Raw genomic sequence first — 144179 nt, forward strand, 5'->3', positions numbered from 1 at the left:
GTATGCCTTTTTGAACAAGTTGGTTTTTAATGATTTCTGGAAGTTTGTTAGGTCATGCATTGTTTTCATGACGTTTGGTAGTGCATTCCATAGTTGCGTGCTTATGTAGGAGAAGCTGGATGAATAGGTTGATTTATATTTTAGTCCTTTGCAGCTTGGGTAGTGGAGATTTAGGTATGTGCGTGTTGACCTTTTTGTATTTCTGGTTGGTAGGTCTATGAGGTCAGCCATTTATACCGGGGCCTCACCGTGAATAATTTTATGAACCGGGGTGCAGATTTTGAACGCAATTCGAGCTCTGATTGGGAGCCAATGCAGTTTTTCTCGTAAGGGTTTGGCGCTTTCGAATCTGGTTTTTCCAAATCTGAGTCTGGCTGCGGTGTTTTGGGCAGTTTGGAGTTTCTTAATGATTTGTTCTTTGCATCCGGCATAGATTGCATTGCAATAGCCTAGGTGACTTAATACCATTGATTGCACCAGGCTGTGGAATATTTCCCTCGGGAAGAAAGGTTTTACTTGTTTGAATTTCCACATTGAGTGGAACATTTTCTTTGTTGTAGTTTTCGCTTGGCTTTCATAGTAAATGTCAGCAGATAAAAGACCTGCACAGTCCATCCAGTCTGTCCAACAAGGTGGCCAGAGTTGAATCTGGCACTCTGCACAGGTTCCACTTCTTCATGGTTAAACATTAGTAAAATTAATCTCTATCTCTCTCTGCCAATTTGGGGGCACAGACTGTAGAATCTGTCCGGCAGCTGTCCTACTTCTCAACTACTGGAGCTGCCATCGAAGCCCACTCCAGCCTTGATCCTGATCTGTTTTTGCCATTGACAGGACCCAGACTATAGAAGTCTGCCCAACATTGCTCTTACTTCCCAACTTCTGAAGGTGCCATCAAAGCTCACTCCACTTATGAGGTCATTTAAATTTTGCTTTAATTGGATTCCATTCTTTCTCTATCTAGTGTTCCTCTATGTTTATCCCATGCATTCTTTAATTTTGTCACCGCAATTTATATCATTAACAAAAGCTGGTAACTATAACCATGACTATGACCATTGGCTCCCCATTTCTCATAGGATAACCTATAAAATTCTTCTTCTAGTTTTAAGACATTATCTTCTGGATAATCACTGAATCCCTCTGTCTCAGCACTTAATTCCCTATCCCCCCTCCCCCCCCAGTTTGCTCCGTTCCCTTGATCAAATCCAGCTTGTTATACCCAGCTATAAAGAAGTAATTCACAAACACACTAGGGCTTCCTTTTATAGTCCAAGGTCCACAGTTATGGAACTTGCTACCACCTCACCAAAGACATCAATCATCTCTCACATTCAAGACCTTTTGGAGCACCCTAGAGAGATTTTAATCCTCCTACTGTATGTTTTCCTCCCCCCCCCCCCCCCCCCGTCCTTCCATCACTGTCTCCTTTGTCCACCTCTTGATGTTTGATTACGTTAACTAGATTGTAAGCTGCCTAGATGGAATTCTTTAAGGCAGGATAGTAAATATAAATAAAACTTGGAAACTTGTCTTTTGACTTCACAACCTCCTGCAGAAGGGTATTCTAGGCATCCACCAGCCTTTCCATGAAAAAGTATTTCCTGACATTGCTCCTAAGTCTCCCACCCTGCAACCTCAACTCATGAGCTCTAATTCCACTACATCCCGGTCTCTGAAAAAGATTACTTTTCAAGTATTTAAACATCTGTATCATATCCCCCCCTCCCCATCCTTTCCTTTCCTCTTGTGTACAGATATTGAGGTCTTCAAGTTTCTTCTCATGCATTTTTGGGCACAATTCAATTTTGGTCTTACATACCGCTAATATCCCCTGTCCAGGGTTCAGTGTAATTTAGAATATTAGTGGAACAACAGTTATATTTTTTATAAGTAGGCTAACGGGTGAATACCATTCTTATTGGAAAGATATGATGTTATAGAATGTCGTTATAGACTGTGTTAAATTCGATATTTCTAAAGTTTATTTGGGGATCGGTATTATGTAGCAGTCTTTGGTGTGAGGGTCTTTAGGATGAAGGTTTTTAGCTTCTTTCGGAACCTGAGGTAGTTATTCTCTGTTCTGATAGCCAGAGTGAGTGCATCCTTCTGACCCACCTTAAGTCTTCTGATGTCCTTAGTGAAATATGGCCTCCAAAACTGAGCACAATGGAGCCTCATCAATTACTTGTACAGGGGCATTAACCAGTGGCATAGTCACAGGTGGGCCTGGGTGGGCCAGGGCACACCCACTTAGGACTCAGGCCCACCCAACAGTAGCACACATTTAGTGGTAGCTGGTGGAGATCCCAAGCTCTACCAGCTGAAGACTTCCCCCTGATGGTAACACGCTACCGGCACCTGCACATGCTCAGTTTTCAGCGCATGCCTGCTGCAGACTGCCAAGGTGGAAAGAAGCGTTTTCTCACCAGCCGAGATATTTTTTTCCAAAATCTATTTTCTGGCTACACCCCTGGCATTAACACCTCCATTCATCTACTGGATATGCCTCTCTCTATGCAGCCAAGCATCTTTCTGGCTACAGCCACCCACCTTGTCATATTGTCTTTCCCTGACTTAAGGTCCTCTGGTGCTATCACTCCAAAGAAGTCCCTCTCCAAGTCTGTGCTTATCGGCCTCTCAACCCCTAGTGGATACAGCTAATTTGGGGTTTCTGCTAGAGCATATTACATAGACATATACACACACAATTGTACGTTTATAACTGTATGATTGCCATAATATTCCTATGCACCTTATCTGTTATATATACTCGGATTATCTATTCCATCAATGTGATTGTAGTTGTATTATATTGTAAGCCACATTGAGCCTGCAAATAGGTGGGAAAATGTATGGCGTATGGTATTGGGGTTTTTTTTCAGGATGTGGTATGTACTTTGTATATGAATACCCTGGCGGTGTTGCGTATCAATGATCTGTGTTCAGTTCCCCTGAGGATTTGTTGTGAAGGTCACTTCACTGGTTTCCGATCAGATACCGCATACAGTTCAAGCTTCTCCTTCTTACCTACAAATGCACTCAGTCTGCAGCCCCTCATTACCTCTCTACCCTCATCTCCCCTTGCGTTCCCACCCGTAACCTCCGTTCACAGGACAAATCCCTCCTCTCAGTACCCTTCTCCACCATCGCCAACTCCAGGCTCCGCCCTTTCTGCCTCGCCTCACCCTATGCTTGGAATCAACTTCCTGAGCCCTTACGCCAAGCCCCCTCCCTACCCATCTTCAAATCCTTGCTCAAAGCCCACCTCTTCAATGTTGCTTTCGGCACCTAACCTTTATACCTATTCAGGAAATCTAGACTCCCCCAATTTGACTGCCCCTGTTTGATTGTCTGTACATTTGTCCTTTAGATTGTAAGCTCCTTGAGCAGGGACTGTCCTTCTATGTTAAATTGTACAGCGCTGCGTAACCCTAGTAGCGCTTTAGAAATGTTACGTAGTAGTAGTAATAGGGATATAAATGCAGCAAAATAAAATAAATAAGTACATAACAAAATAACATAATTGGGATCAATACTTTTAACATATTATTAAACATTCAATACAAATTATTAGAAACCCAAACATTCCCAAACTATTTTTTTTTTCAACGTACCCAGACATGCACTCAAGCAGCCTTTCGCAGGGCCTGACTGTGTCTGACGTAAACCACAATCACAAACTGTTGTCCTCCCCATCCATCCCACACAGACCTCCTCAACCAAGACGCCGCGCGCGCGCAAGCCGGGTACGCGAAAAAGCGTCTGCTCACTGTCAGTAGCCCCGCCTGAGCCAATCACGTTCTTCCAGGGGCGGAGCCTCCGTCTTGACGTCCCTTCCGTCCTCTTGCCCAATCAGCGCCCGGAAAGGTCGAGGCGGCCGAGGGCGGAGGGAGATGCCGGAAAGGGTGGTGTGACGTCGGTGCCGCACCGCAGCCGCAGCAGCTGCGCCTCGGGAAGGGAAGAAGATGGTGCTAATTAAAGAATTGTAAGTACTGGGTCTCGGCCGCCCGCTCGCCTTCCGTTCATACCGGTAAGGGAGGGCTGAAGGGGAGGTCCTTGGATTCCGCTTTCCTTGTTGGTCGCCCCCCCCCCCCCCCACACCTCAGCATGTGGGCTCTCTGCCTGGACTGGGCCTGCGCGGTCCTAGTCAATCACCGCCTGTGCCGGGCGGGCTTGTTGGGCTTTTTGTGTTGGTTTTTTTTTCCCCCTCCTCTGTCTCTTTCGGGTCCTAAGTGGTGACTCGCCGTTTCCTCGGTGCTGCTGGTCCTCGACGTTGTGGGCCGGCAGGGCACGGGGTGGGTGGTAAGCCCTGCGCCAGCCTTTTTCCTGCAGCTCGGCCGCTTTGTTTGGGGGGGAGCTTTGGCTGCCTCTGACGTTTCACCTGCTCTTCCCGGAATGCTGTCGGCAGCTAGGCCCTAGACGTTGCCTGGCAATGTGTCCCTGTTGCTAGGATATGAAGTGTAGACCTGGCGTAGCTGGATATAACTCACTTTGAGCTACTACAGAAGAACATGTATCCAGGAATAACATGTATAGAATGTTTGTACGTTTGGGAAGCTCGCCAGGTGCCCTTGGCCTGGATTGGCCGCTGTCGTGGACAGGATGCTGGGCTCAATGGACCCTTGGTCTTTTCCAGTGTGGCATTACTTATGTACTTTCCAAAAATACTAGGACTAGGGGGCATGCGATGAAACTACAGTGTAGTAAATTTAAAACAAATCGGAGAAAATAGTTCTTCACCTAATGCGTAATTAAACTCTGGAATTCGTTGCCGGAGAACGTGGTGAAGGCGGTTAGCTTAGCAGAGTTTTAAAAGGGGTTAGACGGTTTCCTAAAGGACAAGTCCATAAACCACTACTAAATGGACTTGGGAAAAATCCACAATTCCAGGAATAACATGTATAGAATGTTTGTACGTTTGGGAAGCTCGCCAGGTGCCCTTGGCCTGGATTGGCCGCTGTCGTGGACAGGATGCTGGGCTCGATGGACCCTTGGTCTTTTCCCAGTGTGGCATTACTTATGTACTTATGTCCTCTACTTGGCTCACTTTTATTACATAGAGCAGTGATTTAACCTATTGTGATGTCATAGTGGCTCATTCCACCAATAAGAGCCAACCTCATTAGTGATGTCACAATGGCTTGATTGTATAGAATGTTTGTACGTTTGGGAAGCTTGCCAGGTGCCCTTGGCCTGGATTGGCCGCTGTCGTGGACAGGATGCTGGGCTCAATGGACCCTTGGTCTTTTCCCAGTGTGGCATTACTTAAGTGCAAAATCCAGGTTTAATAATTGACTTGTTTGCCAGGCGCTGGCGACATGGAGGTGTCTGGTATTGAGTAGGGGTACCAAAGATGGATAAAAAAAAATCCCCATGAGCAAAGTCAGCGAGAGCAAAAAAAAAAAAACCCAAAACAAAACCCCAAGAGTGAAGAGATGGAGCCACTTGTAAACCAGAGACTTTATTACAAAAAGCATCTGCAGCCCTGGGGTTATTGGTGTGGGATTTATTAGCTGTTTGGGGGAGTATACAGAGAAGATGTCAATGCAATGGGCATTATGATGTCTCTCTTGAGATAACATGTAACCAAAAGTTTTCTCTATGTATGTTAGAACTCTGCTTACAGTACTTGGTCCACTGTTGTGTATCAAACTGTTTTTGTTTTTATTAAGCAGAAACCTAAAAGGGTACATCTGGCACACTTTTGGAGGTTTCTTCCCACAGCATAGTAACATAGTAGATGACGGCAGAAAAAAGACCTGCACGGGCCATCCAGTCAGCCCAACAAGATAAACTCATATGTGCTACTTTTTATGTGTACTTTACCTTGATTTGTATCTGCCATTTTCAGGGCACAGACTGTACAAGTCTGCCCATCACTATCCCCGCCTCCCAACCACCAGACCCGCTTCCCACCACCAGCTCAGCCACCCAATCTCGGCTAAGCTTCTGAGGATCCGTTCCTTCTGAACAGGATTCCTTTATGTTTATCCCATGCATGTTTGAATTCCGTTACCGTTTTCATCTCCACCAGCTCCCGCGGGAGGGCATTCCAAGTATCCACCACTCTCTCCGTGAAAAAATACTTCCTGACATTTTTCTTGAGTCTGCCCCCCTTGAATCTCATTTCATGTCCTCTAGTTCTACCACCTTCCCATCTCCGGAAAAGGTTCGTTTGCGGATTAATATCTTTCAAATATTTGAACGTCTGTATCATATCACCCCTGTTTCTCCTTTCCTCCAGGGTATACATGTTCAGGTCAACAAGTCTCTCCTCATACATCTTGCAACGCAAATCCCATACCATTCTCGTAGCTTTTCTTTGCACCGCTTCCATTTTTTTAACATCCTTCGCAAGATACAACCTCCAAAAGTGAACACAATACTCCAGGTGAGGCCTCACCAACGTCTTATACAGGGGTATGAAAACCTCTTTTCTTCTGCTGGTCACACCTCTCTCTATACAGCCTAGCAATCTTCTAGCTACGGCCACCGCCTTGTCACATTGTTTCGTCGCTTTCAGATCCTCAGATACTATCACACCAAGATCCCTCTCCCCATCCGTACATGCATCACTTTGCATTTCTTCGCATTGAATTTTAATTGCCAAACCTTAGACCATTCTTCTAGCTTCTGCAGATCCTTTTTCATGTTTTCCACTCCCTCCCGGGTGTCCACTCTGTTACAAATCTTAGTATCATCCGCAAAAAGGGAAGCTTTACCTTCTAACCCTTCGGCAATGTCACTCACAAATATATTGAACAGAATCGGCCCCAGCACCGATCCCTGAGGTACTCCACTATTATTATTAGCATTTGTATAGCGCTACCAGACGCACGCAGCACTGAACACCTGACACAGACAGTCCCTGCTCAATAGAGCTTACAATCTAAAAATACAGACAAGACAATTAAGGGCGAGGGAAGTACTGGGTGAGAAGGAACAAGGGGAGGGCAATTGAGTAGTGGCTAGGAGCCAAAAGCACTACTCACCTTTCCCTCATCCGAACGAATTCCATTAACCACCACCCTCTGGCATCTGTCCGTCAACCAGTTCCTAATCCAGTTCACCACTTTGGGTCCTATCTTCAGCCTGTCAAGTTTATTCAAGAGCCTCCTGTGGGGAACCGTGTCAAAAGCTTTGCTGAAATCTAAGTAGATTACGTCTATAGCACGTCCCTGATTCAATTCTTCGGTCACCCAATCAAAGAATTCATATCTTAATTTTCATCTTTTTTTGATTATTTAGCTGTGAACACTGTGTAGCATTGAGTAGTGATGACTGTAAAAGTAGAGGATTATCTCAAACTTATTTTGGGTTTTATTCATCATTCAAACAACTAAATAATAGTATAATCCTCTAGTTGAAGCCACTAATTCATACAAAAGTTTTATGTAGTTAGTAGCCCATATGGGCGTGGAGCAGTTGCCTAATGGTTAAAGTGTCATACTGAGAAGCAGTGAAGCTGTTGTTTAAATCCCACATCATCAGCTCAGGTACAAGCATAGGGGCTGATGTAAGTTGGGTTATACTTTACTTCTGACTTTCCTGTGCTAATGTTCCACTTTACTGAAGGGAAGGGCAGTGCGGTGAACATACAAAACATATGTAAAAGGCTGAGTTTTAAATTGCTCTGTTTTAAAAAGTGCTACATTTTGGCATGGGATTTTTACTTTTCTGGTTGCTTTGAATATTTACTGTAGCCCAGGGGTGAAGTAAAGATTCCAATGGGAGCACTTCAGATGACTCTGACAGGTCTCCCTGGTGCCCTACTAGGCTGTGACCCCCCCCCCCCCCCCCCCCCCCCCACACACCCTGTGAATACATCCTTGTTGATCCAGTTGGGAGGGGGGACAACTCTCTGACCCTGTGGACATATTCCTGGTGGCCCAGTGGAGCCATAGAACCCAAACCCTCCCCTGTGTACCCATATTAGAGATTTATTGTTTATCTATTTACTATGCCATCACATTGCATAGCAAGTCAGAACGGTTTACAAGTAAAAAAAAAAAAAAAGTACAGTAACATCTCATCTGCCCGCAACCTCGGTGTCCTCTTCGACTCCTCCCTCTCCTTCTCTGCGCATATCCAGCAGATAGCCAAGACCTGTCGCTTCTTCCTCTATAACATTAGCAAAATTCGCCCCTTCCTCTCCGAGCACACCACCCAAACTCTCATCCACTCTCTCATTATCTCTCGCCTTGACTACTGCAACCTACTCCTCACCGGCCTCCCACTTAGCCATCTATCCCCCCTCCAGTCCATTCAGAACTCTGCCGCACGTCTTATCTTCCGCCTTAACCGATATACTCATATCACCCCTCTCCTCAAGTCACTTCACTGGCTTCCGATCAGATACCGAATACAGTTCAAGCTTCTCCTACTCACCTACAAATGCACTCGATCTGCAGCCCCTCCTTACCTCTCTACCCTCATCTCCCCTCATCTCCCCTCATCTCCCCTTACGTCCCTACCCGTAACCTCTGCTCTCAAGACAAATCCCTCCTTTCAGTACCCTTCTCCACCACCGCCAACTCTAGGCTTCGCCCCTTCTGCCTCGCCTCTCCCCATGCTTGGAACAAACTCCCTGAGCCCATACGCTGGGCCCCCTCCCTACCCATCTTCAAATCATTGCTCAAAGTCCACCTCTTCAATGTCGCCTTCGGCACCTAATCACTACATCTCTTCTCAGGAAATCTCATCTACCCCAACTTGACATTTCGTCCTTTAGATTGTAAGCTCTTCTGAGCAGGGACCGTCCTTATTCGTTAATTTGTACAGCGCTGCGTAACCCTAGTAGCACTCTAGAAATGTTAAGTAGTAGTAGTAGTAACACACATTTAAATTAGGAATTCCATTGAATGATAGGAAAGAACAAATAAAACTTCAATACCAAAGATATTAACAGAAGCACTCATTCCCATAACAGTCATACATAATTACCTAATATTAACATCTCCTTTGGGGGTAGGGGTGATGCTTATCTCATGATCTGCTTAGATTGTAAGCTTTCAGGGTACAGGGGAATACCTGCTGTATCAGAATTTAAATTGCCTTGAGTTACCAATGATAGTGTGAGCTAAATCTAAAAATAAATATATATTGAGCTGTGTGGCTGATCATTTATAAATATTGATAAACCACCAAAAATATCCAGGCATATTAAATATTGCACCCTCCACCAATCTTTTATTGTATAGAGCTGAAGTTCCCAATCTCTTTGGTTTTGTGCACCCCTTATTAACCTCTAAACGTTCAGGGGTCCCCAGTTCATCCCCATCACTCTTCTTGGACCCAGTCCCCTTGGTGCCAAGTCTTTCGTACTAGCCCTCTTTATATCTGTCCCCTTTCTTTCTTTTCTAGTGTCTCTCCCCTCCTCTTACCCTCGCATGGTTTTCGCAAGTATCTCGCTCCTCCTTATCTGGCTAGTCCCTATGAGTGCTAACCCCCCCCCCCCCCCCAATACAGATCCCACAAACCAGTCTCCACCTTTAGTCATTTTTTTCTCTCCTCAACTGTTGCTGCTGTCTCCAGCCCTTGCAGGATGATGCTGGTCCTGGCACTCATTCAGTCTCCCTCCACGGTCACTGCTGGCCCTGGTACTCCTTCAGCCTCTCTACTGTCATTACTGGCCCAGCTCCTACTTCAGTCTGTGTAACTGCTTCTGATTCCATACTTGTAGTCTCTACTTCTTCTGGACTTTCCAGACACCTCTAGTCTCATCTGCATAGCTGCTGTTTCTTCTGTTACCTGTGACTAATGATGTCATTGCCATCTCTACAGCCACAGCTGATCCTGCTTCCACAGCAGCTATAGAAGCATGAAAAAGCTTTATTTTTCTCTTCTGTGTCCTTTGAACTTGCTGTAGTAGTCTAATGGACCCTTGGGGGGTCCACAGACCTCAGGTTGGGAAGCACTGGGATAGAGCAGTGTTTCTCAACTGGGCCTGGTGTACTGTGTACCTAATCAGTTTTTATATTCCACAGTGATTATACATGAGGTGAATTTGCATGTGCTGTTTCTGTAAAATGTAGATCTATATTATGTATGTGTATTGCGAATATCATGAAACCAGTCTGGCTATGGGGTACTCCAGGACTAGGTTGAACACTGTAAAGGGATCTGTGAGAATTGTTGCAGAAGTTGCTTTCTGTCAGGAAACAAAGAGGAGGAAACTTGAGGATTTATTGTATAAACAGTCACTTAACCCTCTATTGCCTCAGGCATAAAACATGCTTATGTTGGTATTTGCATTACCGCCTTTCGAGACAATCCTGTCAGTGGTTTACATAATAACTAGAAAAGAAGACCAATTAAAATAAGAAAGAGACAGAACACTAGGTTAAAACATAGAAACCAAAGTACCCCCCCCCCCCCCCCAAAAAAAAAAAAAACCCCCCAAAGATTTTGCCATCTCATCTTGAGTTTAGATTTGGAAAAGTGTGTATTAGATCTGTCCTACAGTTAAAATTTTCTATTGTGCTTAAGCTCCAGTGGATGTGCACATAGAAGATGGATGTTTGCCTGCTTATCACATGAATAGTGATGGAAGCAGGTACCATATTTTGGGTCCTGATGTAGCCTAGACAAATGAAAGTTGTCTGTTGTGCTCATTTGCTTTTTATTATGCAGATAATGTGATGGGCTGTTTTATTACATCACTGTATGTTGCATATTTATAGTATACTTTCAGATGTTTCGCTCCTGTCTGCAAAACAGCTTATAAAGAATATGTCCAAGCATATTGCAAAGAAGGAGAGATAAGATCAGTCTGGTTTACTTGTTAATCGCTTGAATGTTTAGAAATAAGGATCAATACGTAAATTGCAGGTTATATCTTTTTACTGGATTAATTTAATGTTTTTTTGAATAAAGCAGTATGGTTGCTTTCTTGGTTCACATGACTATCTACTATAATAAAACTCACCCTCAACGTTCTGAGGACACTGACGTCAGTGAAGCCAAGCCCTGACTTCCTTCAAAAAGGTTCGAAGGTTCGTGGTGGTGAAGCCACCAAAATCGCTCCGGGCCCCACCCTCGAGGGCGGAGCAATGGCAGAACAACGAAGGGGTTGGCAGGGAGGGAGGTGGGGTGGGTGGGAAATCGCTCCGGGCCTCGCCCTCGCGTCAAACGTCATGACGGGGGCGGAGCAATGGCAGAACAACAAAGGGGTTGGCCAGGGAGGGGGGGTGTTGGCGACAAAAACCTTGCTAGCGCCCCTTTCATTTGCTCTGAAACGGGCCTCTTTTACTAGTTTAAAAATAATAGCTGGTAAATTGTAGCTTATTGTGTGATCCAATGAAGGGAGCGTAACTCTTAGAAAATAACAATTTTTGTTGGCCTTTGACTTCTGTATAACATTGAAATTTATTAAGTAGCTCCCTGTTCAATTCCTTCCTTCCTGGTACTAGCCAGGTTAGCAAGAATTATAAATCACGTTGCATTCATGGTTGTGATTTTTGAAATCCATATTTGGTATGTTCTACTGATACTGCAACCACCTTATGAGCTAATCAGACCCTATTTCATAACAGTTGGAGACACTGAATCAAAACTTGTCGCTCCCAGGGTTTAGCTCAGACTGAAATAAAACATTTTGGCAGTAAAATATTTGGTTTGGTTCAAAAGCACATAGTAATGAAAATTCATTTTTTGAATCCCTGAACCTCCCATCCAAACAGGCTCAAGGTGTTTTACAAAAAAAACTTACAGCATGTAAAATAAATGTGAGACTCCCGGATCAGCCTCTGTACAAACTGATACAGAACTGTTTGAAATCTGAATTATCAAGAGGCACATTTTCAAAGCATTTAGACTTTGAGGTCTATAGTAACCTATGGAACTTTGTAAATCTAAGTTCTTTGAAAATGGACACCTAAATCAACTCAATTTGAACAAAAGCTTTTATTCTTTTATAATACAAAAAACTCTTAAGCAAGAGGCAATCATATCCCTTCCTCACAACTTTGCACTCAACAATATCCTGAACTTCAGTCTAGGACCTAATCTACTACAGAACTTGATCCACTTTTCAGTTCATTCAGATAAGGATCCCTTCCTTTCTGCTAACAGCTTGATGTTAATAATCCATTCATTAGAGTAACACTGGAGCACCAACAGCCCGATGTTCAGAAGTAAATGGGGGCACTGGACTAGCACCCGCAATTAGTTGCGCACAGAGGCCCTTACCACCGGAAACAATGAGCTCACCCACCATCAGCGCAAGTTTAGAGACTGAGGTTCAAAGCTTTCAAAGAAGCTTCAGCCTCACTCATTCCCCAAGTGCTATTTCTGGCCACCTCCAGTGAGAAAGTGGGTACTGGTATGTCTTAGGACATCCAGCTTTCGAAACATTTTTTATACGGTACATCATGTTCTGGGAAGGAGACCATGCCATGAAATACGCGTTAAAAGTAAGAAGCCATGCCCGCTGCCGCACTGGTGCCTCCTCCCCCTGGCCATGCCAGGTTCCCTACTCCTTAGTTTGACACGTATATGTTGGCCACATTCCCCCCTCCTTACTTCCCAATGCTCTGCGCTAACAGTGCACATAAAATTTGCATGTCATTTGTGTTGAGCATTTTGAAGTTCTTTTGCGACGCTGTTTGGGCAGTATTTTCCACCTCTGTACAGCACTGGAGGTATGAGCATCTGACACTGTTGTAAATTAAACGTCAACACAATACCCATTAAAAACAACCTAATAGTACAGAATGTCACTTGCCAGTTGATTTAAGATAACTTGGCCACATGTAGAGCTCATCCAATACACCATGGTTTCAAAACAAGACTGCTCAGAGTTGAGCTGAGGCAGGCCAAGGGTGGCTTTTATTTAATCTTTTTCTCAACCTCTCTTACACTGGCACCTTTTTGAATCTGGAAGGCTACCATATTGATAAAATGTGATTATGGTAAAACAAAGGTGGGTGATGAGTAACAATATGAATAAAGGAGTGGGATTAAAAGAGAGGTAGTGGGATTAAAAGAGAGGTAGAGCTTTTGAAAACCTGGCTAAAATTTAGAATGTCCTGAGGGGTTGCATCAGTAAAGGTATAAATTAGGAAATGCAGGAGTTGGGTTTCATGGCCATCTGTTATTAATATTATGGCTTATGGGGTCAACCTTAAAGATCTCATTGGGCTCTTGATTAATGTACCTAGAGGCCTGATCACAACACATCTGAAGGCATAAAAAGTTATTTATGCACCTGAAACACAAGGTGGACAGTGTTGTTGCAATCCATGATAACAGTTTATTACTGAAAAAAATGTGGTTTGCAACTTAGGCTATCTGCATAGTACCTGTGCAATCTTAAAAACTTTGTGCATTTGAAAGAAAAGCGTGCTCTAATCATTTTTATGGTGCCACTGGACCTACGGAGCTGCTCACACTCACTGTACAATAAATACTCAGCATGATAAGGCATGACCCACAGAGCTTATAGTAGGTACTTGTGATAACAAGAGAGAGTAATTTCTCCAAGGTCACAAAGAATGCCAGTGAAGAAGCAGGGTTTCTTGCTGTAGTGGCTGAATTAAGTGAGTGGAGAAGAAAATATTCAAATCAAGGAAAGAAACCCAAGGTAATTGTATTTTAGTGCCTTAAACCCAGGAGCCTGAGTACAAAAGAGCAGGTAGAAAGGAAAAAAGGAAGCGTTGTTGGTATGATTTGCTTAAACAAAGATAGATCTCTGTAGAGTGGCACCAGTTGTTTGGTTTTGATGACTGCAAAAAACCAAGCTTGGCATTCATCCTTTCCATCTCTTATACTTCTGGACAACAGCCACCTCTTGAGACGGCTCAAATGATGCCAGTAAGTCTAATCTGCATGCTGTGAATAATTCTAAAAGACTCGAATCCCTTTTGTTATGGCCAAATACCGTACATCAATCCTTTTGATTCTCTAATATACTGAAGTATTTCAGAACTAAAGCTTGGCATTTCCAGGTTTAAACTGAAGATATAATTTTGTGAGCTGGCTTTTGAATTTGGCCTCATTAAACAAATGTACTGTATTGAATGTGGTCTTATTTTTTTTTTGCTCCTCTGTACCAATTTCAGCTGTGACAGGTAAATTGTCACTGTACTTTGCGCTCCTTGAGCTAGTGTTTTTTCCACTTGTAATTAAAATGTTTCCCAGCTTTGCACTTTTCCTAAGGAACTGCTTAGTAATGCTATGTGGCATGGTAGTATACTGTCTGTGAAATTTGCCCAAAGTACACTTCTTTACTTCGGTTTTGTTTTTTTAAATTTGTCTTCGTTTCCTGCTTTTCCTTTGGACTTCTCTTCATGTTCAAGTGTACAGCGCTGCGTACGTCTAGTAGCGCTATAGAAATGATAAGTAGTAGTAGTAGTTTAATTGTATTGCATTGCAGTACTAGAGAATGACATGGGGACAGGGACAGAGCCCGTGGGGATGGGGTGGAGACAGATCCCATGGGGACGAGGTGGGGATGGGGACAGAGCCCATGAGGACGGGGACAAATTTTGTCCCTGTGTCACTTTCTACTTTGAAGCCTGTTAATGAACTGGACTGTTATTTGTTTGATGCAGACAACAATATGTTTATTTTTTGCTTGCTGCGAGTGCGAAGGTGAAAGGAGGCGTTTAAGGTTAGTTCCGGGAGGGCGGGTGGAGGGGGGCCGGCGACCTCGGGGGGGGGGGGGGGGGCTACCTGCATTTCCTAAACTGCTTGCGTACTTTGAGGCTACTTAATGGTGGCATTGCAAAACAAAAACATATCAGTGTTGTAGAGCACAATTTTGTCTTTCAGATGATACTGTTCACAAGCTGATTCAGGCAGACTCTTTTAATAATTGGCTTTGAAGTTTGGTACATTTTACCATTTGCCCTGACAGTGCCAACTTTGAAGAGATCCTGCAGGGCAATTATAGATGCTGGTTAGCTGCAAATCTGGCAGTATTATGTCCAGCACAAGCATAATGCTTGTTCAAAATTTCAAGTCCGTATCTTTGTTTGCATGGAAGTTGTTGCGGTCTGAATATTGGTCCAAATATGTTCCGATCAGTTGCGACCAATTTTGGTGCACACTTTGAGCCAACTTGTTTGACTGGATTTTTGCATCCATAATGTTAAAATGTATTTCATCAGAATTAGCATAAAAAACTGTACAGGATTTGAATTTTTTAGCCATTCTTATAAATGTTTGGATTTTATTAGACCCCAAAAATGGCATTTTGGTAAATGCCGCGCGCTCATGGACTGACATCCTTTCAGAAAAGGGGGTATAGATCTGCAACTATTGCAGTTAGAGACCTCAAATTTTGGGAAACTTCGTTTAACACCTGACTTGCCCAATAGATAAAATTTGAACAAAATTAGAGACATGATGGTGGGAAGGTTTAGACCACTTGGCATGGAATGACCCTTATAAAATTAACCCTAACTGTCATGAGCTTCAGCAGACAATCCATACTTTGCTGTAAATGCTATCTTCACAGCATCCCCATCCCCAGCCAGTTCATAGAACAGAAACCTGGTCTGGGAGTCAAACACAGATCTTCCACATGGCAGCATTTAGCACTCATCACGTGAAGCGCTGGGTGAGCTTGCTGGCTTGATTTTCTGCCTATTTTTTAAGAGCCAGAGGAAGATGTTAAGTAGTAGTAGTAGTAGTGTATTCCATAGAAAGGAGAATTTAAGATTTCCATTGTGTCCCTCTAGACCGGCACGGATGGAGACTGAGAACACACTAAGTTTCGAGTAATCCTATAAGTGGGCTGTGCAGTCCCCTGAAAGTTAGTTTGATCTCAATCTTAGCAGATGGTAGCAGCCTGTGCAATCCCGATATATAGGCCCTGGAGAGATTTGGTGCTTTGGGGTATTCTGAGATTTAAAACAAAAAGAGAGCCTTTACTTGGCATAGATAAAAGAGATTATTGTCTTGTATTCCTTCCTGCTTGCCCGAACTGGGGTTAAGGCCTGTGGGGTTCTCTTCTGTCCCGGGAGTGTAACTTTCAGGTGGCCAGGTCCCCTTCCCCTCCTCCCTTTGGTCCCTGGTGGGCTGCCTTGGAGCTTGTGCTTCGGCTTGCCTTCTCTGCTGTGAGGCAGACAGGCAGCCTTGAGTGCCTGAGGGGTCTGTCATTAGCGTTTAGCTCCATTAATTGAGCTTACTAAAAAAAAAAAAAGTTTTTGTTAGGTTTCAGTTTGGTACTTGCAGCTGACTTTTTTGCGTTCCTGTGGCTTTTAATTGGTCCTGGTTGGCTGATTTACCTTGGTCCCGCTGCAGAGGGAGCTGTCGTTCAGAGTTTGAAACACTAATCAGTCTGTCAGAGGCATGGTTTGGATCCAGTGGGGCACTGCTCCTTTTGTTCTGGCCAGGAGAAGGAACAGACGTTAATTCCAACAGTGAGGGTGGTTCCTGTGCTGGGCCCTTCTCGCTGGGACCCGGTAGCGGTGCAGAGCACCGAGGGGCAGTTAATGGCAGCGTCTCTGATTTAGGCAGGAACTGCCACCATCTTGGATCCTTATCTGGTGTTTGAGCTCCCGCAGCATCTTGAGCTGATCTCTTCCGTGACGTCTTCCGCTAATGTCCTTGTGCTGCCAGGTTCTTCCGAAGTGGATTTTCCTCTGGATTTTGTTCTAGCCATGAATAGGGCTTTTTGTCTTCACAAAGAAGGAGCTAGTGAGGGGCAGCAGTCACCCGGCAGGGGACAGGGGAGAGGTGATTCAGGGATCGCCTTCTGCCTTAGCCTCCAAACATCAGGTAGACTGGAAGGTGGAGTACTTGGCAGACATGGACTCTTCTCGTTCAGAGGAGGATCAGGACTAGGGAGCTCCCCCTCTCTGAATTTAGAGTAGAGTTCCATTTCTGGAGGTTGAATTCATTCCATCTCTGAATGTATGGCACAGCTCCAGTTTTGCATGTAGGTCTCTGCTCAGTCCCTAGATGTGGAGCACAGCACTGTCTCTGCACATACTCTACAGTTCCATCGCTGGCTGTGGAATGCAGCCTAGGTCACAGTGCTACTTACAACTACGATGACAGATTTTCTTTCAGCAGTTGTCTAGAAGGTGGTAGTTATTCTTGTATCCCTTGTTCTGTGGGGTGGTTGTCGGGTTGGTTGCCTTTTGGGTAGGGCTATATTTTTATTTTTCAAGGCCTTATTCCGTTTGTATACTACTAGTATACCGACTCATATCTTGATCTGTTGATTCCTGTTAAGTCTTCATGTCCAGAGTGTCTTCCATAGCACTCCTAAGACATCGGGAGCTGCTGGGTTCTGCTCCGTCTTTTCTTCAGTTTGAACCTTTAAGACTGCCATCGTGCCTTGTAGGTTTCGGTGGTCATTCTCTCAGACATGACTTTGGTCTTTGTGTTGTTTCAGCATTCTGCCTTTTCTGGTATTTGTTTTCTCCAGCCCTAGTGGGAAACTGCTTTGTTATGTCCCATTAGTCTGAACTGGTCTGGTATAGATGACTAGGAAAAATTATGTTCTTATCTGATAATATTCTTTCCTTTAGTCATACCAGCCTAGCACAGAACCCTTCCCTCTTATGTTTTCTTTCATTTAATATTTATTCACAGATATCACCTCTTTCCTTGTCATCTATACCAGACCAGTCCAGGCTAATGGGTTGTGTCCATCTACCAGAGGAAGGAGACAGAGAAAATTGTTCCAAATGAACCACCCCTTAAGGGTATTGTGCAGCCTGGAATGTTCAGTATTTTCTCTGTCTCCTATCGGATGGTGGACGGATCGTGCAGCTGCTCTGGATTGCTGGCTGGTAGCTCCTGTCTCAGATTCTTCTGCTGACAGTGGAGCCAGGAGTGTGCTGGTAGCCATGTTGGGGCTAGTTTTAGATGATACTCAGTGGTCCTGAGTTCCTCATCTGCCAACTAGGGTGATATCCAGTGACCCTGGTTCCCTCCCCTCCCCTGCCTCCCCTGGCTGTCTTTCTAGCAGGGTGATGGTTGATTGTGGCATAGAGTAACTTGTCTCCCCTGTGGGGGTTGTTCTCTTCTGTGGTGGTAGGTATATCTGAATTTTTGCCTCTGAGGCAAGCCTTTATTTATTCCTGTCACTAGTGAAGAAGATTGTTTATAAAAAAAGAAGAAACTTTGTTTTTCCTTCTTTCTCTTGCCTGTTACCTGATTTATTTTCCCACCTTTGGCAGTGTATCTAGGAGGCCACTTGCGAAGTGTCTTTGAATTTTGCTGGCTGGCGTCTGATTCTGATCTTGGACCCTTCCGAGCTGGTACCAGTTGCTTTGATTCTTGTTTTGGCAGCAGTTTTTCCTTCCTTAGGGAGGTTCTGGTTCTCTCGTCCCTGTGATCCCTCCTGTCTGCTCTGGTTTGTCTGCAGTGGCGGGGGTCCGAGTTGTCCTTCGTATGCAACTGCTAGCTCATATCCCTCTTCTGAGTACCCTCGGGAGCGCCATTTTTGCTAGTCTTTTGCTTGGTCTCAGTTCAGTGTCTCTCTAAGGGAATGTGCCCTTTTAAGACTAGTTTGCCACAGCTGTTTCTTGCTTTCGGGCGGGAATTTTAGCCTGGCACAGGCGGATTTTGCCTTTTCTATTTTCAGGCACCTTTCTCCTGGCACATTTGACAGTCTTTCCTTTTTGTGTAAGGGGCACAGTTCTTTCCTGCTGAGCAGATCCATTGCTGTGCATCTAGATTATCGCCTCTTAGCTCTGCACTTTTCTCTACTTTTCTGCAGGGAAGTGACTGTGTTCAGGGTCTGGAGTTTGACTCTCCCTTAGCTGGTTTTTCCTCGGTTTGGTATTAGTGGCCAGCTTCCTCTTTGTTCCTGGCGAGAGTTGTTTCTTGCTCACTGCCTTACGGCTGCATTTTGCTCCCTATGGTCTGAGGATTCCAGAGCTATGGTGCTTACCTCCCTCTTGGCGGGAGTTCTTTCTCTACGTTAACTGCTGCTCCGTCTCAGTTACCCAGCAGGGTGGTCATTGTGGCTCAGAGACCACTTGGGGGCTGTGTGTGTCTCTTGGGGCATGGGGCCTTCTCTTCTTGTAGTTTTAGTCCCTCTGGGCCAGGAGAATGCAGCGCCAGGTCTGCATTTCCACAAGTTGTGCTCCTTTCTTGTTGGCCTCCTGGCAGCACTTTCTTCTCTGGCTGTTCCCTGGGGCTCCATCTGTGCATTTTGCTTGTTGAGCGCAGCTCCATCGCTGCATGTTGAGCGCTGCTTCACAGTTCCAGGTTGGCTTTAGCTCCATCGCTGCATGTTGAGCGCTGCTCCACAGTTCCAGGTTGGCTTTAGCTCCATCGCTGTTTGTTGAGGACAGCTCTATCATGGCATGTTGAGTGATGTTCCTTCGCTACATATTCTGCAACCTTTCATCTCTTCATGTTGAGCGCAGCTCCATTGTCGCATGTTGAGTGTAGTTCTTTCTCTGCAGGTCTCAGTGTGGGGCGCAGTCCTGTGCGTGTAGAACATGGCTCTGTGTCTGCCTGTGGCATGCAGCTCTCTCTGCGTATGGAACGCAGCTCCCTGTCTGCGTGCAGTGTGCAGCTCCATCTCTGTGTGTTTAGCACAAATCTTCTGCAGATTGGGCGCAGTTCCAGGGCGGTATGTTGAGCACAGCTACGTAACTGCAGGTGCTGCACAGCTTCATGTCTGCGTAGGGAGCGCAGCTCCTTGCCGGTGTCTGGAGCGCAGCTCCTTGTCTGCGTTTTATACACGGTTCCATCGCTACCCCAGCTTCAGTTCTGCAGGTACCTCTAACATCCAGGTCTTTCAGTGGGGCACTGCTCATTCTCTGTTACTCTCAACTTCTTCTCTGCTTGTTCAGTGCATTTCTTTCTTTGCCAGAGGTGTGCAGCTCCTTCTCTGCCCGCAGTGCGTGGCTCAGTTTGTGTGCTTTGAGTGCAAATCCGTTTATTCTTGTTGAGCATGGATCCTACTTTGCCCGATGAGCTCAGCTTCGTTTCTGTCCCTTGAGTACAGTTCAGTCTCTGACTGTTGAGCGTATTTTCCTTTGCCTGTTGGGCATTGTTTCACCTTGTCGGTCAACTCCAGCTCTTTTCTGTGGGTTGGATATAGTAACTTCTCGGCAGCTGTGACTTACCGCAGTTAGATTGCTAGACATGGCTGCCTTGTCTCCTGTTAGCTGCCATTCCTGTGGCATCTTTTCTTGCCGTAGCCTCTTGGTGGCTGGCGAGAAGCTTCTCCATTGCTGGAGTTTGAATTCATCTCTGTTCCTTTTGTGTCTTCTTGGCACCTTGGGGATCTTTTCTCCACAGTGTGACTCTCGACTCTTTCTTTTTGTCTCCTTTTGTTCTCTTGGCTCTGTTCTTTCATCCCTAAGTCCAGAGCGAGCTGGTTTAGGAGTACTCTCTCTCTACGGTTGTACCTTGGTATGCTGCTGCCCTTCTCTTCATGGTTCTCCTGGAGAGGCTAGTTCTCCACTTAGTTGGTTCTCCTGGAGAGGCTAGTTCTCCACTTAGTTGGTTCTCTGGAGTCTCTTCTTCTGTGGAGTTTGATTCTCTCACTAGGTGCGGGTCTGGGTGGTTCCAGGGCCTTGCTTTCTTTCTTCTGTGATGTGTGGCGCACTGTTTGGGGTTGCGTACTCCTAGTACTTGTTAGGGTCGCTTCCTCAGACCATCTTGTACTCAAGGCAGACCGGCAGGTTTGGCAGTTAGCCTTTGTCCTGCCAGGGTTCAGAGAAGTGGATACTGGTCTAGGAGAGACAGTTCTTCTCCTTGTTGCTCCTTGTTGCTGGTATGAGTATCTTTGCTGCTTCTTTTGCTACTCTCAGGGTATATCGTTTTTTTTTTTTGCTCAGGACGTTTGTTTTATGTCCTTACAGCTTCAGTTCCTTTTCTAGTGTCTAACTCTTCCATTTTGGTAGCCTGGTGGTTCGGATATTCGAATCCTTTTCTGATTAGTTTTTGCTATGTGTATAGCTTTGTTGATTTTTCAACCTTATGCATTCTTTTTTTCTCCCCCCCCCCCCCTTGGGAAACTGCTTTGCTACATCCCATTAATCTGGACTGGTCTGGTATAGATGACAAGGAAGGAAAAATTATGTTCTTACCTGATAATTTTCTTTCCTTTAATCATACCAGACCAGTCCAGATGCCCTTCCTGGCTAACGTCTGTCAGTGTTAGGTATCCCTGGCTGTTCCACGACACTTCAATATGGTGGGATGCCCTGCATCACTGCCTACTTCATCTTCTCTATTCAGTCTCCTGCCACTTATTGTGCCAGCTCTGTATGACTCCTGTTACTTGGGATCACGGAGTTCTTTCCCCGGATTCAGGGGTAGATCTCTGTGTGCTTGGGCAAGCTCAGTATGGACCATTCCCTCCCGCTTACTTTACTGTGAGGGGAGGTTGCAGTTGCCTTCGGCCAAGCAGGAACAGTGAGGTTCTGCATATTGGCTCCAAGAGTTTACCTGTTCGTATTAACTGTGTTTTCTTCTAGACTTCAGAACACAATTGCTTGGCTATTCGAAATACTGAACATTCCAGGCTGCATGGTACCCTTAAGGGGCGGTTCACTTGGAACTATTTCTCTGTCTCCTTCCGCTGGTAGATGGATACAACCCATTAGTCTGGACTGGTCTGATATGATTAAAGGAAAGAAAATGATCAGGTAAGAACATAATTTTTCCTTAGTTGTCCATTTCATCATTATGGATGTCTCACATCTCCTGTGTCTATGGAGCATCAGCCTCTCTAAATGGTATAGCTTGGGCTGAGAGGCCTCATGAGTTTATTCAATGTTTGTAACCATAAATCTTGGAGCACCGAGTCTTGGCTATTCGAAATACTGAACATTCCGGGGGCAAATTACTTGGAACTACTTTTCTCTGTCTCCATCTGCTGGTAGATGGACATAACCTATTAGTCTGGACTGGCCTAGTATGACTAAAGGAAAGAAAATTATCAGGTAAGACCATCATTTTTCCATCTGTCCACAGAGTGGTCCTTTGTTATTTCACCAGTTATATACTAGTGCAGATTTCCAAACCTGGTCCTGGAGGCACCTCAGCCAGTCAGGTTTTTAGGATGTCCATAATGAATGCATACAAACTCTTTCATGAATGTTTGTTTATTTTGAATATATTGAAAACCTGGCTGGCTGTGGTGCCTCCAGGACCGGGTTTGGGAACCACGGTACTAGTGGAAATGATCTAAGCAGCATGTGGAATCGTACTTTTTGATATGTGGCCTGAAAAACTGGTATTTCAAAATACAAAATTTTGTTTGTGCTCAGACTATGGGTAGGAAAATAATGGGCTATACAGATTTTAATAATTGTGACAAGAACTGAGTTTTGGAAAAATGAAATTTAAATTTGGATCTGTATGCAAGAAGCTTTTAGCATGAGTTTATAACAATATAATTTATGGAGTGTTATATTCATTCTTGTTTTTCTTTTTTCAGCCGTGTGGTTTTGCCTTGCTCTGTGGAAGAGGTATGTTTCCATCACTTTTTTTTTGTTTGGGCTGTTAGTTTTCTTCTTCCTCTTCCAGTTCAAGACAGTTCTGAGATTCTGGATCCAGGTGCCATCGTTCACAGCCACTCGCACCCCATGTTAATAGACTCACTCTCCCGCTAGTCACTGCACATTTGAGGGTGGGGCAGCTCCTGGAAATCTCTGTCTTGGAGCTCCATGTAGCTACCAAGTGTTGTCCTTATTGATGATCATGATGGCCCTCCCTAGTAAGGGCTGTGAATTCTGGCTCTGCAGCATCCTCAGACACTTCACTCGGAGTGTGCAGCAATGCCACGAGGTCAGACCCATCCGTCTTTTCTACTGTTACAGCTCTCTTCCTCTTTAAGGGGCTTTTTTACTAAGGCGCGCTCACATTTTTGGCACGTGCTAAATGTTAGAGATGCCCATAGGAATGCATTGGCGCCTCTAGCGCGCCAAAAACACGAGCATGCCTTAGTAAATGACCCCCTAAGAAAACTGAACACACAAGTGTTGCAATAGGCTCGTGTGCTATCCTGGTAATGGAAGCTTCCACCACTGTGCTTGAAAGCATCACAGTTGCAGTGATGGTTTTACCAGTTTAGCTTACCGTTTCCATGGCCCACTGTTGAATTTTACCATCCTCCATTCCCTAACCTCCCAAATAGAGGCCTAAGGACAATTAAGATAAGCATAGGGAGGGCAAGGAAAAGATGACTGGAAGAGGTTCATGCTGTTTCCAACATTGTACTCATTAGGTACTTTGGCTTTTCAAGTGTTTTCCATTATGGGTAGCAGTAATTTAGAATATGAGACTGGAGAGAGCTACTTTTAGAGAATGTTAAATAACTATCAGAAAGCAGACAACCACTCAACATTTCAGAATATGGTAAGAACATCTTGACTCAAGGGAATGCTTCAGGGTTGATGACTTTGACTTCTGTTTCAAGAGATTGCTTATTAAGATGAATATATTTAATACATTTTAAATAATTATTTGAGTGACTTCATACATTTCTACAATCTGTTTCACAAAATTGACAGTTTACTTACTTTTTTCCAGGAACCTAAGTTAGTGTTTCAGTAACAGGTAATATCATAGCCTGAAATCGCTTACGTACTTGTATAATTATCATTCCGAAAAGGTCTTACGTTTTTAACAGGACCCACTGTACAAATGTTCTCCGGTTGGCTATGTACACTGTTGAACTTGTAAGCACATCCAAAATTTGGTTTATACTAATTGCTGTCCTTCTAAGTGATTTTAGCTTGTATTATGATTGGCTCATTACATTGAAACTTGCATGTATACGGTGTACGTGGATTTCTAGCTTTCGTTTTGATGTTTTGGTATTTTGTGCTGCTGGAGTTTCTGGGGCAGGAGGTTGGTTTTGTGACTATCAGATTGACTGGATGTTATTCATGATAAAATTTACTGGTTAACTTTGATTCACTGCTTGGTGTCCATAGATTGAAAATGAGCACATCATACTTCTTGACAGCTGTTATGATTTTATGATAGGATTTGGATAGGTGCCCACAATATTTTAACAAACTTAAATTCTTGGTGTTTACATTGTATGGGTGTTCTCTAAGTTTAGGGCCAGGTGCAGTGTCTGAAAAATATGAGAGAATCTTTTATTTCCTGTTTGACATGTTTTTTTTCACTACTTTTAAGAAATTTTAGCTTATTGCTCTTTCCATGTGATGCCCCCAATTACTTGCTTTTTTTTTTTTTTTTTTTGGCATGCATACTGCATTCTGTGCCTCCTTGATGTAGTGTGAAAAGTAGATAGTTATAAGTGTTCTTGATGCAGATTAGTAGCTGTGAACTTGGTACTCCTACCCTGTTTCCCCGAAAGTAAGACATCCCCCCAAAATAAGACCTAGTAGAGGTTTTCCTGAATTGGTAGATATAAGGCCTCCCCCGAAAGTAAGACCTAGCAAATTTTTGTTTGAAAGCAGGGCTGCCGAGAGCCGGACAAGGCCGCCCCCCCCCCCCCACCCTCCGTCGCTCCCGGAACTAACCTTAAACGCCTCCTTTCACCTTCGCAGCAAGCATCAGCAGGGCAGACCTCTCCTTCCTTCCGTGTCCCGCCCTCGCGGACATTACGTCAGGCGAGGGCGGGACACGGAAGGAAGGAGTGGCCTGCTCTACTGCTGCTTGCTGCAAAGGTGAAAGGAGACGTTTAAGGTTAGTTCCGGGAGCGACGGAGGGAGGGCGGGCGGGCCAACCCCAATGTTTCCCCGAAAAATAAGACAGCCCCTGAAAATAAGACCTAGTGCATTTTGGGGGGCAAAAATTAATATAAGACAGTGTCTTATTTTCGGGGAAACACGGTAGGTAAAACAAGTCAGGGGAATTTTATTTTTAATGATGATTCAGTCCTTTGGTTTACATCCGCTGGGACAGGTAAGTGCAGTTGGAATTCGGAGTAGCCTAGAATAGTTGTGCTGCCTTCTCGTGTGACATCATGGAGTTGTAGTGTCCCATTCCTTATCTGCATTGCGGAGAAGTGAAACCTTTTGTGTTCCCTGTTCTGCTTTCTCCTGGTCTTTGTTTGCCTAACATCACTGATGCAAATGATTTTATTTTTTTTGGCATACTCATACTGTACATGAAAAGGGGATTATTTATTGGGATTTATTAACTATTCATGAAGAGATTCGCCCAAGGTGGTGTACAGCAGTACAGTTTAATTTAAAACTTATTTTTGTTAAAGCTTAACAGTAAATGAGGAAAACTTGAAAACAGCAAAATGAAACAGGATCAAAAATATACACACATTTAACAGCACTGAAATTCAAATAAGAGATAATAGTGTCAGCATACTACTAATGAAATAATCTAATAAGCACACATTAGAACATTCAAATAGCATTGCTGTGATACTAATACTTAGCAGCAGCCAAGGATGTGAGAAGTCATTTTTTAATGTTGACTAATCATTTGATACCATATTCTGAGTCTTGTTCATTTTAGTTTACACTAGTAAGAGGCCCGTTTCCAACAGAAAGGAAACGGGCGCTAGCAAAGTTCCATGCCCACCCCACCTGCCTCCTTCTCCGAGTTCCAGGAACCCCTCCCCTTCGAGTTCCAGGACCTGCCCCTCTCGTCCCGTGCCCTCCGAGTTCCATGCACCCACTGTCGTTTGAGTTGCACAACCCTGTGCCTCCCTCCCTCTCTGTGGCCTCTGAGTGCAAGCAGGATGTGTGCGGCTGCCCCTCCCATTCGTAAGTGCCGGCCGTTCTTTAAAACTTTTTACCTCGTAGCTATTGTGCACCAGGAGGATTTAAGTGGGTGATTTTTTTTTTTCAGTCTTTTTCATCTCACAGCGCACTTAACAAGGTTCAAAAATTGTCAAGACACCAGTTTTTTAAGAATGAATGAGAAAGAAAGATCCTATCTCCCTTACCTCAGGAAGTCTCTTACTCTAGACTGTTACCTGGTTGGGGGGAGGGGGACAGAAAATTCTTGTCAAAATTCAAACAATCTTCCAATCTGGGGCCTATATTTTGATTTCTATCCTCTTTGGTTGTTCTCTATCTTCTCTTACTTTCACGTCTGGTTCCTCTGTCATTCTGGTTTCATTCATTCTATTTCTGTTTGAGTACGCTGTTATGTCTTGTGTCCTCAGAGTGGATATTTTTTATATTTTCTCTCTTTCTGCATGCTTTCTTTCACCTGTTACTTTTCCCTTTCTCCTATACTCTCTCCTCCATTCCTCTTCCTTTATTTTCCTGGATTCCTATCTTCCCCACCCACCAAATCAAGAATTCTCTCTTTCTTACCTCCCCCCCCCCCCATTCCTTGTACACTCTTCCCCCCCTCCCCCCAAATCACAGGCCTTGTCATCCTATCCTCCTCAGCTCATTCTGTTTCTTTCCCTGTGCTCCACTACATTGACGTACTTGAAAAGGTATTATTGTACAAGAAAGGGAAAAAAAAATCCCTCTAGTGGTCTGCTTTTGAGCCCTTCTGATTGCCTCACCTTTTTTTTTTTTTTTCCAGGCAGCGATTCAGACTGCCTGTGTGTGCCAACCCGAGCCCTCTCTCTGATGCTTCCCTCCTATGCAGAAGTGGGAAGTCCTAGGAGAGGCGACTCGGGGGTTGCAGTGACCAGACTGTCTGAATCGCTGCTGCCACTGAAGACAACTTCAAATGCTGGCTCACTGACTGAGGACGGGACCAAGACACGCCTGTTGTAAATCGCTGATTTAAGTATTCTTTGGTTATAGTTGATGTGTGACTAGTGTACCAAAACACTGCTAGAAAATGCCACATCCAGTCATTTTGTGAAACACAGCCTTGAAAGTTTCAAAAAAGCAACACTATAATCCTTAATTGAGACTTTCTCCTATTTTGATTGGGGGTGAAGCTTAGTGAATAAGCCCCTGTACTCTGTACCACTACATATAATTTAATGTCATTTGCATTTGAAAAGCAAAACAAAAAAAACTGAATTTTAAGAACTTTCTTTTTAAAATAACTAAAACTTTATAGTGAACTTCATACATCTGAAAAGTTACCTTAACTAACATGGTGTTATGTCATGGGGCACAGCACCATTTTAGTTGGCTGCTGGGCACCTAGGCCATTGCCTTTTGAAAAAGGTTTTTCTCGGGTCTTGGCAATATTTCTTTGGCTTGGTACAGGCTTCTCTGGAATTTTGTAATATTCGGGATCCTGATGTTGTTTTTGAATGCTGTGAAGCTGTAATAGAGCAGATCTCTGTCCCGTCCCCCCCCCCCCCCCCCCCCCCCCCCCCACACACACACCCCTTTTGAGGGAACAAACAGTGCACATTTATCTAAGAAAACTTTAGGATTCAGGTGATTGGCAGTCAAGGTGCAAAGCAAAAAGAGAAAAAAATAATGCATTTTGGGAGCGGAAATCCACTGTTCCAATATATACAATTTGGGAGAAGGGTGAGTCTACTGTGTACTGAAATATATATGAAATTTGGAGTCATTTTGCCTGATCACCTAAACCGTGTGTTGGCCTGTGTAAGAGGGATGCTAGATTGCATAGGGAGAAGTATAACAAGTAGGAAAAAATAGATGGTCATGACTCTCTACAGGGACTTGCTCAGATCTCATCTAGAATATTGTGTTCCGTTCCGGAGATAACTGCAGAATGATATAGAAAAATTGGAGGCAGTCCAGAGAAGAGCCACTAAAGTATTGCATGGTCTACACCTTGTAGAACTATATGAGATGAGACTGAAGGATGTAAATATGTAAGTAATACTAGAGGAGAGATGGAATTGGTCATTTCTATAGATACCTCAAAGGTATAAATGTGCAAAGATGAAACGCCTTTCAGAACAGTAGCTGTAGGTCCTCAGACACTTCTATCCAGTCAGGTTTTCAGGCTGTCCACAATGAATATGCATGTCATAGATTTGCATACAGTAGAGGCAGTGCATGCAGATTTATCTCATGCATATTGATTGTGGATATCCATAAAGACTGATTGGCTTGGTGAGCCCCAAGGATTAAGATGAGAACCCCGGAGTAGAGAGTACTCTATCCAGATCAAGAAGACATGATATATGAAGCTTCAAGAAGGGAGACTTAGGAGAATCATCAGAAAATGTCCCCTCTTGGACAGGATTGTTGGCATATGGAATGAAAGTATAAAACCAAATTCAAACAGGCATATTTTGATTATCATTGAATGTTAAAGACTTACTAGGATTACTTTTTAAGTTTTGGAAAAATGTAAATCCATTTTAGTTTTACAGCATCCAATAAACAGAAGAGATTCTTGGTGATGGGGTGGCAGGTTAGAACACAAGGAGATGAGAATTAGAGAGGCTGCTAAAAAGTGTAGGTTATTGCTATCTCAGCCATTCTATTGATTTGTAGAAATATATTATCAGAAATGTCATACTGCAACAGGTAAAACGTCTGTAAGGACTTGGATGTTTAAAAGAAAGGAATGAAAGCCGGAAACGTCACAAAAGTGGAGACGGGGAAGAAGTGGGAAACTGTAGGCCAGTAAGCCTCACGTCGGTGGTAGGAAAAATAATGGAATCGCTGCTAAAGGAAAGGATAGTGGACTTCCTAGAATCCAGCAGGTTACGTGATTCAAGGCAACATGGCTTTACCAAAGGAAAATCCAGCCAAACTAATCTGATTGATTGACTTCTTTGACTGGGTGACCATAGAACTGGATGAAGGACGTGCGATAGATGTAATCTATTTGGATTTCAGCAAAGCCTTTGATACGGTCCCTAACAGAAGACCCGTGAATAAGCTGAGAAGGCTGAACTTAGGATCCAAAGTGGTGAACTGGATTGGAAACTTGGTTGACTGACAGGCAGCAGAAGGTGGTGGTAAATGGAATCCGCTCGGAGGAAAGGAAGGTGAGTAGTGGAGTGCCTCAGGGGTCTGTGCTGGGTCGATTCTGTTTAATATTTGTGAGAGACATTGCTGAAGGGTTAGAAAGGGAAATGGGACTTGATATACCGTTTTCTGTGGTATTGTGCAACTATATTCAAAGCGGTTTACATAAATATAGGTACTTATTTTGTACCTGGGACAATGGAGGGTTAAGTGACTTGGGGTGGGGTGCGCGAGCGCCAACTGATAGTCTGCAGGGGGGCGCCAGAGACCCTAGGCACGGCCCTGATTGTGATGGTTAGACTAGGCTGGCTCTGGACTTGGGAAAACCCCTCTTCCCATGTAGTTCAACTGAACACTGGTAGTGTGATAGCCTAATAGAAGACATCTCTGATCGAGCTAGAAGTCCAGAGAAACAGGAGCAAACTCCCAGGCCAAAATGAATAGTTTATCCACATTTTTAATACACTTTTTTGGCAGACTGTGCCACAGAATCTCCAACCTCTGTCAAGCTGGCTAGAATTGGAGACAGTGTAAGATAGAAGCTTAGAAAATAAACATATAAATAAAACAGAGTTGCCTGATGCTGTCCTTAATCTTTCCTGAAATCACTGGCAGGACAGTAAGATTTTGGATGCTTAAGAATCTAGACAAGAAGTTACCCAGGGAAGGAGGCTTAAGCTGTGGGGGTCTATCCGCTTCTGCATACGGTTCAAACTTCTCCTTTTGACCTACAAGTGCATCCACTCCGCAGCTCCTCAGTACCTTTCCGCTCTCATCTCTCCCTACACTCCTCCCCGTGAACTCCGTTTGCTGGGTAAATGTCTCCTGTCGTCCCCCTTCTCCCCCACTGCTAACTCCCGGCTCCGTTCCTTCTATCTCGCTGCTCCCTATGCCTGGAATAGACTCCCTGAGCCAGTACGTCAGGCTCAGTCTCTGGCTGTCTTCAAGTCTAGGCTTAAAGCCCACCTCTTTGCTACTGCTTTCGACTCCTAACCATGACTCTCTTACTCAACACCCTCACTTACCACCCCCCCCCCCCCCCCACCACCACTGCAATTTCCCCACCCCTAGCTGTCTGTTCGTCTGTCCAATTTAGATTGTAAGCTCTGTTGAGCAGGGACTGTATTTTCATGTTAATTTGTACAGCGCTGCGTAAGTCTAGTAGCGCTATAGAAATGTTTAATAGTAGTAGTAGTTGCTCACAGTCACAAGGAGCTGCAGTGGGAATCGAACCCAGTTCCCCAGGATCAAAGTCCGCTGCACTAACCACTAGGCTACTCCTCAGGTAAAGTTTGCCTTTTTTGGATGACATGAAGATAACCAACAGAGTGGATATCCTGGAGGGAGTAGAAGCCCTGAAAAGGGATCTTCAAATGTTAGAAGAATGGTCTAGGGTCTGGCAGTTAAAATTTAGTTCTATATCATTAGGGGGAATTTTAATTAAATTAGAGTACAACTCCTATACATAACATATACAGGTACTCCTTTTTACTATAGCAATGATTTTTTAATTACACATGTATCATTAACATTGATAACATCTCAAACGTTCCAAGTATCAAAGGAACTCGCTCATTCATGCCTTTCACTTCACCAAAAGATGTCGGGTTTCCAAAAGGTTCAAATGGAAGCGCTCTTCAAGCTGCGCGGAGCTATTGAATTGGTCTATTTTGGGATTTAACAAACAACGGATTTTTCTTCAACATAAGACTATTATTGTCAAAATTGATTACAAGTCGAGATGACATTGGAAGAGGACTAACCTTTTGGTTGACAAATGGGATTGTGAGAAGTATTTGGCACACAGCGATTGTGGCCACTAAATATCGAGTATAAGTGCATATATAGACCATTGGATGAATGGCGAAGTGAAAGGCATGAATGAGTGAGTTCCTTTGATACTAGGAAAGTTTGAGATGTATCAATGTTAATGATACATGTGTAATTAAAAAATCGTTGCTATCGTAAAAAGGAGTACCTGTATATGTTAAAATTTAGTGCCATGAAATGCAGAATGATGCATAGAGAGAGGTATAACCAGCAGAAGAAAGGAAGTGTTAATGCCCCTGTACAAGTAGTTGATGAGGCCCCATTTGGAGTATTTTGTTTAGTTTTGGAGGCCTTATCTTGCTAAGGATGAAAGCGGTTCAGAGAAAACCAACGAAAATGGTAGGGGGTTTAGGCAGTAAGACGTAAATGGAGAGACTTGCTGACCTGAACATGTATACACTGGAGGAAAGGGGAAATGGGGGTGATTTGATAGACGTTCAAATATTTGAAAGATTAATTTGCAAACAAACCTTTTCCAGAAACGAAAAGTCTACTGTGGTAGAACTAGAGGACATGAATTGAAGTTGAAAGGGCGCAGACTTGTTGAAAGGGCGCAGACTTGGGAATAATATTGGGAAGTATTTTTTTAATGGAGAAGGGTGGTAAATATCTGGAATGCCCTCCTGTGGGAGGTGGTGGAGATGAAAATGGTAACAATTAAAAAATGCGTGTGACAAACACAAAGGAATCCTGTTTAGTAGGATCAGTTCCAAAGAAGCTTATGGGAGATTAGGTAGGAAAACCTGTGCTGGGTTGATTTCTACAGTCTGTTCCCTGATGGAAGCTGAGTAGATTTGGGTGGGCCGGAGCTTTTGACGACAACTTCAGAAAATTTTGAACAAGACCAGTGCCTGACAGACTTCTACAATCTATGTCCTAAACATGGCGAGGATAAATCAAGAACAGGTGTACATATGATATAACATTTCATACAATATGTATTGAGTTTATATTATTGGGCAGGCTAGATGGACTGTACAGGTCTTTATCTGCTGCCATCTACTATGTTTTAGGCTGCTTAAGTGCACCAGTGGTATGAATTCTAGGTTTGATTGTACTGTCGCCTTTCTACCCATCTCTTCACATCCCTAGTACAGAGCCTGTAACCTTTTCTTAACACGTCGGAGAGGTTTGCTGTTGTCTTGTGCAGCTTACAGCATCCAGTCTTCCTTGATAGTCCTCTGCCTATGTAACCTATCATGTCCAGAATCCATGATGATTACGTTTGGGCTGTCCCAGGCCAGTGCTGCTGATCTTAATTTCAAGGTTACATAAGATAAGTTGAAGCGATAATGCATATAGAGACTCGGATTTTATTCTTCCCTTCTTTGACATCGTTAAATAGTCATTGGTATTAGAGAATGTGTTGTCAATATTTTGGTGAAGCGTTTGCTTGAGTATAATGTAGTAAATGGTGGCAGAAAATGACCACATTGGCCCATTCAGTTTCCCTTTGGACAGGGAAGTGTGTAAATTTCCAGTCGGAATAGTTTTTTCCACCTGCTTTATAGGTACCCTCTGCCTCTTTCCTATCACTGCCCTCCATATTAGTTCCAGTCATGTCCAGGTTCTGATGGTGGCAGCCTCTTTCATTTCATCAAGAGGAAACCATCAAATGTCTTACAAAAGTGACTTAATTCTCATTATACCGGTGGTCACTATGTTCAGACATTTGAAATCTTTGTCAGTTCTTTAACCCGGTTTGTTTTAGAAGATGCACTATGCGATTGGATTTATGATTATGATTCAAGATATTATTATTATTATTTATTGCATTTGTATCCCACATTATCCCACCTCTTTGCAGGCTCAATGTGGCTTACAATGTGTTATTGTTAGTAGATGGTAAAGTAGGAAATAACTGTTAGTGTTAGTTGGAAAGTAGTATCATCGAAGCTTAAGCAAATGAGAATAAGTATGTTATTGCTTTGAATTATTTTTCATTCCTGCAGTAATGATGAATTTTAATTTACAACTGATGTGTGTACAGATCTAAATGTGGTTTACATGTTGGACATTTTTCTTTGTTGTAGATTCTCAGAACCAAAAAAAGTATAAATACTATCTCTTCAAATCTTCTTAGTACCAGGTTGGCCAGTTGTATTCTGTAGCAGAAGCCAGCAAGAACGAGACTGGTGGAGGAGAGGGAATTGAAGTCTTAAAGAATGAGCCCTATGAAAAGGATGGTGAAAAGGGGCAGTATACACACAAAATCTATCATTTGAAGAGGTGAGTCATGCAGCAAACCCTTTTCCTGTTGACAGATATGTAGCTGTGCAATGATGGTCAGGTTATCTAATCTTACTGGAGGAATACTAGTTTATCAGATCACTAGTTTCATACAGTGTTACATATCTTATTCTGGAGCTGTTGTCCTCTGGGTCAAATGGTTTATCCCTCTCTTTTTCACAACGTGCACTGAATTCTTATTTCAAAAGAACCCCCCTCCCCCCCCCCAAAAAAAAAACCCCTTATATACTGGATTACCCTTAATAGGGGGTTTTCTTAAGTGCTATGTTTACTACTCTGTTACTGCTCATCAGAGTGTTAGTGAACTTCAGTAACTAACAGTAGGATGAGAATGTAACTTCATGAAAAACCACGGTCCTCTATCTTGCAGTCCAAACGCGCATGGTAAAACCCCATCAGCAGTGTGTACCAGCAGTCTTTGGTAGTTAAGAACATTTATTCTTATTTTAATATCAAATTAGAATGATGGTCAAATATCTCTCTCTATTTTTATTTTTTGTTACATTTGTACCCAGCGCTTTCCCACTCATGGCAGGCTCAATGCGGCTTACATGGGGCAACGGAGGGTTAAGTGACTTGCCCAGAGTCACAAGGAGCTGCCTGTGCCTGAAGTGGGAATTGAACTCAGTTCCCCAGGATCAAAGTCCACTGCACTAACCACTCCTCCACTGTTGCTACTGTTTGAGATTCTACATGGAATGTTGCTATTCCACCACGCAGGCTTCTGCTTCTGTGAGTCTGACGTCCTGCACGTACGTGCAGGACGTCAGACTCACAGAAACAGAAGCCTGCGCAGCCTTCTACATGGAATGTTGCTAGTGGAATAGCAACATTCCATGTAGAATCTCCAATAGTAGCAACATTCCATGTAGAATCTCCAATAGTATCTATTTATTTTTGTTACATTTGTACCCCGTGCTTTCCCACTCATGGCAGGCTCAATGCGGCTTACATGGGGCAATGGAGGGTTAAGTGACTTGCCCAGAGTCACAAGGAGCTGCCTGTGCCTGAAGTGGGAATCGAACTCAGTTCCTCAGTTCCCCAGGACCAAAGTCCACCACCCTAACCACTAGGCCACTCCTCCAGGATGCCAGTGTGTGTGTGTGTTTTTTTTTTTTAATGTATTGATTTATGTGTGCCAAATGACCTCATAAGAACCAGATAAAAAGAATATAAAAAAGCTTTCTTCAGGTTTTTACAGAATTCTTTTTGAGATTTTGTTAATGAATATTGATACTTTGCTCATTCAACCCCCCCCCCCCCCCCAAAAAAAAAAAAAAAAAAAAAAAAAAAAAAACCCTGGATTGATTACAAAAATATATTTGTAAAATTGTTACCTGAAAGCCAAAGTATGGTACATATAATGTTTGCATGAAATGAGGGACGCGTGTATTTCAGTGTGCTGCTGTGTGATCATCTTGATGCCAAATTGTTATAAATTCTCAAAGGCTGTATCTCAAATAAGTCAGTGAAGCAACTGTTTGGTGATATATAGTATATAGTAAACATGTTAAACTTCAATTCTCATTTTTTTCTGTTTCACATCAAGTGCATATACAATACTTTTTGCTTTCAGACAACAAAATACTTACAACTAAAAACCCCAAAGATTACCCCTTCGTACCATAGACCTTAACCATCTGAGCAGTTCTAGCTAAACACACACCTTTGCTTGTTCCCTGAGGACTTGGGGTGCAGAAATCCAAAAAAGTACTAGATAGGAGGAGACAGATTGGTAAGCTCGGCTCAGGAGGGGGACCTTAGGGTGATGGTGTCTAAGGATCTCAAGGTGACGAAAATGTGACAAGGCCATGGCCAGAATGATGCTAGGCTGCACAGAGAGGGGTATAACCAGCAGAAGAAAGGAAGTGTTGATGCTCCTGTACAAGTTGTTGGTGAGATCCCACTTGGCATATTGTGTTCAGTTTTGGAGGCCTAATCTTGCTAAGGATGTAAAAAACTTGAAGTGGTTCAAAGAAAAGCTACAAATGGTATGGGGTTTGCGTAGCAAGACATACAAGGAGAGGCTTGCTGACCTGAACATGTATACCCTGGAGGAAAGGAGAAACGGGGGTGATATGATTCAGGTTGTAAGGGGGCCGACTCAGGAATAATGTTGGGAAGTATTTTTTTCTCTGAGAGGGTAATAGATACCTGTAATGCCCTCCTGCGGGAGGTGGTGGGTGCAAACGGTGTCTTAATTCAAAGCATGTGTGGGATAAACACAATGGAATCCTGTTTAGAAGGAATGGATCCAAAGAAGCTTAGCAGAGATTAGGTTGCAACATCGATAATTGGGAAACAAAGTCAGTGCTTGGCAGACTTCTACTGTCTGTGCTCTGATTGTGGCTGGACAGATTCATCTTCAGAAGTTGGAGAACAAGGCCATTGCTGGGCATGATCTGTGGCCTGATCGTGGCTGAATAGACTTGAATGAGCTGGAGTGGTGCATTTCAGGGGCTATGGCGACAGCTTCAGATATTTTAGAACAAGGACAGTGCCAGGCAGACTTCTACGGTCTATGCCTTGAAAAGGGCAAGGACAAATCAAGATCAGGTATACATATGAAGTATCACATACAATATGTAATGAGTTTATCTTGTTGGGCAGACTGGATGGACTGTACAGATCTTTATCTGCCATCATCTATTATGTTACTGAGCAAATGAAACGGGCGCTAGCAAGGTTTTCGTCGGCAACACCCCCCCCCCCCCCCCACCTGCCAACCCCTTCGTTGTTGTGGCATTGCTCCGCCCTCAACGTCATGACGTTTGACGTGAGGGCGGGGCCCGTAGCGATTTTCCACCCCCGCCTCCCTCCCTCCCTACCCCTTCGTTCAGCCATTGCTCCGCCCTCGAGGGCGGGGCCCGTAGCAATTCCCCCCCCCCCCCCCCCCCCCCCCCCCCCCCGCCGCCTCCCTGCCTCCCTCCCTGCCTCCCTCCCTGCCAACCCCTTTGTTCTGCCATTGGTCCGCCCTCGAGGGTGAGGCCTGGAGCGATTTTGGTGGCTTCACCACCACGAACCTTCGAACCTTTTTGAAGGAAGTCAGGGCTTGGCTTCACTGACGTCACTGTCTTCAGAACTTTGAGGGTGAGTTTTATATATATAGATGTTAGATTCGTGATAAACTATCTTTTTGTGGTACAACAAAAGCGGTTTATATATTGCACATTATATACAGGTACCATAAGTATTTTCTCTGTCCCTAGTGGGCTCACAATTTGTGGGGTTGTTTTGTGGTATCTGGGGCAATGGCGGGTTAAGTAACTCAAAGCATACAGTGAATTGTTGTACTGGCACTCCTACTTTTTTAATAAAATAAAGGAGGAAAAAGACCCCATACAATTGTATATGGAACCGGACTGCTGTGTCAGCTAATCCATGTGCACACAGTTAAATTAATCATTGGTCAAAAAAAACCTCCAGTATTACTCAGTGGTGCAAACAAAATCAAACAAAGAGCTGTCACATCAAAAACAGTCTTCAGCACATTAGTGTCATGCAGAAACAGTCACAGAATGTGAGCACCTAACTTAATGGTGCTGTATCCCAGTCCATGGTTGCTCAGTCTTAGCAGGGTAACAAACAGTGTGGTCCCGACAGACCCGATTTGCTCCATCTTCTTCTGGAGACCTCACTGTGCCCCAAATTCTGTTGTGACCTCCATTGGTTCCTCGAGGTATAGCTTTCATTCTTCCATGCTTTCCTCCGACTGCTCAGAACTGGTGTTCTGAGCACGGACTTTCTCTCTTTTCTGCTCAGTTCATTCACATCCTAGCATTTCTCCAAGTTGGTCTTCAGGAAGGATTGGCATTGGGTTCTCCTAAAAGTTCAGGTTGCAGCTTTGACCTATTTCAGGGGTTGACTGCAGAAGCTATGTTGCCACTCTCCTGGATATCGTTCGTTTCCTGCAAGGAACAAGCCGCTTGTGGCCTCCCTTGTCCTATGCCATGTCCACATTGGAACATTAATTTACTTCTTTGGGCTCTCCAGAAGCCTCCTTTTGAGACACGCCGGGATGCCTCCTTGAAAAATTGTAAGCTAAAGACAGAGTTCATGGTGACTTGTGTTGGGGCACGTAGGGTTTCAGAGCTTTATTCTCTGTCTTGTCGGAATCCCTTTCTTCTGAAAGTGGCATCAGCATTTCATCTCGATCAATCTGTGGAGCTTCTGTCCTTTCGCAGAGAGAACAAAGAGGCTCAGTGTTCTTCCTTGAAGCTTCTCAATGTGCATAGTCCTCATTAAATAATCTAGAAGTCATGAATTAGTTTCACAAATCAAACAGACTGTGCTTTTTGGTAAATAGAGGCTTATCCTCATGGCTTCCAAGCTTGCAATTGCTAGATGGTTGAAGGATACTGTTTTGTTAGCTTATTTGCTTATGGGGAAGCAGGTTCCTCTGGCCTTTTGGGCTCATTGTATGAGGCGTACAGCAACATCCTATACGGAGATTACCTTACTGTCTCCAGCGGATATTTGCAAGGCGGAGATGTGGTCGATGCTGCAATCCTTTGCCAAGTACTACAGGGTGGATGTTGCGGCATTCTTGGAAGCCAGTTTTTGAGCCTCAGTTCTCAGTGCAGCGGCACCAGATCGCACCCACTCTAGGGATTGCTTTTGATCATCCCACAGATTCAGGAAGCTATGTAATGAACGAAGAAATTAGATCTTCCCTGACTAATTTTCTTTCAGTTAGTCTTTCCCACTATTCCAGAGGCCCACCTGGTGCAAAGTAATGGGTCAGATAACGACTGTCACCTTGCATGGTGCTTCCTGCATATCTCTTGTTTTCTGCAAAGTTGTCCAGAGATGAGAAGTCCACATGTTTGCTCGTCTGGTTATTGTTAGGTTAGCGAGTTAAGGTGGTTGTGTTTGTTCCGAGTTTCTCCTTCCTGCTTGTCTATGTGAATACTAAGGAACTGGACTGGATGGCCAAGAAAGAGAGATGTCTGAGCTCAGTTTTCAGATCTCTATTTTCACCTGTTGGTTGAAGGACACAACTATCCCACAGGTTGTGGAATAGTGGGAAGGACTAATGGAAAGGAAAATTATCAGGTAAGACCTAATTTCTCCTTATTTGCTATCAATAGAAATCAAAGAGTGATTTCTATTGAAGAAATAAGAGTGGACTAACACGGCTACCACACTCCTTATTTGCTGTCATTTGTTATGAAACTATAGTATTTTTTGTTGTTGAATAGAGAATACCATTCAGGACTTAGAGAAGATGCAGGCAAAAGCAGACATTCTCAAAATGGAAATACAGTTCCAGTGATGTTGCCTTGTAGAGGTGCAATTCCTGAAAGAAAATAGAGCTTCAGAGATCAGCAGCTGATGATGATAGGACACAGTTAGAAAATGATTGTGTATTATTTGATTGTATGCATTTTTATTGTATATCAGAAGAATGTAAAACATTTCATTTTCTTGCTCTTTACAGTAAAGTTCCTGGGTTTGTGAAGATGTTTGCTCCAGAAGGCTCCTTGGTTTTCCATGAGAAAGCTTGGAATGCATATCCTTTTTGTAGAACAAGTAAGCTTTATTTGAATTAACTTTTTCTTGAATTCTTACATTTTGCCTTTAAAATAATGTTTTTTTTTTGCTCGTGTCTAACATTCTTGGAGAAGGCCAAAGGGAAGGTGACGTGGAATGTTCTCAACTGACCTTCAAATGTAAATAATGAGGGGCATTTTTGATAAACACCTAAGTTTGATTTTGGACATTTTGCTAAAATCGTCCAAAAATTGAGTGGTGAGCATAGCCATTTTCGAACTTGAAAAACATTTATCTTTTTGGTTTGAAACGCCCAAAAACCATCCATTGGGTTGTCTGGGGGTCCATCATTCTTAGTAGACTGGCTACACAGTTGTCCCAGCAGAGCGGTGGGGCAGCCTATAGGGCGCTGCAGTGGACATCGCATAAAAGGTTCCAGGTACATGTCTCATCATAACCCCTTATATTGTTTGATGAGCCCTCCAAGAGCACTACTACAATACCTCATTGTACACCACCACAATATCTCTCAAGATTGCGGGTGTCACTTATATGTAGGCACAGTAGGTATTTAGTGTTGTTTTGGAGGACTCACTCATTCCACTACAAGTGTACCAGTTGTGGGATATGGGCCTGGGTTCTCTTGTCTACAGTCCATTTCACTGACCACTAAGCTACTCCCAGGGGACCTGCTTGCTGCTCTTATAGGAATAGCCATCATATCTGAAGCTGCCACAGAGTCTAGCATGTACTGTCACATCTTAGGGGGCTGGGAGGGGGTCATTGACCACTGGGGGAGTAAGGGGGGGGGTATGCCTTAATCCTTCCAGTGGTAATTTAGGGCACCTTTTGGTCACTTAGTCATGGTAGAAACAGGTCTAGCCAAAAACATTTTAATTTTTGCCCTAGATGTTTTCATTTTGTTTCATTATTGCAGAAAAATGTCTTGTGTTCTTGGTGGCACCCCCCCCCCCCCCCCCCCCCCCGCAAAAAAAAAAAAAAAAAAAAAAACATACCTGATTGAAATTTGGACGAAATGTGAAGTAAAACTTCTAAAATAGAGATGTCCGAAAATCACAGCTTGGACGTTTTTGAGAGAAAAACGTCCTTCGGCTACCTTATGATGCCTTCTGGACTTTTTTTTTTTTTTTGTGAAAATGAGCTTCTCAGGATTTTATTCCTATGTTTCTTTGACTTTGTTCCCCATTTTGATTTTTCGCTTCTTACTGGTCTATTGTCCTACATGCCTCATGGTAAACATGGACTGTCAATTGACTAGTTAGCTTCAAGTATATTGTATTCAAAGATCCGACAGGATAGTCTGTTTGATGGACCTTTAGCGTGACCCAGTAATGCAATACCTTTGTACTTTTTGTAAGTAAATATTCTGTATCGGAGGGCTCTAATACCATGTTTTCTGTTGCATGGGTGCCCTGCGCAGATTGCTCTGGCCTTTAAGAAAGGCATTAGTGGACCTGTTTGTGGTAGAAACCACTGAGAAGGGGGATATTAGTTTAGTTTTATAAGACTTGATATACCCCCCCCCCCCCCCCCACACACACACACACAAAGATATCAGAATGGTTTACAATCACAAATTAAAAACAGTTGTAAAGGAACTATGATAGGAAAGAAACAGTGGAGAACACACAAAAGAGATTAAAATTTTACACTTTTAAATTAAATTCTAAGTAGGCTGTGGCCCTGGGCCTGGGCTCCTTAAGTTGGCAACAAAAGTAGCATTAAATAAATGGGTTTTCAACAAGGATTTAAAAACGACAAAGGGATTGTTCAGAGAGAAGGGACAGGGGAAAAGCATTCTAAAGGGTAGAGATGAAACGGAAGAAAGCAGAGTGATGAGTGGATTCCAAATGAGAGAGGTGGACTAAGGGGATGGAAAGGCAGGAGGCAGAAGCTGAACGAAGGGAACAGGAGGGTGTGGAAGGAGAAATAAGAGTAGTGAGGTAGGCAGGGGTACCAAAATGAAGTGCTTTTAAAGCTAGCATTAAGCTGAACACAGAAAAAGACTGGGAGCCAGTGATGGTGAGTCAACAGGGAAGAAACATGATGTGATCTATAAGCATGACTAAGCAATTGAATATTGCTTTTAGGAACTTTGTATGCTTTTTTTTTTTTTTTTAAATGGGTGATCTGAGAAGCATGATGCACAGGGTACAACTGTTATAATTTTCCCCAGGATTTCATTCTTGATAAACTGATAGAAATTTTATGACAAAGTGAGTCAATGTTTTCTGTTAATCTAATTTTAACTTAATTTTCTTTTCTCCTTTTAATTTTATGTCTGCTTTGTTGTCTATCCATCTGCAGTTGTAACGGTAAGTAATTTGTTTCTATTTGTCTTGCAGTATGTTGAAACTCGTTGAATATAACTATTAGTGATTTTGATATTGAGGGTCATGGAGGTAATAGGATTAACAAAGTTAAAAAAGCACTGGGAGATGGACCTTGAACTTAAGAGGCCAGGACAATAATCTTGGGTCATAAATAATTTTATTAACTGTGTTTTGGCCACATGCCTGCTTCAGGAGTCTAAAAACAAATATGTATAAAAGATAACCAGTAGTCTATACAAATGTAAGAGCGTATAAAGTTATAATCGCAAATATATGAATGTAAAGATGAATAAAATTATTATACATCAAAATGTAATGAAATATATTTTTTAAAACCTGAAGTCAATGCTTAACACAAAATTATAAAAACATGCATACTCAAAACCATATATAACATAATACGTATATTATAATTCTAACGCATATAAAATAATCCAATAATTAAAACATAACCAGAGCATAAATACTTATTAGTGTTGAATACTCCTTGGTAATGATCTAATAGGTTGGTCTACAAAACATACATCAAAATGGAGCTGAAAATGGTGCAGCAAACATGTAGGTTGTCTGCATGGAGAAGTAGATCCAAGAGATGTATAATGTGAACGCATGAATCTCCTCAAAACAAATGTGAAAATATCGTTAAAAAGGGGGGGTGTGAGTACTAAGCAAGAATTAAGAGAAATACGCTAATCCCAACGGTAAGACCAAAAAAACATCTGACTGTAAACCTATGAACATGGTAAATACCACAAATAACCTATGAATGTGTTAAATATTGCTACCTAATTTGCAATTGGAGGTAGAAAACAATGAATGGTGAAGTGGTGAACAAAATCAAAACGGTGAAAAATTTTTTTTCAGAGAAACAGTACAACAGTAAAGAACAAGTAAGTCTAACGGTGACTGTATATGCAAACCGTGGAGGTGCTGGAAAAAGTATGGAGGACAGCGACCACATGGGAAAGTGAAAGCGGAAGAGATGCTGACTAGGGAAGGGATCTGGAGTTCAGATTCTGGACCCGTGGGGAGGGGAGGGGAAGGGAGATGCTGGACCCTGGATGAGTAGGTAGGGAAGGGAAATGCTGGACTTGTGGATTGGCTCACATATAAGTCACCTCCCTGACTCTTTTTTTTTTTAAATTTTAAATTTAATTATAAATTTTGTGAGCTATATACAAGTATCTACAGCAGGATTGTCCAACGTTGGTCCTTGAGGACCGCAAGCCAGTCAGGTTGTTAGGATAGATTTCCCCAATGAATGTTCATGAAATCTATTTGCATGCACTGCCTCCATTGTATGCAAATAGATCTCATGCATATTCATTAGGTCAATCCTGAAAACCCGACCTGGCGAGGGTCTGAGGTTGAACACCCCTGATCTCTACAGTAGGTAGATTTTAGGTTTGGATTTCATTACTTGCCTTTCCAAACCTGTACAGTAGGTAGGCTCATTCCCTAGAGAGATTAGAATCTGAGTTGGTGCCTAGGGCACTAGAGGGCAGATTAACTTACCCATGGTCACAAGAAGACTCAGTGGGGGAGATGTAGGATGTGACTCTTAGCTTCCTTGGTTATCAACGTTCTAGAACCACTCCTTTATGGTAAAGAATTGGCATTTGCATTGATCCTAGAGAAAATTGGAGTTTTCATAGTTTGTAATACCTTTTTAAAGGACCTGCTAGGATGAATTTTTTTCTGGGTAATCAACGTTTTCTGATAAATACTGAATAGTGGAAGAAATTTTTTTTTTTTTTTAATGGATCATATGAAGCTAACCATTCTTTAGGAAAAGGGTTCTAGATCCTGGTCAAAGTGGTGGTTTCTAATATAAGATGCTTTATTGAGCACAATAGATTTTTTTTTCCCACACACACAAAAAATGCTTGAAGTTTGAGGGAAGCCTTCATTGCTGAAAGCTGATCAGAATTGATATTTGATATTTAAGTATTTCATACTTTAAATAATTCTAATTGCAAGATAGTTTGAAATAAGCTACACTAATTTGTCCCATGTGTAAATGTGACCAAAATGTTTCCAGAATAACAGCACTTGCCCTTTTCTTTTTTTGTTAGAAATGTCTAGGTTCTAAAAGAAGTAAGAATTATTATTTTGTCTTTTGTAATTAGCTGCAAACTGAGTTTAGAGAGAAGTAGAATTGTACTTTTGTGTACTCAAGCTTTGAATCTTGATAGTCTAAAATTATTAGGTCAGAACATTAAGGATTAGCTTTCTAAATTTATGCTTGCCTTTAGAATCGTTCAGCAGATGTGTGATACGTGTGCCTGTTTTGGGATAGGTATTTAGGACAAAAACCACTTTTCTTACCCTTAACATGTTCTCTCTATGGGAGAAGTGAAGGGGACATTTCTGAATTCTTAATTCTGAAAACTTAAGGATTGGCAGTCAATCATATTTATTATTTTTTTTTATTTTTGTTACATTTGTACCCCGCTCTTTTCCCACTCATGGCAGGCTCAATGCAGCAGGCAATGGAGGGTTAAGTGACTTGCCCAGAGTCACAAGGAGCTGCCTGTGCCGGGAATCGAACTCAGTTCCCCAGGACCAAAGTCCACCACCCTAACCATTAGGCCACTCCCACTGTTGCTACTATTTGAGATTCTACATGGAATGTTGCTATTCCACTAGCAACATTCCATGTAGAAGTCGGCCCTTGCAGATCACCAATGTGGCCGCGCAGCCTTCTACACGGTGCGTGCAGGACGTCTGACTCACAGAAACAGAAGCCTGCGCAGCCTTCTACATGGAATGTTGCTAGTGGAATAGCAACATTCCATGTAGAATCTCCAATAGTATCTATTTTATTTTTGTTACATTTGTACCCTGTGCTTTCCCACCCGTGGCAGGCTCAATGCGGTTTACATGGGGCAATGGAGGGTTAAGTGACTTGCCCAGAGTCACAAGGAGCTGCCTGTGCCGGGAATCGAACTCAGTTCCCCAGGACCAAAGTCCACCACCCTAACCACTAGGCCACTCCTCTACCTACCTGTTGAAGGAGAACAAGAACACCTCTATGTAGTTTTGGCATAAAAGTGCTTCTTGCACATGGAAAAGGCCTCAACAAAGTGTTTAATGTAGCTTCCAAGACTGGGACTGAATGATACATACAGTGGTGGAAATAAGTATTTGATCCCTTGCTGATTTTGTAAGTTTGCCCACTGACAAAGACATGAGCAGCCCATAATTGAAGGGTAGGTTATTGGTAACAGTGAGAGATAGCACATCACAAATTAAGTCCGGAAAATCACATTGTGGAAAGTATATGAATTTATTTGCATTCTGCAGAGGGAAATAAGTATTTAATCCCTCTGGCAAACAAGACCTAATACTTGGTGGCAAAACCCTTGTTGGCAAGCACAGCGGTCAGACGTCTTCTGTAGTTGATGATGAGGTTTGCACACATGTCAGGAGGAATTTTTTTCCACTCCTCTTTGCAGATCATCTCTAAATCATTAAGAGTTCTGGGCTGTCGCTTGGCAACTCGCAGCTTCAGCTCCCTCCATAAGTTTTCAATGGGATTAAGGTCTGGTGACTGGCTAGGCCACTCCATGACCCTAATGTGCTTCTTCCTGAGCCACTCCTTTGTTGCCTTGGCTGTATGTTTTGGGTCATTGTCGTGCTGGAAGACCCAGCCACGACCCATTTTTAAGGCCCTGGCGGAGGGAAGGAGGTTGTCACTCAGAATTGTACGGTACATGGCCCCATCCATTCTCCCATTGATGCGGTGAAGTAGTCCTGTGCCCTTAGCAGAGAAACACCCCCAAAACATAACATTTCCACCTCCATGCTTGACAGTGGGGACGGTGTTCTTTGGGTCATAGGCAGCATTTCTCTTCCTCCAAACACGGCGAGTTGAGTTCATGCCAAAGAGCTCAATTTTGTCTCATCTGACCACAGCACCTTCTCCCAATCACTCTCGGCATCATCCAGGTGTTCACTGGCAAACTTCAGACGGGCCGTCACATGTGCCTTCCGGAGCAGGGGGACCTTGCGGGCACTGCAGGATTGCAATCCGTTATGTCGTAATGTGTTACCAATGGTTTTCGTGGTGACAGTGGTCCCAGCTGCCTTGAGATCATTGACAAGTTCCTCCCTTGTAGTTGTAGGCTGATTTCTAACCTTCCTCATGATCAAGGATACCCCACGAGGTGAGATTTTGCGTGGAGCCCCAGATCTTTGTCGATTGACAGTCATTTTGTACTTCTTCCATTTTCTTACTATGGCACCAACAGTTGTCTCCTTCTCGCCCAGCGTCTTACTGATGGTTTTGTAGCCCATTCCAGCCTTGTGCAGGTGTATGATCTTGTCCCTGACATTCTTAGACAGCTCCTTGCTCTTGGCCATTTTGTAGAGGTTAGAGTCTGACTGATTCACTGAGTCTGTGGACAGGTGTCTTTCATACAGGTGACCATTGCCGACAGCTGTCTGTCATGCAGGTAACGAGTTGATTTGGAGCATCTACCTGGTCTGTAGGGGCCAGATCTCTTACTGGTTGGTGGGGGATCAAATACTTATTTCCCTCTGCAGAATGCAAATAAATTCATATACTTTCCACAATGTGATTTTCCGGATTTAATTTGTGATTTGCTATCTCTCACTGTTACCAATAACCTATCCTTCAATTATGGGCTGCTCATGTCTTTGTCAGTGGGCAAACTTACAAAATCAGCAAGGGATCAAATACTTATTTCCACCACTGTAAGTAGTTTGCATATGATACATGAACTCTTCAGTTTTCTGAAAGGGCTGAATCATATAACAATTAACATTACAAAAGCTGACTTTTTACTAGAGAATGACTTGAGTGGAAAATATTTGTTCAGCAAGAATTGTCCTATGAACAGTACAGAACGATTAAGTGATTAAGAGGTTATGGGCAAGAACAATTCATAAACTATGACACACATCACCTGTATTGACTTGCTTTAGAGAACTGAATTTGGCAAAAAGTACTAAGATGGCAACCAACAAGGAGTATATTTCCTATTTTCCCCAACAGGTTTAGGTGCATGATAAAGGTAGCTACAAATTTTAGAATACACCCAAGAATTTGCCAGTGTACTTCAGCATGCATATATAGAAACATAGAAAACAGAAGAAAATGTAGGCAGATAATGGTCTGCCCATCCATGCCATCTGCTGTCCATATCGCTCCCATAGAAAAATGTGGGCCCAAAAGTATGCCTTTAAGTGTGATTTGGCTTAATATAATTGAGCTGCTAATAAATAACAGAAAGATGAATGTTAATTTTTTTTTTTAACAGAATGAATATATGAAAGATGATTTCTTCATAAAAATTGAGACCTGGCATAAACCAGATATGGGCACTTTAGAAAATGTAAGTCTTCTATTTTTTTCTTTTTTAATGACATAATTTAAAGTAAAAGATTGTGTTGGTTTTTGTAGTGAGCTCTGGACCTGGATGTTTCTTTCTCTGCCTTTTTAAGCTTTCACTTCAGTTGGAATGCGATCTGGTGCTATACAACCCAGCTTGTTTTTAGTTCGGTCATTGATGGTACCATTCCTTGGTCCTCAGGCATGCAGGAGGGCTCCTACCAGAACCTGTAATCATGGGCCTTATATTTGGTCACCGTATGTTTGTCATTGTGTGATAACTGTTTTCCCCCCACCAGATGCTACAGATGTTGCCTCTTCAATATCCTGAGCCCTATTCTAAACGAATTTATGACTACCTAGATAGCCCATGCGTTTTTATTCCCATTAATCATTGTCTTTGCAAAGGAAAGTCTTGCCTTAACGATCTGTAAGATTTTTTTTTTTCACTTTTTGATGTGCCATTTTCATGGTCCATGTGGCAGTACAAATCCCTCAGTAGAAGATTCTTCAGGAAACAAAAAAGAGATCATGGGATAGAAGTGTCTTATCAAAGGTACAAAACAGAGCAGAGTACGTACTGGAAACTGTGCTGCAGACAAATTTGTAAATGACCTGGAAGAATGAGCAGTGAGTGAGGTGATCAGAGATTTGCAGATGACCCAAAATTATTCAAAGTGGATTGTGAGTATGAGGAGTCTGAGCATTTTAAGTGGCAGATGAAATTTAATGTGGGCAAATTGCGAAGTGACACACAGTGAAAAATAATCCCAACTACTTATCAATTTTATGGCACTACTGAATGTATTAAGTGCTTGTACGATGAATGTCAGTCTTCAGCTCGAGTATGTCCCTTCTTTAAAGTGCTTACGTTCTGGTACCTCAGGCAATGAGAAAGAAAGTGACTTGTCCAAGGTGCCCAGGATTTGTCTCATTTAAATCCTGGCTTCCTTATTTCCCCATCTAACCTCTAGGTTGCTTTCTGCTTTGTGCCAGCTTCCATTTTAGAGAGACGCTCAAGAAAAGATCTTAGTCATTTAGGATAATACATTTGAAATTTTCAGCCAAGTGTGCTGTGTCGACCAAAAAATTAAACAGAATGTTGGCACTTATTTAAAACAATTAAAAAATAAAACTGAGTATGTCATTGTGCCTCTGTATAGGTCTGTGGTGCCACCGCACCTTGTGTGTTGTGTGTAGGTCACATCACCCCATCTCAAAACTGATAGCAAAACTAGAAAAGGGTCAAAGAAGGGTGACTCCATTGTACTTTTTACTGAATTTGATTATACACTTAAGTCTGAAGCATGGTACAAAGTTTAAAGCATTAGTTAATAGCCCCTAAATATGAAATAATTACCCAGAAATCTTCAGCTTCTAAAAGGGAAAGGGATTTGATATACTGCTGTCTTTCTGTGGTGCAATCAAAGTGGTCTACATATATTATATGTAGGTTCTTTCCCTGTTCCTAGGGGGATCACAGTCTGTTTTTGTACCTGGGATAGTGGAGGGTTAAGTGACTTTCCCAAGGTTACAAGGAGCTGCAGTGGGAATCGAATCCAGTTCTTAGGCCACTGCACTAACCATTAGATTTAAGTATTGATCAACGGGTTCTCTTTAAAACTCTGATTCTTATTTTGAAGGCACTCCGTATGGGCCTGCCATCTGAAGAGTTATGTTAGCCCTTGCTCTCAGTAAAATACAAGCCAATGGCTCAAAATAAGAGCTAGGCTTCTTAAAATCAAAATCATCTCTGATACAAAAGAGAGGTAGCTTGTAAAAATCAGAGATCACCTTTGACACAGTTACATTTCACTGTGGCAAGTGCTGAACTGGCAAGGGTGGGGGCAATCTACTCTATAAACAATCCTAAGACTGGCACCTGCAAGAGGTCATGAGCAAGAGTTGCTATGGTTATGTAGAGATAGTGCTGGGTCAGCTGCACCCCAGGTGAGAACATCCAAAGGGGGGGGGGGGGGGCTAGAGGAAGGTTTGGGAACATATGAAGTCATTCTGATCAACTGATAAGAACCAAGAGCCCTGGTGAGAAAGACTGGGGTCCATTGAAATGAATAGGGCCAAAATTGTATATAAGCAGCAGTTTGAGGAGTATTAGTTCAGACGAGAGGAGAAGAAGACCAGAGAAGGAAGACTCCAGAAGGCTAGAGAGAGAGGACGTGCCATGATATGTGGTTCCATTATGTGAATGCATAACTTACAGTGGGGGAAATAAGTATTTGATCCCTTGCTGATTTTGTAAGTTTGCCCACTGACAAAGACATGAGCAGCCCATAATTGAAGGGTAGGTTATTGGTAACAGTGAGAGATAGCACATCACAAATTAAATCCGGAAAATCACATTGTGGAAAGTATATGAATTTATTTGCATTCTGCAGAGGGAAATAAGTATTTAATCCCTCTGGCAAACAAGACCTAATACTTGGTGGCAAAACCCTTGTTGGCAAGCACAGCGGTCAGACGTCTTCTGTAGTTGATGATGAGGTTTGCACACATGTCAGGAGGAATTTTGGTCCACTCCTCTTTGCAGATCATCTCTAAATCATTAAGAGTTCTGGGCTGTCGCTTGACAACTCGCAGCTTCAGCTCCCTCCATAAGTTTTCAATGGGATTAAGGTCTGGTGACTGGCTAGGCCACTCCATGACCCTAATGTGCTTCTTCCTGAGCCACTCCTTTGTTGCCTTGGCTGTATGTTTTGGGTCATTGTCGTGCTGGAAGACCCAGCCACGACCCATTTTTAAGGCCCTGGCGGAGGGAAGGAGGTTGTCACTCAGAATTGTACGGTACATGGCCCCATCCATTCTCCCATTGATGCGGTGAAGTAGTCCTGTGCCCTTAGCAGAGAAACACCCCCAAAACATAACATTTCCACCTCCATGCTTGACAGTGGGGACGGTGTTCTTTGGGTCATAGGCAGCATTTCTCTTCCTCCAAACACGGCGAGTTGAGTTCATGCCAAAGAGCTCAATTTTTGTCTCATCTGACCACAGTACCTTCTCCCAATCACTCTCGGCATCATCCAGGTGTTCACTGGCAAACTTCAGACGGGCCGTCACATGTGCCTTCCGGAGCAGGGGGACCTTGCGGGCACTGCAGGATTGCAATCCGTTATGTCGTAATGTGTTACCAATGGTTTTCGTGGTGACAGCGGTCCCAGCTGCCTTGAGATCATTGACAAGTTCCCCCCTTGTAGTTGTAGGCTGATTTCTAACCTTCCTCATGATCAAGGATACCCCACGAGGTGAGATTTTGCGTGGAGCCCCAGATCTTTGTCGATTGACAGTCATTTTGTACTTCTTCCATTTTCTTACTATGGCACCAACAGTTGTCTCCTTCTCGCCCAGCGTCTTACTGATGGTTTTGTAGCCCATTCCAGCCTTGTGCAGGTGTATGATCTTGTCCCTGACATCCTTAGACAGCTCCTTGCTCTTGGCCATTTTGTAGAGATTAGAGTCTGACTGATTCACTGAGTCTGTGGACAGGTGTCTTTCATACAGGTGACCATTGCCGACAGCTGTCTGTCATGCAGGTAACGAGTTGATTTGGAGCATCTACCTGGTCTGTAGGGGCCAGATCTCTTACTGGTTGGTGGGGGATCAAATACTTATTTCCCTCTGCAGAATGCAAATAAATTCATATACTTTCCACAATGTGATTTTCCGGATTTAATTTGTGATGTGCTATCTCTCACTGTTACCAATAACCTACCCTTCAATTATGGGCTGCTCATGTCTTTGTCAGTGGGCAAACTTACAAAATCAGCAAGGGATCAAATACTTATTTCCCCCACTGTACCTGTATTACCATTGGTAAGATTGTAATAAACTATCTTATTATATCTACTACATACTGGGTTCCTTTCTAATTACAAGGGTCTATACTGCCTTGACGGTGTAAGCCTGTCATGAGTAGATCTAGGGTTGGGGTAATTAAGTATCTAGAGGGGATTTGCAGTTCTCTCTAGGATAGTACAGAGAGCCCATGGCTTCCGCTGCGCAAATGGGTGAGGCAGATCCTAAGTATATACACATCCTACCTATTTTCACTACTAATCCCTTACTCACTGGCACGTGTCCCTCCATTCAATTACTTATCAGTGCTTTCAGGTCCCAGGTTCCAAACAAGCCCAGTTAGAAACCACACAACACAGTGCCTTTTATATATTTTTATATTGTAAATTGCTTTGATCTGCGTGTTAGCAAAAGCGGTATAGTAAGCCCTAATAAATAGGCTACTCTGCTACTCTATCCAAGCACAAATCTAATGGCAAATCATTCCACAATTTAGGACCTATCTCCGAAAATGCACACTGGCAAGTAGATTGTAACCTAATCTTACCTGTAATGTGAAGCAAGGACTGCTGTGAAGAACTAACAACACATACCGGTTCATATACCTGAATTACTGACCTCAAATACAACTGGTCATCGCAGGCAGCCTGAAAAATCAAACACAAAATGATAAGCTTTAATCCAGTCTCCATTGAGTGTTGCTGGAACAGGAGTAATATGATCAGATGGTTTTTCCATATAGTGTAAGATGCTTTAATTGATATGTTAATTCCAATTAGTAGACCAAAAAAAAATAATAAATGTGGGGACTCAAATATAGCTATTGTATAATAATTGTCCCAAACGTTAGTAGTAAAGCAGGAAAATCAATTAGATTGTAAGCTCCTTGAGCAGGGACCGGCCTTCTATGTTAAATTGTACAGCGCTGCGTAACCCTAGTAGTGCTTTAGAAATGTCAAGTAGTAGTAGTAGTAATTACAGAATCTGCAACAGTAGTGACTTGCATATGCTAATGTATAAGCGTTTTGGGGGGGGATCATCAGATCTTAATGCAACTCACCATTAGAACATATCGTTCTTTCTTCATATAGAGGCATTATAATAGTTGATTTGGGATGTAATGAAGGCTTGAAGTAACGTAATCAAATGCTGTTGTTCCAAAACGTAATGGGTACCTTAGTAAATATAAACGTACCATAAGAATCCTTCACTACTGCAGAAATTTGCGTAGAGTGATAAAACCACAATTATTAAAAAAAAAAAAAAAAACACTCCCAAATTTCTACTCGTTTACAATACTTGCTTTTATTGTAAACCGCTGCGATCTTCTGTAGTAGCAGCAGTATATCAAAGGCCTTGATAAACATAAACACTGCAGTAATCATTGAACTGCTACTGTTCTACAGAAGCAGTAATAGAATTCAGAATAGTCCTTAACGAATTAAAAAAACGAAGAATGCACCAAAAAAACAAGCCGCACATGTTCGGTGCGGTATTGTAAAGTACAATGCATCAAACTGGTGTAATCCCCGTCGTTAATCGGACCTTAAAGCATGCGCAGAGCAGCCAAGCGTTATGCTGGCTGCTCTGCGCATGCCACAAATGTCAAAACAAACAAAAAAAAAACAAAACACAAACACGTTGGAAAATAAAAGGGGAAAGGCGCTGGTCAGGAGCGTACTGTATGGATGGCCTTGTGTGTCCCCCCCCCCCCCGACCGAGGTCGCCGCTGCTCCCCGCTTCCCCCCGCTTCCCCCTGTATTAAATAAAAAATCAAAACAAAAATCAAAAGTTTAGCAGCCCCAGTCCCCCCTCCCTTCCTCTCTCTCTCTTTCTCCTTCAGCCCCGCCCCCCTGAGGTTGTCGCCGCCCCCCCCCCCCCCCTTACTGGGCCCGCGCAGCGCCTCTCACCTCTGTGTGAAGGTGCTGCACGGGCAAGAAGAACATCTGATCGCTGCGAGTCTTCAGGACGTCTCTCCTGAAGACTCGCGGCGATCAGATGTTCTTGCCCATACAGCGCCTTCACACAGAGGTGAGAGGCGCTGCGCGGGCCCGGTAAGGTGGAGGGGGGGAGCGGCAGCGACGACCTCAAGGGGTGGGGCATGGGGGCGGAGAATGGCGGGAGGCAGAGCTGTGGGAGAAGGAGGAAGGGAGGGGGGCCGGGGCTGCTAAACTTTTGATTTTTGTTTTGATTTTTTATTTAATACAGGGGGAAGCGGGGAGCAGCGGCGACCTCGGTCGGGGGGGGGGGGGGGGGGGAAGGCCGTCCATACAGGATGCTCCTGACAAGCGCCTTTGCCCCCTCCCAATCCTTTTTTGGTTTGATTTTCTTTTTTATGCAGGGGGAAGCGGGGAGCCATGTGTTTGTGTGGGTTAGTTATATTTTTTAACGTGCCAGCTTGGATTTTTATGCTGCAGGGAGAAGCGGGGAGCAGTGTCTGTATGACAGCTCAGGCCTTAACGACAGCTCTGACCTCACGTTAAATATTTCACGGTAAATGATTCGGTGCAGTCGTCGGTATGGTTAGTGCATCCCAAATTGTCCACATTGCAATTGTAAGTGACTCGTTTGCATTCCGTTTTCGTTTGCTAGCGTCATCGGAAAATGGCTTTTAATGCATGCTACGGTTGAAAATTTCTTCGTTAAAGGGTCGTTAAAGTTTAGTGCATCTGGGCCCGAGTGCAGTGGCTGGATCCATGTAAGGTGAGGCTGAGTTAGGAAAGCCCTGGTAGCTTTTTTTTTTTTTTTTTTTTTAATATCTTTATTGATGCCAGGGCAGAAGCAACGTCTTACAGTTACACAGGAATTACAAGGCATGTAAAGAGTAAATTAAACAGACTTCATTAATAAAGGCTCATAACCCAATGAAGAGCAAAGATGCACTATGTTAACAAAACTGTACTTCCCCTCGGCTTTTCTTAAATCGGTCCCTTACATTGCTCCCACCCCCCTTCCCCTCTCCCTCTCCCTTCCCAGTTCTCCACTACACACTCGCTTTCAAGAAGTCACCCCACTAAGAGTCCCAAGGATCCCCAGCTCCTACATCAAAAACCACTGTAGAGTAATTCTTCCATATTAATACCCCAAATCATATTCTTCCCGTCTCAGACACTTTGAAACTCTTGGGAGTCACAATTGATCAAAATCTTACTGTAGAAAGTCACGTGAAAAATGTTACAAAGAAAATGTTCCATGCGATGTGGAAACTTAAGAGTCAGACCTTTCTTCCCAAGGGAGGTATTCCGCAATCTGGTGCAATCGTTGGTGTTAAGCCATTTGGACTATTGTAATTCCATCTATACCGGTTGCAAAGCACAAATTATTAAGAAACTCCAAACAGCCCAAAACACTGCAGCCAGACTCATATTTGGAAAAGCGAAATACGAAAGCACTAAACCCCTTAGAAAAAAATTACATCAGCTTCCATTAAGGGATCAAATCACATTTAAGACCTGTACCCTGGTTCACAAAATTATTCATGGCGAAGCCCCGTTATATATGTCAGCAAGGAACATAAAAAGTTCATCACGCACATTCTTGAACCTCCATTACCCCAATTGTAAAGGACTTAAATATAAATCGGTATATGCATCTAGTTTCTCCTATATCAATCGGTATATGCATCTAGTTTCTCCTATATCTGTACACAATTTTGGAAATCACTAACGAATGCCATAAAAACAGCGCACGAACTGACACCCTTCCGGAAACTACTAAAGACTAAATTGTTCAAAAAGATTTATCAAAAGGATCCGTCATAAATGACTTGAGATCAAAACTGAACCAGAACAAGTTAACAGTGAACTCCTCTCTTCTATTCGATTAATTGCTATTTCATTTTCATTACTGAATGTTATTCATTACCCTTGATTTCTAAATCCTGAAATGTGCTGTATATCCATTTACTTCTAATGTACTTTATTTTTCTATACTTTAATTGTAATAATTAATAATATGCACTTCTCATTTCGGAAATGGTTACCGCCAGTTCGGCATAATGTAAACCACATTGAGTCTGAAAATGTGGGATACAAATGCAGCAAATAAATAAATAAATAAATATGTCTCGGTATAGCCTTTGCCTCCTTGAAGCAGCAGAAGAATATTGAAGAGACACCCACTCCACCATCTCCTTCATCAAGTTATGCCATTTAGCTGTCGATGGAGGTGCCGGATCCACCCAAGACTGCCAAATGCATTTTTTTTAACTAACAACGTGGCTAACAAAACAAATTGACATTGGTCATCGGTTAAACCCTCCCCCCGAGCTGTCCCATATCGCACAGTAGTAACGTAGTATATGACCATTCAAAGGGCCGCTGCAGGGATTGTTCAATAACCGAGCCCCGGTGGCTTTTAATAAAGTCCCGTGACACCTTAGTTTGACTCCAGTAAAAGCAGGAGGGCATCTTCCGCATGGGTGGAAGCTTACATGTTCAAAATGGCAAGTTGGACCCCCTGACAAAGAAAGGGAAAAATACAAAGTACAACAGTAAAACATAATAGTGGGGATTTTGAATTTTATGGTTCTGCTAGAAATTCGCAATACAGATGTAGCATGAATGTAATACGATTTATCAGAAGATAGTGAGCAGGCTAGAGAGAAAGAGAGGGAAGACCAGCAAGCAAGCAAAAAAAAAAAAAAGTTATAGCAAAGCTGCAGTGGACAAGTAGTCTATTAATTAAAATGGGGTTCTAATTCCGCTTCTCCCAATGAAGGTCATTGTGATCTTAGGCAAGTTTTTACTTTCCATTGCCTAAGATATGAAACTTTAATTGTAAGCTCTTGAAGGCAGAGAAATAACCTACAGGCCATGATTGTAATTCATCCTGAGCTTGGATTTGGAAAGTCTGAAATTTGAAATCCCTAATGAATAGGTGTGTAATTTACGTACTTATCAATGCTATTTGGAAAACCTGATGGGTTGGTAAACCTCCAGGACCAGTGTGCCCATCCCTGCTGTTGAGAGATGATGCTTGAAGCCTATAATTGAAGGAAAAAAACAGGAGACTGGTTAGAATGACAAAAAATTGGGTACTATCAGAATAAATGCAATGGACATAACAGTTTGATATGACAAGATAGCACAACTGATCCACCTTTTTGATAACGTAGCTCAGTGATGAGTGACATGCAATATACTTGAACTGGATGACAAATGTGTGGCGTTCCTTTGTTTCTGGGGTTTTTTTTTTTCAAAGACTCCATGCTAAAATTCAAGGCATCACTGTAGCCTTTCCATAGTCTTTATTCTCGGTGCTAGATGCATGTTCTTTTATCAAGATTCCCTTTAAAATTACTTATCTGAATCTGTGTAATATTTTTAGCGGCATTTTAAGAAAAATGTCTTCGCTTCCTCATTCAGTAGATGAAAAATTGTCATTTTTATTGCATTAGATTGAGTAACAGTGTGTATCAAGTTACCTTCCGTACCTGAATGTATTCTGCTTTGATTAGCTTTCAGGCTTGCAGGTGGTATGTAAGAAATTAAATAAAAGCAAAAGGTGTTTTCTCCTTTTTCTTTTCAGGTTCATTGTTTAGATCCTAACATATGGAAAACCGTTGAAGTGGTTCATATTGATATTGCAGACAGAAGTCAAGTAGAACCCTCAGTGAGTATACTGTAATATTTTCTAGCACCCATTGATAGTTCGTACATCTCTTTGTGCTACTTGTCACATCCTGTGCCTGTTTGATCTAAAAACTGATCATTCTCCGAGATCTAAGAAAGACTTAAAAGAATAGAAATTACATGTGAAAATTCTTTGTTTGAAGAAGCGATGCATGTGTCTGTCCTTAACTCTACCATAGTTCATTATGGAAAAGAATATCCCATTGAAGCATCAAGTTCCCATTCTAACACATGAACGTCTTTATCAGTTAGTGGTCAGTGGTCTTTGTGATAAAGCATTATTTGGGCAGACTTAAAGCTCTCACCATGTATCCTTTAGAAGAAAGGCAAGAGAAAGGAGATGAATACTTTTGTGGCATAAATGCACACGAGGCAGGAAGGAAAAGAAGCCCTGGAATGAGGGACCATAGGATGAAAGTGAAAAAGGATAAGACTTGGAAATTCTTATGGAAGTGGAAAGGGTGGCAGATGCTGGAGGGCCACCCATCAGACGTGATGGAGACTAGGACTCTGTCCAAATTAAAGAGGGGACAGGCACAGAGGATCTCTGAGGGAGAGGAAGGAATTGTAGAGCTTAGATGATATGGGCAGATTGGATAGGCCACACAGTCTTTTATCTGTCACTAGTAAAACATGCCCGTTTCTTGCGGCAATGAAACGGGCGCTAGCACGGTTTCCTTCCGAACCTCCCCCCCTCCCTACTCACCCCTTCGGTGTTCTGAAGGCACTGACCGCCATTGTTGCGGACCTTGGCAAGCCACCTTCAATCTGCTGATTCGTTGGTTTTGAAGCCACTGACGCCATTGCTCCGCCCTGGACGTCATCACGTTTGACGCGAGGGCGGGGCCCCAACACAGTGTTTTCGGTGGCTTCACCACCACGAAGGCTTCGAACCGGAAGGAAGTGCCCGGAGGACCTGACAGTGACGTCAGTGTCCTCAGAACCTTGAGGGTGAGTTTTATTATAGAGAGATTACTTCCTATATTTCTACTGTTCAGCTGACTGCTACACTGTCACAACTAGGGCAAAGAAACTGGGTGTTGCCCTGGGCACTGTAATTTTTAGGGTAATATCGGCACTGCTCTCTTTGTAGGGGAGGGGTCTTGTACCTCTGCATTTCCTGCTGCTGTTGCCCACACAATACATTCAAGTGTAGGTTCTAACTTGTAACATCAGCTGAATTTGATGATATCAAAATGAGGCCATCGGATGGCTGTGTTCTCTGTCGGTCACAGCCACACTCGTCCTGGCTGCTGTTTCCCGCCACTGCTGTCCTGTTGGTATGGGAGGAAAACAGAAAGCAGATGTGCAGTACACAGAGGTACATGTGGTGTGATGTGGTTGGCAACCAATGGCATGTTTAGTTGTCGTGTGCAAAGATTTTGAAAGCATCCATTCTCACTGCTTTTCTTGTTGTCTCAGCAACTGACTTTTTACTGTATCCCGCTTTCGAAAAGCTTTGCAGCTACTGCATTAGTTGAAGTGCATGTTCTTGTGCGAGCCTAGTTGATTGTGTCTGTGTACATTTTAAACATTTGCAAATAGTCTTTGTACCATTTATGTTCTTGCACAGCTAAAAGTCTCCATTATAATTTTCAAAATATGTCTGAAGCAGCAGAGCAAGCAAACAGCGCAGTGGCCCTTAGATGAATCACGAGGGTGGAACTCCGAATCGGAGGAAGCAACCTTTATTCAGGGACCCGACACTGCCCGTGTTTTGGCGTATCGCCTTTGTCAAGGATAATATGCCGGTCTCAGAAGTATGAAGCTGTGTACAGCGAGTTCCCAGGGAGTTGAAAACAGAGGGCAGAGATCTATCTCCAGTGATGATAATTTATTGTGAACTCGCACTGTAGGATGCTTCATACTTTTGAGACCAACATCTGACCCCTGATGTAGGTGATATGCTGATACACAGGCCATGTCGGTCCCTGAATAAAGGTTGCTTCCTTGCATCCTGAGTTCCACCTTTTTGTTTCATCTGAGGGCCACTACACTGTTTTGCTTGTGTTTCTTTGTGTTTTGAGCTTCCCTCTGATCTGTTTGCTGAAGCAGCAGAGCAGCTTGACTTTTCACTGGATAGGATTTTAAGTGTATTAATTCTAAAGAAAGCCACATCCACTATGAATCACGTATAGTAGCCTGTGTTTGTCTCTCTTGCTTCCAGCTTCTAACCGTCTGGCTCTTGACATTTATTTGATTGTATTTCTTTATGAATTAGGCCAGTAGTTCCCAAACCTGTCATTTTCAGGATATCCACAATGAATATTCATGAGAGATTTGCATTTAAATCTCTTCCATGAATTTTCATTGTGTATATTCTGAAAACCTGACTGGCTGGGGAGCTCCCAAGACAGGTTTGGGAACCACTGAATTAGGCAGGTTGACTTCTTAAAACTTGGTCTCTGCATTGTCTTGTGTGACAGAGGTTTTCTTATCTTTCCATACTATCTGGACAAGACTCTTTTGTAGATTTATTTTATTTATTTTTGTTACATTTGTACCCCGCGCTTTCCCACTCATGGCAGGCTCAATGCGGCTTACATATTGTATACAGGTACTTATTTGTACCTGGGGCAATGGAGGATTAAGTGACTTGCCCAGAGTCACAAGGAGCTGCCTGTGCCTGACGTGGGAATCGAACTCAGTTCCCCAGGACCAAGGTCCACCACCCTGACCACTAGGTCACTCCTCCACTGTTGCTACTATTTGAGATTCTACATGGAATGTTGCTAGTGGAATAGCAACATTCCATGTAGAATCTCCAATAGTAGCAACATTCCATGTAGAATCTCCAATAGTAGCAACATTCCGTGTAGAATCTCCAATAGTATCTATTTTATTTTTGTTACATTTGTACCCCGCTCTTTCCCACTCATGGCAGGCTCAATGCGGCTTACATGGGGCAATGGAGGGTTAAGTGACTTGCCCAGAGTCACAAGGAGCTGCCTGTGCCTGCAGTGGGAATCAAACTCAGTTCCTCAGTTCCCCAGGACCAACGTCCACCACCCTAACCACTAGGCCACGCCACGCCACTCCACTCCACTCCACTCCTCCACTATTGTTTATTCATGGACCGACAGGGCCTGTGTATCAGCATATCACCTACTTCAGGGGTCAGATGTTGGTCTCAAAAGTAAAACTTGGTCTCTGCATTGTTCTGTGTGACAAGAGATCTCTTGGTTTTCTTATCTTTCCATACTATCTGGACAAGACTCTGTTTTGGCCTCATGACTTATTTGTGAATTGAAGCTATTGTACACAGCTGCATCCAAATTCCTTATCAGTACCTGCTTGTTAGCAACCATCTTGAAGTTCATCTAAAGCAGTCAACTTAATTCCTTGAATTCTGTTACACCCGTGGCCTGCTGCAGAAAATCCTCTTCTTGGACTCATGTCAGACAAGCAGAGCCAGCTGGCTGGCTACCCACCCAGTTTATAAGGCTTTGCTTTTTGAATTCCTTCCTGAGAACGTTAATGATGATCAGAACTCTGTGCATCTTTTATTTCCAAATTAAGGTTTTCACCAAGGAGAACTATAGGCAGGCTGTACCTGCACAATTCATTTAAGACTGAAATTGTTTGGATTAGTGAACTATGTGTAGAAAAACAGTGAAGTTCATGCAACAAGCCTCTTGATAGAGTTTACATGTAAATTTCTTTCTTATGTTAACTAGCAGCAGTGTTTTGAGCTTTTTTTGCTTAAGTCCTGGGTATGAGTGGTGTCAGGTAGCCTTTCTGGATGCTTGTGTTTTACATGTATAAGTAATCAAACATGTATCACAAATGAAATGCGGAATGAAACACTCCTTAACACCTGGGCTGTACTATTCTGAACAAGTGGGTGTTATCCCTTCCTGCCAGTAGAGGGAGATAGAGAAACTGATCTTTCCCAGTGAACTTGCTGGTACAAAGAGGAAAAACTCCAGTGTTTTCTCTGCCTCCAGCTAGAGGGTAAGGTGGTTAAGTTGTTGCTCCTGGTCCTTGGTCTAGCTCCTAGCAGTGTAGGTCTTTGCTTCACAACTTGATTGAGCTTAATGCCTGGCTCTAAGATTCACAGACTGGACCTGTTCAATCCCAGAGTGCTGCTCTGCTACCCCCAGTCATTGCTTGATAGCACTGGGTGAAGCTTAAGGCTTGGCCCTGCTGGGACCTGCCATCTGTGATATGAATCCCTGTCCTCCCCCTCTTGTTACCCTTGCACGTGCTTAGTACTACCCTGTGGCTCCAGACAAGCGGATGTGGACTGAGTGTGCCTGGTTCAGCTTTTCCCTGTGTAGGGGGTTAAGCTGTTTAACAAAAAAAAACAAGTAAAAGGTGCCTTTGCAGCCTTTAGAGACACAGCAATATTTTTAGTGGGGGCTGGTGATAGAAGTAGGAACCATTTATGGAAATTTCAAGTGCTTGACTTCCTGATTCTTAGCTCTCCCCAACCTGCCGCACATGTGATTCTTAAGAAAAGCACAAGTGTGCTGTCTTGTCAGATTTTGGGTGAGAGACCTCCCATCTGTTGACGACACATCAGTGTGTCCAGACACACTGGTTGAGAACCACTGGCCTACATCAATGTCCCTGTTTGGATCAGTGGGTTGCCTTTCTTTTAACATAGTAACATAGTAGATGACGGCAGAAAAAGACCTGCATGGTCCATCCAGTCTGCCCAACAAGATAAACTCATATGTGCTACTTTTTGTGTATACCTGACCTTGATTTGTATCTGTCATTTTCAGGGCACAGACCGTATAAGTCTGCCCAGCGATATCCTCGCCTCCCAACCACCAGCCCCGCCTCCCACCACCGGCTCTGCCACCTAATCTCAGCTAAGCTTCTGAGGATCCATTCCCTCGGAACAGGATTCCTTTATGTTTATCCCACGCATGTTTGAATTCCGTTACCGTTTTCCTCTCCACCACCTCCCGCGGGTGAATTTCTGCTCTCTTTTGCAGTGACCTCTGTTGGAAACCAACATTTTAGATCATCTACCAGTAAATTAATTCCCTGCTCTTACTTTTCTTCTTTCTCTCTCCGTTTTCCCATTCTGAAGTTCTTCTGATAGCCAGCAGGGTAGTAACTTTTCACTAAGTGCTTCTCCTGACCTGCTTAAGCCAGCTCCTAACACGCCACTTTTAGCCTGTGCAAAGCCACCTTTTCATAGCAAAGCGTAGCTTCCTTCCAGCCACGTAAGCCCTGGGTCATCTTTTTCTGGCCACTCCTTGAGTAGAAATCAGTGTCTTCCTTCCTGCTTACTCATGCTCGCCGCTCACTAACCCTCTCCTTTATGTCGGAGAGCCATCACCTTTGCTTGCGGATGAAGTGTGGCTGCTTTAGTCAAAGAAAGTTGCATTGGTGGCCACGTTTGAGAAACATAAACCTATTTCTGCAAGAACACACACGCTGAATGTAATCGATGAGGAAAAATCTGTGAACACCACCTTGTGGTGCTATTGTGGCATTGCAGATAAACTGTTGAAAGTAAACTTACTTTAATGTGGCAGGACTATTTCTCTGCATTATCCGTAGTAGACAGAGTCAACCTCGTGAAGTTAAAATACCTGGTATAATAGTGGTAGTTTTCACTATAGAATCACAAACAAGTGCCATTTTGAGGACCTTTTTTTTTTCACTTATGCAATATTAGCAATTTATTTTTAGAGAGAAATGTCCTTCTGTAATCCATGCCTTTTGTTACCATTCAGTTGGATTATTGGTTTACCCAACAAAATTAGGAAAATAACTTATGCAGAATACAGTAACTTGCCTTCTATTTGGCCTGAAAGACTTAGATTACATTAAAAGCTAAAATGTATTATCAGTTTAGCTTGAAGGTTTTATTTTAATTAGGCCTTACTGTTTGCCCTGAATATTTGTTGGCTTCAGTGTTCCTCACAGCGATTCAGAAAAAATTATTTTAGATGATACATATAAAAAGATCTCATGTATTGGCTGTACCTTATGGAATTTTTCCCCCAATAATTCAGGCAATTGAATTGATTTCATTCAGGAAAGCTTGTAAAGCTTGCAGTTGCTTTGTCCAGCTGTGTTTGCCTTGCATCCTGTGATTACAGTATAAGTAACGATGGTATTTTACCTACGTTAAGCTATATGGTTTACCACTAGTCCTTGTTCTATGCTGTTTTTTTTTTTTTTTTAACCTACTGTGTAACATTGAATATTTAAATAGCCTATACACTGCCTTGTGCCTGCTTATGGATGTGTAGCGTATAAGAATGAATATTAATAAACGTGGCTTGCCACAAATATTTTAGCAAACTCTTAACCAAGTCTTTCACTCACTTGGCCTTTATATCATTGGTGCTTGGCTAGCGTAATTCAGTTTCTCCGAGGACAAGCAGGCTGGGTCGACGTGAGAACAATCAGCTTGCTGTCCTCTGAGAATACCTGCTACACTATCTTTGCTTTATACCGGTTTAGTAGATTTGATAGTACATGTGTTGTAAATCCGTAAGTTTTGTGTAGTAAAGCTATTTGGCTGTTGCCGTTCATGGTTACAGGTTTTCAGAATCCCACCTCCTCCTCCTCCTCCTCCTCCATCACTACCACGGCTGCTTAACATAGCTCTAGTGTCATGCAGACAGACCAGACAAATGCCAAGTAATCACTTAACGCGGCTTAGTGAAAGGGTTCTTAAGAAATGCTCATAGCGTGTCCTTACTCGGGTCTTTCCTGCACACTTAAGCCTGTTTCTAATGTGGCTGTCAACGAGGGCTTAGTGAACGGGCCACTTAATGATTAAAATAAGCTTGTTTAAAATGAGAAGACATAAGGCCGCCTGCGTTTTGCCCGTCTCGTATAAAGAAAACACACATTGTTCTGGATAAATATAAGGATAAATATTTAGCAGGCAGTTCGATCACTTTGGGCTTTCTTAGTTTTACTAGTGTCCACTGAACTCCTTGATAGTACTACACTCCATTGATATGCTACAGGTGATATCTCTCTATGAAATTACTAGCTTTAGCCCAGGTTTGTTAGCAGACATGAATCGAGATCTTCAGGACTAAGTAAGAACATTAGAATAGCCATACTTGGTCAGACCAGTGGTCCATCTAGCCTAGTATCCTGCTTCCAGCAGTGGCCAATTCAGGTCACAAGTACCTAACAGAATCCCAAATAGCAGCAAGATTCATTCTACTGATTCCAGGGACAAGCAGTGGCTTCTGCATTTCTGTCTCAATAGCAAGAGTATGGACTTTTCCTCCAGTAATTTGTCTAAATCTTTTAAAAACTCAAACTGTTGGTACCACATAAGTACATAAGTATTGCTATACTGGGACAGTCCGAAGGCCCATCAAGCCCACATCCTGTTTCCAACAGTGGCCAATCCAGGTCACAACTACCTGGCAAGATCCCGAAAAAATACAGTACATTTTATGCTGCTTATCCTAGAAATAAGCAGTGGATTTTCTCCAAGTCCATTTTAATAATGGTCTGTGGACTTTTCCTTTAGGAAGCCATCCAAACCGTTTTTTAAACCCCACTAATACAACCGATTTTTACTACATTCTCTAGCAACGAATTCCAGAGTTTAATTACACGTTGAGTGAAGAAGGATTTTCTCCGATTCGTTTTAAATTTACTACTTTCTAGCTTCATCTTCTGCCAACGAGTTCCAAAGCTTAACTTTTCATTGAGTGAAAAAATTCCCTCCTGAATATTTCCAAGAGAACTCATAGTTTCACTTGTTTACTGCAGGCTGTTTATGTCCTGTGTGATTTGCCCAGTCCAGTACTTCTGCAAGTTGTGTGCAGTATCATGCAGGCGGTCTCTGGTTTAGTCCCTCTGTCAAGTCTTCCAGGTGGACTGGGGATGCTCAGGGATAGTGTTCATAGCACTTGGAGAGAGAGGAAGTCCTGGTCCTTGCTTAAGGGTGAAGTTTAGTGGCCAGGTTCAGGGCCTACGATTGCAGTGTCCTGAAGAGCCCTTGTATGTGGCGCCCAGCGCCCGTCACCCCTATTTCATGGGGCGAGGGGAGATACAAAAGAGGGGAAAAATCTGTGAGCAGGTAAGATTCTTCAAAATATCTTCTATAATATATATTTTCACACGTGTGTACACTGTTCCCTCTTAAACATTTCCTTCCCATTTATCTGTTCTCTAGTTGTTCATGTTAAATTCATGTTCTTTATGTATCACTAGCCGTTGAGCCCGTGAAAACGGGCTACTTTTGGAATGAGGGGGTTTCAGAGCCCCCCCCCACCCCCCCAGAGTCGCCGCCGCTGCCCCTCCACCCAGCCCGAGCAGCACTGTGAACTTACATCAGCACGCAGCAGCAGGCACATCAGCAAAGCTGCCGTCGGGGCGGGCTTCCTTCTCTGCCTCTGTCCCGCCCTCGTAACGTCGGCGAGGGCGGGACAAAGGCAGAGAAGGAAGCCCGACGGCAGTTTGCTGATGTGCCTGCTGATGCGTGCTGATGTAAGTTCACAGTGCTCGGGCCAGATGGAGGGGCGGCGGCGACTCTGGGGGAGGGGGAGCGGTTCCGACGTCTGCAGCATGCCAGTACAGATTTCCCTCTCTGTCCCGCCCCCATCATCACGTATTGAAGCGGGGGCGGGGCAGAGAGGGAAGTCTTTACTGCGCATTTGCGAGTGAGTACGGTCACTCGCCGTTTATATGTTTGATGATGCCAGTATAGGATTTTAAGAACAATACACACAACAGCCTCCAATTTTCCTTCATCCATAGTAGTTGAAATGATTAAACTGGAGGCACTTAAAAACAAACACTGAAGCCGAAATCTCAAGAATAAAATAAATATGAATGCCAGAGGGAATCTTAGTTTACTGGGTCATTAAAACAAATATCTGAAAGAGATGTTTTAGCGCTGTGGTCATTAACTCTGAAATTCTAGAACCTGCTTCTCTAATTCTTCCAAACATTTGGGAAAACCTCAATTCAGAGCAGTTACTCGACATAGACATGCAGACAACTGGTTTGTGCAGGGCAGGGGCGTAGCCAGACAGATTTTGGGTGGGCCTAGCCAAGAATTGGGTGGGCACCAAGTGTTCTCCCCCCTCCCCCCCCCCCAAAAAAAAAAATTGGTGGGAAAACGCTTCTTTCCACCTTGGCAGCAGGCATGCACTGAAAACTGAGCATGCGCAGGTGCCGGTGTCATGGACAGTAGCGTTTTCGTTACCATCAGGGGAAAATCTTCAGCTGGCGGAGTTTGGGATTCCCACCAGTTACCACTAAACATGTGCTACTGTTGGGTGGGCCTGGGCCATAAATGAGTGGGCCCTGGCCCACCCAAGCCCACCTGTGGCTACGCTACTGGTGCAGGGTGTATGACCTAGCAAAGTGAACCAGTCAGATTTAGAGAATGCAAGGTAGATTGCTTCCCTCCCCTCTTCTTGCAAGGGCACAAGTGTCTAGGACATTGGTTCCCCAAACCTGATCCTGGAGGCACCCCAGCCAGTCAGGTTTTCAGGATACCCACTATGAATATTCATGAGAGAGTTTTGCACGCATTGGAGGCAGTGCAAGCAAATCTATCTCATGAATATTCATTGTGGATATTCTGAAAACCTGACTGGCTGGGGTGCCTCCAGGACCAGGTTTGGGAAACACTGGTCTAGGAGCATTGTAGTAGAGAGAGTTTTATAATGATCCCATGGAGTTTTACTCGTCCTCCAAGTTTTGTGCTGCCGGTGAATTCTGCAGCGAGCAGAAAGCACAGCTGTCTCTGTAGATCTTTGAAACCGCCTCGAGTGTTCTGATTAGGAGCATGTGTGTGGGCTCGCAGTCCTTCACAATATATACAAATGTTGCAACTAACATCCCCTGATTTTTGAAGGAACAAATTCAAACCTGGCCTTTCTTTCTTTTGATTGTATCAAGCACTTGGTTGAAGTAGTTTGTTTTGGAATTTGTATACAAAAGCCTTTCTCTGCCCTCCCCCCCCCCCCCCCCCCCCCTCCCCACACACACACTTTCCAGGAGATGCAGTCTTTTGCAGGCACACGCAGAAGTGTGCACAAATTAAATTCGGAAAACTCTGCTTGGAAGTAATTTGAACGAGAATGAATCCAGTACAAACAAAATTTTATTGAGATCAGGCCTGTAGCCATTTGTCTGATGAAGGAAGTTTTTTGTCATTGTTGTTGATTGAATTTTCAAACATAACATCTCCAAATAGAGACAAGCAAAATAAGAAAAAAAAACTTGTAACCCTCTCTCCCCCCCCCCCCCCCCCCCGGGGAATTAAATAAGATATCCAAACCTACAGAGCTCAAACCACCAAGTCAAAGAAAGGCATGATGAGGGAAGTTTTAAGGGGCATTTTCTTAATTGTCTATTGCTTCCTTTTTATATTTGTCTGAATCTGTATTTGTTAAAGGCAGATTGTATGTAAATTGCATGTTCAAGATGGGTTATATAAAGCAAAGGGGACCCCCCTTGTGTTTTTCCCCCATTCCTCAGTAATATAAACAGATAAGTGTCTTGTAACCACGATGTTATACTTATGCGACAGTATGAATTAATGAAAAATTTGAAAGTAATATTAGGCATAGGTAGGTTGGGGGAACAGTCAATGATTAAAAACATATACACGTGCGTAGATTCAACGTGGGAGTGAAGTGAAATTAGCTGTGTTTGCCATATGACACTCTACCTCATATAATGAATTAAGATTACAAAGTTACTCCGCAAGTATTCTCTACCATTTTTTTGTTTTGCTTGATAAACGAGTAGAGTACGGCCAAGCGGTTTTGGCAGCACTGGAGAGAATAGCAGACAAAGGAGCCGAGGGACAGAAGAGAAGACTCAACCTTAGAAACGTTTTGACTAATGGGGTTTGAAGACAACTGCTATGACTCTTGCCAACCAAAGATGCAGAGCTGTTGGTCTCAGAAGAGACTTCTAATTCTCCTGATGTGCCACAGAGGGATAGACCAGAGGTCCAATAGACCCGGCATTTATCTCCAAAAGCCGACTACTACGTCACAAATACCTGGCAGGATCCCATACAGAAGCAATCCTCATTGGTCACCCCCCAGGAATTAGTGGTGGCTTCTAAGTCTACAAGGCTAATAACGGTTTAGACAGTTTTCCTCCAGGAGCTTATCCAAACCTTTTCTAACACCAGCTATTCATTTATTCATTTTATATTTATTTTTGTTACATTTGTACCCCGCGCTTTCCCACTCATGGCAGGCTCAATACGGCTTACATGGGGCAATGGAGGGTTAAGTGACTTGCCCAGAGTCACAAGGAGCTGCCTGTGCCTGAAGTGGGAATTGAACTCCGTTCCTCAGTTCCCCAGGACCAAAGTCCACCACCCTAACCACTAGGCCACTCCTCCACTGCTGCTCCACTGTTGCTACTATTTGAGATTCTACATGGAATGTTGCTATTCCACTTAGCAACATTCCATGTAGAAGTCGGCCCTTGCGGATCACCAATGTGGCCGCGCAGGCTTCTGCTTCTGTGAGTCTGACGTCCTGCACGTACGTGCAGGACGTCAGACTCACAGAAACAGAAGCCTGCGCAGCCTTCTACATGGAATGTTGCTAGTGGAATAGCAACATTCCATGTAGAATCTCTAATAGTAGCAACATTCCATGTAGAATCTCCAATAGTAGCAACATTCCATGTAGAATCTCCAATAGTATCTATTTTATTTTTGTTACATTTGTACCCCACGCTTTCCCACTCATGGCAGGCTCAATGCGACTTACATGGGGGCAATGGAGGGTTAAGTGACTTGCCCAGAGTCACATGGAGCTGTCTGTGCCTGAAGTGGGAATCAAACTCAGTTCCCCAGGACCAGAGTCTACCACCCTAACCACTAGGCCACTCCTCCATTATACCGTTTCTTATTGCGACTGCAAAACAGAATGGTTTACATTTAAAAAAAATACAACTCATACATACATACAAACAAATAAGAATTCCAGTCATTGATAGAAAAGCACAGCAACCCAAAATGACTAAAGAGGGACATAACTAGTAAGATCTACAGATTAAGTACAGTTAAGCCTAACTGCAGCAAAACTTCCACAGCATAATTGAGCATGGAGTAGGAAAAAAACACTAGCATTTAAAACAGTCTGAAAAAGTATTTTACTGATTAGTCTCATATGTTTAGTTTTCTGAGGCTCCTCTGATGAGGAGCTTAGTCGCAGACCTTAAGAAGGTCCCGATGCACTGTATCAACTGGCTGCAGATATACCTTCAAAGTTCAATTTATTTGGGTATACTATCATACCAGCAGCTAAGCGGTTAACAATAGTGAAGCTTATATAGAAAAGCAAGAAAGAAATTACATCCTTCCAGTTAAGGAAAAAAAAGGGAGGCGGGGGGGGGGAATGGAGTAGTGCGTTGTACAGTACAGCGTGAGAGAAGCTCTAAGTCTCATCTTCCCTCAAGAGCCGTAAGTTGTTTTTTATTTTTTTTTTATTTCATTGAAGTCTTTAAACTTCCCTTAAATTTCACCAGAAATGGTTCAATTGTTTGTTTATTCATTACATTTGTACCCCGCGCTTTCCCACACATGGCAGGCTCAATGCGGCTTACATAGAAACAATGTAAATAATTACAGAGTTGTAAGAAGAGTATACAGTTTGTGGTAAACGCAAAATATAATGGGGTTAACGGAAAGTAAGTTAAACATAGGAGGAATAGGGTTCAGAAGGAAAAAGAGCGTTGGGAGGTAGGCGCAGAAAGATGGAAAGGAATGGGTATGGGGTAGCAATAAGGATAATGGGGGACAAGGTCAAAATATAACTGTTGTCAATAAGAATCATATGGGCAAGATTTGGTTAGGTTGGATCGTTAGGATAGGCAATCTTGAAGAGATGGGTCTTCAGTGCTTTTCTGAAGGGCAGAAGACCGTTAATGGTACGGATAGATCTTGGTAGAGTATTCCAAAGCAGGCTACCTAAAAAGGAAAAATTGGATGCGTAGAAGGATTTGTACTTGGTACCTTTGCAGTTGGGGAGGTTATTCCAAAGAAATTGACCCATGACAGTGAATAGAGAGTTCCAAATACGTTCATAGCGTATTTGACGAAAAGATGGGACACTTAGCAGGTTCTGATTTGCCAAACGTAAACTTCTACCAGGTACACAAGGAGGCCAGAAAAACAGATCTGGTGTATCAATATAAAGAATTTTAGATGAGATTGTACAGGCTATTGGTAACCAGTGTTCTGCTGAAGTAGGGGAATTACATGATCTGTCTTTTAGCAGCACAGATGACTTTCACCACTGTGTTCTGTATCAGTTGAAGACATTTCAGATCTGTGTGCTGTTCTTGCAAAAGAGAGTTGCAATAATCTAATTGACATCACCACAGAGTGAGTTAATATATGTAGTGAATTATGATCCAAAAATGAATGTACAGAGCAAATTTGTCAATTTAAGGAAACCGTTTTTAATGAGTAATGAGAGATGAAGTCTGGCAGTGGTTTTGTAATTGGCCCTTTCTATGGAGAATCAAGTTTCCTTGATGTTTAAGAAAACATTCCTGTTGCTTCTGCTTCAACCACTGTGTTCTTTATAACGATTGATATGAGTGAGGTCGTGCAGGCTTTCATATCCCATTTGGACTGTTGCGTAAGAGTACTGCCTGAATCACCCCAGAGCCCCCCCCCCCCCCCCCCCCGTCCCTTTTTTTCAAAGGTGTTACATCAGCCGCCCTCCAGTTTTAAGGCAGTTTTAGTTGAGGTTACTGATGGGTTACTAGAAACAATTAGTTCAAATTTGAGTCAAGCCACTAGGATTGCTGTTGTGAAGGGGTTTAGGGCTTCCTGCAAGGTTCACAAATGCTTCCTGAGCAGCAGAATCCAGCCTCTGAACTAGTACCTGCTGCATATTTATAGGTTAGCTACATATCAACTACAATTAGTATACCTTAGAAACTGCTAATCAGAAGACTTGTCAATCTCCTATACCTTATTACTAGGTACTTATTAACACACTAGTAAAAGAAGCCCGTTCAGAGCAAATGAAACGGGCACTAGCAAGGTTTTTGTCGCCAACACCCCCCTCCCTCCCTCCCTGGCCAACCCCTTCGTTGTTCGGGCATTGCTCCACCCCCAACGTCATGACTTTTGACGCGAGGGCGGGGCCCGGAGTGATTTCCCACCCCTGCCTCCCTCCCTGCCAACCCCTTTGCTGTTCTGCCATTGCTCCGCCCTCGAGGGCGGGGCACGGAGCTATTTTGGTGGCTTCACCACCACGAACCTTCGAACCTTTTTGAAGGAAGTCAGGGCTTGGCTTCACTGACGTCAGTGTCCTCAGAACGTTGAGGGTGAGTTTTATTATAGTAGATTGCTTAGCACACAGATAGGGGTTAAGCTCAAACTGAAGACCCATGCTGTAATTCTGACATTATTTATAATAGTCTGTCCATAAACAGCCTGGGAATACAAATGGCTTTAATAGGGACAGGGGAGGATGAGATTAGATATACTGCCTTTCTGTGGTTACAATCAAAGCAGTTTTACGTGTTATATACAGATACCTATTTTGTATCTGGAGCAGTGGGAGGGTAAGTGACTTGCCCAGAGCCACAAGGAGCTGCAGATATATGAGATGATAGGGCTGTCCCTTGTTCAAAGTGCTACAGTGCCAGCGTGGACGGAGTTCATGGAGAGAAGCTTGGGAAGGAACAAACGGAGGGGTCAAAATGCTGAAGAAAAATAGAGTAACCAATGGCTAAGCAGAGTATGTGTGGAACGGGAGATAAGCTGGAGGGTACAAGGGGTGTAGGGTACCTATGTTTACGTGTGTTGGGGGGAAACGAAGGAGCTGAAGACAAGTTTAAGGGGGTGGGGACAACAGGGTAAAGAGAAGGTGTGTGGAAGAGGAGATGAGATGGTGTGGAGGATGCATGGAAGAGTGGGAATAACAGAGGATGAGGGAATAAATAGGGGAGAGTTGACCTGGGGTTTGGTTAAGAGGGCGTGTGATGTGGCGTGAGGTGAAAAAGTAAGGGGCGTAGCACAGTGAATTTGTCTGTGTATGTGAAGAGGGGGTGTGAGCTGTGAGAGAGAAAGTTGAAAGGGGGGGGGGGTGTTATATGAAAGGAGACAGTATTAAAAGAGGGGTTCAGTTTGTGTATATAGAGAAGTGATCCTAGCCCTATGGTTAGCGCTTCTAGATTTTGTGCATTTTCATTTGGCAGTCTGCGGAGCCCAAGAGGAATTTTAGGTAGCACTGATTTTTTTTTTCATCCAGTTGCTGACATTTTGAGAACTATGAACATAACTGTATTGCTGTGAGAAATTAGCAGTTCCCCCTGGACTCAATAGATTGCCGAAATGAAAATCACTGAAAGACAGAAGCCCAAACTATAGTGCACTGTTACTGGAGTCCTGTGGAAAATCTGCACCAAAAACATAAGTTTGCATCTTTAAAGAACTTTTCAGTTAAGTTTAATGACTGCTCAGACTGCATCATTTTGATTTTACATTTTTTCCACAGAATTCTCCCAGATAACCCATATTTTGATCCCCTTTTACATTTATTTTTAGTGGACTCTAGTATTCTTTTTTTTTTTTTTTTTTTCTGTATTTTTTTAAGTGACTGGCACGGATTCAATTTGGCTATGCAAAGGAGAAATACAGTGGCCTAGTGGTTAGGGTGGTGGACTTTGGTCCTGAGGAACTGAGTTGGATTCCCACTTCAGGCACAGGCAGCTCCTTGTGACTCTGGGCAAGTCACTTAACCCTCCATTGCCCCATGTAAGCCGCATTGAGCCTGCCATGAGTGGGAAAGCACGGGGTACAAATGTAACAAAAATAAAATAGATACTATTGGAGATTCTACATGGAATGTTGCTACGATTCTACATGGAATGTTGCTACTAGTGGAGATTCTACATGGAATGTTGCTACTATTGGAGATTCTACATGGAATGTTGCTACTATTGGAGATTCTACATGGAATGTTGCTATTCCACTAGCAACATTCCATGCAGAAGCCTGCGCGGCCACATTGGTGATCTGCAAGGGCCGACTTCTAGTGGAATAGCAACATTCCATGTAGAATCTCAAATAGTAGCAACAGTAGGAGTGGCCTAGTGGTTAGTGTGGTGGACTCTGGTCCTGGGGAACTGAGGAACTGAGTTCGATTCCCACTTCAGGCACAGGCAGCTCCTTGTGACTCTGGGCAAGTCACTTAACCCTCCATTGCCCCATGTAAGCCGCACTGAGCCTGCCATGAGTGGGAAAAAGCGGGGTACAAATGTAACAAAAATAAATAGATACTATTGGAGACTCTACATGGAATGTTGCTACTGTTGGAGATTCTACATGGAATGTTGCTACTATTGGAGATTCTACATGGAATGTTGCTATTCCACTAGCAACATTCCATGTAGAAGGCTGCGCAGGCTTCTGTTTCTGTGAGTCTGCAGACTCACAGAAGCAGAACCCTGCGCGGCCACATTGGTGATCTGCAAGGGCCGACTTCTAGTGGAATAGCAACATTCCATGTAGAATCTCAAACAGTAGCAACAGTGGAGGAGTCGCCTAGTGGTTAGGGTGGTGGACTCTGGTCCTGAGGAACTGAGTTCGATTCCCACTTCAGGCACAGGCAGCTCCTTGTGACTCATGGCAAGTCACTTAACCCTCCATTGCCCCATGTAAGCCGCATTGAGCCTGCCATGAGTGGGAAAGCGCGGGGTACAAATGTAACAAAAATAAAATAGATACTATTGGAGATTCTACATGGAATGTTGCTACTGTTGGAGATTCTACATGGAATGTTGCTACTATTGGAGATTCTACGTGGAATGTTGCTATTCCACTAGCAACATTCCATGTAGAAGGCTGCGCAGGCTTCTGTTTCTGTGAGTCTGCAGACTCACAGAAGCAGAACCCTGCGCGGCCACATTGGTGATCTGCAAGGGCCGACTTCTAGTGGAATAGCAACATTCCATGTAGAATCTCAAATAGTAGCAACAGTGGAGGAGTGGCCTAGTGGTTAGTGTGGTGGACTCTGGTCCTGAGGAACTGAGTTCGATTCCCACTTCAGGCACAGGCAGCTCCTTGTGACTCATGGCAAGTCACTTAACCCTCCATTGCCCCATGTAAGCCGCATTGAGCCTGCCATGAGTGGGAAAGCACGGGGTACAAATGTAACAAAAATAAAATAGATACTATTGGAGATTCTACATGGAATGTTGCTACGATTCTACATGGAATGTTGCTACTAGTGGAGATTCTACATGGAATGTTGCTACTATTGGAGATTCTACATGGAATGTTGCTACTATTGGAGATTCTACATGGAATGTTGCTATTCCACTAGCAACATTCCATGCAGAAGCCTGCGCGGCCACATTGGTGATCTGCAAGGGCCGACTTCTAGTGGAATAGCAACATTCCATGTAGAATCTCAAATAGTAGCAACAGTAGGAGTGGCCTAGTGGTTAGTGTGGTGGACTCTGGTCCTGGGGAACTGAGGAACTGAGTTCGATTCCCACTTCAGGCACAGGCAGCTCCTTGTGACTCTGGGCAAGTCACTTAACCCTCCATTGCCCCATGTAAGCCGCACTGAGCCTGCCATGAGTGGGAAAAAGCGGGGTACAAATGTAACAAAAATAAATAGATACTATTGGAGACTCTACATGGAATGTTGCTACTGTTGGAGATTCTACATGGAATGTTGCTACTATTGGAGATTCTACATGGAATGTTGCTATTCCACTAGCAACATTCCATGTAGAAGGCTGCGCAGGCTTCTGTTTCTGTGAGTCTGCAGACTCACAGAAGCAGAACCCTGCGCGGCCACATTGGTGATCTGCAAGGGCCGACTTCTAGTGGAATAGCAACATTCCATGTAGAATCTCAAACAGTAGCAACAGTGGAGGAGTCGCCTAGTGGTTAGGGTGGTGGACTCTGGTCCTGAGGAACTGAGTTCGATTCCCACTTCAGGCACAGGCAGCTCCTTGTGACTCATGGCAAGTCACTTAACCCTCCATTGCCCCATGTAAGCCGCATTGAGCCTGCCATGAGTGGGAAAGCGCGGGGTACAAATGTAACAAAAATAAAATAGATACTATTGGAGATTCTACATGGAATGTTGCTACTGTTGGAGATTCTACATGGAATGTTGCTACTATTGGAGATTCTACGTGGAATGTTGCTATTCCACTAGCAACATTCCATGTAGAAGGCTGCGCAGGCTTCTGTTTCTGTGAGTCTGCAGACTCACAGAAGCAGAACCCTGCGCGGCCACATTGGTGATCTGCAAGGGCCGACTTCTAGTGGAATAGCAACATTCCATGTAGAATCTCAAATAGTAGCAACAGTGGAGGAGTGGCCTAGTGGTTAGTGTGGTGGACTCTGGTCCTGAGGAACTGAGTTCGATTCCCACTTCAGGCACAGGCAGCTCCTTGTGACTCATGGCAAGTCACTTAACCCTCCATTGCCCCATGTAAGCCGCATTGAGCCTGCCATGAGTGGGAAAGCGCGGGATACAAATGTAATAAAAAAATAAAATCTGTGATTTTTTTTTCATTGTTTTCTACATACTCCCAAAGTTTCTATCAGCTATTGCCCTTGCTCCTGTTTATAGTGAAACATAGACTTTCTGTAGGTCCTTCGAAAATATTGGGGGGGGGGGGGGGGGGGGGGGGGGGGGGGGGGGGGGGGGGGGGAGGGAGCTTATCCGAACAGCATGCTTACTTCCCCTATGTATGTCACTGTATCATCAGGAGTAAGCTCCATTTTGGCAGGTTAACAATTGAGCACTTAAACCATGTTTAAAAATGTACACTTTTAATATACACTTTGTCTAAGGGATGCAGAAAAGGCATAGTAAAGTCTGCAGATTCAAGTAGGCTACAGCTGTCGTCTTCCACAGTATTCTGACAGAAGTAATGAGATGAGAAGCCTACAGCTGGCGGCACACATGATAAACCATGAGCAAAGGGCTTCTCTTCTTCACATCCTCCCCCTTCCCCATGGGAACCCGGAGGAGACAAAATACGAACAAAGCTAGCAGGCTCTCATTCCGTGCTATCGCTCATTTGCAGCTATAATTGGGAGATGAGGGTAGCACTTTCTAGGTGGGAACTGTCATATGAAGGCATACAGTATTTCATTGTGCTGTAGGTATATAGGAAAATATACCACTCCATGGTGCAAATTGACTGTTTTAGTGATACTCTGGTATTGGATAGGTGTTCTGTTAATTTCTGAGAGCCATGACCAATGGGCATCACTGCTCAGGCAGTATAAATAAAACCAGAAGCTTGAGACTGGAAACTTTCAGAGCACGTAGGGGCTCATTTTCAAAGCACATAGATTTACAAAGTTACATATGTTGCTGTGGGACTTCGTAACTCCAAGTGCTTTGAAATAGACCTCTTTGTGTCCCACCTCCTCTTCCTCCCTGCTCTAGCAATCACCCTTTCAGTTTTCTATTGGTCTTGAGGAGGGATGTAACATTAACTCAACTTCCTCTCCCTAAAAGGGTGCTGCTGCTGCTTCCCATTAAACATAAAACTTAAAAAGATACTGAGACGGAAGGGAGCTTTGCTTGTGGACTTCTGCATTGCCATCTCATTCAGTGGACCACATAACAGGAAACCACAGATGCCACATTTGTATCCAGGTTTTTGCAAACAAAGGTGTGGCTAATAAATATTCCAGTAGATATGTTTGAGGAATGGAAATTTGTTTCTTTACCTTTGTGATTTTTGAATTTATTTTGACTTTGCCTCTTGTGGACTGGGTCCTTCAAGTTTGGAAAAATGTTATTTTTTTTGTTACATTTGTACCCCACGCTTTCCCACTCATGGCAGGCTCAATGCGGCTTACATGGGGCAATGGAGGGTTAAGTGACTTGCCCAAAGTCACAAGGAGCTGCCTGTGCCTGAAGTGGGAATCGAACTCAGTTCCTCAGGACCAAAGTCCACCACCCTAACCACTAGGCCACTCCTCCACTGTTGCTACTATTTGAGATTCTACATGGAATGTTGCTATTCCACTAGCAACTACCAACATTCCATGTAGAAGTCGGCCCTTGCAGATCACCAATGTGGCCGCGCAGGCTTCTGCTTCTGTGAGTCTGACGTCCTGCACGTACGTGCAGGACGTCAGACTCACAGAAACAGAAGCCTGCGCAGCCTTTTACATGGAATGTTGCTGGTGGAATAGCAACATTCCATGTAGAATCTCCAATAGTATCTATTTTATTTTTGTTACATTTGTACCCTGCGCTTTCCCATTCATGGCAGGCTCAATGCGGCTTACATGGGGCAATGGAGGGTTAAGTGATTTGCCCAAAGTCACAAGGAGCTGCCTGTGCCTGAAGTGGGAATTGAACTCAGTTCCTCAGTTCCCCAGGACCAAAGTCCGCCACCCTAACCACTAGGCCACTCCTCCACTCCACTTATAGGAAGCAAAAAAAAATTTTCTTTGCTTAAAAAAAATTGGGTTAAAATTATTTTAATGAGTGTTTGTATTTCACTGGATTATCAGTGAGGTATGCATCATGAACCTGGTATTCCCATCTCATTTCATAATTAAGGCAAAAACCTCCGCTTTGTTATCTCTGAACCCTTGGTTATCAAATAGAAGGGCTCGTAATATAGCTTCCCTTGATGTTTCCAAGACACTTGCATTTGATTTAGCTCTCCCTTTCTCAGTAGCTCAAGGCCAGTGTCCTTCAGATACACAATCTTAAGTTTGTACCGGAGGCAATGGAGGATTTTGACTTGCCCAGGATCACAAGGAGCAGCGTTGGGATTTGAACCCCTGCTGGCCTACTGCTGTATTATACTAGGCAGGGGAGGGAGCACACCTTTAAAGGGTCAGACCGTCGGGGGTTCCTTTTATATTGGTAAAAGCTTGAATGTGGTTGATTAGAGCCAGCTTCCTTAAGGAGAAAAGCAGTGTGGTGTTTGTGGGACTTGGATTTAATCTTCAGTGTTGGAGGTGTCTAGAAAGGGAGAACTTCCAGGCTTCAGAAAAGTAGGAACAGAGCCTGAGATCCTGTGACACCCTGACTGCTTTCACTGACACCCCTGATTGAGGATTGCTTATTCTGATATATTAGAAGGATCTTGATATTTATAGGAAGCTGTCTTCTGGTAACCTAGCTAAGGGTCTTAAGAGAAGAATAAATTCTGTTGAGTCCTCCCCTTATTCTAGCATCAGGGGCACTGAAGAGTCTGTCATCCCCCCCTCCTTTCAAGGATTTGGATGATGAACTGATTGATTAAGGCAATCACAGAGCCTGACTCCTTAATGAGGTTTGCATGAAGTCTTCTATAATGAAAGCCGCCATGGCTGTCGGTGACACTTCATGTCCTTTGCACTTACCCTTTCCTTGTCCTCTTGCAGATAAAGCCTCTTTTCAAGCTGGGGTGCTGGGAGCAAAGTAAAAGTGATCTGGAGAACAGACTGTAAAATGAGAGAAGGCAAATGTTCTATAGTATGATTTTATAATAGCTGGAAATCAACTTTGACCTCCTATCCCCTTCCTCTCCCCCACCTTTTTTTTTTCCTCCTTCCTTGTCCTTTTGGGTCCCCCCCCCCCCCCCCCCCCCCCCGGTCCCCTCTTTTCCCTCCCATCGTTATTCACGTACAGCACACATCAAACATATAAATGGCAAGTGACCGACTCACCTGCAAATGCGCAGTAGAGACTTCCCTCTCTGTCCCGCCCTCGCGTCAAGACATGATGACGTCAGAGGGCGGAACAGAAAGGGAAACGGAGTTGGACGTTGCCACTGCTGCTGGAGCCTGGAAACGAACATCGCGCGCACCAACCTCCACCCTCCCCCCCCCCATCCCCGCTGCCGCTCCCGCCCACCTCCGTATCGGGCCCCCTGCACTGACCTGACAGCACCTCTCAGCTCCGTGTGGAAGCGCTGCAGGCAGCAGCAGAGTGAGAGGCGCTGTCGGGTCAGTGCAGGGGGCCCGGCACGGAGGGGGGAGGGAGCGGTGGCGAGGAGGGTAGCTGGAAATCTCGCCCATTTTAACGGGCTTAACGACTAGTAAAATATATATTTCAAACGTAATTTACATAGGTAGCACTGAATTGTTATACCTGCTCCATATGGAGATTTTACATTACGTCACAAATTGCACCAACGTATGTAGTGTTTTCAGTATTTTCCTATGAATTTAGTGTTTCTGATATTTATTACAAGAACTTTTTTTCACTGATGTGCAAAGTTTTCACATTCTTTAATTAGATGTCAATATATTTGTCTTTATTATTGTGTGGGACATATACTCAGTTTTGTAATTACTTTTTTTTATTATATTTGTCATCCGCACCAATCATGGTTAATTTTATCGGCATCATTTATCCAGAAGTTTAGCTTTACAGGGTTTTGTATTTGTTTGTTTCCCACTCGGCAGTTTTCTGGAGGCTAACGACTGCTTTGCCTCTACTTTGGCTTGTGTCAACAGCAGTTTCTTAATATTCATGAAGGTGATTAGACGCTCGGTAATTCTTTTTGCCTACGTCTTTAAAAGTTGGCACTGAGCATGTGTAGCTTTTGTTACGCTGATGGTGCAGTGTTTATATAGCGCTTTGTTACGTGGTAATCTAAAGCCTGCCCACATGATTCTTATCGACAATTGTTATACATTGACCATGTTTCCCATTATCCTTATTGCTATCCCATATCCACGCCTCTCCATCTTACTACACCTACCTTCTAACGCTCATTTCCTTCTGCACCCAATTCCTCCTATGTTCAATTTACTTATCTGTTAACCCCTTTAATATTGCGTCTACTACCAATTGTATATTTTTTTTACGCTTTGTAATTCTTCATATTGTTACTATGTAAGCCGCATTGAGCCTGCCATGTGTGGGAAAGCACGGGGTACAAATGTAATAAATAAAGAAATAAGAAGCTTTACAATTCAGACTTGTTCTGTTTGGGTTTTTTTTTTAGATAATGTCTAGCGCAGTGTTTCCAGGTCAGTGCAGTGGCATAGGAAGGGCAGGGCGGTCCGCCCCGGGTGCATGCTGCTGGGGGAGGGTGCAGAGAGCAGCTGAGCGCCTATCGGCTCCGCTGGTTCCTTGCTCCCTCTTCCCCGGAACGGCTGCTCTCTGCACCCTCCAGCAACCAAGAATGCACGGGGGGGGGGGGGGGGGGTCATGCTGCACCTTGGGGGGACAGGCGCCGCTGCACCCCGGGGGGGGGGGGGGGGGGTGCCCAGCGGCGATCTGCCCTGGGTGGCAGCCAACCTAGGATCGCCACTGGGTCAGTGTGCTAGTCAGGATATCCACAATGAATATGCATGAACTTGGTTTACATACACTGCCTCGATTTTATGCAGATCTCTCTCATGCATATTCAGTGTGGATATCTTGAAAACCTGACTGGCAAGGGGTACTCTAGGACTGACTTGGGGAAACACTGGTCCAGCATGCCAGGCAAGTCAAATTTGAACCCCATTGTTTTTTTTTTTCCAGTGGCCTGCTGGTTGTTTCTTGAGATTTACCGTGTATATATTTAAATCCTGCTCTTCGCTGTTTTGTCTTGACACGTGAGGGATTGTCTAATTTTGGTGTGTCGGCACTGATTTACTTCACCATTTTTGTACGTTTAGTGCATTTATTTTCTCACATATGTTATTTTGTTCGTTTTCCCATCTCTACTTTCATATTGCTACATCTTTGAAGTGATACTTCTCCGTTAAGTTAATTAGCACTTTGTATTTTGGTTTATGCTTTACTATCTGAGTTTAGCTTTATTCACATTTTTTTTTTTACCCCCTCTTTACCTTCCTGTTTTTAAGGTTGTATGTATTTGATCTGCTCTTGCGGTCCACTTAACATCATATATTGAATAGATAATGACTAATAATTCCTCTTTTATATGTACAGATAATTTTCATTTCCGTTGTGAGGAGTATTTGTTTTCTACAGAACATATTTGTGATAAATGCCAGGTATATCTCAAAATGTTAGTACTAGAAAATATTTAGTTTTTATTAGCATATTTTATTAGCCATGTGGAGAATATAAATATTTTCTAATATGTGTCGTGATTGGTGATCTAGGAATATATGTGTCATTTTTATGTCTATAATTGTATTTATTTAAATGTTTGGTTTGTATAGTATAAGTTCACTTAAGTATGTTTTTCACTTTCGTTTCTCTGTTTAGTTTGTTTTTATGATTTTTATATTTCATTATTTTCTAACATACTTTTTAATACATATGGTATATATTTTTTAACATAATACTGCATTTTAATTATCCTTTGTGGGAGTGTTTGGTAGCAGTTATGAAGATTGTGTTACTTTATTACTTGAATTATACAATAATGTGTGTTTGTCATTTATTTTTACAATATTGTTTTGGCATTGTATATCTTTGGTGTCTTTAGAATCCTGATGCAAGCACTTAAGCCAAAACAAGGCCCGTGTCAAGTCAAGTGAAGATTCGTAATAAAGGCCTTATTGTCTTTTTACTGTCTCCACTGTTTTGTTCCTTTTGAATTTGTGTTTTGTTTTTACAACTGATTGTCCAGGAGACATGTACATGCTATGGGAGCTGCTTGCCCATAATATGTGATTAGGTGGAGGTTTTGTGCTTTGGAATAGTTCTCAGAACAGAGGTTGTGTTGACATCTGTAAATTTTGGTAATGTGAGCCGAGTTTGAACAAGAAATATTCTTGCTACTGAGAACACCAATGTGTTTCACTTTTTTTTTTTTTTTAACTCATCTGCTTTCTTACTCATTAAAGTGGGCTTCGAATAGTACGTGATTTACATCTCCTGTTACGTTGGAAAATCTAATGTGTCCTCAATTTAATAATTTTATTCAAAGAGTGCAATTTTGATATTTTTGAAATCATGAATAAACTAAGACCAAAGAATGAAAAAGCAGTTATGGTACCTTAGTAACACATATTCCTCAGGACAAAACTATTCAGGGGAAGTGTAGCAGATTGAATGTGAATCTTTAGTCTGCTTCATTTACCTAAAGATAGGTCTACAGATAATTTTTGGATTTACAGTCGTCTTTTCCAAATAATAATCAAGGTGGCTTAAAAGATTAATAGAATTTAGGTATGTGTCTTCCCTACCCTAAGGAGTTTACAGGTTGTTTGGTTCTCAATTCATTGCTCTAACCCAGGGATGGGTAATCTCTGTCCTTGAGGGCTGCACCCCCAGTTTGGGTTTTCAGGATTTCCCCAATGAATATGTATGTTCTGCCTCCATTATATACAGATAGAACTCATGCATATTCATTGGGGAAATCCTGAAAACAGGCCAGCAAGCTTATAAAGTAGTGTAGTGTCTTGTGTATTTTTCACTAGTGCATTAAGTGAGAAGCACACAAGTTGTGTGGTCTGTAGCTTAAAGCAGTGCTACTCAACCCAGCCAGTGGGGTTTTCTAAATACCATAATGAATATGCATGAGAGATGCATATGAAGGAAGTAGTTCATGCAAATTTCTCTCATACATATTTATTGTGGGTATTCTGAAAACCTGACCATCTTGATGTGCCTCAAGGACTGGGTTGAGAAGTCCCGGCTTATAGGATACCCGTGACCCTTACTGAATACTTGTGACAGGATGGATTATAGAAATAGACACATCGGCAGACGATATTACCATATTTGTATTATCAGTTCTCACCTTACAAAAACTTGTGTTAACTGTAATGTTCTGTTTGTGGTTATATATTAGTTATGGTGTGTTTATGTTGTAATATGAGTGAAGCTAGTGTGGGACTTTAGAGGAAGGGGGGATAACTGAGTATTGCATTCCTTGTATTGTAGTTTTTGTATTGAATCTTGCTCCAAACCTTTTGGTGAGAATAATAATTATTGAATCATAATCCCCTGTCTTGCTTTCTTATTACTTTATAGGACTATAAAGCAGAGGAGGACCCAGCACTATTTAAGTCGGCCAAAACCAACAGAGGACCTTTGGGTCCTAACTGGAAGGTATTGCAAATGATTCTTTTTGTTTGTGATTAAAACATAAATAAATCGTATGTTCTTATGAGAGTTGTGGAGGTTGGAACTTGTATCTGTCCTAATATTTTCTGATAAGGTAATGGAGTTAATTTAGCACAGTGTGACATCCTGCCCTCGGGAGCCAGCAGGCCTTGAGCATGTGCAGACGCTTAAGGCCGCTGTACCGGCTCAGATCGCAGTTACCTCAGTGTCGTCGTCCAGACGGTTACCGTTAAGGAGAAGTGCCGGTCACCATGGGGGGGGGGGGGGGGGGGGGGGGGGGAGAAGTGGGAAGGACAGAAATTTGTGCCAACTTGATTATAAGCCAATTTTTGGGTGCTCTCTTTTCGAGGGGGGAGGGGGAATCTTGGCTTATAGTTGAGTATATATGGTATCTAGAGTACCTAGATAAAACCTACTAGAAAATAGCTTTCCTTTCTTTTGTATATTACCAGAAGCTTCATGGAAGTAGAAATAAGCTGGAGCTTGCAAAGGAGTATTTGTTTTGTACTGCCTGCTCTAATCAGTCTTGCCAATTCGTAGTGCCCAGTGGTGCAGTTGTTTCTGTTAGAGCTGGACTTTGCTTTATAGACCAGCCAGGGCCATGTGTTCTCCATTTTCTGTATTTTGTTGTAATTTACTTTTCATTTAACCTGATGTCCCAGGAAATAAATTTAGTTCCATACAGTCACTATAAGGACAGTTCTGTAAACTGGGTACTAATATTCACATGCTCATTGCGAGCATAAATGTTTAGAATACTAGCATATTCGCACACAGGTGAAAACTGACACCATCTGTGGCATCTAAGCACCAATTTGTAAATATGCAGCTATCTTGCACAGCGCATATTTGGAAGGGAGGGGCGTACACGTGGGCAGGGCTACCACTTACCTGCGTAACTTAGAGTATTGTAAGTCGGTGTGTCACACTCATGACTCAAAAAAGATATAGTGGAATTAGAAAATGTGCAGAGAAGGGCGACGAAAATGATGACGGGGATGGGACAACTTTCCTATGAGGAAAGGCTAAAGCGTCTGTGGCTCTTCAGCTTGGAGAAAAGACGGCTGAGGGGAAATATGATAGAGGTCTATAAAATAATGAGTGGCGTGGAACGGGTAGATGTGAAGCGTCTGTTTATGCTTTCCAAAAATACTGAGACTAGGGGGCGTGCGATGAAGCTACAAAGTAGTAAATTTAAAACGAATCAGAGAAAAGTTTTCTTCACTCAACGTTTAATTCAACTCTGGAATTTGTTGCCAGAAAATGTGGTAAAGGTGGTTAGCTTAGCAGAGTTTAAAAAAGGTTTGGATGGCTTCCTAAAGGAAAAGTCCGCAGACCATTATTAAATTGGACTTGGGGAAAATCCACTATTTCTGGGATAAGCAGAATAAAATGTCGTGTACTTTTTTGGGGATTCTGCCAGCTATTTGTGACCTGGATTGGCCACTGTTGGAAACAGGATGCTGTGCTTGATGGACCTTTGGTGTGTCCCAGTATGGTTGTACTTATGATGGGCGGCTACGGCAGCTGCACATTTATCAGTGGACTGCTTTAAAATATTCATACTCCCTGTTCTCCCCATTGGGTTTACTTTGGAGCCATATTTATATTCTGTAATAACCAGATGTCCGATTTAGAATGTGCATTAGATACTAAGATGTGGGCCGCATCTCAAAAAAATATAGTGGAATTAGAAAAGGTACAGAGAAGGGAGATGAAAATGATAAAGAGGATGGGACGATTTCCCTATGAGGAACAGCTGAAGCGGTTAGCGCTCTTTAGCTTGGAGAAAAGAAGGCTGAGGGAGATATGATAGAGGTCTGTAAAATAAGGAGTGGAGTAGAATGGGTAGACGTGAGTCGATTGTTTACGCTTTCCAAAAATACTAAGACTAGGGGGCACGCAATGAAATTACAAAGTAGTAAATTTGAAACGAATCGGAGAAAATGTTTCTTCACTCAACGTGTAATTAAACTCTGGAATTCGTTGCTAGAGAATGTAGTAAAAGCAGTTAGCTTAGTGGGATTTAAAAAAGGTTAGGATATCTTCTTAAAGGAAAAGCCCATAGACCATTATTAAATGGACGGGGAAAATACACTGCTGATTTCTAGGATAAGCAGCATAAAATGTATTGTACTGTTTTGGGAACCTTCCAGGTACTTGTGACCTGGATTGGCCACTGTTGGAAACAGCATGCTGAGCTTTGGACTTTCAGTCTGTCCCAGTATGGTATATACTTAACTTTCCTGCCTGTGGGGCTGTGTGTTCAACATGCCTGCTGTAAGTTATGCACATTCCTGCCACATTTAGGCGGCCACGCTTGTGCCAGCTCTATGCCTACATGCAGATTGTATAACTGCAGAAATAGCTCAACCAATAAGTTATTTCCTTTATTTTCCCCCCTCATAAAGCATATAGGGACACCTTTATCCCTGTTTTGTCTTTCCTTTCCATTCTTTCAATTTAGTAACTGTTGCCTACCTGTGAGCAATTTCTAGGCAAGAATAAGGGAAACATTTTTTTTTTTTGTTCTACATTTATCTTCAGTGTGTATTGAGTAGAAGCAGCAGCTTTTTTTCCTCAGAGTAGGAGACGACTAAACTAGGATTCCATATTCTTCAGCTGGGGCATGAGCTTCTTAAGTCGTCTTATTTATAGCGATGCAAACAGATGGTTCTCGTGTCTAGTTTTCAGGAGGCCCAAAACCATTTAAATAAACTTGCAACTACATTTATGCCAATATGAGTAATTGTTACAGCTATCCTGAAAGATTGACCTGATTTGCGCACCCATGGGAGAAAGCTCTCATCTCCCTGTATGTGCACAGAAACGACAATATTGCAAGTTGGAATTCAGATCGTACGGCAGTTTTTGCATATGCGTCTACTCGCACTTTGACTCTGGTCCTTACCGGGCTAAGAACTTGTACAATGTTGGGCATGATGTTTTGACCCTGGCGGAAGTGAGAGAATTAAACACTCTTGTTTTACAATTAAATTACTGTTTTTAACCTGTCTTTACGCACAGAAAGAGCTAGCAAACAACCAGGACTGCCCTCGAATGTGTGCTTATAAGCTGGTGACCATCAAATTTAGATGGTGGGGGCTACAGAACAAAGTAGAAAGTTTTATCCAGAAGGTAAGCCTCCCTGCTATATTGTTTTTACTTATTTAAAATATATTTGCATGTTTATCAAGAGCAACATTTGAATATTTTCCTAAATTATATTTATTTTATTTATTAGGATTTATTTACTGCCTTTTTGAAGGAATTCACTCAAGGCGGTGTACAGTAAGAATAGATCAAACATGAGCAATAGGCAACTACAGCAGTAAAAATATTCAAACAACAATACAAAGAATGGTATGGTATACTACTTACAATGTCAACACAATACGTAATTAATAGAGCATTATAATTGATAGCGAAGGGTAAAGCAAAGATGTAACATATAGATAGGTAAGACAATAGAAAGTAAGGTGATTGATTTGAAGAAAGTTGCACGTGAGGTCAGAGAGATGGTTAAATATTATCTTAGCTAGGGTAGGAATGGATAAACATGTCCTGCTGCAGTATGTGCAGCCCGTGTCACTCCTTGTGTGTGTGAGTGAGACTAACGAGTTAGTTACTTCTTCCATTAAAGGCCTGGTTGAAGATCCAAGCTTTCACCTGTTTCCTGAAGTACAATAGTCTTCTGTTAAGCGCAGCCGTTCAGGCAGTGCATTCCAGGGTGTGGGTGCTACTCCGGAGAAGGCTCGCTTGCCTGTGTCCTGAATTTGAGGTTGTTTACTCTTGTTTTACTACATTTGCTTAAATAGTAACTAGCTATGAAAGTTATAAATTCTCGGGGCTGGGTTAATATATGGTAAACTAGGTATGTGCCTAGTGCCCAAAAGTGTAGCGAGGCCCTGTCAGATGTCCTTAGGAGGCTAGGATTGCCAGCTGTCTGGCTTTTGTTCAGGAGTCCACAGATTTGTAAATTAATACTCAAAAGCCAGAAGGATGACCAAAATGTTGGGATATTTTTCATAGTTAACCCCCCCCCCCCCCTATAGCTCATCAGTCCCCCTCCCCTTTTCCAGTGCAGAGGCTGTGGTGGGATGCAGCCAGTGGGAAGGCTGCTTTAGTCACAGGAAGGAGGTAAGTTGCAAGTGCCATGGGAGAAACCACAACTGGGCCTTAGAGAGCCAGTGAGTATTAAAACTTTTTACCTCGTAGCTATTGTGCACCAGGAGGATTTAAGTGGGTGATTTTTTTCAGTCTTTTTCATCTCACAGCACACTTAACAAGGTTCAAAAATTGTCAAGACACACCAGTTTTTTAAGATTGAATGAGAAAGAAAGATCCTATCTCCCTTACCTCAGGAAGTCTCTTACTCTAGACTGTTACCTGGTTGGGGGGAGGGGGACAGAAAATTCTTGTCAAAATTCAAACAAACGGTAACGGAATTCAAACATGCGTGGGATAAGCATAAAGGAATCCTGTGCCGAAGGAATGGATCCTCAGGAGCTTAGTCAAGATCGGGAGGCGGGGCTGGTGGTTGGGAGGCGGGGATAGGGCTGGGCAGACTTATACGGTCTGTGCCAGAGCCGGTGGTGGGAAGCGGGACTGGTGGTTGGGAGGCGGAGATAGTGCTGGACAGACTTGTACGGTCTGTGCCAGAGGTGGGGCTGGTGTTTGGGAGGCGGGGATAGTGCTGGACAGACTTGTACGGTCTGTGCCAGAGCCGGTGGTTGGGAGGCAGGGCTGGTGGTGGGGAGGTGAGGGTAGTGCTGGACAGACTTATACGGTCTGTGCCAGAGGTGGGGCTGGTGGTTGGGAGGCGGGGATAGTGCTGGACAGACTTGTACGGTCTGTGCCGGGGTTGGGAGGCGGGGCTGGTGGTTGGGAGGTGGGGATGGTGCTGGGCAGACTTGTGCGGTCTGTGCCGGAGCCGGCAGGTGGGTGGGAGGCGGGGATAGTGCTGGGTAGACTTATACGGTCTGTGCCAGAGCTGGTGGTGGGAAGCGGGACTGGTGGTTGGGAGGCAGGGATAGTGCTGGACAGACTTGTACAGTCTGTGCCAGAGCCGGTGGTTTGGAGGCAGGGCTGGTGGTGGGGAGGCGGGGGGTAGTGCGGGGCAGACTTATACGGTCTGTGCCTGTGCCAGAACCGATGGTTGGGAGGTGGGGCTGGTGGTTGGGAGGCGGGGGGTGGTGCGGGGCAGACTTATACGGTCTGTGCCCTGAAGAGCACAGGTACAAATCAAATCAAAGTAGGGTATACACAAAAAGCAACAAATATGAGTTTATCTTGTTGGGCAGACTGGATGGACTGTGCAGGTCTTTTTCTGCCATCATCTACTATGTTACTATCCTGGGATGGAAGAAAGTGTGAAGGGTCTGCTGCTGCTGCTGCAAACTGTGAACCATAGCAGGTAGCAAATGATGAGTGATAGAGCTGATTAGCAGGGGAGGGGCAATGACTGCAGAAGCAACACTGCAGAAGCAACACTGCACCAGAAAAGCTTGTGTGTGTGGGTGTTTGAAATGTGACGGTGCTTGTCTATGCATGCGTGTGTGTGTATGCACGTGTATAAAGATCAGGGTGCATGGTTGTATATATGCTTCTCTGTTTGTGTGGGTCCATCTCATAAATAGTGCTTCTCATTGAATATTTGGGCTAGAGTGGAGAAGTCTACTGGTACTAGTGTGTGTTTATGTTTTCAGGCCAGGTAATATACTCTGCTACCTGGGCAGATTCTTTTGAAATCTGTCCTAAAACTGTCTCCACTCTGTATATCCTTTCAGAAGTTCCAAAGAAATTTTTTCTTTGCTTCTTCCATTTTGTGAAGCCATTTTTTTTTTTTTTTTTTTTTTTTTTTTTAACACATTAAAACGTTGTAAATGTATACCTCAGACACATCGCCCATAAATATCGTTCTTTGGGGCAGTCTACCCTTGGCATCTCAGGTTTGTACCTGAAGCAGTGGAGATTGAAAATGACTTGCCTAATTTCCTTGGTTCACAGCCTGCTGTTTCACAGCTGCTGTGATACCCTGTTCTAAAAGGGAAACTTCCGAACGTCTTCACCTATTCTGTGTGCTACTTGGTACTCCTTTGAAGCCAGTGCTACTGGTCTCATAACGCACCAGGATAGTAGTATCATGAATCTAGGACTGGCCTAAAATCTCCATCCTGGGTAACTTTGGCAGCTCTCCAAGCACTAGCCATTAAGTCACTCCATTCGAAGCACGTACTTGCCCAGTTCCCATTCTCACTCACAAATTATTACTGTTGTCATACTCGCAGCTTTTCCCTGTTACTTCAGAGAGGTGAAATGTGGGAGAAGATCATGAGTGAAGATTGTGGGAGTGGGGCAAAGGGGAAATGAATGTGACTCTCGGGGGAGATGGCTGAAAAAAGAAGTGAATGGTGAGGTCCTGCTTTGGGGTGGGGGGGAGGGGGACAACAAACGTATATCTGCCTGGGACCCACTATTCTGTTAATCTGGCCCTAATCATTTTCTATGTAGCTAGAAGAGGTACCGTAGCAGTCGGCGCAATATTGGTGACAGTGGATCAGGGAGGGGTGCTGCTAGTTAGCTGGGGGAAGAGGCGGGTTACCTGCATTTGCATTGCAGATAAGAAGTTGCCACAGTTGTCGGGGAGAAGGTGGATTCCTGGTCCCCCACCAAATTCTGAACTGGTGGGAATTTCTGTGCAAATTGGTATTTAGAATTCCCCCTCCCCCACCCGTATTTTATAGTTATTTTGTAGGAGATGTGAAAGCAAACTGTCATAATAATTTTAGTAAGCCCTAAAGTTTTGTAATAGAAAGCGAGATTGGGCGTTTTAATTTTATTTGATGAGCATGTTTGATTTGTCATGCCATAAAATAAATGGGGCAGTAGTACATATTAAGGGTTGTTGGTTTGTTTTTTTTAATTGAGATGAGTTCTCTAATTCTGACAATCTGTTCCTGACACCCAGCCAGTCAGAAAGCTCCTTGTGTTGATGCAAGGAACCTCAAATCTACTATAACAGCGTTTGCATTCTGTGCTGTTTAAAATGCTATCAAAAACAAATCCAGGCTAAAAGCCCACCTTTTTGAGGCTGCTTTTAACTCTTATCCACCTAGTCAGTTGTTCTAATCATTCCCACAAATGTAAATTCCCTAATCCCTTATTTGTCCTGTTTGTTTTGAATTGATTGTAAGCTCTTTCAAAGAGGTCTTCTCTTTGACATGTTTGTGTAACGTGCTGCATGTCTCTAGTATTCCTGTAGAAATCAGTAGTAGTAGCATAAATCAGAGAATTGAGTGATTTACGCAACACATTTTAGAAACCTTAGGGCTACTGTGAAAACATTTTCCAGCAAGGGAAAAATTATGAGTGCTAGGAGGTTATATTGCCTGAAGGTTGAAAGTATTATTGTCTCTTGGAGGTCATAATGGTTGTCCGTGGTACCTGTTGATGTCTAGTGGGGTTTTTGTTTTATTTAACCTTGACTGGACTCTGTTGCAGGGCCTGCCTTGACAGCTAACCAAATAGAAAGGAAACCTGCAGATTTGTTACCTGACAGAGGGGGTCCTTTTACTAAGGTGCACTGAAAAATGGCCTGCGGTAGTGTAGGTGCACGTTTTGGCTGATCGCAGAGTCATTTTTCAGCGCACCTGTAAAAAAAATGACCTTTTGGGGGGGGGGGGGGGGGGCCGAAAATGGATGTGCGGCAAAATGAAAATTGGCGCGCGTCCATTTTGAGTCTGAGGCCTTACCGCCAGCCATTGACTTAGCGGTAAGGTCTCGCGCGTTAACTGGGCAGTAATGGTCAACATGCTTTCAAATGCCGATTACCGCCCGCTGAAAGAAGCGATGTGAGTTGAAGGCGGCTCCACTTTGAGTTTTTTGTTTGGCTTTAACCCAAGTCCCTGATGAAAGATTTCTTGAAACCCGCGGTGCCGGGCGTCTCCAGAGGAAGCCGGCCAATCGGTCTCATTTGTGACTAAATGAGTGTGAAGTCAGTCGTCAATGATGTTTTTCAGATAGGTTTTGCGTTTTTTTTTATTTTAGTTAATTGTGTAGCAGCGCTAAGCACATTAATTATAGCACTTTTGAAAAAATGTGAGAGTAGCACGATGAAAGAGGTGCTATGCCACTAGGCAATAAAACAGTATTGCCTAAAAAATAGTGGTTATTGCTGAGGGTACTCTTAAAAATTAAATAATTAAAAATTCTAAAAAAGTACAAAAGGAAAACCCTTGAGAGAACATTTTGAAAACAGAGACACAATTTTGAGCTCATTGTTTGGGGTTTATAGTATTGATAGATGTGTTTTACTAGCAGCAAATAGTCTTGTTGTACGATTACCGCCCGCGTGCTAGAAAATAAAAATACTTTCCGGCGTGCGTAGTGGATGCGCGTAAAAATGAAAATGCCTTCCGGGCCACGCGGTAGCCGGACAATAACTCGGAATTGACGCGTGTTGTGCGCACATAGGTGCTTATGCGGCTTACTGAAAGGGCCCCTAATGCTGGGACCTGTAGCAGTCAGGTGATCCCATTAAAGAAGGGGGGGCGCCAAACTTTGTAGCATAGGTTTAGAACAATCTATATGGCTTACAATTTTGAGTCTGGAAATTATAAGCGTCCTAAGTCAGAAAACTAGTTTATAGACTCGGTGTTCTGAGGGTAGCGGAAGGAGAATAGGGGAAGGGGGCAAGGAGGTAACGGAGCAAAACCAAATGTGAGCTAGTACATTGATCAAGTATTTTATATTGCATTCATTGTTGGTTTAAAACTCTGCTGCGCGCCTCATTTTCCGACAGAGTCGCTATCTCTCCTCAAGTCACTTCACTGGCGCTCTATCTGTTTCCATATTCAATTCAAACTTCTCTTACTGACCTATAAGTGCATTCACTCTACCGCTCCCCAGGACCTCCCTACTCTTGTCTCTCCTTATGCCTCCCCTCGGGTACTCCGTTCTGTGGATAAATCTCTCTTGTCTGTCCCCTGCTCCTCTACTGCTAATTCCAGACTCCGTTCCTTTTATCTCGCTGCACCTCACGCCTGGAATAGACTTCCCGAGCCTGTACTTCTAGCCCCGTCTTTGGCCGTTTTCAAATCCAGGCTAAAAGCCCACCTCTTTAACGCTGCTTTTGACTCCTAACCACTACTCACTTGCCCTGTACCCTTTTATCTCCACCTCTTTAATTCCCTTACCTCTTAGTTGTTCTGTCTGTTTGCCTGTCCTATTTAGATTGTGAGCTCTTTGAGCAGGGACTGTCTTTTCATGTATGGTGTACAGCGCTGTGTATGCCTTGTAGCGCTATAGAAGTGATAAGTAGTAGATTAATCATGGATTGATAATGAGTGTGACCATTGGGTAGACTGGATGGACCATTCGGGGCTTTATCTGCTGTCATCTACTATGTTACTATGTTGTTTTTCTGCTGAATTAGCTAAACAAGCCAGGTACATTTTTGATGTGTATTCACCTAAATTATAATGAACAGAATCCATAAAACAAGAATGGACTCAGGAAAGTAGTAAATAAGGGGGAGCAAGACAGAATGTGAAGTGTTAAAAATGAAATGGTCAAAACAGAATAGGAATTTATGTTCTGAAGCAGGACACACCCTGTGTCTTCGTTTATATCTTCTTGACTAATTTGCATTATTGAAACAAAGATGATCTTGTCAGTAGGTCATTCCATGCCAAGTGGTCTAAAATTAAAAAAAAAGTTCCCACCATCATGTTCTCCAATTTTATTCAAGTTTTATCTGTTGCGCGAGTCAGGTGTTAAACGAAGTTTCCCAAAATTTGAGGTCTCTAAATGCAATAGTTGCAGATGTATACCCCCTTTTCTGAAAGGTGGTCAGTCCATGAACGCGCGGCATTTACCAAAATGCCATTTTTGGGGTCTAATAAAATCCAAACACATTTATAAGAATGGCTAAAAAAATTCAAATCCTGTACAGTTTTTAATGCTAATTCCGATAAAATACATTTTAACATTATGGATGCAAAATCCAGTCAAACAAGTTGGCTCAAAGTGTGCATCAAAATTGGTCGCAACTGATCGGAACATATTTGGACCAATATTCAGACCGCAACAACTTCCATGCAAAGATATGGAGTTGAAATTTTGAATAAGCATTATGCTTGTGCTGGACATAATACTGCCAGATTTGCAGCTAACCAGCATCTATAATTGCCCTGCAGGATCTCTTCAAAGATGGCACTGTCAGCGCAAATGGTAAAATGTACCAAAGTTCAAAGCCAATTATTAAAAAAGAGTCTGTCTGAATCAGCTTGTGAACAGTATCATCTGAAAGAGAAAATTGTGCTCTACAACACTGATAAGTTTTTGTTTTTTAGCCATTCTTATAAATTTGTTTGGATTTTATTAGACCCCAAAAATGGCATTTTGGTAAATGTTGCACGCTCATGGATTGACAACCTTTCAGAAAAGGGGGTCTACATCTGCAACTATTGCAGTTAGAGACCTCAAATTTTTGGAAACTTCGTTTAACACCTGACTCGCGCAACAGATAAAATTGGAACAAAATTGGAGGCATGATGGTGGGAAGGTTTATACCACTTGGCATGGAATAACCCCGGTCTAACTGGAGCCGACTTTGGTGATTGGAGGTTGTACTGCTGCTAAGAAAATAGAGTATCCCTGCATGGTTTAGTTAGAGCAGAGCATTTAGTTTCCAGGGCTGAAGTTGCTGTACATCGTGGTGGTGAACTGGGGCATCTCGGCTTTACGCTGTGGATAGAGCTACAAACGCGAGGAGTACTTTCTCCCATTCATTTGAAGCATCCATCTTAAGCCCAAATTTGGTTCTCTTAGACTGACCTTATTGTGCGTTTAGAATCCCTTGTGCAAAAGCTGTTGCACTGGAGGGCTGATGCACCGCCGTCATTCCACTGAGAGGAAATCTGATTTCCAGGTTCATTCGTTTTCTGTGGATTAGACTAGTTTGCTGGAAATTGGCAACCTGCGGAAGACTTTCTGAAAGAGCCTGGCCAACTTGTCACCGTTGGGTCCTGATTTTACAATGTTCTCTTCGGGAGAGCATTTGAAGTATTGATGTATTTAGCCTTGTCCATTCCTATTTCTTGGGGAACATTAGTGTAAAACAGTGTTTTCTTTTTTGTTCTGTTTATTATACTTGTATTTTGTATTTGTAACTTTTCACAAGACAGAGTGACATAGAAACATAGTATAGTAACATAGTAAATGACGGCAGATCAAGACCTGTATGGTCCAGAAGAATTGTTTGCACTCAGCTGGTTCAAGAGTCACTCATTTAAGTGCATAACATTTCAAGATACACAAAACCTCAAAAACTTTGTAGAAATATTTTATAGCCAGTAAGTCATCACTTTATTCTCCTTAGAATTGACTCTAGCCAGAAAAATATTTGCTATTCATGAGAGCTTTTTAGTTGCTTAGAATGGAATCTTTATCTGCTGCCTTGTAAAATATAGTTTGAGAAATATTAGCAGAATGCTTTCAGACAACATGAATATAATTTGTTGACCAAAATGATTATGCATTTGGATTCATTCTTTAATGTTATTTTCTTAAGACTAAAGATCACGAGAGCACCTTGTATCATAGAATTAGATCATAGGTCAGAAAAAAAACTCTACTTACCATATAGTGTAGTAAAATTCTTAATTCTCAGAGTAAAATACATATGTCCACCCCCAGTAATGAAAAAAGAATTCCTGTGAATGGACATATGTATTTTGCTCTGTTTGAGAGTTAAGAATTTTTCTTCATACATATAGTAAGTGGAGGTTTGTTGGGTTTTTTTCTGACCTATGGTGGCATTGTGGGTTTAAGCCTTTGTATATATTACAGGCTTGAATTTTTTTCTGAGGTCTTTTTTTTCTCCACTTTTTTAGTGTTGAAATTTGTTTCCCTTTCAGTGTTGAGCCGTATGTTAAGATCTTGTATGTTTTTATTTTAAATGTTTAATCATATCAAGATAAGAATCTCCCAAAACAGTAGCACCAAAAATTTACATTTGTGAACTTAAGAACCACAGAATGTGACTTGACTTAAATAAATATTGCTTTAAAATTCAATATATGAGTAGCTTTTCACAGGTCTAGTGCTACAGAGGTACTTTACACTTCAAACTGTTGGCTTGCAATCCTCCTCTGTAACTTTTGAGTATTTGCAGAAGCATAATAGTGCCTTTTTTTTAACCTCTCGATTTCACTTGATAAACCCAACGTTCAGTAAAGTTCAAAGTGTATATTCTGCAAAAACTGCTTTCAATTTAGAGTGTAGTTCTAACATCAAGCAGTTGTTTAGCATTTAAATGCACAGAGTAAAATCATAATTGTGGCATGGGTTTTTGTATTCTGTTGTAATCAAACCTTGTCTTTTTTTTTTTTTTAAGCAAGAAAAACGAATATTCACAAACTTCCATCGCCAACTCTTCTGCTGGATTGACCAATGGGTTGAACTAACCATGGAGGACATTAGAAGAATGGAGGAAGAAACACAAAAAGAACTAGATGCAGTAAGCATTGCATACCCAAGTAGTCTAAACGGGTTGTTTTATGAGTACTTAGGAACCTGCAACATCAGTTTTATTCATGACCAAATTTTAGAGAGGTTCCAGGGGGAAATTGGTGAAAAGAGAGAGAGAGAGAGAGAGCACGATTATAAGGTTACATGTGAGTTCTTTTCACCAGTTTTTGCCAGGTGGTGTTTGTACACAGCGCTTTCCAATGGATTCCTGCTGCTAGTTCTGCCGTGCTTTGAAAAAAAACCTTTCAGCTCCGTGTTCAGCCACCGCGGTCAGTGTGTTATAAAATGGCAGCCTTGGTGGTCAAAAAAATATCTGGATATCCACCAGCATGGCCGGTGCTAAATATCCAGATAATGCAGACAGTGCTGGAATTTTTCCGGATAGTGTCTATAGGCAAAAAAAGGCTGAACGTGACCAGTGTTGGATAAGTTCCCGGGACTGGCCGTACTCCACCTCTGGCACTCTCCAGATAGTGCTGAGGTGGCCCCTTAAGGGGTCCTTTTACTAAGGTGCACCGAAAAGTGGCGTAGATGCGTACGTTGGACGCGCGCAGGTCCGTTTCTCAGCGCACCTGCAAAAACCTTTTTTTTTTTTTTTACAGCCGAAAATGGACGTGCGGCAAAATAAAAATTGGCTCGCGTCCATTTTGGGCCTGAGACCTTACCGCCACCCAGCGCACGTACAATGCTGGTTAGCGCCACGTGCCAGAAATGTTCCGGGGCGCGTAGTGGGCGGGCATGGAAAATGAAATTACTGCCCGGGCCACGCGGTAGCCGTGCAGTTGTTCAAAATTGACACGTGTACACACCAACGTGGCTTAGTAAAGGGCTCTTAAGGGTATTAGAGGCACTGTCTTGGTTGGCAGCACTTATCTAGAGAGCAGGTTTGGTTGGCAGCACTTACCGTATTTTTCGGACTATAAGACGCACTTTTTTCCCCCAAAATTTGGGAGGAAAATGGGGGGTGCGTCTTATAGTCTGAAGGTAGCGAGTTTTGGATCGCCCTCCCCTACTTACGTGACGCGATGTTCCCTGGTGGTCTAGTGACGTCGGGGCAGGAAAGAGCCCCCTCTTTCCTGCCCAGCGCGCTGCTCTCCATGCTCCTGACTGCTTCCTGACGGTCTCGGCGAGATTCAAAATGGCCGCAGAGATTCTCGGCTCTTTCCTGCCCCGACGTCACTAGACCACCAGGGAACATCGCGTCACGTAAGTAGGGGAGGGCGATCCAAAACTCGGACAAGACGCGCACCGGAGCACCTAGGTTTTAGAGGAGGGAAATAGGAAAAAAAATTTTTCCTATTTCCCTCCTCTAAAACCTAGGTGCGTCTTATGGTCCGGTGCGTCTTATAGTCCGAAAAATACGGTATCTAGAGAGCAGGTGTTTCTATTTGGATATTGCCCTGTTTATGATTTAATCAATTATGCCCAGACCTTACAACATGACAGCAAACACTTGGGCCTTTTCCCTAGGCTTAAAACAGATAAATGCTGATTCTTTTTTGGGTTCCTAGTAATTTAAGAGTGTTTCTTCAAAGACCGACCCATTCAGCTTTATTCTACTAACATTTTATTCCCCTAAACAAAATAAGGGGCCCTTTGAGTAAGCTTGTTGCTTAAAAAAAAAAAAAAAAAGACTTGGCATATCCTGCAAGACTTTCCCATGCGCAGCCATCAAAAAAGGGCTTGTTCCATTTGCATATTCGGCCATGCGCTATTGGGAGCATTAGTGTGCAGTCATTGAAAAAAATTAGTGCAGGAGCACGTACCACTACCTGTTTAGGACATCCTAAGGGCTCTTGCGTTACGAACGCACTAAGCAGTTAGCACGGTGGTGATACCAGCACGCTAGCTGATTAGTGCATCCACATCCAGTCTCTGTCCCTGACACCCCTGCTCCCCCTCCCCTCCCCCCCAAAAATATACTGTGTGCATAGTGCATGCAGGTGTTAAAAGCTAGCACGGAACGCTCTAGTGCTTCCCATGTTAGGCCATTTTTACTGCGTTGGTTGCGCATCAGTGCCTAACGCAACTCGGTAAAAGGGCCCCTGATGATGTATTTCAGTAGCGTTCAGTTGATACTAGTGAGGGCTTTTGTTTTGTTTTTATGGCTATGCAAAATGGTTATCTTTGCAACGTTTGATAATGTTAATGAAATTGACAAATCTAAATTTGGTAGTGTTTTTGGCCTCTGTTACCAATCTAGTGCTAAAAATAAAATTGGTGAAATTTCTTACTGGTAAAGCAAGTATGGAAAGAATAGGGTTACCATATGTCCGGATTTACCCGGACATGTCCTCTTTTTGAGGACATGTCCGGGCAGCCGGGCGGGTTTTGCCAATCTGCCCGTTTGTCCGGATTTCTGGACAAACGGGCAGATTGCTAGCCTCCCCTCCCCTCCCCTTACTACTGCCCTGATGGTCTAGTGACCTCTTCCGCCTTTGGGGCAGGAAAGAGCCCCCCTCTATCCTGCCCGGAGCGCTGCCCTGCATGCATCCTTCCTGCTACTGGTCTCGGCGCCGATTCAAAGTGGGCGCCGAGAGTTGAAGTGACTTCGCAAGACTTCAACTCTCAGCGGCCATTTTGAATCGGCATGCATAAATAAAGAGGTCACTAGTCCACCAGGGCAGTAGTAAGGTAAGGGGAGGGGGGTGATGGGCAGGGGGAGTGACGAGGTGTGTGACGGGGGGAGGGGAAAATGTGACAGGGGTGGAGCGAGGGTGTAAAGGGGGTGGGGCATGCGTCCTCCTTTTTGGGGGACAAAATATTGTAACCCTAGGAAAGAAAAATAAAAAGAGAACTCATTGGAAAGAGAATTTGGATTCTAAGTAATACTTAGACAGGTAGCTTTGTATTTAAAACCGTGGATTTATTTACGGCTTGTATTAAAAGCAATCAAATGTAAGTATGCAGTTTGAACACATTAAATGGAAGCATAACATGCAAAGAGGCTAAAGAACCAACTGCCTGCAGCTAACCAAGTGCATTGCCTGTAAGTTCAAGACTTGGAGTGTAGTTTCAGTATTATGAAATGGCTAATGGAAGAGAGAGAATTCTTCATACTTACCTGAACATTTACTAAATACTACAAATATGAATGCAAGTTTCAAGCTGGATTAGGCTTCTAGTTCTAAAGTTGAGCCCATCCATCATAGGAGAGAACCAGGATCCTCAGGAGCTTAGTCGAGAGCGGGAGGCAGGGCTGGTGGTTGGGAGGCGGGGATAGTGCTGGGCAGACTTATACGGTCTGTGCCAGAGCCGGTGGTGGGAAGCGGGACTGGTGGTTGGGAGGCAGGGATAGTGCTGGACAGACTTGTACGGTCTGTGCCAGAGCTGGTGGTTGGGAGGCACGGCTGGTGGTTGGGAGGTGAGGATAGTGCTGGGCAGGCTTATACGGTCTGTGCAGAGCTGGTGGTGGGAAGCGGGACTGGTGGTTGGGAGGCAGGGATAGTGCTGGACAGACTTGTACGGTCTGTGCCAGAGCCGGTGGTGGGAAGCGGGACTGGTGGTTGGGAGGCAGGGATGGTGCTGGGCAGACTTATACGGTCTGTGCCAGAGCCGGTGGTTGGGAGGTGGGGATAGTGCTGGGCAGACTTATACGGTCTGTGCCCTGAAAAGCACAGGTACAAATCAAAGTAGGGTATACACATAATTACTACTTTTTGTGTTTATCTTGTTGGGCAGACTGGATGGACCGTGCAGGTCTTTTTCTGCCGTCATCTACTATGTTACTATGTTCTCTTGTTCAGATTCCTTCTGTTTCTAAATAAAAAGAAGCTCAAGGCATCTCATTTGTGTAATACTCAGTCACTTTCAGTTCTATATTATGAAATGTATAGTCTCCTTTTGTTGAGAGCTAAAGCCATTCCATAATACTGAGATTTTTTTTTTTAATTACTAGCAGTCTGTCTAATGAAAGCATTTTTTTTTTCAGCATAAAGATGATCGTTTTATGTATGCACCTCAATAGTTTAATAAAAATAACATGGTTCTTTTTTCATATGTTCCCTGTTGTGTTAGTGTTCGGCTGTTACATTCATCACAAAATTTGAAAATGTTACTGAACTTAAAAAAAAAAAAAAGAAGTTTGCAGACCATCTTTATGTTGAAAGATAATCTTTTGGATTGCTGTCCAGAAATGGACTTGGCAGAATGTAGTTTTTGTTTATCATGAACTAACCTTCTTAATTTTTGTTCATTTTTTAACATAATACAGCTGGCTTTAGTTACCTGCAAATAAGAGTGATAGGAGAAACTGGGGAGCAGCCTTTTACCCCTGCAAAAAAATATGTAATACTCCTTTTAATGTGCACCCAGGTTTTTGATGACCATCGGTGTGTATTCAATGCTGTTTCCAGGTTACTGATTTGAAACGTTCCTTCTAAATCATTGCAAACCATGACTTTGCCTTTATTGCAGTGCATGGAGTACAGAATTGGTGCCTTCTCACTCTAGATAGTGAAAGACCCCTTTCTCTTCCCTTAAAAACTGATCTAATTCCAGGGTCATCTAGACTCGATTCCTCCTAATTGATATTGTGGCGGAGTACATAATTTTGTGTTTGGTTAAAGAGCAAAACTCCAGAATTTTAATAGCCCACAATTAATCTGGGGGTTTTCACATATGTGAAAAGCAAAACTCCTTTAACATTGTGGAGGAAATGAAAATATAATCAGCGGATAACTGTACTTTAGATCCCTGCGGAATGGGGAGAGGAGTTCTTTAAAATAAACCCCCTAAGACTATGTGTGGGTGTGGGTTTGGACAGGTAAAAAAATGCTTTGCAGGCCAGTAAGCTGCTTTTTCATACTAACCCCATTTTCAGTATTTTTAAACAGTAGCTTACAGTTTTATTTTACGTTTAGATACGTAAGAAGGGTACTGTTCGAGGCACATCGGCAGCTGACGACTAAGAGAACCCGCTGTAGGTACAGGGACAGTATGGAACTGTGTAAGTGACTAGTTGGGCAAAAGAGGAAAATCTTAATCCAGGTGATGGGTATATAATTCCTTGATCTATGTTTATAGAAAAGATAAACTTCTACAGTCTACTTTCATTCTTCAATCTGGGGGAGGGGGGTGTTTTACTGAAACAGTAGTTGGCATTGCATTCCCATGCTGTTTGTGTAATGTCCGATAATGGTATGAATTTTCATCTATTGTGCCTCACAAGAAAAACAATGAGGAATCTTCATATGGGGAGCCAGTCTTCCATGTTGTGTTTGGGGATGGTCATGCGTGCATGTGTATTACAGCACACCATGAAGACCCCCTACCGTTACCTGCGGTGATTAAGTCATTTCTGTCTTCCTCTAGGCTGTTTAGTGGTGTTAATTCTAAAACAGATGAATGTGACACACAGTTATGTATGTTTAAATACCTGATTTATGTTACGTAGCTTCTTCCCACTATCCTAGAACTTGTGGGATAGTTGTATCTCAATCAACCAACAGATGGAGAAGGAGAACTGAAAAGTGAGCTGAGACATACCTCTGTTGGCATCCAGTCCAGCTCCTACTACCTCCAGCAGATGGATGGACAAACTTTTCAGCCTCAGGTTCTGAGGGTTTTTTTTTTTCTTCTGGTCCAGTTGGTCAGCTCGTCCCAAGTTGAGCTTTATGGGTGACTTGAATCTGCAGAGTCATATCTGGAGATCTTCAGATCCCTGTCTGTGGTGCCCTGGAAATATACTTCTTCCCTCCCTTCACCTCTCCCCTGTTTCCTGTGGAGCTCTCCTTTTCCAGCCCAACAACCTTAAAAAAAAAGAAAGAAAGGAAATAGGTTTAATGGAGAGTGTGGGCAGAGTTTCACTCCTAATTCTGGGGAAACTGTGGAGACTGAGCTTGGGGAGGAGCAGCCAGCAGTGGTAAGTCAGACTAAAGTTTGACTCAGAACTGCTTGGAGGCCAGCAAGTTCTGCTTGGTGCAGGGATGGGATCCTAACTCACCGCTGAAGGCTGCGTTGTACCATTCAGGGTGAATGCCGACTCCCGCGGAGGAGGCTTCATTGATGTTTTGGTCGAATGGGGACGAGGCCTCTGGGCAGGGGATCTTCAGAGGAGCTAGTACCAAAGGTATTTTCAGTGTGTATGTGGAGGGGGGAGGGAGTGGGGAACGGCTACTTTCACAGCTGCATATTATGTGAAAGGTTGGGTCAGCTGTTCTATTGGACTGCTGGTAGTATGGCTGCATTTAATGACAGATTGACTTGATAAACTTAGCCGTGCTAGCTGTTACAGCCAGCCACTCAGTTACCAAGCACCTGTCACGCTCACGAACTGCCCCTATCCAGATTAAGCCAGCTAGTGTGGGATTTTTACCAAGTTTCAAGTTTATTAAAGACTTGATGTACTGCCTTGGAGGGACCTATTAAGGTGGTTTACAACAGTCAAATTACTAGAGATCAGGAAAAGGAACTACAATAAAAAATAGGAAAGAAGAGAAGAAAGAGAAGGCCAGGAAGGCATAACAGGGAAGCATTAAATCAACACGGCTAGGCTCCTGAATCTTGTCCAGATGAGGAAGCATAGGACGAGTGAGGACCCATAGGCTCTAAGGAGTAATAAGATGTGGACTTAAACCAAGCCAGGGATTGCTCATGGTGGAGATCAGCTGGGATAGAATTCCACAGGGTCCATGACTGATTAATGCTTATTAGGGATGATAGTAAGGCAAATAGTGTGATGGGATGAAACTTGGAGTAAGTTCTGCTTTGAGGAATGCGAGTCTCTCGAGGGACAGTAAGGTAGCAACAATTGGGACAGGTAAGGAGGATGACCCAAATGGTAAATTTGGTGAACCAAGAGAAGTATCTTATAGGTAATACAGAGAGATGCTGGAAATTGGTCTGAACGCAGCAAGGGAGTGATATGATCAAAGCACCTGTGAGGAGGCGAACTGCATAAGTTGGAGACAGTGAAGGTCCTTATGCCTGGCACCTTCTTGTAAGAAGGGCATTACAGTAGTCGGGATGTGAAATTACTGATGAATGAATGAGTGCACAAAGCAGAGTTGGAGAATATCTGGCAAATTGAATAAAGGGGAGATTTTTCAGAGGATGGACTCAAAATGGACTGTACAGAAATTATTTCTGAGGTACAATGGGAGGCCAGTTCCCCAGCTTGAGTTGGGAGATGCTGAGTAGCCAGAGTGGCAGGGATGGATGGAGAGCAAGATGTGGTAAACCCTCACAGAATTGGGGGTGCATACTGTTAAGTACTGAAACTTACTATACCACTGAGGTGGAAAATATATCCATCTGTCAGCCATGTCTCAGTCAAACAGAGAATATCGAGAGAATATAGGCCAAGGGTTTTTAACCAAGCAGTGCTTACTGTGAGGGGAACGAGCATTAAGTAACTCTAATCTTAAGTCAAGGCAATCAAGTCTGCTAACAGGATGAAGCTGCAGAAACAGTGACAGAGACAAGTTGCCTTACCTGGGGCCAGTGGCCCCAGTGGATCAGGCAAGGCTTGGAGTAAATTGCAAGGAGCTTTAGGATGAAAGGCAATGTACCAAGACGCTACAAGGGTATGGTGAGCATTGCATACCAATGACTTAACTATCGCACATGAAGGAGTGCACCAAGAAGTATGTCCTGCTCCTTGTGTGTGCTCCTTAGGTGCGTGCACACAATACAGGCTGGTTCACATCCCAAAGTGTACTAACGTCACTTCTTGGTGGGGGAGTGGGCGGGGTCAGAGTCACCATGTTCATGGCCCAACACAAGCCAGGCTAGCTGGTTTTAACACATAGCCGCGGTTAGCACTGGCCTTTGCTGATGTCTCCCACGCAGTAAAACCCACCCCAGCTGTTTAACGCAGCTTAGGAAAAGGGCCTCTATAATTAAATACATCAGTTGTCTCCTTAATCTGTTAGTTGTATATAAAGTGGGAGCAAGATAATGGAACGGCCAGCACACACAGCGGTAGGCAGAGGAAAGGAGTGAGGCTATCATGACCATAAACCCTAGGATCACTATCTGTATTATTCATTTGTGTAAAAAAAAAAAAACCCAAAACCAGTTGGTATTTAAGCCCAAAGGAGTTTGTCCCCTATGCTGTCTATATGGATATAAATAACTTTTCCCTATATATGGAATTAACCAAGCTGAGTAGTCCCTGTACTATCTCTATATATAAAAGGCAACTCCAACGTTCTATGAAGCCTCCAACCGGAACTTTGAAGCGGTCGAGATATCCGGTTTGCCCAAGAGTGTGTGCCCCGCCCTCGCGTCACAACGTGATGACGACGAGGGCGGAGCAAACACTCCATGAAACGCCATCTCCCCCTGCCCCTCGCTGGCCATTTTTCACATGCACACCGCATCGCGGAGCGCCAACGACAGCAGCGGACAGGTCCCTGGAGGGGGGGTTGGGGTACAGCTGGATCCCTGGCCATGGGTGGCTGCAGGGGGGGCCGGGGGATGGAGCGACAGCAGCGGACAGGTGCCTGCCTGCAGGGGGGTTGGGGTACAGCTGCATCCCTGGCCATGGGTGGCTTCAGGGGGGGGCCGAGGGATGGAGCGCCAGCGACAGCAGCGGACAGGTGCCTGCCTGGAGGGGGGTTGGGGGACAGCTGGGTCCCTGGCCATGGGTTCCTGCAGGGGGGGGCCGGGGAACAGGACGGTCGCTGGACACAAAAACCTTGCTAGCGCCCTTTTCATCTCTCAAAGAAACGGGCCTTTTTTGCTAGTATAAGTCATAAATGCAATAACTAGAAGCCGTCTTTAAAAATGTAGCTTTCACATACTTCAAATGTTTTGGGCATAAAGCAATATCTTGAGGGTTCATGCCAGCACAGAACTGGGGAATACACCAGCCTGTCCCACAGACAAGAATGGAAGTAGACATAAAAATTGAATCTGTGCTATCATCAATTCTTTACAAATAACTTCTAGAACAGAGATTAGGAATTTTATTTTGATGGTATACCACGTGGAATGAATCTGATTCGTCTCTTAAAGCTGAACACAGAAATTGGACATGTATTTTATGAACTTGAAAAATTATGAACTTTGCATTTCTACATGCTTTTACTGATCCTATTCCAAAATAATTCCGTAGGTCTCAGGAATTTTGAAAATTTTAAATTCTTCACCAATTATACAAAACAAACCTGAGATGCAAATTTGTGGACACGCGTCCGCCATTCTGTGTTCAGCCAGTGACATGGTTGTGCTCTTCCGAGCTGTCTCAAGTCTGCTTCAAAGAAAATTTATCACTAAAGTGCATACTAAATATTCTCCCTAGTTAATTTGCTCAAGTTAAATGTCTGGAAAATATAAAACCTATAATGATTACTAGTATTTTGTTGTTGTTTTTTTTTTTCCTTCTACAGCTCCGTAAAGAAGGTCAAGTTAGAGGGACTAGTGCTGCTGATGATGAATGAAGACAGACCAGACCAAAATCGCATGCAGCATTGATTTCTCGCATACACCTGTGCGTCTGTCTTTGTGTGTGTGTGTGTGTGTATATAGATAGATATATATATATCCAAATCATATACTATGTATACGGTATGTATATACACACATTCATACATCACACATTTATTCTGATAGATCAACAGTACTGTACCTGACCTCAAGGAGTTATGCTATCACTGTAAATACCTTTAAATAATGTTCAGAACTAATACACAGGATTCCCATTAAAGGAAAATTAATTGTAGCTGAATACTAACTGGTCTATTTAATGTATGACAAGTTTTTGGACCAATTTGTTTTATTTCATTCTTATCATATGACAGTTTACTGCAGTCAGTCACGTTTTACACATAATGTCCTGATGGGATGTACATTATTTCCTCTGTAATTCTGAACACCAAAATTATGAATGTTTGTGTCTCAGGGGAGCAGTGTATTTATGGCCCTGTCTCTAGCCTTCTTAAAGACAAATGCTTTTACATTTAAATGCCTGTTTTATTGTGTTTTTGCATGTTCATTTTTTTTTTTTGGGAGGAGGGGGAGGAGAGCAGGGTGCCGCGGAAGGGATGTTACTGTATTCAAAAGAAAACCATCCCAGAACCAAAAAGCAGTGGGATGGTGACTTCTGATCCCTTTGAACAGTGTTTTAGGGATCCCTTTATTCCTGCTGGTTCTGAATTACATCGGTATAGGTTGGTCATAAAAGTTATCCCTGAGACCCATCTGTAGGGTGAGCCATAGCTTACCCAGAGAACACTGCCTCCGTCCGTGAGACAACATGTACCCGAGAGACTTCATCTAGTGTCCTTCCATTAATAAATCATCTTTTCTGGAAATAGATGATCTGTTGGGCTACTTCTCAGTTTTCCTGATAATGTGCCCAGTTGACATCTTGAGATCAGTGTGTTTACATGTTCAGTTCTTGAGTTGCGAAAAATGTGTACTTAGCTTTCCCAACTAACATTATTTGGCAGTGGATGGTGATATCAACTTGAAGGAAAACGTAGCTCGAACCTTGCATTATATTTTTACAGTATAGTAACATAAAAATAGGAACTTTTAACAAGTTCATTGATCATCTAAGTGCTGAAAGTCATAAAACAAATAGACTTAAGAAAATATGAGGTCTTATATTTGCAGACAGCAAACTGACATTTTATTACCCCTTTAATACTTCAGAGTTGTAGTGGAATTTTTGATATAAAAATGCTGAGTAATTAAATGCTAATAAGACAGGAATTGTTGGTATACTTATTAGACATATTGAAGAGCATAAAGCGTGGCAGTAGAGTTGAGTTGGAAGCCTAGTGCATCCCTCGAGTGAAATTTTGGGTTTCTGATCTACTTTCAGAGCCTGCAATTTGCAATCTATGCAACAGGTTTAATTTTTACACCTAACACAGAGACATGTAATTATTGACTTTGAGCTTTTTTTTTTCATGTTGAAAATACTTTTGCGTTCATTACTTTCAGATAAGTTTTTTAAAAACTTAGGTCAGACACTCATGTTCCTGTGCTGTTTTTTTAGGTGTAGACACATACAGCCATTTAAGGGAAGATGGCAGTACAGTACAATACAGACGTTCTGTAAAGCAGTAACCCACAGAATTTTTGAAATTAAGCGCATATAATAGCTATGGAAGAGAGCTTGTTAGATTCAGAAATAAATATTTTAGAAATAGTTTTTATGAATCATGTATGCAGAACTTTCATTTAAGTGTAGAAAATTGTATAGCACCAACACCAGTTAAGCCCTAGGCTTGTGAATGTCCTCACTTTACTTTCCCAGGCCTGATCAATGTGTGCGTAAGTGTGTATACATACACACCTACACACTCTGGTTCTACACAGTAGTAATAAAAGTGTACCAACAGCCTCTCTGCTGGCTCCACCTACATCTGTCTTCGAGAACTAGTTGACAGGCATCACTGGGTGAATGCATTTTGAGAGAGATATTTTAGGTAGTTACTGTACGCGATATTGCATTGCATTGACCTTTCACCCCACTGCCCTCTTCCCAGTATAAGAAGCCGTTTTTGCTTGTTCCGACTGTACTCAAAATCCATACATAGGGGTCTGTTTACTAAGCCGTGCGGCACTGCCGACACAACTCATTCAGAATGAATGGGCTGTGTTGGCGCTAGCGACTTAGTAAACCCCAGGGATGGTGTTTAACTCTTCACATGAGTTTTGCTAAAATATAGTCCTAGTAATGCTCTGAAAATTCCTCCTGTGCAAGCACTACTGCTGATGTTTCTTGTGACAATAAAGATTTTAATAGGGTTTTTTTTGGTCTACTTGTGGAAATTCAGAGGAATCTAGAATAAGTTAAAAAAAAAAAAAAAAGTTTTGCCATTATAGCCTTTGTGCAACATATGACAACCTAAGACACTGAAATGAAATTTAAATAATAAATTTGATCAGAGCTTTTTCCATTTCTGGTCTTGGAGTCAGTTTTGTTAGACAATGGCTTATGTTAATGATTTGGAAATCTGCATGCATTCAAAATGATTTTAGTTTTCAGCAATAGATCAAGGTTTGCTAGGTTTTAAATATGTTTAATGCCTTCACATGTAGAATGCAGAACATATACAATGAAATTGTACCTTGGTCCGTAAGTACAAAGTATTTAAAGACATAACAGGAATGTATATGTTACGTCAGGCATATATCAACACGTATCGACTTAAGAAATCATATAAACAAAACAAGACAATCGTATCTAAAATCGATGACACAAAAAGAAAATACAAAATTGCAATGAGATAGTGACAAAAGCAAAAATATGTAAGTAGTAAAATGATGTAAACAAGGGCTGAATGTGCAGCTTTTAACCAGAAATTAATAAAATAAAGATGTAAGTATCTATAATAACGTAAAATTTAATTCAGGTAAGGTAACGAGCTGGCAGCCTGCACTTTAGTTAAAATCCAAGCTAAAGAAAGATGCTTTAATTTGTCTCTAATGTAAATTTCTACTTAGCTGAATTTTTATAAATGCTGTTCAGTACTAATTCCATTAAGAGTGTTACAATATGCCTGTTTATCACACTTATCTGTGCTGCTTCAGCTGATCACTGGGCATTCAGAGAAATGTTGGTTAACACATTTGTCAAAGATAGAAATAGAGTGAGGTGGGGAGGTATCATCGGTCACTGAACAGAACACTTGAGTGGTGACCAAACTATCCAAAAGTAAGAAAACAGAGAAGTTGATTCACACCCATCCAATAAGACATTATCATCAGGTGGCAATTAATTGGATTCTCGATTTCATCCAGCTAATTTATCTGTTTTTTAATGGTATTTGTACTACGATTTCTTATAAATCGCCGAGTCCTTTATTGGAGTTGCGACATGTAGCTATGACTTCAAATGAAAAATGTTGTAATGAGCTGAATGCCATCTCTGTAAAGGTAGTATGTCAGCCCAGACTGCTGATGAATTTTATCTAATGGGTGCAGATAAATATTAAATAGCAGAGAGGAGAAAAAGGAGTCAATGTACTTTGTGATTTAAAGGCCCTACTGAAAAAAATGTAATAGGCTTAACATAAATGTTTGTGATCTGCCTGTTAAAAAGGAAGAAAACTGTGTTAATGGTTTTCCTACAATACCAGCCTATTTATACGCGATAGTAAAATGGAGCAATCTTGGGTGTGAGAAGTGACTGCCAGATCTAGCAAAATAATTAGAGCATCATTTCTCTTTATCTTAATTTCAACTGAACACCATACAACAGAGGAACTTTCTGTTCCACGGCCCACACAGTTGGGAGTATAACATTTTTGGACCATTAATTAGGCCTAGAATTGAATGGAACTAGCACATTCCATTAACTGCCCTAAGAATGGAATGTTAGAGACTGGTCTAAAGTTTACTAATAATGTCAAGCCCTCCTCCAAGTTTTAATCAATACAGTAGTTTATTTCCCAAATCTGTAGCCATGAGGGATGTAGGTCCAGTGAGTAAATGATGAGTTCAGATTTCATTACCACTATTTCAATGCAGGGGGTCTCGGCACTGTCCTCAAGACACCCCTTGCCAGTCAGGTTTTCAGGATATCCACAACGAATATGCATGAGAAATTTGAACGCACTGCCTCCATTGTCATGAAAACCAGTTGGCTTGGTGTGTCCCAAACAGTAGGTTGACAACCTCTTCTTCAATGTCATCCAGATGTACTTTAGTAAAAGTGAGAAGGCAGTAGCACATAAAAATCTCAGAAGCATTAGGTGTGAGGTTTCTCCCCCCCCCTCCCCCCCACTCTCCTTTGCACCAGTACTTAACAATTGAAGGGATATGATGGTTTTCATTCTTTGTAGACCTACTATTAGTAGTTTGTAATCTGGTGAACTACAGACACAGGTAGAGTGAGGCATCAGACTTAATGATCTGTAGGAGGAGAAGGGTTACTCTCTTGAGCTCTCTTATTATGCTGGACTGAAATATGAGGATGACTACTATGAGTGTGGAAGCATGTTTGCTAGAAGAATTGGTGAACCTCTTTTATCACCCCCCCCCCCCCCCCCCCCTTGTTAGTGGCCTTACTATGTCTTTCAGCAACAGATTCCGCAACTTCACTATACATGTTATGAAAATATGGGGTTCTTTTACTAAAGCTTAGCTCAAGTTATCTTCAGCAGGGCCCATTTTATTCCTATGGGCCCTGCTGCAAGTAACTCAAGCTAAGCTTTAGTAAAAGACCCCCTATGTGTTTTTGTTTTCAACCAGACAGTTATCAATTGTTATGAAAGGTAACAGGAAATAGGATTAGGAGGAATCTAAGAAAATGCTTTTAGCAGAAAGAGTAATGAAAGCATGGGACAGGCATGTGGGATCTCTTAGGAAAAGGAGGAGTTAGTGGTTACTGAGGATGGGGCAGACTGGGTGGGCCATTTGGCCTTATCTGCTGTCATGTTTCTAGGGGAGAGGAGAGGAACAGAAATTAGATTGGAGACATCATGGTGTGACTTGCACGTATAGGAGGACCAGGATTAGGATTGATATCGCCAGCGGAGAGCAGGAGAAGGAGCAAGCTTGGGTGGCGACTACTAACATTGAACGCAGCATTTTGGACTTGGATTTACTTTTACGCTTGTCCACATTAACTCTTTTCTTACGAGATCTTTTTGTAACTGAATTTGCTGTTCTAATGACATTGAATGTTGTATCCTTTGCGAATCTGATAACCTTACTTGTTGCTCCTTTCTCCAGATTATTTATGAATACATTAAACAGAAAATGTCACAGTATCAGCTGTTTATATGGTCATTAAGGTTTTTTTTTCTTCCAAATATCTTCTACCATTTTGTCTAGCACTGATGGGGTCACTGTTGTAGCTCCCTGGCTCATCTCTGGAGCCCTTTTTAAAAATCACTATTACATTGGCCACTTGTTAGTCCTCATGTACTGGGCTATTTTAAGTGATAGGTTATGGTGATCATTTTAGAAGCTCTGTACTTGCTTTGGACATCTGAAAACTGACGTTTATACATCTGTGTTGCATGGAGATGATGTCTAGGGTGTCTACTTGTCTGCTCTAGAGCAGGGAGAGGTGCAAGTGGAAGATAGAATTTGGGTCTCTTTACTGAATGAGGCAGTGGTATCTACGTATTTATTTATTTGTTGCATTTATATCCCACAGTTTCCCACCTCTTTGCAGGCTCAATGTGGCTTACAATACATCATGAATAGTGAAAATACATGAGAAAGTATAAATTTAGTATAGCAGAGTATCTGAAAAAATATTTGATGACTTGCTGTATTTTAGATGTCTGCACCTGTGTTGTTGAAGAAGACATCACCAGAGTTTGTTACTGAAGTACTAAGGGGCATGTTCATGGTGGGTAAATTTCCTAGGGAGGCAGCAGTTATAATACACCATTACCTAAAACTCCAGATGTTCATTGTAGCAGTATTGTTAATTACTGGCCAGTGGCCTCCATCCTCCTAACAAAAGTGATGGAGGGGATTGTAGCTTTTCAACTGACACAATTCCTAGATAAGCACAATGTCTTACATGATTCACAGTCGGGCTTTAGAAGCAGCTACAGTACAGAAACTGTTAGGGTGACACTTTTGTTTAATATTATAGGGGAAGTTGGTGTAGGCAATAGAGTGCTGTTAACTTCATTTCAACTTCATTTCAACTTGACAGAGTGCCTTAGATTTTGTAGATCATGAGGTCCTATTAAACCACGGAAGGTTATGGTTTAAGAGGTGTGGTGCTTCACTGGTTCAAGGGCTTCTTGGTTGACTGGTCTTACCAAGCGAAAATGAAGAGAATCTCTATCCTCTGATCTCCCAAATGGGGTGTGCCACAAGGCTCACCTTTATCTCCTATATTGTTTAATCTGCTGATGCTTTTCGTGGGAGTGACTGGACATGTTGGACTTTAGCTCATTCAGCCACGTGGATGACATCACAATTTATATCCTATTTAAAGGTGTCATTTCAAATCAGTTGTCAAGCGCTAACCAATCATTGAACTAGGGAAATTGGGCTGGGTTGATTAAAGTTACATGTAAAGAAAACCAAATTTTTCTTAGTCATCCATGCAAGTTGATTTTTTGATGAGATGGTAGTTAAGGGACTGATATAAGCTAGAACCTCACATGAAAATCTTTTTTTTTTTTTTTTTTTTTATTGATACATCTTGCCTTTAAACATCATGTGACTTTGCTGGTTGCAAAGGTGTTCAGGCTGCTCTGGAAGTTAAGGTAAATTAGGGCTCGCTTTGAAGTCAATGTCCTTCAATTAATGCAGGCATTAGGTCACCTGGATTATTGTAGCACTTCACCACAGTGGCCAGACAAGAGTCAGCATGGGTTCAGCCGAGGAAAGTCTTGCCTCACCAATTTGCTTAATTTCTTTGAAGGAATGAATAAACGTGTGGATAAAGGTGAGCCGGTTGATGTTGTGTATCTAGATTTTTGGAAAGCTTTTGATAAAGTTCCTCATGAGAGACTCCTGAGAAAATTAGAGTCATGGGATATGAGGCAAGGTTCTAGTGTGGATTAGGAACTGGTTATAGTACAGAAAACAGAAGGTAAGGTTAAATGGTCATTTCAATGGAGGGGGGGCGAACAGTGGAGTGCCACAGGGATCTGTACTGGGACCGGTACTATTTAACATATTTATAAATGATTTGGAAATCGGAATGAGATGATTTGCAGATGATACAAAACTATTCAAGGTTGTTTAAACATGTGCGGACTATGAAATATTGGAGGAAGACCTTAGGAAATTGGAAGATGAAATTTTAATGTGAACAAATGCAAGGTGATGCACATTGGAAAGAATAATCTGAATCATAGTTACCTAATGCTAGGGTCCTCCGTGGGGGTCTACGGTCAAGAAAAAGATCTGAGTGTCATAGATAATATGCTGAAATCTAAGTGTGTGGTGGTGGCCAAAAAAGCAAATAGGATGCTAGAAATCATTAGGAAAGGGATGGTGTATAAGACCGAAAATAATATAATGCCTTTGTATCGCTCCATCGTGCGTCTGCACCTTGAGTATTGCCATATCTGAAAAAAGATATAGCGGAATTAGAAAAGGTTCAAAGAAGAGCAACCAAAATGATAAAGGGGATGGAACTCCTCGTATGAGGAAAGGCTAAAGAGGTTAGGGCTCTTCAGCTTGGAAAAGAGATGGATGAGGGGGGATATGATTGAAGTCTACAAAATCCTGAGTGGTGTAGAACAAGTAGAAGTAAATCAAAAAAAAATTTTCTCATTCCAAAAGTACAAAGACTAGGGGACATTCGAAGAAGTTACATGGAAATACTTTTAAAACAAATAGGAGGAAATATTTTCTTCACTCAACGAATACTTACGCTCTGGAACTCTTTGCTGGAGGATGTGGTAACAGCGGTTAGCATATCTGGATTTAAAAAAGGTTTGGACAAATTTCTGGAGGACAAGTCCATAGTCTGCTATTGAGTCAGACATGGGAAGCAACTGCTTGCCTTGAGATTTGTAGTATGGAGTGTTGCCATGATTTGGGTTTCTGCCAGGTACTTGTGACCTGACTTGGCCACTGTTTGGAAAACAGGATACTGGGCTAGATGGACTATTGGTCTGACCTAGTATGGCTATGCTCTTATGTTCTTGTGAAAGTGCCAGATCACTACTTGGCAATTTACACTGGTTACCAAGGGAGGCTCGTTTTTTTTTTAAAACTGTTTAGTGTTTCTAATTTTGTATAGTCAGGTAACCTAAATATATGACATCTCTACTTGCCTTATATAGGAAGAATTATGTTATCAGATCAAGACAGTACTTGATACTTCCGTTCTCGGGGCTTAATTTACAAAGTTGAATTTGGCCAATCTTTTCCTTGTTTAGCTGCATATTGGTGGAATAAAATTCCACGTACTATATGCATTGGATTGAAGTTACTCCAGTTTTTGTAAGGTGCTAAAATTCTGTTTTATAAATTTTCAAGTTAATTTTAGTACTGAATAATTGTTGATTGATTCTAGGGTATGGCCTACTCTTAAATTATAAGCTACTTTGAACTACATTTTTTGGTATGTGTGGCTTGTAAGTGGCATTTGTAATATAATGAACCTCAAAATCTTAATTATATAAAGCCAGGATATGGATGTTTTAACACTGCAGTAGGTCCATAGGGCAAGGGGCTGTTTGGGTGAAGTTCGGGATGGGCCAAAATATTGCATTTAATCCCATTCACAGAAGAGGGAGTGATGTCCATGTCTAAAAAGATGGACATCTATATTGTGATGTGGTACTTGGGCAAATCCAAGTTACAGAAAGGTGGCCTGATTGAGCAACTTATCCACTGGAGCCATTACGGCAGGACACCTCAATCCCTCAGTTGTTGCTGTTCCCTTTCCTCTCCCCTGCATGTAAAACCTGCACATGATACATGCTCTGACACTTTCAGGTGCTGTGGACATTCTTAACAGTAACATACTAATCTGAAGTGTAGCCTAATAGTACAGTGGACTGAGAACCAAGGAACCCAGGTTCAAATCCCACCAGCTCTTTATTTTTTTTATTCAGTTGTGAGCTCTCCAGAACCAGAAAAAGAACTACTGTACCTGGCTATGACACCTACAGGTTCTTGAAGCCATGTACATTTAGGTACAGTAGGTATTTTTCTGTTCCTGGACGGTTCACAACTTAAAAAACAAAACGAGCTGAAGTCAAATTGGATTCTGCCTCTCTTGGTTCTTAGTTTATTGTTCTAAAGCTTAGGCTACCCCTCTGCTCTGCATGGATGGGTTTGTGGCCATTTTATAAGGTGCCCAACAAAATTGGGGGGAAAACTATCTTTGATAATTACATAAGAATAATGTAGAAAACCTCAGATCCCCAAACAGTAATTTTAAAGTCCATAATGCATAGCAGGACTAGACTGGGCTGTTCCAATGGTAAAATACAGTTACTGGTCTGAAAAACCCTCCATATCAATTTGTATAAAGTAAAAAAATCTTATAGGCGGAAAGCAGCACGTATTTGCAAGGAGATCTTGAGAGACCCATTGTGCTAGAGGCTTCGTCGGCGGATCATAGCGATTAAGCAATGAACAAAAAATGCACCAAAGCTTAATAAGATAAAATTAGAATTAAAAAAATACTGCACTTACTACATTCATGCCTAAAGAGCCTTGTTCATCCCGCTGTGGTTAACAGTCTTCAACTGCTGCAGCTGTAAAATGTCAGATGCCAAAAAATATTGACCAATCAAAATTTATCATGTCAGAAAAGGCCACCCGCTTTTCAAAAAGACCCCCAGTCCATTCAATGCTATTATTTAGATCCAAGGGTTCCAAGGAGTGGAGACATCCAACGTTGTTCTCACTGCAAAAGCCATTTATCATGGTCACCCCCACGGTGTCCTGGAATTAAACGATCAATAGCAAAACCAGCGAACCTGTCAAAATCATGTCCTGCCACTAACCAATGTGCGACCAAGGGGGCTCCAGTCTTGTCTTGTGACTACTGAATGATGTTTGTTAAATCTTAATGTGCAGAGGTCTCCTCGTTTTCCCAACATACAATTTATTGCAACCATAATTCAACACTTTCACCACATAATCTGATCTGCGGGTGCTAGAGCCAAGCAAATTATATACTTTATTGTCTACTGGATTCATGAAATGATACAATTCCTCAGTCATGGCACAAGATTTACAGGACCCACATCTTCAGTACCCAAAATGCTGTGCCTGCATAAAATTGTCTCTAGATGGTAACATCGAAGGTCTCAATAACTCTTTTAGTTCTTATCTCTAGAAAAAGTCACTCGCACTGTTTCGTCCTGAAAAATAGGATGAATTCTCTTAATGTCCCAGTTCCATCTACCTCTATCAGCCACCACTTCCCCTCCCATCATGAATTTCATTACAAATGTATTGGCCTTTGTAGCTTTCTCCTTGGCTTCAGAACGCCTCAAACCCATCAGCAATAATGCATGGTTGTTATATTGGACATTATCAACGCACTTTTTGGGTAACCCCTTTCCAATAAGTCACAAATCCTGCTCAAAAATTGAGAGTAAGGTAGGCTTTTCTTCAGCTAGGGTGACAACTATGATAATTCAACAGTATTGCGATCTGTAGGTTTCTTGTAGACTTTGGAGGAAAACGACCTGCCACCCACCGGATCTCAACATCCCAAACATGAATTGCTGTCTTAGAAAACTGAACTGGATAGAATCTTTGCAACTGTTTAACCATTAAACAAAAGAACACCGTTTATGGTCTTGTCAATTTTGCCTTTTTCCTGCAGTGCTCTGTCACATAGAAGCATTGTTCTGGGAAAGGCGATGGGCAGCAGCCATGAAAGGTGAATCCGTTGGCAGATAGAAGCAGCCACACGGGGCTCGGTGACAAGGAAGTGATGTCAGAAGTGAATCACCTAGTCGAGGCATCCTTGCAGGCCACATAGGAACACTGTATTGGGGCCCCTGAAAGAACCCCTAATTTAGCTGGAAAATGAACACCTAAATTTACAGTTCACAAACACCTAAGAATAGAAACTATACATATAAGTGATGGGGTCGATATTCAAAGTGATTTAGAAACAGAGAAACATGACAGCAGATAAGGGCCAAATGGCCCATCCAATCTGCTCATCCTCAGTAACCACTAACAGGAGAGACTGCTAGCTGTTTAAGGGGCCCTTTTACTAAGGCGCTCCAAAAAAATGGCCTGCACTGGTGTAGGTGTTGTATTGGATGTGCACAGGTCCATTTTTCAGAGCACCTGCAAAAAAAGGCCTTTTTTGTTTTTGCTGAAAATGGGCGTGCCGTCAAAAATCCGTGCACGTCCATTTTGGGCCTGAGACCTTACCGCCATCCATTGACTAAGTCAGTTGTTCCCAAACCTGGTCCTGGAGGCACCCCAGCCAGTCAGGTTTTCAGGATATCCATAATTAATATTCATGAGAGAGATTTGCATGCAGATCTCTCTCATGAACATTCATTGTGGCTATCATAAAAACCTGACTGGTTGGGGTGCCTCCAGGACCAGGTTTGGGAAACACTGGACTAAGCGGTAAGGTCTCGCATGTTAACCAGACGGTAATTGTCAGCGTGCGTACACTGCCGATTATCGCCCGTGCCACGCTGTAGCCAGGTGGTAGTTCTAATTTGATGTGCGTTTTACACACATAGGCACCTACGCATCTTAGTAAAAGGACTCCTAAATTGCTTATGCAGGGCTATCTGGAGATATTCAGCACCACTTAACCAAATTGTGCTTCTGAATATCCCGTCTAACCTCTTATGCTGAAACTGGCTAGTTTGTGGGCGGTCACGGGCAGAGTTAGACTTTGGGGTCTTTAACACTTAACACACAGTTAACATGCAAAAACAGGCTACTACACCACAGCAGTGGCATACCTAGCTTGGTTGCCATCTGGGGTGGAGCACCCCTTCCTCCAGGCTTGTCACTCCCTCCCTCCAAGCAGTAAAGGGGTGCACTGAGCAATCACATGGCTGTCGGCTCTGCCTGTCCCGTGACCCCTCTGACATCAACTTCCTGTTCCGGGGCTGGGGACAGGCAGAGCAGACAGCTGTGCAACTGCTCAGTGCATCCCTTTACTCCCTGCACCGTGGCGGACCGCATTCACCGCCCCGCCCTTGGTACACCACTGCACCATGTTAAGGGGTTTTGTGGTAGTTTGCCTGTTTCCACGCATTAAACTTCACATTAGTGATTTTTTTACTTGTTGGGGGAGCAGTAGCTAGCTAGTGTGCTATGTTTACTGCACAGTAACGGTACTGTTAACACAGGAACACTTAGCAATTCCTAAATATGAGATGGTAAGTACTCCTACATTAACCAGGCGTCGGTACTGCACATTAATTAATTAGAAAAATTTATGCCCTGTCTATCCCTAGGCAGTTTACATAAAAAAATTCAAAATACAAAACCGCAAACGAACCAAACCTTACATAAAACAAATTAGTATAAACAGTCGAATGCCACAGTATCGGACTCAAATCCCAAAACTGGGGAATGCTTCCATACATAAATGTGGCTTAAGCACATTCTTGAAATGCTTCAGAGAAGGACAAAAACCAAATATAACCTGGCAACTCATTTCATAATTTTGGACCAGCTACTGAAAAAGCTTTGGCAGCTGACTTTGCCCAATAAAAAGTGGATTGTGCTGACACACAAAGCTTCCTCTCTGTAGTAGAGCACAAAGCACATGCAGGAGTATAAAACTGAATCACAGCCGAGAGTTGAAGTGACTTCGTGAGACTTCAACTCTCGGTGGCCATTTTGAATCGGCGCCGAGATCATGAACAGGAAGGATGCATGCAGGGCAGCACTCTGGGCAGGGAAGAGGGGGCTCTTTCCTGCCCCGAAGAGGTCACTAGACCACTAGGGCAGTAGTAAGGTAAGGGGAGGGGGAGTGACGGGGTGTGTGACAGGGGGAGGGGAAATGTGACAGGGGGCGGAGCAAGGGTGTCAAATGGGTGGGGTGTGAAAGGGGGTGGGGTATGTGTCCTCCTTTTGGGGGGACAAAATGTGTTAACCCTACCTAGGCAACCAATGTAACTTCTTCAACAATGGCAAACACATGCATCCGTTTTGTAACTCCAAAAATCGGTCGCACTACAGAATTCTGTATCTTTGCAGCACCTTACAAATCAGAGTCAATTCAAAAAAGAAAAAAAAACAAAGCATTGCAAAAATCCAATCTAGATAGCACCAAAGTCTGTACAACAATTCTAAAATTGCAACTTTCTAACATCAACTTCAGCCTTAACAACATATGTAAATAATTAAAACATGTCCTCCTTAAAGGACAGCTGGGAGGTTCTGTAGAGTCATGCTGGCAGGACACAGTCGGGATGGGGGAGAGAGGGAAGAGAGGTGCAGTCACTGTGACTGCAACTCTCTTCCCTTCTGCCCTCCCCCACCTTCCCCAGACTGTGCCTGCATGCTTCAAGTTGGGGGGGGGGGGGAAGAGAGGTGCAGTCAGAGTGACTGCACCTCCCTTATTTTTTATTTTTGTGTCATTTGTACCCCGCGCTTTCCCACTCATGCCCATCTCCACACCACACACACCTGGACCTAGTGTTGCCTACCCTTTGGCTGGATCTCTCCCCCCCCCCCCCCCCCCCCACACACACACAAAGTCCTCTGAACATCCTTCCCAGTTGCCCCCCCCCCCCCCACTAGATCCAGCATGTTACTAGGTCCCCTCCACCTCCCCATACTGCATCCTGCCTGCATTCCTGATCATCAGGCATGCAGGCTGTCTGTGGAGGTGGGGGTTGCAGAGGGTTAGGAGGGAAGTTTTTCCTGCTTTTTTTTAAATCAAACAAAAATTTTAATCAAAATGCAGCCCTAATAAATATGACAAATAGCACTGGCCCCAGTACAGATCCCTGCAGTATTCCACTATTCACCCTTCTCCATTGAGAAAAATGGCCATTTAACCTTACCCTCTGTTTGCTGTCCAATAACCAGTTCCTAATCCACACTAGAATCTTGCCTCCTATCCCATGACTCTTTAATTTTCTCAGGAGTCTCTCATGAGGAACTTTGTCAAAAGCTTTCTGAAGATCTAGATACACTACAGCGATTGGCTGTTCTGCACATGCTCAGCTGACCGATTGGCTTCCCTCCTACGGAACTGCTCGCTGATTTTGCAAGCAGTTCATTTGCATCTTCTTTTTTTTTGGGGGGGGGGGGGCGTATCACTTGCTATTTCCATCTCAGTAATCTTTTTTTTTAAATTTCTTTATTAAATTTCAATTATACATTTACATAAAATAAATGCCAGAACATTGAATACAATTATTTCAAATTAAGTAGGAGGAAAAATGTCTTTTAAATTCGTCCACATTATAATTCCAAGATATAAGGAAAATGTTTAGAGAGAATTATCTCAATATTTAGAGAAAAGAAATATTATGAGAGGCTTGAACACATTTGCCAACCAGCGGTTTCAGCTACCTGTTGGAGCAGTCAAGGACCGCTCAACTGTGTCACTTTCCTTAAGGGAAATAAATTGTGCCAGATCTCAGTAATTTTTACCAAGGTAGAAATAGCGATCGATGCCGTACCGGCACTTTGGTGCATCTGCCTCTCAGATCCTTTTTCCATTCTTTGAAGGATGTTCTTTTGACTCTAATAGCCTCTTTTTCTTCACTTTTACTACTACTACTTATAATTTCTGTAGCGCTACTAGATGTACGCAGTGCTGTACACTTAATATGAAGAGACAGTCCCTGCTCGACAGAGCTTACAATCTAATTAGGACAGACAAACAGGACAAACAAGAGATAAGGGAATATTAAAGTGAGGATGATAAAATAAGGGTTCTGAACAAGTGAATAAGGGTTAGGAGTTAAAAGCAGCATCAAAACAGTGGGCTTTTAGCTTAGATTTGAAGACGGCCAAAGATGGAGCTTGACGTACCGGCTCAGGAAGTCTATTCTAGGCATGATGGCTGTTGTTTGCCCTTCTTTCCACCTTTGTTGATACATGGAATACATCTAGTGTGGGCTTCCACAGTGGTATTTTAAACATCCATACCTGATTTAAAGTCCTAACCTTTGCAGTTGATCCTTTTATCTTCTTTTTAACCATTTTTCTTAATTTTGTCATAGTCACCCTTTCGAAAATTAAATGCTGCTATTGTAAGTGACTTCACTCCAGATATCAGTTCAGATTTGATCAGGTTATGATCACTGTTTCCCAGCGGATCCAACACCGTTGCATCTTGTACCATGCCCTGCATTTCACTAAGGACTAGATCTAAAATAGCTCTCCCTCATGTTGGCTGTTGGACCAGTTGCTCCAAGAAGCAGTCATTAAGAATTTTACCTCCCTAGTGCTCCCTGACGTAGCATTTACCCAGTCAATATTAGGAAATTGAAATAACCCATTATTATAATATTGCCCCATTTGCCAACGTTCTTAACCTCGGTAAACATTTCTTCATTTGTCTGTTTGTTCTGACCTGGCGAACAGTGGTACAGCCCTACCAGTATACTCTTTCCCTTCATACATGGAATTTCTATCCATAATGATTCCATGCTGCCATCTGTTTCATGTAGAATATTTATTTTGTTTGACTCAATTCTCTCTTTAACATATAACGCAACCCCACTTCCTATTTGATCCACGTAGCCTGATAAGAGTGTCCCATTGATTGTTCTCCTTCCACCAGATCTCTGAGATGCCTGTATTTACTACTTCATTTTTGTACTACATATGTACTCCCAACTCTGCCATCTTATTTTTTAGGCTTCTAGCATTGATATACAGATACTTCAAATTGTGTGGGTTTGGAGAAAATCCAAGATAGCGACGAAGCAGAATGTGTGAGAGGAGCGCTCTCTTCAAACACTAAAAAATATAACTTTTCTCCGAACAAGCATGCCGAAAAGGAAGGGTAAGCCTAAGGGACCACCCCTCCCGAAGCTAACTACCCCCTTACTGGGACAGTCTTCAATCTCCACATTTTTGGTTTTGACCCCGAATACGGGCATTTCCGCTACTGGGGCAAGGAAGAGCCCCGATCAGGAGAGCAATTTTTCGCTGAGCTCGTTAGGACCTGCAACCCCTCCACCTCCGCAACCAGACGGGATCATTGTACCAAGTATTGGAACAGAAACCGACTCGAAGGGGCGGCAGAACTCGTCAGTGGAAGCAGCAGACGAAAACATCTCTGAAGTTGTGGAGTCCAAACTGAGACTTCCAGGAATGGCATCGGGGGAGACAACGGCAGAAGGGACTATTGGTCTACAAGAGGAAATTTCCTTATGTGCCAGGGTGATTCAGCCGCTTGTTAGACCCCAGGAAATCTCGTTGGAATCTATGTGGACTGCTCTTGAATCTTTGCATAAGGTTTGTGCTTCCTTTATATCTGTTTCATTAAATAATGCTACTCAAGTAAGAAATTTTAAAGAAAAAATTGAAGGTGTCTTAATTAAACAATCTTCTTTGGAAACAGATATGGTTAAATTACAAGAACAGCAAGCTCAAATCTCTGGAGATCGTTTATTATTACATCGGAAAATAGAAAATTTAGAGAATTTCTCAAGAAACTTAAATCTTCGTATACTAAATTTTCCACATTCTCAATATGTTACTCCAAGAGATATGTTCTTCAAATTCCTGAAAGAGATCTATAAATATTCAGAGGAATCTCTTCCACCTATACAGAGACTTTATTACTTAGAAACAAAATTAAAACAACACCAAAATGTTCCAGTACAACAAGATAACTTAATAGAAACATTGGATATAACGGACTTTCTGGAACATTCTAAAGAGGAAATTGAAACTAGAGCAACCTTAATTGTTACATTTGTATTTCTTCAAGATAAAGAAGCTTTATTAAGACTTTATTTTTTTGTTTGTTACATTTGTACCCCGTGCTTTCCCACTCATGGCAGGCTCAATGCAGCTTACATGGGGCAATGAAGGTTAAGTGACTTGCCCAGAGTCACAAGGAGCTGCCTGTGCCTGAAGTGGGAATCGAACTCAGTTCAAGAATATTCATCCTGAATTTAAAGGAAGCAAAGTTTCAATATTTCCTGATATTTCTAGATGGACACAACAGAGAAGGAAGAAGTTTCTGGATATGAAATAAGAATCTATTGGGATAAATTGAGATTTCCTTACAAATGCTTAGTACTTTTTAAAGATAAGAGAGATGTTTTCTTCGAACCAGAACAGTTGCGAAACTTTCTAAATATGCAAAATAATAAGGAGGAGAAGCAGATGTGAAGTGCTTCAATTGATAGGGGTAACCTCCTGCTCAATTTCCTTTGGCAGAACTAAGAATATTAGACCAACTTCCCAGTGGCGTAGGAAGGGGAGGCGGGAGGGGCAGTCCGCTCCGGGTGCACGCGCTCGGGGGGTGCCGGCCCCGCTGGTTCCCTGCTCCCTCTGCCCCGGAACAGGTTACTTCCTGTTCCGGGGCAGAGAGAGCAGGGAACCAGCAGGGCCGACGCAGCTCCGAGTGAAGTGCACTCGGGGCAGATCGGTCCTCCCACAGGTAAGAATGCAGTCCGGGGGGTGTGTTCGCTCCGGAGGGGGGGTGCGCCGCAGAGGGGGGGGTCGCGCCATGCTGCACCCGGGGGGGTGCGCAGCAGCGACCCGCCTCGGGTGTCATTAGCCCTCGCTACGGCACTGCAATTTCCTGTGGTATATTATTGGATTTTCTCTCTCAATTGTGGCCTGTTAAAACCAATAATTTATTTTTATATTAATACAATGTTTCTTCTTGAAGAATGTTATTGAAATATTGACATATCTGATCAAAGATTGTATCTTTGTGTTAAATAAAAATCAATAAAGAAATTAAACACAAATTGTGTGGGGTTTTTTTTTTTCTAGTATCTACATGCTGCTTTGAAGTTGACAGGAATAACTTGTATCCTTTACTCCGTTCTCCCATTAAACATTCTTGACTTCCTTTCACCATTATTGCAACCTCTCTGTTGGGATTCCCTAAAGATCCTGTTTCAATAGCAATGGCGTAGGAAGGTGGGGGCGGTCCACCTCGGGTGCACGCTGCTGGAGGGTGCAGAGAGCAGCTGCGCGCCTGTCGGCTCTGCTGGTTCCCTGCTTCCTCTGCCCCAGAACAGGTTACTTCCTGTTCCGGGGCAGAGGGAGCAGGGAGCCAGTGGAGCCCACAGGCACATGGCTGCTCTCTGCACCCTCCAGCAGCCAAGAATGCAACTGGGGGGGGGGGTTGATGCGCCGGGGAGGGGGGTGTCATTGCGCTGGGGGGGGGGGGGTCGTGCTGCACCCTAGGGAGGTGTGCAGTGGCGATCCGTCCCGGGTGGCAGCCGATCTAGGTTCGCCACTGTTCAATAGTATCCTTCAAGGATACTCCACACCAAACCATGCACTCCTGAGCGACTGTTGGCTCTCCCCCCCACCCCCATTTTAGTTTAAAAGCTGCTCTGTCTTCTTTTTATGCATTTCTATGTATCTTAACAAACAAAACACTATCCTAATGAAACTGGCCGACTGAGGGGTCCTTTTACTAAGGTGCACTGAAAAATGGCTTGCGGTAGTGTAGGTGCGTGTTTTGGGCGCGCGCAGGTCCATTTTTCAGCACGCCTGCAAAAAAATGGCGGGGGGCAGTGGTGCCGGGGGTGGGCTAAAATGTGCCCCCTCACCTTGGGCTCTGGACCCCCCTCCCGCCAAAGTCTGGCTACCCCCCTGACGTGCACCTGAAAATAAAAATTATTTTTCGAGCGTGCATATCGGATGCACACCAAAAATGAAATCACCGCAAGAGCCACGTGGCAGCTGGGCAGTAACTCAATTTTGGCATGCGTAGATGCTTACGCAGCTTAATAAAAGGGCCCCTGAATGTTTGCATGGGAGCATCAAACGTTACTTAAATCTTGCCCCTGTCACTCTCTGCTGCCTTTCCCAAATGAGGTTTCTAAAGATCTTATAGAAATACTAGGTAGATGTGCTTTATTGACTGCTTTTAGACTAGCTTTAATATTTTTGTTGTGTTTTCAAGCGCAGGTCATCCGGAAAGCATCTGTGAGAAAGCTAATCATTTTAATAGCAAACAGGAGTTCATGGCCAGAAGACTTAACGGTGTATTGGGTAGTGCACTTTGTCGCTCAGGAAGTAACTGTGTGTTGGACGGTCAGATAAAACTATTTTGGTTTGGCTGCTGACACAAATGTGTTTCCTTCTTGCTACATTGTACTTCAGCGATTCCCGGAAGCCTTCTGTGAAGTTGTCTCTATCCTTTATTTTTTCTTTATTTTTAACCGTGCAGGACAACTGCTTTTTAACATTCTGACCTTTTGTAAATACTTGAACTAAATTGAATGTTTTAATAATAATAATAAAAAATTGTTTTTTAAATGAGTTTATGCATGCTTGTTTCAGTGATAAAATAAAAGAACTTAACCTTAGAAGTGAGTTATGCTGTAAGTATAAGAATTTATACAGCCGTCAGATCAGTACTTTTCAGATACGGTTCTTTCTTGATTTAAACTAAGCCTGGTGAAGCCTTAGGGGAAGTGGCCTTGATGCACCCTTGCGCAGGTTTTCCCCACACACTAAGGCCATTCATGTGGCCGTTAAAAAGAAATTAGTGTGTGCGCTTTTACCGCATTTTGTAGGTGTTAGGGGCTTGCTTGCTATACCTGCGCTAACCAGTTTGCACACGGTAATGTAGATACGCTAACAGATTAGTGTAGGAACACTCTCCAACCGCAGACTTGCCCCTCAAAAAAAATTAACAATATTTTTTAGTGTGTAGTTAGTGTATGTACATATCCTGGAATTCGTTGCCAGAGAATGTGGTAAAGGCGGTTAGCTTAGCAGGGTTTAAAAAAGGTCTGGACGGCTTCCTAAAGGAAAAGTCCATAGACCATTATTAAATTGACTTGGGGAAAATCCATTGCTTATTTCTGGGATAAGCAGTATAGAATGTGTTGTAGTTTTCTGGGATTTTGCCAGGTATTTGTTGACCTGGATTGGCCACTGTTGGAAACAGGATGCTGGCCTTGATGGACCTTTGGTCTGTCCTAGAGTGGCAATACTTTTGTACTTGTATGGAACTTACTGTGTCCTCATGCAGCTCAGTAAAAGGCCCTTATTAAGCTGGTTAAATCCAGTGCTTTTTTTGTAGAAAAAAAAGGTGCCGGTACTCATTGTGGGCGGGGTCACCACACATGGCACTGCCCCTATTATAGCCACACCCACATTAGCCACACCCCTTATACCAGCCATTGCGCATATAAACAGACATCATTGAAAATATTATACTAGTATAGGAGAAAAAATAATGTGAATTTTTTTCATTATAAATAATTTCTGTAAGCTGTTACAGCTCCAGTATACCCAGTGCAAAATAAGACAAATTCCAAACACTAAAATGAAAATAAAATGATTTTTTCTACCTTTGTTGTCTGGTGACTTTGTTTTTCTATCCATATTGGTCCCAGTCTCTGATTCTGCTGCTCTCTATCTGTTCTCTTAACTCCGTTTCCAGGGCTTCCTTTCCATTTATTTCTTTACTTTCCTCCGTTCTTCTTCTTTTGTTGCCCTGCATCCATAAGTAAAAGCTGGGTCCTCCTCCATGGATTTGACTGGAGGAGGTATAACGTGGAATCAGCTTTTGCCTATTTTCTCCATCCATGTGCAGTTTTTTTCCTCTTCCCTTTCCCTCATCTCCGTCCATGTGCATCTTCTTTTTTCTTTCCTCCCCTCCATTCATGTCCAGCACTTCTCCTCTCTCCTCTCCTCCCCTCCATCCATGTCCAGCATTTCTCATCTCTCTTCCCTCCTCTGTATCCATATAAAGCAATAATTCTCTCTCCCCTCTCCTCCATCCAGCATTTCTCCTCTCTCCTAGCCAACTCCTCTATCCAACCATGTCCAGCAATTCTCCTCTATCTCCTGCTCTCCTCTCCATCCATTTCTAGCATTTCTCCTCTCTCTCCCCTCTCATCCATATCCAGCAATTCTCTCTTCCCTGTCCTCCCCTCCCTGTCCAGCAGTTCTCTCTTCCCTGTCCTCCCCTCCCCATCCAGTGATTCTCCTCTCTCCCTTCCATGTCCAGCAATTCTCTCTTCCCTGCCCTCCCCTCCATGTCCAGCGATTCTCCTCTCTCCCCTCCATGTCCAGCAGTTCTCTCTTCCCTGTCCTCCCCTCCCCGTCCAGCGATTCTCCTCTCTCCCCTCCATGTCCAGCATTTCTCTCTTCCCTGCTCTCTCCTCCATGTCCAGCAATTCTCTCATCCCTGTCCTCCCCTCCCCATCCAGCGATTCTCCTCTCCCCTCCATGTCCAGCAATTATCTTATCCCTGCCCTCCCATCAATGTCCAGCAATTCTCTCTCCCCTGCCCTTCCCTCCCATCCCATGTCCAGCAATTCTCTCTCCCCTGCCCTTCCCTCCCATCCCATGTCCAGCAATTCTCTCTCCCTTGCCCTTCCCTCCCATCCCATCCCATGTCCAGCAATTCTCTCTCCCCTGCCCTTCCCTCCCATCCCATGTCCAGCAATTCTCTCTCCCCTGCCCTTCCCATGTCCAGCAATTCTCTCTCCCCTGCCCTTCCCATGTCTAGCAATTCTCTCTCCCTTGCCCTTCCCTCCCATCCCATCCCATGTCCAGCAATTCTCTCTCCCCTGCCCTTCCCTCCCATCCCATGTCCAGCAATTCTCTCTCCCCTGCCATTCCCATGTCCAGCAATTCTCTCTCCCCTGCCCTTCCCATGTCTAGCAATTCTCTCTCCCTTGCCCTTCCCTCCCATCCCATCCCATGTCCAGCAATTCTCTCTCCCCTGCCCTTCCCATGTCCAGCAATTCTCTCTCCCTTGCCCTTCCCTCCCATCCCATCCCATGTCCAGCAATTCTCTCTCCTCTGCCCTTCCCTCCCATCCCATGTCCAGCAATTCTCTCTCCCCTGCCCTTCCCTCCCATTATTTCCAGTGATTCTCCACCTTTCCCCTGCCCTCCCATCGACGTGCAGCGATTCTTCATCTCTCCCCTGCCCTCACCTCTCCCATATCCAGCGATTCTTCATCCCCCAGCCGTCCTCCTTCACTGCCTGCCAGCCAGTCAGACTCAGAAGCGAACGGTGCAGGCAGCGATTGGCTGGCAGCGTCGTAGCTTCCCTCTGCAAGTCCCGCCTATGCGTAAACAGGAGCAGCCACGGTATACCCATGTGCTGTGGCACACTGGTTGAAAAACTCTGTTCTAGAGCAATGTCTGCGCTCCCCCCCCCCCCCCCCATCCTGGAAATATGCCTATCCAGATGGGTTTTCTGGATTGTCAGAGTGAATATGTATGAGACAGATTTGCATAGGCTGGATTTAAGGCACATTAAACACTAATGCACCTATACATTTCTATGGGCACGTTAGCATTTAATGCGCATGAACCATTTACATGTGATAAAAATGCTAACTCGCTCATAGTGTCACTTAGTAAACATAGGCATTGGTATACTAATGAAAGGCTTGAACAAGAGAATGCATGCTTGTATATATATATATTTCCGTGTCTCTGTTGTGGACAGTCTCATATAGTTTCCCCTTGAAAATTTGTCTGGCATGGAGAAGTCCACTTGCCCAAATGTAGCTGTGTATTAGTGAAGAGAAGTTTTTCAGCCTGGGGAATCTACTATAGTAAAACGCAGCCTCAACGTTCTGAGGACACTGACGTCACTGAAGTCACTCACACACCGGTTCGTGGTTTCATGGTGGTGAAGCCACCACCACATCTTCATGCCCCGCCCTCACGTCACACGTGATGACGTCGAGGGCGGAACACGAAAACAAATTTACGCACAGGGAGCAGTACTCCTACCCTTCCAACAAATCCCAGCCGCCGCTGATGTGCACATGAACCCCGCCCCTTTCGCCACATAGCCCAGCCCACGGTAGCACACGCTTAACCTCACCAACCTCCCTCCCTCCCTGTCACCTCCCCTCCCCTTATGCGTGTCTCCCTGGTGGTCTAGAGGTACCTGTTCTGTCGGCCCAGGAAAGAAAGAGCCCCCTATTTCCTCCCGTAGCGGTGGCTTCCTTGCTGCATGGTGTGGGAGTCCGGCTCTCGGCGTTTCAAAATGGCCGCCGAGAGTTCAAGCTGCCTCGCGACACTTCAACTCTCGGTGGCCATTTTGAAATGCCGAGAGCCGGACTCCCACACCATGCAGCAAGGAAGCCACCGCTACGGGAGGAAAGAGGGGGCTCTTTCTTTCCTGGGCCGACGGAACAGGTACCAGAAGGGGAGGGGAAGGGAGTCCCGTGCCCGCTGGCGCCCGTTTCATCGGCGCCAGAAACGGGCCATTTTTACTAGTTTTCTATAAAACTCCATCGAGCGTCCCCTAGTCTTTTGGAACAAGTAAAAAAAAATCACTTTACTTCTACTCGTTCTACAGCACTCAGGATTTTGTCGACCTCAATCATATCTCCCCTCATCCGTCTCTTTTCGAAGCTGAAGAGCCCTAACCTCTTTAGCCTTTCCTCATACGAGAGGAGTTCCATCCCCTTTATCATTTTGGTCACTCCTCTTTGAACCTTTTCTAATTCCGCTATATCTTTTTTGAGATATGGTGACCAGAACTGAACGCATTACTCAAGGTGCGGACGCATTATAATATTTTCAGTCTTATTCATCATCCCTTGCCTAATAATTCCTAGCATCCTGTTTGCTTTTTTGGCCACCACCGCACACTGAGCAGAAGATTTCAGTGTATTATCTACAATGACATACCTCAGCGCAAAGAAGCAGCGGGACTCAGAAAGCCACACAGTCAGGGGGCTCATTCGTTGGGGGCCAGATTACAGGCAGGACCTTTTGTCAGGGGTTGATATTTTTTTCTGGTTTTTTTTTTTGGGGGGGGGGGGCTATTTTGTCTTTGGGCCTTTTTGTCAGGGCTTTTTTAACCAGGTACCCTTCCCAAGCTGCGTCAGAGGAGATGAAACACCATTAAACCTTCAGGAAGAGAATTTAAGCGCGAGAATAGAGAGACTGTCTTGGACAGTACACAGCCTAACAGTGACCTGAATGGGGCAGACAAGAAAGTGAAATTGAAAATACGCAGTGGTTCAAGGTGAGCAGTATTCAGCGGAGGGCCTGGGTGCTTCTTTTTTTTTTTTTTTTAAATTCTCTTAAATATGCGCTGTGCCACCCAATGAAGCTATTGGCATAGTGATGCTCTGCAACTGCTGTCCGCTCTTTTTCCCCCCTCCGTCTCCAGTACGTTTGTATTTAAGGATAAGAGAAAATGAAAGCCGGTAGAATCCTAACTATGCACATTTGCCCTTCATCAAAATGTCTCTGCTACTGGGCCTCTTGTAAAATCAATGAGTGTAAAGAGCTGGAGGGAAGTCAGCGACATTTCAGAGCATCACTAAATCATAACTGATAGGTCAAGATTAATTGAGCATTAAAAGTAAAATATCCATGTTCGTTACTCTGACAAACCATTGTATTAGCATGGCTGATGGCCATAGAGTAGATGAATGTGGTATGAATATTATATTCCAGGGATGGAGAAAAAGGTCAGGTAGCGTTAAAATTGTTTTGTGGGCAATTTGCTTGTTGGTGTTCCAGGATTTAACAGCTATTACTTAATCTTTGGTCTCAATTGTTCAGGATAGTTAGGAACGGAAGCATTAAGTGTATCACATGAAACTGCTAAGCGTGAAAGCTGTTCCTGATTTCTCTTTGTAAAAGGGTTCCTGAAAAGGTGAAAGCTTTAAAAGTATTACTTCCATCAACCATCTTTAGCCGTGGTTTAGTAACTTTAAGTTTTTGGCCAGAACACAACCATAGAAAATGAAGGCAGATAAAGACCATATGGCCTGTCCAGTCTGCCCACCCATGCCATCTATTATCTCTCCTCACTTAGAGATCCTCTATGCTAATCCCATGATCTGTTGAATTCAGATACAGTCTCCACCGCCTCTGCCAGGAGGATTGTTCCATACATCCACCACCCTTTCCATAAACAAATATTTCCTTAAATTATTTCTGAATCTTCCCCGAGGGGAGGAGTAGCCTAGTGGTTAGTGCAGTGGACTTTGATCCTGGGAAACTGAGTTCAATTCCCACTGCAGCTCCTTGTGACTCTGGGCAAGTCACTTAACCCTCCATTGCCCCAGGTACAAATAAGTACCTATATATACCATGTAAACCACTTTGAATGTAGTTGAAAAAAACCTCAGAAAGGTGGTATATATCATCCCATTTCCCTTTCCTTATTTGAGATTCTACATGGAATGTTGCTGTTGCTACTATTTGAGATTCTGGAATGTTGCTACTATTTGAAGATTCTACATGGAATGTTGAGGTTCTGTTGCTACTATTGGAGATTCTACATGGAATGTTGCTAGTGGAGGAGTAGCCTAGTGGTTAGTGCAGTGGACTTTGGTTCTGGGGAACTGAGTTCAATTCCCACTGCAGCTCCTTGTGACTCTGGGCAAGTCACTTAACCCTCCATTGCCCCTGGTACAAAATAAGTACCTGAATATATGTAAACCGCTTTAAATGTAGTTGCAAAAACCACAGAAAGGTGGTATATTAAGTCTCCTATCCTATTCCCCTTCATTCCATAGCTTCCTTTCAATTGAAAGAGGCTTGCCTTCTGTGCTTTTTTTTTTTTAATGCCATGGGGGTATTTAAATGTCTGTAACATATCTTTCCTCTCCTGCTTTTCTTCCAGACTATATATATTGAGATCTTTATGTATGTCCCCTTCTGCTTTATGACAAAGACCTCTGACCATTGTGGTAGCTGCCCTTTGGACCAACTGCATCCCGTTTATATCTTTTTCTAGGTACGGGCTCCAGAACGGTGTACGGAGTAATTATTGCTTTACAATACTTAACACCTTTAACAGCAAAACGATTGCTGCCTGATTTGGAAAAACTAAAATATTTCGTACTCCTAAGCTGGTTAGAGCACTGGACTTGATATCCAGGGGTGCCCAGTTCAAATCCCACTGCTGCTCCTTGTGATCTTGGGTAAGTCACTTAATCCTCCATTGATTTAGATACAAAATTAGATTGTGAGCCCTCCAGGGACAAGGAAATACCCAGTGTACTGAATGTAATTCACCTTGAGCTACTATGGGAGGGTGGGGGGTGTCTTTGAGCGGGGGAAGAGAAGACTGTTCGGGGGGGGGGGGGGGAGATTGTGATGGGGGATCTTTGGAAGGTTGGATGGGGGAGGGGAGTTTTCAGTGGGGGGAAGTGTTCAGTGGTGGCTTTGGGGAATGAAAGGGAGATTATTTTAATGCCTGGCCCCTTTAAAAAAAAAAGCCTGAGAACATTGGGCCACAGGGTACTGACTCAATGTTCCCGGGCAGTATGAACAGCGCAGCCAGGTTGATCATGTACCACAGGAGTCACTAACAGTACTGGATACTGCAGGTTAGTTAATCCCATGGTAAACTAAGGTGCAGTGCTAGCCTGACTTTTATCATATCTTGGTATCTTTTACCACTCATTAATAACACCCCTCCCCCACCACACATACACTGTTCCCTCTAAGCTGAGCAGGAGTCCTCCACCTACAGTCCTGCCAGTAGGTGGTGCTGTTTCTTTACCACACAGTTTCAATAGTAAAGGACAGGTGAGCTCTGCAGAACTCTATGGAATCTGCCTGTCCCTAGCCGATTGGAAACACAATATTGAAGCATCACTCCACACTGGCAGCAATGTAGTTGGAGGACTCCCATTCAGCTTAGAGGGAAGGCGGCCATTTTGACTCTGCGCTGAGGATCGGCAACAGGAAGGATGCATGCAGGGCAGCGCTCCGGGCAGGAAAGAGGGGGCTCTTTCCTGCCCTGAAGAGGTCACTAGACCACCAGGGCAGTAGTAAGGTAAGGGGAGGGGGGTGACGGGGAGGTGGGGGGGCGATGTGGTATGTGACAGGGGGAGGGGAAAATGTGACAGGGGGCGGAGCGAGGGTGTGAAAGGGGGCGGGGTGGGTGTGAAAGGGGGTGGGGCAGGGTGTGTGGTGGGGGTGGGGCATGTGTCCTCCTTTTTGGGGGACAAAATATGGTAACCCTAATCTTTGCTAAATATCAGAACCCCAGCCATTTTGGTCAGGCAGACCAAATCTGCACAACCATATATTTTCCTTTCGATAAAAATATTTAAAAGTATCTAGTTGAAGAGGCAAAGGGAATGCCAACACTTGCTACTGTTTACAGGGCCCTGTGACACTGATGGCGTGCCATTAGCTTGCTGAAGGCGGGCACTAGGTTCTCCTGCTGTGCAATAATTACCTTATTAGAACAATAGACCATGCTTAAGCCAAAGAAAGCCATTTAAATTATTAGCTACATGAGCCTCATTGCTCAGATACACAACCAGTCTTTGATACGCTTTCATTAAATCTATAATCAGAAGAAAATGATATCTAAACACACAAAGAAATATATGTAGAGCAGTTCTAAAAGGTCAAGCAGAGATGAAGTTTAATAGTTATTGTAATTATTCATAATGGTTTCATTCGTGAAGGTATAATGATCACTTTGCTACGTATAAGATGAGAACGGTTTTGATGTGCATTTTTGAAAAGTTCCTCCTGCCCTAAAGGTCCCATGTTTGAAAGAGAAAATTCTGGCAGGTAAGGATTATAAACTCATTCACTCACCTCCCGCTCAGGGCTTTCCCTCCTAGTTTGGTCTGTGTTGAAATCAAATTTAAGGATTTAACCTTTTCAGTTAATACAATTTATGAAGCAGATTACAGCAAATGAAAATTAAATATACTAAATGCAATAGCAAGATAGAAATATATAAAACAAACAAAATATTTTTTGTGCTTACAACTACTTAAGTATTGCCATACTGGGACAGGCCAAAGGTCCATCAAGCCCAGCATCCTGTTTCCAACAGTGGCCAATCCAGGTCACAAGCACCTGGCAAGATCCCAAAAAAGTGCAATACATTTTATGCTGCTTATCCTAGAAATAAACAGTGGATTTTCCCCAAGTCCTTTTTAATAATGGTCTATGGACTTTTCCTTTAGGAAGCCGTCCAGACATTTTTTAAACCCCGCTAAGCTAACTGCTTTTACTACATTCTCTGGCAATGAATTCCAGAGTTTAATTACACGTTGAGTGAAGAAAAATTTTCTCTGATTCGTCTTAAAATTACTACTTTGTAGCTTCATTGCGTGCCCCCTAGTCTTAGTATTTTTGGAAAGAATAAACAATCGATTCACATCTACCTGTTCCACTCCACGCATTATTTTATAGACCTCTATCATATCTCCCCTCAGTCGTCTTTTCTCCAAGCTGAAGAGCCCTGGCCACTTTAGCCTATTCTATAACAATGTGCGCCCAAATACTGTAGCACGCAACCCAAAGGGGGCTTGACATGGGAGGAGCATGGGCGGTGAGGGGCGTTCCTAAAATTAGCATGCAGTGTGATAGAATTCCAGGGATGTGCACTTAAATTGGGCGCCAAGAATTACATCTGGCTTCAGTGATTCTGCCTGCCTTGTTCCTGGTTCCAGTTGCCTTCAGCCTTGTTCCAGTTGCCTTCTGTCCTCTTCCTGTTGACTCCAGCCTTGTTCCTGTTGTCCGTCTCCAGCTCTGTTCCGGTCCATGTCTTCTGTCGTGTTCCTGCCTGCTCCAGGTTGTGTCATCTGCCTTGTTCTACCTGGTTCCAGCCTCGACCCAGCCTGTGCTCTCTGTCGTGTTCCATCCGCCATCCTGTGTTTGTTTGCATCTTCTGTTGTTCCTGATCTCTGGGTCCTCTGGTTCCAGCATCCCCTGGCCTTGATGCGATATATCTATCTATATATATATACGGGGCCAACAAAATCGGTGCCAAAAGAAGCAGCATTCTATAAATTGTGCTTAAAGTTAGGTGCAGTTTCTAGAATAGCGTTTATGCCCAGGGGTCATGCCTAAATTTATGCGTGGAGCCCCCATATTCTATAATTACACACATACCTCAAAACTATACCCCTGATCCACCCTGAAATGGCCATGATCTTCCCATGTCTGCGCCCCCTTTTTTTTGGCTATGTGTAAAATTTAGCTGCGTAAGTTCTAATTATAATGGTTATCTTCGGAAAAACGCGATTTGAAAGTGCAAAACCCCTTCGCGAAAAAATCCACTGCTTTTTTCTAGGATAAGCAGCATAAAATCTGTTTTTTACTGTTCTGGGATCTTGCCAGGTACTTGTGACCTGGATCGGCCACTGTTGGAAACAGGATACTGGGCATAATAGACCTTTCGGTCTGCCCCAGTATGGCAACGCCTATGTTCCTATCGTCAATTTACTGCCAGTTATGTTATGCATGTAACTGGCCCTATTCTATAACCAGGTACCCAATTGTACATCCAAATTTAGGCATCATTTATAGATTGGGGAGGGGAGATAACTTTCAGAGTTAGAAGCATAAATCATTTAAATATCAGGCCCTATATTATTCAAATGGGGGTCTGGTATTTATGATAACTTGCATAATCAATAGCTAAACATGACCAAGACTGAGCTTCTTATTTTTCCACCTAAACCGACCTCTCCTCTCCCCCCTTTCTCTATTCCTGTGGATAATACGCTCATCCTTCCCATCTCATCAGCACGTAACCTTGGGGTCATCTTCGACTCCTCCCTCTCCTTCGCTTCACATATTCAACAGACTGCTAAAACCTGTCGTTTCTTTCTCTATAACATCACCAAAATTCGCCCTTTCCTCTCTGAGCACTTACCAGAACCCTCATCCACACTCTTATCACCTCTCGCTTAGACTACTGCAACTTGCTTCTCACAGGTCTCCCACTGAGCCATCTCGCTCCTCTTCAATCTGTTCAAAATTCTGCTGCACGACTAATATTCCGCCAATGCCGTTATGCTCATATTAGCCCTCTCCTCAAGTCACTCCATTGGCTCCCTATCCGTTTCCGCATACAGTTCAAACTCCTCTTATTGACCTATAAGTGCATTCACTCTGCAGCTCCTCGGTACCTCTCCACTTTCATCTGTCCCTACTCTCCTCCCCGGGAACTCCGCTCACTGGGCAAATCTCTCTTATCCACACCCTTCTCCTCCACTGCTAACTCCAGACTCCGTTCTTTCTATCTTGCTGCACCGTATGCCTGGAATAAACTTCCTGAGCCGGTACGCCAAGCCTCATCTCTGGCCATCTTCAAATGTAAGCTAAAAACCCACCTCTTCGATGCTGCTTTTAACTCCTAAACCTAAACCTTCAACTGTCCCCTATCCCTGATAAGTCCTGTCTGTCCTAACCCTTATCCCTTACTTGTCCTGTCTGTCTGTCATAATTAGATTGTAAGCTCTATCGAGCAGGGACTGTCTCTCCATGTTCAAATGTGAAGCGCTGCCTATGTCCGGTAGTGCTATAGAAATGATAAGTAGTAGTAGTAGGGTTTACATTTATGTTAAATTGTTGGTGTGATTCTCTATTGATTGACACTAATTTTAAGCTAAAAGCAGGGGGGAAGTCAAAATAAGGTCCACGATGGATATAGATCTGGTCCTATAATTTATTTAATATTTCACAGAATAAGCACTTAATAGAAATCGTTCATATCAGAGTTGCTAACGGATTTGTATTCAGAGGGTTGACTGGACGAGGTGAAGAGTTTCAGGTATCTGAAAGCACATTACAAAAATCTACATATCTGTGGCCTGCACTTGGCATGCCTGCAAAACTCTGTACTGGAAGCCCCATGGAAATGCGGTTTTCCTCTGCAATGTCTTTATCACATCAGTGCAAATAGTGTAAGGAGTTCATTAAACAAAAAAAGGTCATTCCGAGGAAAACATTTTATCAGTCTTGGGAGGATGGGATTTGGTTCTTAGAAGAATCTCGCTGCTGGTATTTCAAATCACGCATTTCATCTGCCGTGCACACACTATTTTCCACTTATTAATAAAAGCTCTGCGTCCTCAGAGAGCAATAACCCTGCAGAGAAGACCCTGCTGCTACTGAAGGGAGTATCGGGCTACTTAAACGGAGTCTATCTGGATTTAATATTAGGCAATGCAGGAGACATTATTCAAGCAATTTGCCGATCCTGAGTTGTATAAACTGAAAGTGCACTGGCTGTTTATTAATAAATAAAACCTTGAGAGTTCAGTCTAGCAATAAATACCTGACAACTCAAGCACCCTTCAATCTACTGAAGGTCAGAATCAATCAAACTCTTATCATAGGAGCATAACTTCTTGTCTCTAATATAGTCAAGTACACTTTAGAAGGGGAATGTTAAGGGTCATCTATTTGAAATACCACCTTTCTGTGGTACAACCAAAGCAGTTTACGTGGTCCCCCAAGTGTAGAAAAGTCACCAGAAATTATGCATGCAAATTTGGGTGCACGCATGACATAGGCAGCTGAGACCCCTCGTGCCTGCTGAGTAATAGTGATGATGCAATAAATTCAGGAGACAGTGCATTTATTATCATGGCACAACTTGGCTGCAGTTTTATTTTCATACCATCAAAGTTTGCACTAGGTATACCCAAGCCAACCCGGACCTTCCGGCTTAACAGCCCACACAGTCCGCAGCCATTAGTAAGATTGACCAACCATATACAGAGCTCCCTGCCGCACAGCAAGGGAGCTCAACCGTAAATACAGCTGTCACAGCTGCCTAGCTTACTCCATCTGGCTTGGGTACCCCGCCAAAGCTGTATGTTCGTATCTATCATTAGGGAGGGTGGGCAGGTAGAGCCCTGGGAAGATCGGGGTGGAACTGGAATCACCCCGGATACAGCTGTGAGGAAATGCAGAAGGGCTGCAAGTCCTCCACAGCACCTGGTGGGAGCGCTGGGCACCTAGAGCGGAGGCCCTGAGTGGATCGGAGTGGACCTGGGTGTCACCCCGGAGAAGGCTGTAAGGATATGCAGATGAGCTGCAAGTCCTCCACAGCACCTGAAAGGCAGCCGGTGGTAGAGCTGGGCACCTCTCAGCTGAGGAAAGGCTTACCAGGGGTTAGGCCCTGCCAGCCAAACCAGGGGCCCCAGAGACAATTTGGGGGGGCCCCAGACCCCCATGGCCCCCCATAGCTACGCCACTGGTTTATCCACTCCTACCCTAGCTGAGATAATATATAACCATCTCCCTGACCTCATGTGCACCTTTCTTTAAATTAGTCACCTTACTTTCTAACTCTTCTTACTCTCATACCTATCTATATGTTTCATCTTTGCTTTACCCTTCACTATCAATTAAAATGTTCTGTTACATATTGTGTTGCCATTGTAAGTAGAATACTATGCCATACTTTGTATTGTTGTTTGAATCATTTTACTGCTGTAATTGTGTATTGCTCATGTTTGTTTTATTCTTACTGTACAGTGCCTTGAGTGAATTCCTTCAAAAAGGCGGTAAATAAATCCTTATAAATAAATAAATAAATAATCAAGCTACGCTGGCTTCCCATCAAAGCGAGAATGACCTTTAAATTATGTGCCTTTATCTTTCAAATCTTAAATGGCACAGCTCCAGATTTTATGGAACCATTAATAAACTTACCTCAAAGAAATGCTAAAAGTGAGGCCAGATACTATCTCAGACTACATCTCCCAAATTGCAAAAAAGTGATTTAACAAAACTGCCCTCTCTGCTGATTTCACATACCTAGGAACCAAATGGTGGAACTCCTTACCACCCAAAATAAGAAGCGTACAGGAATACACCAAATTCCGCCAAATCCTTAAGTCATTCCTCTTCAAGCAAACCCTTACAAAGAACAATCTTATCTCAAGCAAGCAATTCAAACCTGAATTAGTTAGTATTTTATCCACCATTAACCTTCTCACTGTTTCATATACAATTTCTCATTTATAACAGATTTTTCAAATGTTGAATATTCATAGTTATCCCAGTACGTCTATAATATTGTATTATATAATTGGGTTATTACAAAAGATGACTTTTCTTATGCATTAGCTCTATTATGTATCTTATTCTGTTTATTGTAAGCCGCATTGAACTCAAGCTTGTTTGGGATAATGTGGGATATAAATGGCACAAATAATAGAGGTTAGAAGAGAGGAATCAGAATCAGGGCTCTTCAAAGAACAGACCGAGAACATCCAATATTGAAAACAAGTTTATTGAGGGGTCCTTTTACTAAGGTGCGCTGAAAATGGCCAGCGCACCTGCAAAAAAAGGCCTTTTTTAAATTTTTGCTGAAAATGGATGTGTGGCAAAATGAAAATTGCTGCACATCCATTTTGGGTCTACTACTACTACTAATAGCATTTAAATAGCGCTACCAGATGCACGCAGCACTGAACACTTGACATAGAGAGACAGTCCCTGCTCAAAGAGCTTACAATCTAGGTAAAACAGACAGACAAGACATTACGGGCAAGGGAATTACAGGGTAAAGAGGAACAGGGGTGGAGGAGGGCAAATGAGTAGCGGTTAGGAGCCAAAGGCAGCAGTGAAAAGGTGAGCCTTCAGCATAGATTTAAAAACAGGTAGAGATGGAGCTAGACGTATGGGCTCGGGAAGGCGGTTCCAGGCATAAGGTTCAGCAAGATAGAAGGAGCGAAGTCTGGAGTTAGCGGTGGAGGAGAAGGGGGATGACAAGAGAGACTTGCTCAGAGAGCGGAGTTCACGGGGAGGAATGTAGGGAGAAATGAGAGAGGAGAGGTAACGAGGGGTCATAGAGTGGATGCATTTAAAGGTCAGCAAGAGGAGTTTGAACTGTATATGGAGACCTTACCGCCAGCCATTGACCTCATGCAGTAACCGGGCGGTAATGACCTACGCGTGTCAAATGGCACTTGGCACAAGTAGCTGACGCTCGCCAGAAAATAGAAAAAATATTTTTCAGACGCGCATAGCGGACACGCACCAAAAATGAAATTACCGCAAAGGTCACACGGTAGCCAGGTGGTAACTCAGAACTGGCATGCTTTGGGCGTGCGTAGGCACTTGCGTGGCTTAGTAAAAAGGCCCCTGACATTTTTTCAGACTACTACTCCCTTCCAACCAGAATCATTCTCCTGAATACTTTGTCCACAAGTTCGTTCAGACAAGTTTCAAGGTTATATATATATATATATATATATATATATATATATATATATATATATATATATATATATATATATATATATATATATATATATATATATAATTTGACGGTAGAAAAAAATCAAAATCTTAGTATATAGGATAAGTAGTATATAAGTACATAAGTAATAAGTAATGCCACACTGGGAAAAGACCAAGGGTCCATCGAGCCCAGCATCCTGTCCACGACAGCGGCCAATCCAGGCCAAGGGCACCTGGCGAGCTTCCCAAACGTACAAACATTCTATACAATCAAGCCATTGTGACATCACTAATGAGGTTGGCTCTTATTGGTGGAATGAGCCACTATGACATCACAATAGGTTAAATCACTGCTCTATGTAATAAAAGTGAGCCAAGTAGAGGAGATAAGTACATAAGTAATGCCACACTGGGAAAAGACCAAGGGTCCATCGAGCCCAGCATCCTGTCGACAGCGGCCAATCCAGGCCAAGGGCACCTGGCAAGCTTCCCAAACGTACAACCATTCTATACATGTTATTCCCGGAATTGTGGATTTTTCCCCAAGTCCATTTAGTAGCGGTTTATGGACTTGTCCTTTAGGAAACCATCTAACCCCATAAGTACATGAGTAATATATATATATATATATATATATATATATATATATATATATATATATATATAAACAAAAAATATTTGTTTTATAACTTTTCTCTACCTCACATTTGTTATCTTAAACACATACAGACACTTGTTTATATGTATACACATGTACCTGTATGCGTATTTGTACACTTCCATATGCTCTAACATAGTTTTTATTATATATTGGTCTCAATTATTTTTATATGATATATATAGATAGATAGATTTTGTTGTTATGTAATGTGTTACCCTATTAATTCATGACAATTTTGTTACAATTGTCCTTTGTCGTTTTATACCTGCTTTTCAATTTTTATTATTTATTCCTTATTCCTTATTTTGTATTTTGTATTTTTTCATTGCTTTTATGTTAAGATGTTTACATTTTCCTTTATATTTATGTAGACTCCTGAAGAAGGCACCCCCTGTGCCGAAACATGGTATCATGTAGAGTCTTCTCTCAATAAACTTGTTTTCAACATTGGATGTCCTTGGTCTGTTCTTTGAAGAGCCTGATTCTGTCCCCACTCTTTTCCTGGTCTTGAGACTGTTTGTGGGACTCTGTTGTTCTTTTCTTGGTGGTTGTATTACAAATAATAGAGCAGCAGGCTGGGATCTAGAGAGCCCAGATTCACAGCAGCAACTTGTGGCCCTGGGCAAGCCACTTCACCCTCTATTGCTGTAGGATGGCCTGGGGTGGCACTGGCAACCTCACCTCACCCCACCATGGAAGCCATCACACTTGTGGCAGCCCCCATTTGCCCTTTACAGCTCAGTGTTTGTCCCAGGGGCGTAGCCAGAAAACAGATTTTGGGTGGGCCTGGGCAAGAAGTAGGTGGGCACCAAGTGTTCTTCTCCTCCCCCTCCCCCCACACACCAAAAGAAATATCTCAACTGATGGGAAAATGCTTCTTTCCATCTTGACAGTCTGCAGCAGGAATGCGCTGAAAACTGAGCATACACGGGTGCCAGTATCGTGGAGAGTGGCGTTTTCGTTACCATCAGGGGGAAATCTTCAGCTGGCGGAGCTTGGGACTCCCCACCAACTACCGCTAAATGTGTGCTACTGTTGGGTGGGCCTGAGCCCTAAATGGTTGGGGGGGAGAGAGAGAGAGAGAAAAGGCAGGTAAAAAAGAACACACACACACCCTCATCCTCTCCCCCTCCCCTATCCTGTCAAACGTCTGGTGGAGACACAGGCAGGGTGATTGCAGGAATCTGCCCCTGTTTGGAAAGTAGGGTACAAAGTATTCCTTAGACTTTTATCTGGAGTTGAGAACTGTATGAAATCGGCTGCATTGGATAATGGCATTAAACATTACTATGTTAGACTTTAATGAATCTATTTTCCTTGGCTGTGAATATTTTAAGCACTCTAATTATTTTGTTAATTTGCCATTGTGATTCTTTGCAGCACCTCTGATAAAGGAGCACTAGCCTGGAAACATTAATTTACTTGTATGGAGTTATCACTTGCACCAAGAATTAAAATGTTGTTTTGCACTCTGCAGTGCTGCATGCCTTTGTCTTCTGTTATTACACTTAAAAAAAAAAATCCCCGAGAGAATGTGTAATAGTAAGATTAAAAAAAAATAAAAAACATTTAACCCCAGTAGTCCTAAATAGACATAACACATTATCAGAATGGTAAGCGTTGTTTTATCTGACGCTCCCAACTGTGCCAGTGGAGCAAATTTAAAACAGCCGTGCTGCTTAGTTGATCAGGGATGGATTATGCTAAGCCATGACATGTAGTGGTATGTTACTGCACCTGGGAGGAGAGACCAAACTTGGTCTTACAGTAGAACATTCCAGAAGTTTCCTGAACTATCTGGTCCATGTTGGGAATCAACAGTTTAAAGTTACTTTCTGTTAAGACCCAATAAGAGTCAGGAGCAGAGAAAACCAACGTAAGAGCAGCCATACTGGGTCAGACCAATGGTCCATCTAGCTCAGTATCCTGTTTTCCAAACAGTGGCCAAGCCAGGTCACAAGTACCTAGGAGAAACCCAAATCATGGCAACATTCCAAGTAGAATCCCAATGAATAGCAAGATTCTGGAATCCTAAAGAGTGACAAGGTTCCATGCAGAATCTCACAGAGTAGCAACATTCCATGTAGAACCCCAAAGAATAGCAAGATTCTGGAATCCTAAAGAGTGACAAGGTTCCATGCAGAATCTCACAGAGTAGCAACATTCCATGTAGAACATTCCATGTAGAATTTGCATAGACATCACATGAACAATACAGCCATTAGGGCCCCCACCCCGGTGGGACAGCACTTCACAGACCCAGGACACTGTACCAGTGATTTCACAGTGAGAATACTGAAAGGTAACTTTAAAACCATACAAGAACGTAAGACCTTTGAAGTCAGAATGATTGAATATTTTAACACCCAACAGAAAGGACTTAACAAGGACCTGGGTTTCCTAGCCCATTATAAACCATAAAGCTGTATGTCTCTGTTGATCACCCCACCCCTCACCTATCCACACCCATCCTGTTAGAATATCAATGATATGCTTTGATGTCCCCATGCATACCTCCGACCCACCCCCATCCTCCCACCCTGTCAGACTGTCATAGTAATGCTTGAATGTTTTCACTTATATACACTGTCAGCTAGCACATTTGCTTATTTCCGATCTGACGGAGAAGGGCAACCTTCGAAAGCTAATCAAGAAATGTATTAAGTTATGTCCAATAAAAAAGGTATCATCTTATTTTCTTTTCCATGTTTTATTTTGTTTGATTTCTATTGATAACCTTAAGAGTGGACTAACACGGCTACCACACTCCTCTACATGTAGAACCCCAAAGAATAGCAAGATTCTGGAATCCTAAAGAGTGACAACATTCCATGCAGAATCTCAAAGAGTAGCAACATTCCATACTACAAATCCCAGGGCAAGCAGTTGCTTCCCATGTCTGTCTCAATAGCAGATTTTGATAAGAATATAAGAGTAACCATACTGGGTCAGACCAAAGGGTCCATCTAGCCCAGTATCCTGTTTTCCAAAAAACAGTGGCCAAGCCAGGTCACAAGTACCTGGCAGAAATCCAAATTGTGCCAACACTCCATACTACAAAAAAAGAAAATCAGGTATAGTGGTTATTTATTTATTTATTAGGATTTTTTTTACCACCTTTTTGAAAGAATTCACTCAAGGCAGTGTACAGTAAGAATAAATCAAACATAAGCAATAGGCGATTACAGCAGTAAGAATATTTAAATAACAATAAAAAGTATGGCATAGTATACTACTTACAATGTGAACACAATACGTAACAGAACATTTTAAGAGACAGCGCAGGGTATAAGCAAAGATGGAACATATAGGGGCCCTTTTACTACGCCATGTAGGCGCCTATGCGTGCTCAACGCATGTCAATTCGGAACTACCACCCGGCTCGGACAGTAATTCATTTTTTATGTATGCCCGCTATGTACCCCGGAAACCTTTCAGTGTGCGATGCTAATCGGGTGGTAATCGGCAGTGTATGCGCGCTGATTACCGCCCGGTTAACACAAGCGACCTTACTGCTAAGTCAATGGGTGGCGGTAAGGTCTCAGGCCCAAAATGGGCACACGTAAATTTTCATTTTGCCGCACGTCCATTTTCAACCCAAACCAGAAAGGCCTTTTTTGCAGGTGCTCTGAAAAATGGACCTGCGCGCATCCAATACACGCGTCTACAACAGCGCAGGCCATTTTTTGGCACACCTTAATAAAAGGACCCCATAGATAGGTTAGAGAGGAAGAGGAGTAAACATACTACATGATATTTAAAGCAATTTAAGTGGACAGGAGCCTTGTCTGCCTCTTTAATCACTTGGAGTCGCCCTCATATTCAGCAGCACTAAAATGGACATGTAGAAAGTGGGCGGGCCAGGGGCAGTACAGGGGGTGGCATTGGGGAGGAGCCAGTGGTTATTGCAGTGGTAGCAATATTCAGTGCCGTGATCCAGTTAGCTAAAGGCTGGTTAGCTATGCGGGTTCCAGCACTGACTATCAGCTGGGACCTGCATAACTTTCTTAGTAGAATATTTATCCCTCTGAGTCCCCTCCTGGCCCCAAAACTGCCCCGCTCCTCCCATTCACCCTTCCCCCAGCCTGCAGCAGCACTGTGAGAAGTTGTGGATGCCATTTTGAGGATCCTTCTGCTAGGGGTGGGAATGAGTAGGGGTCACTTCTGCCCCCATCACCCCCGCTGGACTACCAGGGAACTGAGGTAAGTTCTATCTAGACCTGAAGTGGGGGGGGGGGGGGGTGTTGTTGGGGGAATGTTCAGGGAGAAGGAGAAGAGGGGTGTTCCAACTGTAATGGGCTTTGGGGGGGGGGGAGGTGAATGGGAGGAAGGGGGCTGTTTTGGAGGGCCAGGAGGGGTAAATATTCTACTTGGACTTATGCTTAAATACCAGTTACCATGTACTGAATTCTATGCATGACATCAACTAAAATCATACATAATTTCCACCTTTCACTCATTCCCCCTTTTACCAGCATCTTCTGAGTTACTTAAATTTTGCTTAATTGGGTATTCCTATGATCACACCACTTCCTTATTTTATAAACTCCTAAGGGCTAAGAAATTCCCCCTCAGGAAACTCATTACTTCAGTATGGATGGATGATACTTCCTGGATCAGAGATACCCACACATGGAACAAATTCTTCACTCGTGTCAATCACCTCTTAGTTTCTACTAGTCTCATGTAATCACTTTATTTTGTTTTTCACAAAGTTGTATGGACTCCCAGTAGGCTGCATAGAGCTCACCTTTGTCAAACTAACCCTTGTTGGCATTGCAATGCACAATTAGGTGATTTAATATATATGCTAGAGAAGTGTCCAAATACGTATCCCTTTTGGACCTCAGTTTGGTCCATTATCCAACGTTTGTTGCCAATTTCTACCCCTCTATCTCCAAAACTAGTCATATTTCGTTCTATAGCACTTAAAGAGCATTTATCCCTTTGGCAATCTCAACTGTTTGATATCCTTCTAGCACTCACTACTCAAATGATATCACACAACTGTAAAAATGCTGACTCCTTAAATATTGCATTCTGGTGGTCAACTGTTTTTGTGATTCATATGATATGATAGAAGTCTACAAGATAATGAGTGGAATGGAGCGGACAGATGTGAAGCGTTTGTTTACACTTTCTAACAATAATAGAACCAGGGGACACAAGATGAAGCTAGAATACGGTAGATTTAAAACAAACAGGAGAAAGTTTTTCTTTACTCAGCGTGTAGTTGGACTCTGGAACTCGTTGCAGGAGAATGTGGTGGCAGCGGCTGGCCTTACGGAGTTTAAAGGGGGTTTGGACAGATTCCTGAAGGAAAAGTCCATTGAACATTATTAATTAAAATTTTTGTTTTGTTTTTGGGTTTTTGCCGGGTTCTTGAGGCCTGGATTGGCCACTGTCGGAGACAGGATGCTGGGCTTGATGGACCCTTGGTCTTTTCCCAGTATGGTGGTGCTTATGTTCTTATAGATATGAATGTAAAGTAGCTGAATTTTCTAATAGAATGTCAATAATTGAGAAAACTCTGGTCCCACTTCTCACATTCCCATTAATATTTCAGGTTCTAAATGTAGCCTCACAATTTTTATTTTTAAATTCTTCATTTACCCCATATATGTCTCTGAGTATTTAGATTTATAATACTATTTTCCCCAAGGTTACATATGGTCATTTACATACACAGTTGACTTTTTTATATTATTGCAATTTTTTCGCTCCTACTCCGTGGACTATTATTGAAATTTATACACGACGTGGCTTATTGTTATATTTGTTCTTTATTCTAAAATCTCAATAAAATGTTTAAAATTTTAAAAAAATATATTCTACTTGGAAAGTTCCGCGGGTTCCGCCAATATTCTGCCACGGCCCGCATACGCTCCAGTAGATAGCAGTGGGGCATTTAGTCCTGGATATTCAGTGTTCATGCCCGCACATGCCTTGGCACTGAGTATCCAGGGCTAATGTAGCCAGCGAAGGTCAGCATTTAAAAAAAAAAAAAATGCTGACTGGTTCTGGATGAATATTGGGCAGATAGAAAACAGAGGAATGTAGAAGGGCATTTTACAAAGGATGCCCAGCTCAGAATATGGATTTCCATTCCTCGTGTATTTTAGAACAGGATCTGCCCATATACAGCCTGTCCAGCATGAACA

At 43.1% G+C, this 144179-nt stretch overlaps 1 protein-coding gene across 1 annotated transcript; it reads left to right on the forward strand.

The window, feature by feature from the left end:
* Nucleotides 1-3882: 3882 nt before the first annotated feature.
* Nucleotides 3883-105682, forward strand: PITPNB (phosphatidylinositol transfer protein beta). The gene is made up of 12 exons (XM_030217744.1): nucleotides 3883-3988; nucleotides 22370-22400; nucleotides 32665-32810; nucleotides 38272-38363; nucleotides 40653-40660; nucleotides 45964-46038; nucleotides 55374-55457; nucleotides 81304-81381; nucleotides 84424-84534; nucleotides 93797-93919; nucleotides 98793-98878; nucleotides 103266-105682. The coding sequence occupies exons 1-11, from the start codon at nucleotides 3969-3971 to the stop codon at nucleotides 98838-98840; spliced, it is 816 nt and encodes a 271-aa protein (XP_030073604.1). The 5' UTR covers nucleotides 3883-3968; the 3' UTR covers nucleotides 98841-98878; nucleotides 103266-105682.
* Nucleotides 105683-144179: the final 38497 nt, after the last annotated feature.

Source organism: Microcaecilia unicolor, chromosome 11, assembly GCF_901765095.1.
Source record: "Microcaecilia unicolor chromosome 11, aMicUni1.1, whole genome shotgun sequence".
In the NCBI taxonomy this organism is placed as follows: domain Eukaryota; kingdom Metazoa; phylum Chordata; class Amphibia; order Gymnophiona; family Siphonopidae; genus Microcaecilia; species Microcaecilia unicolor.

Bases quoted from the DNA above. Each gene is read 5' to 3' on its own strand.
- PITPNB (XM_030217744.1), top strand. From the start codon at position 3,969: ATGGTGCTAATTAAAGAATT. The intron at 84,535-93,796 runs GTAAGCCTCCCT...TTTTTTTTTAAG, and splicing joins TAGAAAGTTTTATCCAGAAG to CAAGAAAAACGAATATTCAC. The intron at 93,920-98,792 runs GTAAGCATTGCA...TTTTACGTTTAG, and splicing joins CACAAAAAGAACTAGATGCA to ATACGTAAGAAGGGTACTGT.